General features: G+C 40.5%; 1 protein-coding gene across 3 annotated transcripts; it reads right to left on the minus strand.

The window, feature by feature from the left end:
• Positions 1-59,055: 59,055 nt before the first annotated feature.
• sfswap (splicing factor SWAP) lies at positions 59,056-119,349 on the minus strand. 3 transcript variants are annotated; one of them, XM_028601517.1, is made up of 20 exons: positions 118,963-119,046; positions 117,737-117,880; positions 117,117-117,280; positions 114,318-114,449; positions 110,465-110,541; positions 104,759-104,984; positions 104,424-104,524; positions 103,475-103,625; positions 98,258-98,516; positions 97,865-98,017; positions 97,620-97,713; positions 91,119-91,185; positions 90,086-90,189; positions 89,818-89,947; positions 82,404-82,600; positions 73,764-74,119; positions 72,071-72,202; positions 71,498-71,638; positions 64,818-64,890; positions 59,056-59,815 (listed from the first exon to the last, which is right to left on the minus strand). In XM_028601517.1, exons 2-20 carry the CDS (start codon positions 117,763-117,765, stop codon positions 59,750-59,752), a joined length of 2,652 nt encoding a protein of 883 aa, XP_028457318.1. In that variant the 5' UTR covers positions 117,766-117,880; positions 118,963-119,046; the 3' UTR covers positions 59,056-59,749. The 3 variants fall into 3 exon arrangements, with proteins under 3 accessions (XP_028457318.1, XP_028457317.1, XP_028457316.1); XM_028601516.1 differs by lacking the exon at positions 117,737-117,880 and having other exon boundaries at positions 110,465-110,538; positions 118,963-119,349; XM_028601515.1 differs by lacking the exon at positions 117,737-117,880 and having other exon boundaries at positions 118,963-119,349.
• Between the last annotated feature and the right edge of the window lie 24,830 nt (positions 119,350-144,179).

The following is a 144,179-nucleotide window of genomic DNA, read 5'->3' on the forward strand; positions in this document are numbered from 1 at the left end:
GTCTCATTCGAACTACAGATCCGCTACCCGATCTGGCAAACTTGCGTAGTGTGGTTATAGCCGATAGAGGGCCGAAAAGCAAATGCAGAAGTGCCGTTCACCCTGTTATGAGTCGATGAACCACTGAAACGATTTTGGAAACATTATTTTGAGGTACAAAAGAATCTTTGGTGTTGCTTTAAAATTTCTCAACTTTACGGCCTCCAGTCCCAGTGAGACTTGTCCTATAGCCACTACATTACGATAATTGTAGCATCTGAATATTGTGTCTGCTGGCAAAAAGAAGCTTCAGTCATTCAGTTTTAACAAAAAGTCAAAACATCCATTTACTCATCTCAAGTCTTCTGTACACATTTTACCTGATAGTATTTTCCAGATAAATGTAGCTCATTTTCTTTGGTCAGTAGCATTATAAGAAAACCCATTGCCCAGTGTGGACATGGACTGAATTGAGCTTGTTGGCTGCCATTATAACACATGCATTTTAATATTTATTGTAGTATTTGTTGCCAAGTTGGCCTCAGACCTCTTGTACTGCTGAGGTTAAAATCCTGAGGATAAATGAATATTGTCAAATATCTTTCCATACCATCGAATTATGTCATGTAGTATCATAGAATAGTGGTATCAATGTTTTTGTGTGGCTGATGATGTTTGAGACAGTGTTTGCAATTGTTAATAACACAATTCATACTTCATGTATTTTGTATTCACACTGTCAGCTCTACTTAATGGACTTTGCCATTAGTCAAGTTAACATTGTGGTCTTAAAACCAACATGACATTAATTAATCTCGGTCTTATCTACTTTGTGTGTGTGTTCCACTTTTAGTCGTGATGTAGCTTTGAATTTATTTATTTTCTATTATACATGCTGCACAATCTTTGAAAGTTGAAATCCATATGTTTGTACTATTAAAATATGCTGTGTTTCATTAACTTTCTCTGGAAAACTGTGTTTCTGTATATTAATCATAATTATCATTATCATCAAAGCAGCATCAAAGACCCCTAAATCGAGACCAATTCATCACCAAGACCAGAGTGCATCGAGACCGAGACAAGACTAACACTTTGAGGGGTTGAGACCACGTGAAGACCAAGACCAGACCAGTGTGAGTCCCACACTAACTCAAACTACTGTAAATCACTGAAACATACAGTATGGAGAGATTTCTGAAGAGTACAGAGGCAAATTTATAACGTTAGCTAGCTAGCTTTGCTTACCTTCCTTTCTAAGTGGCGATAATAATTTGAGGTGGTCCCAGCTGTCTCAGTCAGCATTACATTGCAGAATCTTTAGATGTTGTTTGCAAATAAACTCTGTATGGTTTAGGTAGCCAAAGTTTATTATCAATGATTTGGCTGACATCTCCCAGACAGCAAGAGCTTCTTCTCCTGTCTCCCTTTTCATTCACTTTCTTAGGTGTGCATGTTAAGGGGGCAGGGAGAAGGGGTTAACAGTAACACATTTCAAATTAGAAATGAGTCAAGTTATTGGTTGCATTTAATGATGTTTACACATAAATCAGACAATTAAGTGATATCCCTGCAACCAAAACCTTGAAAAGGGGTCTTGAGACCAAGACCGATCTCCAGTATACTATAACACTGCAAAGGGACATCAAAAACAGATTCAGCAACAAACAGTACACATTAAAATGGATCAGGTCAAAGGCATGTTGCCATGCAGTGCAATAACCACCCAGTGTGAGGAGTCACTGCAGCTACAAGGATCTGAACCAGCACCAGCTTCCCGCCCACGATCGCGACCGAGCCAATTTATCTCTGGGCCTCTTTGCTCCCAAAGGAAAGTATTTAACAAGGATTTACAAGTAAAAACTGGTATGGATTTAAGATCTTAAATTTGGCTTTAAGATATGCAGACTGTTCCAAAGATTAGAGGCTCTAACTGTGCTCTCATCCTTTTGAGAATATAGAGGAAACATTATTGGCAGATCCTACGTTACTATGATACTTAAAGTGGCAGTTTGATAGCTGTTATTGGAAAAACACTACCTTATATAAGCCTATAGTCAGTATCACAACTATTTTCAGTTTACCAAAAGCACAGCTAGGGGATTTATAGGGATCAACATGACTGGAAAAACATCTTTGACCACATACGGCAGGATTCTTGTAAGATGTCTCAGCCTTAAGACTGTCTAGTCATTTGTCAATGTTTTTGAACAGGAGTGTAGCAGAAAATTCTGGGCCCTGTAGAAAGGCATTCTCTATGGGCCCCTACTCACATCCACAGCTATTTATTCTAGCATATTTTTATGCTAGAATGGGTACTCAGTCCCATTTCCACCCCTAGTCTGACACCCTTTATGTCATAACAATATGTATAATGTGAATATAGTATATTATATATATATATATATATATAGTGAGTCATGAGCTCCGAAGGATATCTTTATGGGTGATTGTGCAGCAATTAATACAGAGGCACTGATTGGCCTTAAGTATATGTAAAAAAATAATTGTTTTAGAAATGTCTATTTCTAATGATTACATTGCGTTACATTTCATTTAGGTGATACTATTATCCAAAGCGACTTCCAATAAGAGAAAGAATCACATAGAAGAAGTACAATAGCTTCAAATGGGCCAAACTACAAAATGCCACTTTTAAGTGCAACATTAACATAGAACCCTTACATAGAATAAATAACAGTGCATGATTTGTTAACAATTGAGTTACACTTTTCTTGTCACAACTGAGAATAAAATAAATGTCTGTAAAACAACAAATGAGCATCATACTCAGAATACAGCACAATACAATATGTGCACATGCATGCTGTACACACTGGTAGAGTTCCTTGAGCATGTTGTGAAAATCTCTCCCTTCAGGCCGTGTCATTCCCCAAATTTGACGCTCCACAGATCTCCTGGCTTTAAAGACCATTTCAGTCATATATGACAGCCACACGGTTCAAAGCAAATTAAAAAAAACAATAATTTTGTTTGTTTGATTATTATTCATATATGTGGATACAGGATTTTTTTAAATGATCCTCCCACAGTGATGCTCAGAGACCAAGGCAACTCTTTTATAATTTTTTTTTCTCTCCAAAAGACTCCAAGGTTTTGTCACATTTCTGAGCACATCCCACTGCTTTATCCACATTCACTCTGGTGCAGTAGCACAGAAAAAAACCTATGCTATACAAAAAGTGTCTTCTTGAGTTAAAATGCAGTTTTTCCCTGTCCTCTACAGAAGGAGAACAGGGCATTAGAAAATAAATAAATCATCAATCAGGTCATCCCAGCATGCAGAGTGCAGAGTGCCCAGGGCAGAGTGCAGAGAAACAATTGGTGAGGTCAATGGTCTATCGTGGATTGAGATAAATTCAGTTTTGATGAATGCAAATCCAGCATCAGTCACCCTGAGAATGTTTGAAATGGGAAAACTTTACTTCCAAAAATGGTTGGTTTTAACTTTTACATTCAGTTAAAGTGCTTCTGAATCAATGAACAGATAAATGATAAATGTTACACAGTGAAAGACCAAATCAGTATCTAATGACCAAGGACTATTGTTGCATGTGCTAAAAATCTGTTGTGTATTTGTATGACTTAGAGTATGCAGTACTTGTTTTTGTAGTCAGGAAAACAGCTCTATTCAGACAGAAATGTCAGAATTATGCAGGGCTAGAGAAGTGCCACTTCAGTATGTGAAGTGATGCACTCCTCTTTGGGCCTCATTTTAAAAGCCGCTCTAGTGCTGCGTTCTGCCATAAGATTGTTTTACATGTTACAGTGATGAGAGTGTGTGATTACAGTGAGTGTGAGTTCCCACAATAAAATTTGAGCTATTGAACTGCTTTAGCTGCTGTACAGCTATTACCATAATAATAAAGCATTGTCCTTATTACTAATACCATCATAAAAGCTATTAGTTTGAGTATTTATCTCTCCATGTATATCCTTTTCCCCTGCAAATACCAGGGTATTCATCAAAGTCTTACATGAAGGTCATTTTTAAATGCCTCCCTTTGGGAATCAATTAAGTTTATGTTACATTTTATAAGGGGCAAACCTGTTGGGTTTTCTCAATGAAATGAAAACATTGACACTTTCATTAATAACAAATTGAAGCCAGAATCAAGGTTTGAAGCAATTTGTCTGGAAAAATACAGATTTTAGTTTTTCTGGATTTCCTTAATTAAGTAAAAACAAATTAAAGGCAAAGTTAATTATTTTCAGACTTACTCTTATTCACTTTTTTTTTGCAAAAAGATAAGAATATCAGTACCACTCTCATATTTGTTCGCTATAAATATATAAAGCAGGAGCAACAAGACGGGTAGCTTAACTTAGCATAAAGACTGGAAACAGAGGAAAACAGCTAGCCTGGTTCAAAGGTCGCAAAACCGGCAACTCTGAAATGTCACTTAGTCAATTTTTTTTTTATCTGTATGAAAAAACACGTAGGTTTAAAAATGACAAATTGCAACCTTACACGTTACGACTTTCTTGAGTCTTGTTATTACCAAGAGGTTGTCAATGTTACTTTACTTAGATCCCTCCCTTCTGCCCCTTCCTCTTCCTGTTACTGCACTTTAATATATACTATGCCATTTGCACAAGTACATTTACTAAATTTGCACATTTCTAATATAATTCACAATAATTCTGAGCCTGTAAATAAAGTTGATAATGTTAATAATAATGTTTTTTTTATCTACTGTGTACAGTATGTGCACTGTTTGTTGGAAAGCAATGACCTCCATTTTGTTACAAATGTGCCTGCACTTTGTGTCATTGACAATAAAATTGAATTGAAATGAATTGAATTAAAAAAAGCCAATAAATAGTTCAGAACACAACCAGCGTAATACTGCAACTTACTTGCACTTTTTACACTTACGTTTTTGTACAGGTAAAACAAAGGAAAATGTTACTTAGTGAGCTTTAGAAGTGCGGTTAGGTGGATTTTGTGACCTTTGGACAGAACCTTTTTGTCCCCGTTTCCAGTCTTTATGCTATGCTATGCTCTGCTATGCTATGCTATGCTATTCTAAGCTATGTGTCTCCTTGCTGCATCTTCATGTTGGACAGATAGATATGAGAGTGGTATTAAACTTTTCTTTTTTTCTTTTTACTATTTTAACTCTTGGCATGGAAGCATATAGCATATTTCCTAGAGTGTCACATTACTCCTACTTCTATAAAACCCTTACAAAGGTTACTGACACATAAGCTTCAAGAAATGTGAGATTACAAAAGAAGTAAGACAAATAATCATCCAGCATGTAACAATTAGAAAGGAGGAAATATGGGAGGTGTGTTTCTATGAGAAACAACGCTTGAGTCCACAGAACACGTTTCTCTCCTTGTCCTCTAAAGACAGCGTCTGTTACTGTCAGCGTTACAGCGTCTGGAGAAGCGAGAAGAGCCCCACACCTGCTCCCACCTTGTTACAGTGACTGCTCTAATAGAAAACGTGCTCTGTGTTAGGAACCTGTATGTCTCATCGGCAGGACATCAGCGTGAGCCATCAGTAAGGGCCATTAATGATTTAGATCAACAGCACTCTTCTCACTCCTTAACAGGATCCGCAGGTGTGCTGACACTCTCATTTATCACCCAAACATTATCAATTGTCCTCCAGTTAGCCACAATGGTACTACAAGCAACAGTCCTTCACTCGCTCTTTCTGCTTCCCTAACGTTGTGTAACATCGTTTTAACACCTAAGATTGCTCGGAGGTGTGTTCAGACAGAAAATGAAGTGAATGTTCACCTTATTCACACATATTTCACTGCTGGACCATTTGCTTTTATTCACCCCACACAGCCAACATAGCTGTAAGCTAGCTAGCAGCAGAATCACTGATTGCGTCTCTGGGGGTTGAGCCTATGTGTTCGTGTTCAGTTCGGCTTCTGACTGAACTTTGTTTATAAAGTGGATTGATAAATGCTTATAAATATGATAAATATCATTAAAGTCTAAACATTTTGAACTTACACGGACACGTTTTCTTTTCTAAATTTGCACCATCTCGTGGACATTTGCATCTAATTGCGTCTTTCCATTGACTTTGTATGCAATTGGGCCTCCCTTAAAATTCACTTTGCATTCTGTCTGGAAACATTGTAAGACAAGGTTCAAGGTCCCATATTATGCTCATTTTCAGATTCATACTTGTATTTTGAGTTTGTCCTAGAACATGTGTACATGCTCTAATGTTCCAAAAACGTAATACGGGTTGTTTGCATTTCTCTGTGGATTGAGCGTTTAAATACTTTCACAGTATTTATATAGCACTTCGACCTGCTTTATATTAAAAAATGATGTTGAAATGTCACTTTACTGCTTTGTGTAAGCCACAGAAATGTTTGGGATGTTTCCAGATTGCATATTATAATAATAAGAACACACAAAATGAACCATATATCTTGGAGAGCACAACAAGTGGTGGTGAATGTTGGGCAATACATTTTTATGAGGTAATGAAGTTTTCTTTCCTATTTCCATTTCAAAATAGCACAAGAAGTAAACCTAAGGCACACCAGCTCTGAGTCAGCGAGATAGCTCACCAGCTCCTGCATGACAGCCAGGATAAGTAGGATGTGGTGGTTGAGCTTGACTTCCTGTACAGTGAGGCCAGGTTTGCATCTGGAATTGGAGATTGTTGTCTTCTCAACCTTTGCTGAGAAGCTCCTGGAGTGGCGACCCAAGCTGGTGCGACCAGTTAGACATTGGGATTTAGTTTAGCTACAACGTTATCCGTTTTTGCCTTCTAAGCCTAAGGCGCTCCATTAGAGAGTCTGATATTTTGGAATATTATATTAGTTATGCAGTGCAACTGTAGTTCTCTAAACACAGGTGGACATCTTCAACCAACTTCCCTGCTGTTTCCCTGCTAAAAGACTCCTGTGGGCTAACGTGTTATTTATGGTTCTGCGGAGGCTCCACGCAGAGCTTTCGGCGTAGCCTTCGTAAGTGGCCTGAAGTTTATACTTGCGTTGGTGCAGCCTGGGGATTTAGAGGTAAGGCGCCGTGTTCATTTTAAGGAATTCTGTGAGATCAGGTCGGTTGGTGTGTGCGTCGATCTCTTTAAAAAAATAGCAGGGCCGGCATGTGTGTGTGGTAGAGCAAGTGGCAGAGTGACAGTGATTAGCTTCGGAGTGAGTGCCGACTCTAGAGTCATAGTGAGAGAAACAAAGTGTCTCCCCTGTGCTATCTGACCACGGTGGGAAACTGTAGCAGGAAAGTTAACCCTCTCCTTGATTTCATGTTGTTTATGGAGAAGGAGAACCAGGAAATGAGTCGGGGGAAAATCAAAGCTACCCAGCCACGGCCGAGCAACATGCGTCACCGCGATGTGTAGTTAGATTTTTTGAGAGGTGCATGTCAGGCTTACGGCGTAGAGTCCGGTGTAGGGTCTGGTGTATGGTCCGCCGTAAGGTCCGGCATAGGGTCCGGCATAGGGTCTGGCATAGGGTCTGGCATAGGGTCTGGCGTAGGGTCCGTGCCTCCACGTACCTACGTACATAGTCCTGGTGTAGCTTTAATGCAGAAGCATAAATCAAACTTAAAGCTCATTGGCTGAGCATGTGCAGAGATGAAGAGATGAGTGGCCCAGCTTTAAGAGGCCTGGAAGAGGGTGGTCATAATGTCACAGTGTGCGCCTACATTATTTTGCTTTCATGACATGCATATTGATCACAGAAAGCATTTCCATTTGTTGTTAGTAGCAATAGTATGATTACATGCTTGATTACATCTGTGGCTACAGCCCAGTTGCAGCCCAGTGTAATGAAATCTGACATCCTGGCTGAGAGAGAGCTGGTGCATGCAGACACTGCCGCTAAAAAAAAAAAAAAAAGATGAATGTCTGAAGTTTCATATCTACTATTTCCTTCCTCTCTTTTCCTTCGAGTCTGAATGAATGCCAGCATGAATGGGGTACTTAAAAGAGCGAGGTCAGAAGGTTGTATAGATCTACAAGCTGCAGATATGCATTTCTCATCTTCCCATGCTAATATCAGAGCAGAGTGTAGTTCCGATGGGTGCTTGTGCCTAAAGGATCTGTGATAGTGATTTCAGCCCCCACACAGACAAATAGCATACTACAAGTCATTTCAATCGTATCTAGCAACAGACTAGTGTGTTAAGGAGATGGCCCTTTGATTTTACATTACAGAAACTTAGAATGACCTGTAACCCAATACTTTTGATGAACTTTTAAAAACTTGTTGTTCTCCTTATGTATTTTACAAACTGGGACATTTCACAAATATGAGCGAAGGCGGTCCTACTCGGCTTTCTATATGTCTTTCCTTTTTTCCAATTCTCCTGAATGCATCATTCTTTGATACACTTTTTCATTCTTTGCAGCCGAGTTCAGCTCCCTCTTTTCCCCCCAAATGCTCATTAGTATCACTTGGAAATTTACATGCTGGGTGGTCTATTAAGCTTCCATTCCTCAATGTTAATAATGCCAGCACTGGGAGGGCTAGTTAGTTAGCATTCCCTCAGTTCTATGTTGCTGGGACTCTGACAGATAACAAATAGCTGCACAATGGGATGCAGCAAAACAATGCATCATGGAAGCATTGGTCTAGTCACCCTGCCCTCTTTCTTCTTCTCATTATTCCCCTTTCATCTACTCTCGACACATCCTGCTATTCAATCGGCCATGTTTTTCCCATTATTTGTATTTGTCAGTGTACGCTGGTTGCCTTTGAAGGCCTGCTGCGTCTTGCCTGCAAGACAATAAAAAACATCGGCAAGTAGTGTTTAGCAAGTAGCGCAGTTTAAAGAATACATCAATCCTGCCACATTTGCATACTCTCTGTATGTGAGGCAGTGCTTAGGTACTACAAGGTCACACTATTCAACAACCAAAGAGTTCTGCTGCCCTGAGAAGTACAAGTACTTAGATTAACAAGAATACTTGAAAAAATGAAATTCTCTAGGTGACATTGGTAGAAGAGTAACCACTTAAAAGAATATTTACAGAAAAACATATATGAAGAATATATTATTATTATTATTATTATTATTATTATTATTATTATTATTATTATTATTATTATTATTGTTATCAGCACAAAACTAAATATATGGTTTCCCTAAAAGGCATGCTTATAATTTAGCATGGTAGCTGGTACATGGCTTTACATACCAAAGTGCTTTCTCTCTTTCTATGGAACAGACAGAATTAGGCCATGGAAACACCCTAAGGAGTCCAATTAAAGGCTCTAATATTAGCAAGTAACAGTAAAACGGCCGGGTTAATAGCTATTTAGTTATCTAGCTTAATTACCAGCCTGCAGCTACCTTTAGAGCCCAGGTTTGCACAGTGGCATGAGGAAAGACCTGTGATTCTATTAAGTCCATTATCTCTATATCCTGGCATAGAGTGCAAGAGGTGCAGATTTGGTCATATATTAACATTTTTCAAATAGTTTAATAACTTTCTTAAAGCAATTTTGTGTTTGAGAGTGGAGGGGAGACAATGGGACACAGTGTGAAGAGAGTTTTATAAATAATAAATGGAGAGTGGTAAAGTAAAAGAATGAGATATACTTCATACATTTTTTTTAAGAGTGCCCATAAGCCATTGCCCATTACATAAGTGGAGGAGTTTACAATGCCAAATGGTTTGGCATTGACAGTTTTGCAGGCTGTGTTAAAGGCTTGACTTGTCCTCTGGCAGTTTAGCAAATGCTGATATGGGGAAAGACAGCAGGAAGTTCTGACTGTACTACAATGGTTGCCAGCTCCTTGCTACTGTATAGTGTTCTTGTCCAAATCTGTGAGAGCTGGAGGATTGACATCCTTGAAGTATAATATACTGTTCTTAAATATAATAAAATGTATCAAGAAAGGCTCTTTTCTGGGTTGCAGTCTTTGGGCCTCATTCACCAATATCTTCTTAAGAAAGTCCCTAAGAAAAGTCTACGTCGGATTCATGACGTGTTCTTAAACAACAGAATTGTTCGCACCTGTGCTCTTAGGATTGATGAATCCCACGTATTCGTAAGTGTGTGAAGCAGTGAAAATGGGGAGGGGATGTGAAGAGGTCCAGCCAAATAAATAAGATATGAACGTGTCTTATGCTGCTTGGCAACTATGATTTAAAAACGGGAATAATAAAAAACAAACATTTTTATTTTCACTTTTACTGGAGGCTGTATTACTGAGGGTAAGCAGCGCTGCGCCCGGGCTCTGGAGCACCGGAGCCGGCTTGGAAGCCGATGAAGGATCTATGGCAACCAAACTTCACTGGTGAGACAAACGTGTGACGGTCAGGAAGACGTTTTGGGAGGAAAAACTGATCAGAAAATGTAACGGAACGTTGTAGAAATGTAGTGGAGTAGAAAGTATAGATAATTGCTGCAAAATGTAACAAAGTAAAAGTCAAAAGTATGCACTATTGATTCAGTACAGATACGTGAAAAATGTAGCCTACTTAAGTACAGTAACGAATTTGACAAGAAGAATTACTTTGTACTTTGTTACATTCCACCACTGCATTTTGGCCCTATAAATAGCGCGATCAATCACCAAATAACGCAGGATTTAATACGTTTAATTGCTGATGTAAATTGCAGTGTTAAAGTTTCTTTGCATACTATGATTTTTTTTCAACAAATGATCAGCAATACATTACAGTACAATACTATCACTGTAATCGACTGTAGAATTAAATAAAATGCAGTAACCAATTATTTGGGGCAAATTGTCATCACTCAAATGTGCGTAAGAGTGCTCTTGAGTCTTCGTAGATTTTGTTCTTAGCTAAGAACAAATCCAAGATAAGAAAACATTAGTGAATGCCAGAATCTTCGTAAAAAGTGCGTAAGTGGGGTTTAAGAACGCATTTCTTCATAAGAACGGTTGGTGAATGAGGCCCATTGCCCATTGATGTTGTGAAAGCTTATTTTAGGTATATACACATAGACACAGAAATAAACCACCAACAACGTGACACAGTACTCTGTTTTGATAATGAATGAATTAATTACAGGCAGTACCACTGAGTATTTATTAAAAATACAAACAATTAGATGGTTCTCCGTGAACCATCACCTTATCGTGGTGGAGAGGTTTGTGTGTCTCTGTGAACCTGAGGGCTGTGTTGTCTGGAGCTTTGTGCTCCTGGTAGGGTCTCCCAAGGCAAAGTGGTCTCAGGTGAGGGGCCAGACAAAGAATGGTTCAAAAACCCCAATGAAGAAGCAAGGTAGAGATGGAGTGACCCTGCCCGGAGGAAGCCCGGGGCCCCCGTCTGGAGCCAGGCCCAGGCGGCGGGCTCGCCGGGCGAGCGCCTGGTGGCGGGTTTGCCACGGAGCCCGGCCGGGCACAGCCCGAACAAGCTACGTGGCTCCCATCTCTCCAGCCCATGGGCCCACCACCTGTGGGAGGAACCGTTGGGGTCGGGTGCGATGCCACATGGGTGGCAGTGAAGGTCAGGGGCCTCGACGGACCAGACCCGGGCGGCAGGCGCTGGCTCTGGGGACGTGGGGCGTCACCTCTCTGTGGGGAAGGAGCCGGAACTGGTGCGGGAGGTGGGCGCTACGGTTAGATCTGGTGGGGCTTACCTCACGCACAGTCTCGGTTCTGGAACCATACTCCTGGATAGGGGTTGGACTCTTTTCTTCTCGGAGTTGCCCAGGGGGTGTGAGGCGCCGGGCGGGTGTGGGGATACTCACAAGCCCCGGCTGAGCGCCGCTGTGTTGGAGTTTACCCGGTGGACGAGAGGGTCGCCTCCCACGCCTGCGGGTTGTGGGGGAAAACTCTGACTGTTGTTTGTGCATATGCACCAAACAGGAGTTCGGAGTATTCGGCCTTCTTGGAGACCTTGACTGGAGTCCTGCATGGGGCTCCAGTGGGGGACTCCATTGTTCTGCTGGGGGACTTCAACGCACACGTGGGCAATGATGGAGACACCTGAGAGGCGTGATTGGGAGGAACGGCCTCCCTGATCTAAACCAGAGTGGTTGTTTGTTGTTGGACTTCTGTGCTAGTCATGGATTGTCTATAACGAACACCATGTTCGAACATAGGGATGCTCATAAGTGTACCTGGTACCAGAGCACCCTAGGCCGAAGGTCAATGATCGATTTCATAATCGTTTCATCTGATCTGAGGCCGTATGTTTTGGACACTCGGGTGAAGAGAGGGGCAGAGCTGTCAACCGATCACCATCTGGTGGTGAGTTGGGTCAGGGGTGGGGAAGACTCTGGACAGACCTGGTAAGCCCAAACGTGTAGTGCGGGTAAATTGGGAACGTCTGGAGGGCCCCTGTCCGACAGACTTTCAACTCACACCTCCGGGCGGAGCTTTTCGTGCATCCCTGTGGAGGCTGGGGGCATTGAACCCGAGTGGACAATGTTCAAAGTTTCCATTGCTGAAGCTGCGGCGAGGAGCTGTGGTCTTAGGATCTTAGGTGCCTCAAGGGGCGGTAACCCACGAACACCGTGGTGGACACCAGTGGTCAGGGAAGCCGTCCGACTGAAGAAGGAGTCCTTCCGGGATATGTTATCTCGGAGGACTCCGGAGGCAGTTGCAGGGTACCGAAGGGCCCGAAGGGCTGCAGCCTCTGCCGTGAAAGAGGCAAAGCAGCGGGTGTGGGAGAAGTTTGGAGAAGACATGGAGAAGGACTTTCGGTCGGCACCAAAGTGTTTCTGGAAAACTGTTCGCCACCTCAGGAGGGGGGGCGGGGAACCATCCAAGCTGTGTACAGTAAGGATGGGACACTGTTGACCTACACTGAGGAGGTAATAGGGGCGGTGGAGGGAGCACTTTGAGGAACTCCTGAATCCGACTAATACGCCCTCTATGTTAGAGGCAGAGCTGGAGGATAACGGGGATTGTCGTCGATTTCCCAGGCGGAAGTCACTGATGTAGTCAAACAACTACACAGTGGCAAAGCCCGGGATTGATGAGATCCGTCCAGAAATGCTCAAGGCTCTGGGTGTGGAGGGGTTGTCCTGGTTGACACGCCTCTTCAACATTGCGTGGAAGTCTGGGACGGTGCCAAAGGAGTGGCAGACTGGGGTGGTGGTTCCTCTTTTAAAAAGGGGGACCAGAGGGTGTGTGCCAATTATAGGGGTATCACACTTCTCAGCCTCCCTGGTAAAGTCTACTCCAAGGTGCTGGAAAGGAGGGTTCGGCCGATAGTCGAACCTCGGGTTGAGGAGGAACAATGCGGATTCCGTCCTGGTCGTGGAACAACGGACCAGCTCTTCACTCGCAAGGATCCTGGAGGGAGCCTGGGAGTATGCCCAACCGGTCTACATGTGTTTTGTGGATTTGGAGAAGGCGTATGACCGGGTCCCCGGGAGATACTGTGGGAGGTGCTGCGGGAGTATGGGGTGAGGGGTCTCTACTCAGGGCCATCCAATCTCTGTATGACCAAAGTGAGAGCTGTGTCCGGGTTCTCGGTAGTAAGTCGGACTCGTTTCAGGTGAGGGTTGGCCTCCGCCAGGGCTGCGCTTTGTCACCAATCCTGTTTGTAATATTTATGGACAGGATATCGAGGCGTAGTCGGGGTGGGGAGGGGTTGCAGTTTGGTGGGCTGGGGATCTCATCGCTGCTCTTTGCAGATGATGTGGTCCTGATGGCATCATCGGCCTGCGACCTTCAGCACTCACTGGATCGGGTTCGCAACCGAGTGTGAAGCGGTTGGGATGAGGATCAGCACCTCTAAATCGGAGGCCATGGTTCTCAGCAGGAAACCGATGGAATGCCTTCTCCAGGTAGGGAATGAGTCCTTACCCCAAGTGAAGGAGTTCAAGTACCTTGGGGTTTTGTTCGCGAGTGAGGGACAATGGAGCGGGAGATTGGTCGGAGAATCGCGCAGCGGGTGCGGTATTGCATTCAATCTATCGCACCGTTGTGACGAAAAAAGAGAGCTGAGCCAGAAGGCAAAGCTCTCGATCTACCGGTCAGTTTTCGTTCCTACCCTCACCTATGGTCATGAAGGCTGGGTCATGACCGAAAGAACGAGATCCAGGGTACAAGCGGCGAAATGGGTTTCCTCAGGAGGGTGGCTGGCGTCTCCCTTAGAGATAGGGTGAGAAGCTCAGTCATCCGTGAGGAGCTCGGAGTAGAGCCGCTGCTCCTTTGCGTCGAAAGGAGCCAGTTGAGGTGGTTCGGGCATCTGGTAAGGATGCCCCCTGGGCGCCTCCCTAGGGAGGTGTTCCAGGCACGTCCAGCTGGGAGGAGGCCTCGGGGAAGACCCAGGACTAGGTGGAGGGATTATATCTCCAACCTGGCCTGGGAACGCCTCGGGATCCCCCAGTCGGAGCTGGTTAATGTTGCTCGGGAAAGGGAAGTTTGGGGTCCCCTGCTGGAGCTGCTCCCCCCGCGACCCGACACCGGATAAGCGGACGAAGATGGATGGATGGGACAAACAATTAGTCAGCCCTCACGCGGCCAATTGGTTTCTGTCTTTGCTTTTCTGATGTGTGAGATACAGTAATGTTATATTATTTGGCTCAATACAGATTACAGACATTCAGTGGAAATACACGTTTATCTCTTTTGAGTTCTCAAAAAAACAAGAGCATTGTACAATGAAATCCTGAACAGAGCTCATGAATATTAAACCTGCTGTGACCTGCTCCGATCTCAAGATCGGCTGATTTCTAACTAATTGAAAAACGGCCAGTGATTCACAATGCAGTAATCACAAGTTCAAATTTGCATGACAAGACCTCTTGGCTTCGGTAACAAAGTATAAGAGAACGTGACAAAGATGACAGTGAAATACGACATGTATTAATATTTACCACCTGAACTGAGTATGGCCCCATTCCCTTTAGAAAAACCTGCATTTATTTTGAAGGCACAGATTTCAAAGGGTACGGTATTTTACTTGAAATTTGGTCTATGCAGTTTCAGTGTATTTTTCAGCTCAGGATCACAGCAGTCTCTGAAATGCTGCAATCACATCTGGCACCAAGAATCACTGCATGTTCAAAGTTGCTTGGATCACACATCGTGTATTGTTTTTGTCACATCAACAGATACAGTGTGATGCATTCTCTATTGCACATTATTGTGGAGCTTTGTTCTAGTTCTTGCTTATACCTTCCGTTTTGAAAATCAGACATGATTAATTCTGTAATTACAGCCTGCTGTTATTGAGTCTGAAAAAGTGTCTATTCAGCCTGTTCTCATGAACCAGTCGTTGTAAAAGCTACGAAAAGCTAAGCACTTTAATTTGTAAGCATTCCATGTTTTTTTTTTGCAGTATTAACTACATTGACGGCCGCTAAATAAGAAGGAGGACGTTGGGGTGTATCGGTGGGCGTTAACATACATGTAAAGGACTTTCATGCCAGAGAGCGGAGTTCGCTTCCAGGGGAAAACTAAAGCCTTTCACCAAGGAAACGCATGTTCCTTGGGAGTGTTTTAATCCAAACCACGATCTTTTTCTTAATCTTAACTAGTCGTTTTGGTGCCTAATCTTAACTTTCGTCGCGGCTAAACGCTCATATTTTGCAGACTAAATTTAACCGCAATAACTGCCAAAAAGACCAGCAGCTTGCTGTGCTTTGTACCCAGCTCAAAGTCAACTATTTTCGGGTAACTGAACCACCAACTGCCGCTGATACAATGGAGGTCTGTAGCCGGCGTCACAAAGCTCTATAGCGGCTCAAACAACTAGCAACTGCCGCTCGGCATCACGTAGCCAGCCGGTGTCACATGACAACCCGGCATCACGTGACCAGCCGGCGGTCTCCTAATTTCATAGGATATCATACATTTTGGTGTGCATACATTTTCGTACGATATTATACGGACTCCTTAATGAGAATGCGTTGGTCTATTCCTTGTACGTTGTACTTGAAGCCATTTCCTTTATTTTTAAACATTATATTACTGCTTACTTGTCAAACAAAAATACAGTGAAAATCATTCTACACAATTATATTTTTCATAGGATTGTCTATCAGCAGTGGGGTCCACAAAGGTCGTCAGGATTGGTACAAAAAACATTATACAGTCTGTCAATCTGGGCTCTCAGAGTGCCACTCAATAAAAAAATTAAAATCATGTTTTAACCTTGTCCCTATTACTTATTGATAAGAAAATGTGGCACATGTATAAAAAAAGGCATACTCATTGGCAATACAAGGCACTCTTCCAACAACAGTGGCTCATGATATTGATACTATTGTCAATTCAGATATCTGTCAGTCTGGCGTTAGAGATTCATCTCATGCACACAAAAATAACCCGTCTTAACCTTTTCCCTGAATACCTATTCATATGAACAGAGTTCAGATAAATTTGCCCTGCTCTGGGCTTTCTAAAATATTCCATTTCCTCTTTTGATTTCTCCCTTAAATTAACATTAATGGAATCATCACAGTGCAAGTAAACAGAGTGCAGCGTCTCTGCGCTGCTTGAGTGCACGCGGCTCTGTTCTCGGGTCTTTCTGCAGTTTATTCATCATCTTAGTGACCAGGGTGTTTTTAAGCTTTAAACAAACCAACTTCATTTAATTAGTCTTTATGATTCTTTTTTTGACACCAGGAGCACTGACCAGCCATCCACTCAGCTTCTCATTTTGAAATTCCATTTGGCTTGATAAATAAATAGTTATTCTTCAATCCATCCTCAAACTGTTCGTTTCAGGCTGTTCATGGGAATAAATGAAGAGAAAAGAAGAAATAATATTTTTTAGAGCGCTTTGTGGATTCAGTAGTTTAATGGCAACAACCACATCCACAGCTTCCTTTAAAAATATATATTTTTTAATATCTTTTTACCTTATTATTTTGTTGCCATTGTCGGAGTGGCTAATAGCGGTTTATAAATCCATGCTTTAGGGCATTCAGAGACTTGTCCCTAAGCTTCTCCAGCATTGTTGTTGTACTTTGTAGAACTAAAAGGCACTCTACAAGGCAAGTTCAGAGTAGGTTCTCCTTTCTGTTCAAGGTCCTCCATCCTTCCACTATAGAGATAGAGCATGGTCCCGGACATTCCCCAGATGTAGAGCTAAGCACTCAAGCCAGAAATAATGTCCCTCATGCTCCAAGTCCTAAAGTGCCTTACAAATCTCTGTGCTGCTGTCATGTGCCATTGAGTGTTCAATATCTTGCCACTTTACTGCAATTTCTTAATTGGTGCAGTGTCCAGCACAGATGCCCTGTAAAAGTGGCTATTGTGGTCTTGGTTTCTTATTGTCAACACTCTTTTTGTCTCGTTTGAGCCAGACAGCCCACACTTTTAAACACTTCATCATTACAATAATGAAGTCCACACTGCTCCTGACAACCTTTTACACTTTAGCAATGTCTTTATTTCCTTTGTTTGTGATGATCTCTGCCTCAAGTCAGAGGTCTACAAAGAATTCCATGCACTGCAAGACATGTTTTAGCTCTGAAATGCATTGTGAACTGTGACTTTATTTAGTTTCATTCTGCCTTTTTAAATCAAATTTAATTAACTTATCTAGGTTTCTTTGTGATGGATATTATGTGCAGATTGGTGGCAAATTTTTGACTAAGTCTGTTATATTTACATTTTCACTTTCTTGCCAAGAGTTAAACCAGCAGATCTATACCCCTCTCATGTCTGTATGGTAAATAGATAATATTCAGACTCTACCTTTTCCTCAATTTGATATATCTAGTCTCTGAGGTGACTCTATAAACAGCACTCAAATTTAATGGCCAATTTGTTGTTCAAAAGACTTTAAAAGACAACATTTAGAAAAGTTTGATTTTCAAGAGCCTTCCATTATTGTACCTGACTGGAGATAGAGAGCACAGTGGCTCCACAATAGCATGTTCTGCTTTGGGAAGAATAAATGTACCCTTCAGAAGGGTCAGACCTTCAAAATGTCAGTTCTTAGATTTAGTAAAGCATAACACACTGGCAATCTTTAGGCAGCTTCCCAATGAAGTTGTTGTCCCTCATAAATCTATGAAATGTCCTCTGTGCTTTCTTTGAGGCACAAATGAGTGGAGATAGACTATATTTAGGAATGCAAAGGTTTCTGTTGAGATACAGCTCATCGCCTTCAGCTACTTTGTAGCAACACCTCTAAAGGGGAGCTGCCTTAAAGCTGCAGTAGGTAGAAAGCAAAAAAATTCCAGAATTTTAAGTATACTGTAGTGGGACGCCTTCCTGCTCCCTCTCCCCTATCTGTCGGCAAGTGTAGAGCAGCCAATGAGAAGTCTCCTGGCACAGGCTAGATTTTCTGAAGCCTGAAAACAGATCCAAGCTGAGGTGCAGAAGTCTTGTTTTCTCTCAGATCACTTGAATTACAATATCCTGATTAAGATAATTCATGGGGAGAAGTAATATTTTAATTCTTATGTGAAACACTTACTATTAGTACAGTAGGTCAGTACATTTAAATGTCCCATGACATGGTGCTCTTTGGATGCTTTTATACAGGCCTTAGTGGTCCCCTAATACTGTATCTGAAGTCTCTTTCCCAAAATTCAGCCTTGGTGCAGAATTACAGCCGCTAGAGCCAGTCCCACAATGAGCTTTCCTTAGGATGTGCCATTTCTGTGTCTGTAGCTATTGAGGAGGAGAGAGGGGGGGACAAGGTGGAGGGTGGGGGTGTGGCCTTGACCAACTGCCACTTTGCTCGTTTGAAAGCCATCATGTCTCTCTCTCTCTCATGGGTGGGCCAAATTCTCTGGGCGGGCAAAGCAGAGAAAGAGGAGGTAATCTTGCTCCTTATGACCTCATAAGGAGCAGATTCCAGATCGGCCCATCTGAGCTTTCATTTTCACAAAGGCAGAGCAGGATACCCAGGGCTCGGTTTACACCTATCGCCATTTCTAGCTACTGGGGGACCATAGGCAGGCTGGAGGAATGCATGTTAAAAAAACCTCATAAAATGAAATTTTCATGCCATGGGACCTTTAATCCATCGTGAACTCTAGTACATTTATTTTTGAATTGTCATTTACATTGAATGTAAAGCTATTTTCACCCTCAGTTTATTGCTGGAGCGAACTTGCTTTTTTTGTGTCTACCAGTGACTGTTTTATTCTTGATTTTTTTATTCAGGTATGCCACCTGGAACATTAGCTTTATGATCCACATTTTCTTCAAAACTTGCCATTTCAGCGTGTAAATTGCTAGCTCGAAGCGAACAGAGTTTGAGAATGGCAACACATAGAGAGTGGAAGGTGAGGAACATCCCTCATTTCCAGCTGGATGTCCCTCACCTTCCGATTTATTTGTGTTGGCATTCTAAACTCCAGTTGATTAATGAGGACTATGGTTAACTGTCCCTGACTATGGTTAGCTGATCTCTGCAGAGTAAATCCACACAGCTAGACTATCTGTCCAATCTGAGTTTTCGGTTGCAAGACTAAAACAACTTTTGAACCTACACATTCCACAAAAACAAGTTCCTTCCTAAGGCGATTTTGCTGAGGCTCCATCATTGTATCCTGCAGTTAGCACCGCCCAAGACGAATGTGATTGGTTTAAAGAAATGGCAATAAACCGAAGCACATTTTTCAGCCATTCCAGAATTCTCTGTTGACTAGCCAGACCTTCCCCTGGAGCGCTGTGGAGGAAGGTCAGACTAGGTAGAGCCAGGAAAGGGTTAGCTTAGCTTAGCATAAATATTGGAAACAGGGGGAAACAGCTAGCCTCCAGTCTGTCCAAAGGTAAAGGCACATATAAAGCATTCCCCCTGCTACCAGTCTTTATGCTAAGCTAAACTATGCTAATCTAACCTAACCATCTCCTGGCTCTAGCTTCATATTTAACAGACAGATATGAGAATGTTGTTGATCTTTTCATCTAACTCTCTGAATGAAAATAAATACTGCTTGCATGCATTAAAACTCTCTGAAAGCAACCATTAATCACGGTTTCTTTTACTTGACATTTGCTTTGGCTACATTTACCTTATCCTAACCCCAACAAAGACAATGTTTTGTATACTGATAAATACAAGCACAGTCCAAACAAATTGGGGATGCCAGTTTAGTCCCCAGCTACACTTTCCCCAATCAATGGTTTAGAGTCCAAAATTGGTCCTTAAATATGACACACACACACACACACACACACACACACACACACACACACACACACACACACACACACACTCCTGTCTGTCTTATTGACACTCCATTTAAACAACTGGAGGGTCTATTTTGTTCAATGCACAGCTTGAAATAAATGTTAATCACTGAGGCAAATATTATCCTCAATATCAATCCTAATCATATAAACTATCTGGCTGCTTGAATGTAACAAAGGACTAATTACAGGATGAACGAGGATCCATAGACATTCCCATTTTTCAATTTAACTGGATTATCATCATCTTCTTCAGCTCCATGAAATTGTCTAAGCTGCCCAGACTGATACATATTTGCCCACAGACTCTTATGTGCCCTTCGGTGAGCAATAGAGGAGAGAGAAGAGGGGAGCCATTATCCTCCATAAGGAGATCCCACATCCATTTCCCCTTCCTTCCTTTCGTCTCACTTTTTAATCGTCCTCTGCCGCCTACCGGTTTTCACTCTCTCTTTCTGTTTCTTTCTCCCATGAGCCTGCCCTCCTCTCTTGCTATTTCTCTTCATCTCTCTTTATTTTTCTCTTTCTCTGTTCCTCTCTGGTCTCTTTACTGTCCCACACAGCTGTCTGTCATTCTCTTTGCCTATGTCATCCTCCCTCTCCCTCTCCCTCTTTGCTGTCATGGTTTCAGTCCCCTCTCCCTTCAGCCATCCATTTATGTTCATCCAATCTCTCAAATGAATCTGTGTAATGGGCCTAGCCTTTGTGCAACCGAGCAGAGCAAGTGACACAAAGATGTTTATGTATCTACCAGGCTGCAAACAAAGAGAAGCACAAATGTGCACCTTTGCAATAACACATGCATGCTAATGCACATGCTTGAATGCACACTTTGCAGATAGAAACGTTATTGTACTGAAGCACACTCCCAGGAACATTCAACACATGTAAGTAACCAAGCACTTTGCTGAAAAGTGGCTCTGATGATATTGCAGGCATCCCATAGGAAAAAGAAAAGGTCTTTGATATATGTGTCCAGTGATTTGATTGGGTAACCCTCTCATAGCACTTCATTAATTAGCAACTGGATACAAGTAAATGGAAGGGTGGAGCTTACCAGAAAGAACTATTGGGGGGTTGGGGCTTTTTCCTTAATTGCCCCACTAACTCCTGTGTCTGAGGAGACCGGAGGGACATCAAAGAGCACGTGTAATAAAAGTCCTTAACCGACACAACCCAAGCAGGAAGCTGAGAATTTCTCCATCATTTGTATCTTTTCTGCAGCTACTGAATAGCTCAGTGTTGCAGAGGCTCCTGTAAGTTAACTCAGTTGTGTATCGTAGAACTCAGTAGACAAATCATCAAATTGGAAAATTACAGTGAATTACTTTTGGACTTAACAGAAGTAGGGTTGGGTACCAAAACCTGGTTCCAGTACGGTGAAAGGATTCCAACACTGCGACGTACAACAGTCTGCAGCTAAAGACACAGTGTAGACTAGCTGTACTTTAAGACACCATGGCCACTGCCGCTGTCGTAGTTGTTGGAAAAACAACACTGACGGGACTTAAGGGTGTGTTCAATTGCAACTCATAAGCTCATGGTGCATTCAATGTTGTTGTAAACCCTTCTGCCATCTAGTGGTTAGTCTTTTTGTCATTTAACAGCAACTGCCTGGGGAAATAAGTTACTGTTTTAAGTCATTGTTAATACATTTTAAATAAATTGTTTAAATTTGACCACATGGCCGTTCTTTAATGTCACCGACTGTCGTTTTGTGCTCTTCTTTTTTTCAGGGACCATTTAGGCTCTGGCACCTTTTTAAAATGTTCGTTTTAGTACTGGTATTGAAAAAAACAAAAAACGATACCCAACCCTAAACAGATGCCTAGTGCTTATGTTATGTGCTTAAACCATTTTGAATAATTAATTGCGTTTCATTTAGCTTTTTCCTTTTCTGTATTTCCATGAGCCACTAGACACACATGCTTACTTGATATCCTTTCCATGAAGATCACAAACACAATGAAGGCTAATCTGGCTGAGCCATTGAAAACCTACCTGACTGCTGAGAATATGGACACAGCTCTCACTCGCTCATAGCAATATCCCAGTACCCCATACTCCAGCAGCACCTCCTACAAGACTTTAAAAAAATGACTAGCATCCCAGTTTGCCAGTCCGCAAGCACTGTCCACAATAAGGTCAACCAGGGCTGTCATTAAGAAAAAAAGGTAAGTTTGAATAAATTCCTGTGTGGTGTCATACAACTGCAGAAACGCTATGTGTCTTGAGTAGGCAGTCAGATGAGGTTGTACAGTTGAGAAAATGGATCCGGGAGGATAACGAGCAACAGATAGGACCTGTGTCACACAACCTCCTCTCCACCATGGAAAAATAGAAAGAGGACAGACTACACAACCACACAAGAAGAAACACCTCCACAAAAAGATAACCTTCATCATCCTGCAGGAGGAAATCAGAAAGCTAATTTTGTAAAGATGTGTACACTGAGAATCATACAAAATTAGGGTTTGGTACCGTTTTTACATTTTTACCATTACCTCAAATTGGGTTCCAGTACCCAACCAACGCATTCTCATGAACGGGTCCGTATGATATTGTACGAAAATGTATGCACATGATATCCTACAAAATTAGGAGACCTCTGGTTGGTCATGTGACACTGGGTGGTCAGGTGACGCCGGCTGGTCACATGATGCCAGCTGGTCACGTGATGCCAGCTGGTCGCGTGACGCCACCTGGCTACGAGCTCCATGATGCCGAGCGGCAGTTGCTAGTTTTTTAAGCCGCTATAGAGCTTTGTGACGTGGTTCATGAGTCAACAGGCTGACCCAACAGTACCTTTTATTTCAGTATTTTCCCTCTGTAATAACAAAAAAAATAATTTCAGTTGTGAAAAATAAGTCCAAACCTATTTATTCTGAACATTGTTATTTATTTAGAATATTTTACACTCCACACAAAATAAAACCTCTTTCTTTCCCCTCCCAAACCTATCCCTACAATATATTAAATCAAATAATTATTCATTTCTTACAATGGAATTTTTATTCTTGTATTTGTATCTTATTCTATTTTAGCCTGTATTTATTATCTATCTCTTTTTAACTGCTCTTCAATGTTTAATGTAAAGCTTTTTGTATTGCCTTTTTGTTCTATGAAAAATAAAGTTGCCTTGCCTTACAACCTCCAGCCTGTCTGTCAGTCACCAGGGCATAGAGAAAACGGTTGCAACTGCCTGTCGGAGGAAGTGTTACTGCACTGCTACCACCTTCAGCTCACCATTATATTATATTGCAGTGAATGCTGGAGTTTTGAAAACTGTAACCACACTTGCAACCGCTTTACCGGCATTGCCATGACTCAAAGTGACTAAAATAAACTGCAGAGGCGACGTAGCTTCGCTCCATCTGAACCTCTGCGTGTGTGTCAGAGCTCCGCTCTCTGTCATCATTGGTCAACATGCAGAGAGGTCAGATATGCTTGCGCTTACACGCTCTCAGGTACCGAAATCTGGCACCGTTTGATTTAACGTGAATCGGTCCTCGGTAGTACCGACGCAATTTGGTTGGTACCCAAAAAAGTACAGAGTTCGGTACCCAACCCAATACAAAATTCTAATTTAATTAATCCTGTCCATTTCATAGTGTAGCAAGCAGAGGTTAAGATTAAGTGAGCAGTATGAAAATGGCAGCCAAAATGTTTCCTCAACATATGTACTGTAAGTTTACATGGCATTAATAAATTATCTGAATATCTTCTCGCATCCCCTTGTAGCATCCTGCATGTGTGTTTGTGTGTTTGGTTTGTTTATTACCTGGCAACAAAATCAAACACAAGGATTATATCACAATCCTCTCTCCAAACTTAGAAAATGACTTACAGCAGAAGCCTTGTGTCTGCTCATCTCTAAATTGGATATTAACCAATTCATTTTTACAATTTACAATTTACAATGCTACACATTGATCATTTGTCTTAAAACTAAAATGTTTCTCTGCTGGAAAAGCATTTTTACAATTTAATGAACAATCCCTCACAGATTTGGAGAGTTGCGCGCCAGAAGATTATTCTGGCATGTGACAAATCAAGACACTGTCTCTGCAAACAGCTACATCTGTAAATATCCTTCTCCCAGTCTGTGTTATATGGTTGAGAAGCTGTTTGGCATCCATACTGCCTGATGAAAGTCAGATCACAACTGAAATTGTATCCCCAGTCTTTGTATGATCTCTGTCTAATGAGCCTAAAAACAGCTCCTCACACATGCTTTTTTGAATAATAGATGATATAGGCCAGTGGCTCCACCACTAGTCTAGCATCACTGGTCGTGGGTGGAATGGAGCTGAGATACAATACCAACTATATGATGCAAATGCTGAGAACTAAAGCAGGGAAGAAGAGCCATCGTGTTTCCACAGATGCTCAAAGGATCTATAGATTCAGATATTAAGGTGAGGCTATGTCGCATGTACACACTTAACAACCTTCGATCCCTTAAAAGCCCTTAATCCTGAGATGAGTTGTAGTTTGGTACACTGGACAAGCAACTTGATTTGTTGCATGTGCCATTTTGTGTTTGGCTGCATGTGTCCCCTATTACTGTGGCTGTATGTGGAAATAAGCAGGCTCATGATTGCATCCGTGCCTTTCCCTCAGAAGGATCAGTTGCCGCCAGGATCTAAGAGGAATACATCATCCTTTATTCCGTTGCCTGGTGCTGGCTCTCCTGGCAGCACACAGAGTCACTCCATATTCCACTGATCCTGTGATTAAGTGTCTTTTTGTACACTGCTTACAGGAGTTCTTTTTCCAGCTGAGGGCGACAATGAAAATCCCTCACCAGTGGAGAGTTGTTAAATTAAGCCATGTCAATGATGTACCTCTGGAGCAAAATACATTTCTTTGTAATAATTGCCTCATGTGGGGGGATTTGGTGTTGCTGTGCGGCACAAATTCACGTTCAATTGGCAGAACAGAGGAGCACTCAAACGCTTCGTTGTTGTGTGAATGTGACTTTTTCAAAGCATATGTGAGAGAGTTGTCAACATGTTCTCCTGCTTAAATCACACTAATTTGGCTTTTTAAAAAATTTCGTTTTATTCATTCATTGATTTATTTCCCAGGAAATTGGTGTTATGATGAGCTGTATAAAGCTAATATAATCTCACTTAAAATCTCAGAGACTTATGATTCATTCTGTCTTCATGACATTATTTGAGCCAGAATACATATGTGAGAATGAACATCACACAGAAACAACCCAAGTTCTCATATGTAAACGTCCCATATGACCACAAACTATTCACAAGTGTTTTCTGATCTGCCACATCTATGGTTTAACGACAACTACAGTTAATTACAATTTGTATATATGTGTATATATATGTGTATATATATATATATATATATATATATATATATATATATATATATATATATATATGTGTGTGTGTATATATATATATATATATATATATGTGTGTGTATATATATATATATATATATATATATATATATATATATATATATATATATATATATATATATATATATATACACTCAACAGAAATGCACCTTCACATACAGAGTTGGTCCATTTGTTTAGTGTAACTGGAGTCATATTGTCATCTCTCACAGGCCATTAACATGGAATAGCAGCTCTCTGACTGAGCTATGGTATCGGTCCTAAATCTAAACCCACAAGCATCAGTAAATTCCAACCAGCAACAAGCTCCGCACACCCTGCTGCTCTTTTTTACCGCCTAACCAAATCACCATGAATGTCAACATGCAGCACTTCTAAATCAACAAATAGCCACACAAACTCCCACAGCCCCACATGAAGCAGCCATGCCTTTATACTGCTATTAGTGAACCCGTCCATCTGTAACTCAATGCCAGCCTCAGTGGGGATCTAGCTAAACAGCGTATGAGTTTCACTTCGATGGCAATAAACATAGAATGCTCATTCGCCTATTTCATTTTCTAAAATGCATCGACCCCTTGATTCCCATGAGCCCATGTGAGCAATCCATCAGAGTTGAGGTTATTCAGCCCAAATTACAATTGATCTTTTAAAAGTTGACCGCAGGACACTAGGGAGTAAAGGACATCTTTTTTTCCAGCTCAAGGAGAGATGCTGCTTAAGTGAGTAATATAGGAGGGACTCATGCTCTGTCAAGTGAGCACCTCCTCAATTAGAGTTAAGCTGAGACATCAATGGGATCAGAGGAAAGGATTTGACTGCTCTTGTGCCTTCCCTCCATTCTTATGGGAGGGTCTCGTGGCAGCAGACTTCTGCATGCAGCCCTGTTTCACAGAGCAGATAAGAGCTATTGTAGTAGAGGCTATTCATTGGTCTTATGCATCAGCAAGGACATTTCAAGGGCTATCCGTCTAAAGATCCACATATCTGTCTGCATTAAAACTAAGGTATTAATCTCTGCTCTAGGCTTTGCACTTAAGATTCTATTATTTAAGAGACACCACATGCTTTAATTGAGGCACGGTTCTTAAAGCAAACCATTTCCTGTTCTCATTAAATCAGCTTTTAACTCAAGTGGAATTACAAAAAAGAACATATTGTCATTGCATTGTTAAGACCAGTGCACCATGAACACAGGATTGAAATGTAGATTGCTTCATACGAAGGCTTGCGATTCGTTCATTATCTTTTGATTACATTTCCATTTAGAATTGGAAATGATTACACCCCTTTTGCCTGCCAGCAACCACAACAGACATATCTGAGGTTGTTCCAGGCACCATAATGCATCCTGTTTTACTGATACCGATTTCTGGTTAACACGCACTTTAGATTTTTGTGGTAAAATTTTTGTTTTTGTGTCGCAAACAACAATGAACAACAATGAACAATGAAATTCTCCTTGAAAAACTCTTAGCTTTGTGAGTCACAAATACCACTCTTCACATGCTCAGTCATTTACTGAGATGACCGTGGAGCTTGGAAGTCATAGCTGAAACGGTCGAAGAAATCAGGGAGCCCAAGGGAACACCAGCTTTTGAGTGTTAAGGCTCCATCTGGGTCCCCTGAGGTCCATGTAGACGGAAGGATAGCAAGAGCAAGAGCAAGAGTGGGGACCATGGAGTAAGGATAAAAAGAAAAGATGAGATGGGGGGGGCATGAGCAGGAGGAATAGAGAATTCATGATGGAGACATAATAAGGAGTAGAGAATGAAGAAAAAAAGCAGGACATATACATATTTTACTGTGACCTTTTAACTATCAGTTGTAAAACGATTATCTCCTTCCTCCAATGAATCTATCAGACGTCTATGATGTATTATGTATTCATTTTTGCATTTTTAATACATCAACTTCCCTTCCAATCTTACTATTACAGTCACGCCATATGAAGTAGTAGGCTCACTGTCTCTGGTGCAACAACCCAAGGTTTCTTTTCAGCACTGTAGCCAGGCTGACAGATAGTCACAGCTCAACTGAGCCATCCATTCCTCTAGCTCTGAGTAGTGATGACTTCATGAGCTTCTTTAATGATAAAATTATAACAATTAGAGATAAAATTCATCATCTTTTGCCCTTAACTTCTAACAGTTCATCTTTAAATGCAGGACCGCTAGAAAGAACGACGAGTCCCGACATATACTTAGACTGCTTTTATCCTATAGACCTTCAACAATTAATGTTAAAGATATCCTCAGCTAAGCCATCTACCTGTCTCTTAGATCCCATCCCAACGAGGCTACTCAAAGAAGCGTTACCCGTGGTAAACATTTCATTACTAGATATGATCAATATGTCCTTACTAACAGGTTATGTACCGCAGTCATTTAAAATTGCTGTGATAAAACCTCTTCTGAAAAAAACCACCCTAGATCCTGAGGTCTTAGCAAACTATAGATATCTAACCTTCCCTTTCTATCCAAGATCCTTGAGAAGGTGGTTGCTAATCAGTTATGTGATTTTCTACATAGCAACAGTCTATTTGATGATTTTCAATCAGGATTTAGAAAGAATCATAGCACAGAGACGGCACTGGTGAAAATTACTAACAACCTTCTAACTGCTGCAGACAAAGGATTTGTCTCCATTCTTATTCTACTAGATCTTAGTGCTGCATTTGACACTATTGACCATACCATCCTGTTACAGAGACTGGAACACTTAGTTGGCATTAAAGGAATCGCACTAAGCTGGTTTAAGTCCTATTTCTCTGAACGATCCCAATTTGTTAATGTTAATAATAAACCCTCCAAGCACGCTGAAGTTAGCCATGGCATTCCTCAAGGCTCAGTGCTTGGACCAATTCTATTTTCCTTATATATGCTTCCTCTAGGTAATATTATTAGGAAACACTCAATTAACTATCACTGTTACGCAGACGATACCCAATTATATCTGTCAATTAAGCCAGATGAAAGTGGTCAGTTAGCAAGACTTCAAACGTGTATTGAGGATATAAAATCCTGGATGACCCACAATTTCCTGATGTTAAACTCAGACAAAACTGAAGTTATTGTGATAGGACCAACGCACCACCGAACTTCGTTTTCGAAAGATAAAGTTACTCTGGATGGTGTTACCCTGGCCTCCAGCACTGCTGTCAGAAATCTAGGAGTTATTTTTGATCAGGATATATCCTTCAACGCCCACTTAAAACAAACCTCAAGAATAGCCTTTTTCCATCTTCGTAACATTGCCAAAATTAGGAATATCCTGTCTCAAAACGATGCTGAAAAACTAGTCCATGCATTCGATACTTCTAGACTAGATTACTGCAATTCCTTATTATCAGGTTGCCCAAATAAGTCCCTTAAGACTCTCCAACTGATCCAGAATGCTGCAGCACGTGTTCTGACGAGAACTAAGAGAAGAGATCATATTTCTCCTGTATTAGCTCCTCTGCATTGGCTTCCAGTGAAATATAGGATCGAATTTAAAATCCTCCTCCTGACTTACTAAATGGTCAAGCACCATCATACTTAGAAGAGCTCATAGTACCTTATTGTCCCACTAGAGCATTGCGCTCCCGGAATGCGGGGCTACTTATGGTTCCTAGAGTCTCTGGAAGTAGACTGGGGGCCAGGGCCTTCAGCTATCAGGCACCGTCACCACATTTAAGAGTAAACTGAGAACTCTTCTCTTCGATAAAGCTTATAGTTAAGGAGTGAGGAGTTGCAACATCCGCCTAACCCGGCCCACCTGCTTCTCCTCGTAGTCATCAGTTTTATATACTGTATAATTAATAATCTAGCGAGAGTAGAGGGAGGCAGGCCAGTACAGCCAGATCCGGTTGGGGAGAGTTCTAGCCCGACCAGGCACCTCTCTTTAACCTGCCTCTCTTAAGTTATGCTATTACAATTCTAGACTGCCGGGGAGGCTGTTCCTCCCTAAGACACACTGAGCTGCTCTCTCATCTCTACTTGTTACTTTTGTATGCATCCTGTCCCAGAAATGCTTGTTACTAATCTAGCTCTGGGGAGTTTACTCCCCGGAGTCCATATGTTTCTTCTTCGTAGAGCTATGCTCTGCGATTCTCTGCATTTCCCAGCCGCATCCTGCTGCGTCCTGCTGCATCCACAGCATCCGCCCATGCTCTGCAGCGCCACGGAACTTATCATCTCCAACAGAAAACACTGTTCACAAACTGCTCCAAACAGCTCTATTGTAGTCCAGACTTTACTTCCGTGACGAATGTGCATCACTTTGTAACACACGTTATAATGCTCGTCTAGCTGCTAGCGTGGCAAGTCCTCATACTCTGCAACTGACAAGCTAGCAGTACTTACTGCACAGGTGCAACTCCCAACAAAGATGGTACAGAAGTGAGACGTCGCACTCTGTAGCTAAAACAGAGAGCTCAACACACAGGGTGAAAAGAAGAGCTGCAGCATTGTACAGTACAACAAAAATATATATATATATATATATATATATATATATATGTTTCCTGAAAATTAAACCATGTAAACCTATTCTGGTACAACCTCTAAATACAATTATGAACCTGAAAATGAGTATAATATGAGCACTTTAATCATTATCCAAAAAGTACTGACCTCAGTTGACTTGATGAGGAATATTATTCTTTTACAACACACTCCCTGGCAGTATTTTGATTCTGAAAATAGCTTTAAAAATATTCATGACATCTCCAAATTTTCACTCCATGGTCTTATCACAACTTGAACTTTACAGTTGAATCAAGAGCTATCATTATGTCCCATAACTTAATTTGTCATTACTATGCTGATAACACCCGAGTCTCCTTTTCCTTTCCATCCACTGACTCTGACAGTGCACATCCTGAATTGCTATGTTAACGGATAAGGATAGTCGATAGTCTCTAGTTGTGTTATGTGTGTGTTGCTGTGTTTTAGAAAATTATGCTAGCATGATGTTGGTATTGTTTCTTTGAGTGGATTTATTGACAATAACAAAAATATATAGAATATTGCCAACCTCGTCTATTAAAATCCAGTTGAATCTCTATCTGCCCAATATACAGTCTCAAATTTCGACAATTAACGCAAGACATCTAAACATCTTGTCAATATGATTCAGCTACAATCTGATCCATTACTTTGCCTTTGCACTCCATGCTACAGATAAAATGAGTTTTTTACGCCCAGCGATTTCTTTAGCTCTAATCATTTGCTTATCTCCCATATGTAGTGGAACTCCCTCCTAGCAGACTTCTTGAACTCCATTCAGCCCCTTCCATTCCTCATGTCCACTGCAGCATGTCAGCCTCTTATACCCACTCATGTAACTTACTACTACATCCTCTCTCCACGGGCTGCTTGTCTCAAGTTTAGACCTCGGTGGCTGGCAAGCATTCCCAAACCTCCAGGATATGATGCGGTCATAAACACTTCTGCTATTATCAGCCAGTTGTCTGCCTCTTCTCTGTGATGTTCTTCCTCCTTTCTCACCTATAGAGAGGTGACCTTTTCACTCTGTACACAGCAGCACAGTAACTCCTCTTAACTTTGTAAGCTGAATTTTTTAGTTTTCACATGACTCTTTTCTATACTGAATCAAATAAACTCTTTTTTCAATAATGTTATAGCTGTAAAACGTCTATCTGTAGCTTATTGCATTTAACTTGTACATCTCACATTATCTTTCAATTCAATTTATATTCAAAGGGGCTTTATTGGCATGAAAGTTTCAATAACAATGTTGGCAATGCAATTTGTCTAAATATTCAGACAGAACACATTAAACAGTTATATGAACATAAACACAATATTAGGATAGATTTATATTAATTATATAAATCACAGTGCAAATCTTTCTATGATTGTGATGATTTAACTACCATAAAATAATACAATGTTGGTATTCTATCAGTTTAAACTTATTCCACTGTTTCACCCATTTAAAGTCGCTGGATAATAAAGAGAGATATGCATAAAAGTGTAGGTCATGAGTCTGTAGTGTGTAGTCTGCTGCACAGCTGCACAGCAATTACGTTCTGAAATGCCCACCTGTACAACAACAATCCAAAATGAATTATGTAATACAGCTAAGAGCAATCCATCCCACTGTTTTGGAGGGTATCTGTTCCAAATCGTATGAGGGATGTCATTCAAGTCATTAGTCAGTAAGGAATTAAATAATGAAGGGTTTCTTTGACAGACCAAATGTCCTCTGTGAGTTTAACACAAATTAGGAACATCAGGTTTGAGAGCAGAAAAAGTCCATGGCACTGGCATCAATTATCCTAAAAAGAAAGAGAGAAAGAGAGAGAGAGAGAGAGAGAGAGAGAGAGAGACAGACAGACAGACAGACAGACAGACAGACAGACAGACAGACAGACAGACAGACAGGTTTTCAAAGCCTTTCTTTGTTTAGCAATGAACTAAGAATTAAATAACATCCATACCACCTGAAACACATACTATAAAACTGTGGTTTTGGGAGAGGACCAAGATGACAATTCATCCCAGATTAAAGATTTATGATTCTTTGTCTGGGTCTGTCTGGTGGTCGATCCAAATGGCTGCACAGGCTCGATCAGGCTGGCAAAATAAAACACCCCGGGGATGGTAGAAAGGGATCAGCCAAGAGAAACAGGACAGCGGGTCATTACACACAACAATTGTCCTGTAGGCTGTGGAACTACAGTGGAGGAGTGGTATCAGAGAGGGAAATGCGTGTGTGTGTGTGTGTGTGTGTGTGTGTGTGTGTGTGTGTGTGTGTGTGTGTGTAGCATGGTCACTCTTCAGCGAAAATGTGTGCATGATAGTAGCTGTTAGCATGTGTATCTTTGCATGTGTATCTCCATACTTAATGAACTTTCCATGAACTGTACTCTTAAATCAAACTGTGGGAATAACTTAAATTGCCTAAACACTCAACATTAACAATACGTCTAAAAAAGACTAACTTGGGTATTTCATGTTAAACTCAGACCATACGTAAACTTTTATACATGAGCCTCAAGTACATTAATATTTAAACACTTTAGGCTAGTTAACCCCAGGGTCTTTGGTTTTTGGTTATGTGCCCACTCTATCCTTTTGACATTTAACTTGAGAAAGTCTGGCAAAACTCCACTGATCTAAAATGTAAAGGGAAAAAAATATATCACGTGTGCTTGCTTACCTGTATTTAAATCGTTAAATTAGTAGTTAACCGCTGAGCTGTATCAGCTCTCACGCAGCGAGTAATTAGTCATTAGGTTCAGATGGGGCAGCACACATGGAGCTAGATGAGCATCAAAATAGTGTTAATACTAAGCCACGGGGCTTCTTTGCTGCTTTGCATACAGATAACTCTGGGAGGGACACACAGAGGCAAAAGCCTACAGAAGACACACTGGGAATGACTCACAACAACAGCACATCAGAACTTGAATTTGATTAAGAGGCATAAGAAATTGAAAGTTTAATTTATAGATTAGCAAAGTGATGACTTTATCGATGGATTTACTATATATGCAATGATTTAAAGGGGTTGTACTCGACATTCTGAACATTAATTTAGCAGCAAACACTTATTTTCTATGTTAAGATATAGTGGAGCAATGGCGTCCTGAGCAGAGGCAATTCCAGACCACTTTTTTTCAGCATTCCTAGAACAGCCTCTAAAGAATTGCATATACAGTTTTCAGGGTAGATTTTATTTGTCTTGTGTAATATTGATGATTCCCCACTCAATTCAGTGTAGACATAATCTCAGCCAGTGAATAAAAACACATGCTAGTCATAGACCCTTACCTCATTCGAACTCAGGAAGCACGTACGGGTAAACTTCATCATCCCAGTCTGACCTGTTGACCCTCAGACAGTCTGTGCTGTGAGCTTATGGCCTTCCGCATGTTTAACAAGGAACATGAGCTGTTTCCTTTGGTCTGGCTTTCTAATTAAGCACTGACACGGCTGTTTAACTCTCGGTGGTTCTGTCTGCAGGGGACCACAGCTGGTCGCAGAAAGCCTTCCCTTGTTGTGGGACGCTGATTTTCAGCTCACCTATCTCAGTCACTGACGCCACAGTGCTGACGATTTATCAAGAGGAGCTATCACAACCACAATATTTTAATAGTGAATACCACGGTGTATTTATACAATATCAATAAAGAGGGAGTGTAGCAGGGGAATGGGTCAATGCAGCTGTCATCAGATTGAAAAGGAAAAACTTACTCTGTGTAGAAAACACAGAGGGGCTTAGTGTCACAGCTCTGTTATTGCTTTGCTGCTACATAGGTGGTAGAGGTTATGCTGGTATACACACACACACACACACATTGCTGGTTTGGTCAAAAGCCAGATCAAATTCAGGTTATATTATTAAGAGGAAACCCAGCATGGTCATCATGCCTGCCAGTCAGAATGAAGTTCAGACAGGTTGCAACCTCACTCTTTGTTGAGTGTGGAGAGGCTAGCGTGTAATATCACTGCAAGCAGGAGACCGCTGCTGCTCTGCTGGGAAAGAAAGAAGCCAATGAAGTAGAGAGGATGAAATTCTGTTGCAAGGAAGAGAAAAGGTTGATGTTTCACTTTAATCGTTTGGCGGTCAAAAGAAAGTCTATAGGATGATGCAATATTTAGGGTCAGAGGTCAATAGAAGACATGGCACCCTTAATGTTCCCTGTGGAGTTGTAGCGCCCCTAATTAAAAGGCATTCCCCACCCACCACTCCAACAAGTTTGAGCTGAATAGCACTCTCTGGAGAGGGAAGTAGCCACTCTTCTTTTATTAGGAGATATTAGATGTGACTGGGCTGTTCCACTGACTGGAAGCTCATTATAAAAAAAAAACTGCATTACCTCAGCAGGCTGTCCTTAGCCACGGCTATTTTAAGAGAGAGGAGAGAAATAGAAAAGGAATATCAAAAACTCTTTAATAAATTGTAAAAAAAGAAAAAAAGATTTTCATGAGCCTTCCAAGAGAGGTAGTTAGAATGCACAGAAAGAGCAGAGAGCAGATCAGTGAATAGGAGTCTTTAGATTGAATGCAAATCAGGCAAGACCAAAGGATAGGATGTGCACTATGGGAATGACCTGCTCTACCAAATGAATATTCTGACAGCAAATCCTCACATGTGAGCAGACATGTACAGACAATGCCAAAATGGTCCCATCTAAAGCCTTCAGAGGAGAAAGACAATACAAACTCCCAGGCTTCAGGCTTGGTGGCCCATGGTCAGGCATTCAGCCTCACTCATTAAAGGACTTTTTCAATTACAGTGAAGCTGTCCGCACATCCAGCGTCACGTTTATTCAGGGGCCATTGTTTAGACAGCTCTGCCCACGTTCCAGAGTTTGGAGCCTAAAAGGATGGATGAGAAGGAGTTTATGTTTTAGGGGAACAATGGCTGCTCTACACTGAGTGGGGTCCAGAGAAGCAGGGCTGTTTGTTCTGTGAGAGCCAGCCAAGAGACTGCAACACACATCAGGAGAGGATAGAAGTGGGCTAAAAACAGGAACCGTACCGTTGTTGCTGCTGCTGCTGCTGCTGCTGCTGGTGTCCTCAAAGTCAGGCAAAAGCCCAAGTGTACCTCCCCCCTGTGTTCTCCCACAGTTTGACTGGCTTTCTTGTATGGGAACAGAAATAGAATATGGAGAAATACAACAAAAGCCCCCCAAAAAAAAAAAAAAAAAAAATAGGCTACATAGCTAGATCACATCTAGCTGAAATTGTTAAGGAAAATGCTCTCAGATAAACAAAATTAAATAAAAAACAGAATCACGTTTAGATTTGATTGGGCTGCTATTCTTTTAGACCACAAAACAGTGAAGACACAAACAGAGAGAATGAAAGTGCCCCAGAGAGACAAATAGTCAAAACGATAAGAAAGCTAGAAAAGGTAAATAAACGCTCATTCATAATGAGCGTTAAAAGAAGTGTGTGACGGACTAAAACTAATGGTTATCCGAGTACTACACTCTGTGTGTACAGAGTTCACAAGTTTGGTAAGTGGTTTTAACATCACCAGGGAAGACGTCTCCCTGCTGTGTGGCTCCACTAAGAGGAGTGAAACAATTGAAGCATGCACTTTAAGGCACTCAAGTTGGCTGAAAAGTAGAAAGAAGGAGAAGGGAATAAAAAAGATAGAGTTCAGAGCTGTCCATAGCTGCACTTTCATAAATAAGTGTATCAGGGTGTGCATGATGTGCAACATGTGTGTCTATGTTTAGGACATTGTATGACTCATTCAGTGCATTGCCCCATGAGGATTTGATGCATAATTACCAGTAGTCAACGGTCAAAAGCCCAGCAATTTGGGTTTACACCATATACAGGTTCCACATGATCCCAAATGAGGTTAAAATAACAATTAAAAATGTGATTATACAGTAGAAATTATATTTAAACCTTGGCAACATATTATATATCATCACATTATTTCAAACTGACTTAACGTTGATTTTTAACACTGTCGTATATTTACACAGAACTCTGTTTTTTTTTCTGCAGGCAGCTGTGTCAACACCTTTTCAACATCAATATGTGAGCTGGGATTTCTTAGTAGTAATTTGGCAAACATGGAGGAGTGGGAATAGAGCCAAGGTATTTCAGGGCAGGTAAAGGTGACAAGCCTTGGCAGTGGTGTAAGTCAAGAGAAGGGCAGGTGACCCAGATGTCCTGACAGCTTTACACATGCCCTTACTGTATACCTGCGGGGAGAGAGTGCAAACCTGGATATAAAACAAGTCCTCGTACCCAGGGGCGGATCTAGAAAAATATTCATGGGGTGGCGAGAGGGGGGCAGGAATTTTTGAGGGGTGGCAACATATGTCAGACGTATATTAACTGAATTTAATCAGTTATCACAGTTTAATGATAAATAGTATGTACACACTACAAAAGGGCACAGGCTGCCATTTACAAACTCATACAGACAAACTTAATCTCATGCAATCAATGTCCTGCATTTGAGGTTTCATTTGAAACAGTTCTTATTAGGAATAAGTGACTGTACAATGTGATCTCACTTAATAGGAGATATTGAAGTATGATAGAAGTATATTAGGAATAAGTGACTGTACAATGTGATCTCACTTAATAGGAGATATAGAAGTATGATAGAAGTAAGGGGCATTATCACAGGAAAGGCATTAAGTTAAGACACAGGTGATGAGTGGCAGATGTGTGAGAGGGGAAGCAAACTGTTTTCGACTGTGTCAAAGAGGCAGCGTTGCAGGCAGCATTTGTACAAGATTAGGAACGGTCATTGATTAGTTCTAAACATCAGACTGTGTTAACACACACTAATATTTTAGCCTGGGAGAGGATTTTTAGGTTCATTTGTTTATTTTTTGTTTTATTTATATATATTTTTTATTTTTTATATTTAATCTGAGCAATAGATCTAAGATACACTACACAAAATATAAAAACTCATCTCCCCATCTCATCACACTTTCACATTGACAACTTTCCCTAATTATTCATATTTAAGCTTTGTCATTTGTTGTTCTTATTCATATCTTAGTATACTATGCATCAACAATTTCCATACCGTGTGGACCAGCTAGACAAGAGATCATTGGTGATGGCCCAGGCACTCTGCTTTCCCTTTCACTGTCTGAGCCCTGCACGTTATCTCGTCTCTCGCTTTCTCCCTCCTCCTCTCGGTGATGCTCTCCCTCCATATCTTCACTGCTGTGGTCTTCTCCCACCTCCTTCTGTCCCTGGTCGCCTTGGCCTTGTATTCTGTCTCTGTCACGTTTCTGTTGCCATTTTCTCTCTCTTTCCACCTCTTTTCTCTCTCCTTCCACCTCATCTTCTCTGTCTACCTTGCTCACTTGTTGATTTTCTATTTCTCTCGCCTTTCTCTTTGGAGACAAAAACTGAATATGCTACCTTTCCTCTTCATTTCTGTAAGATTCAAAGTAACAATGTTTTCCTTTACAGACGTTGAATCAATATTAGCTTTTGTAGCCTACTTTACACAGAACAAACGTCAGACCTAAGTAACATTATATATGGCGAAATAACGTTCTTCAAACTGATTTTTATCATCTCAAAATCAGCATCGCAATTATGCTAGCACTGTGCTTTCATTATAATTTCATTTCTTGATAGATAGTTAATCCGTTTTGACCTATTTCCTCCTGTGTCTCCATTAATCGCGACTCCTGGCTCCCTTGCTTCGCGCCACTCAGTTTTCCAAACAAAACAGGCTCTCTCCGCTCTGGCCTTATTTTATGCTGCATTCACTGTAGTCGGACATTGGAGACGCACGCTCGTAAATTGTCAAATTGGCCATAACTTTTACCGTAATTCGTTGCTGCCAACTGGGGTGGCAGCAGGGGTGGCAAGGCTTTCTTTTAGGGTGGCAGTTGCCACCCTATGCCACCCCGGTAGATCCGCCCCTGCTCGTACCTAAACCTTTTTGTGGCCCTCTAAAATACCCTTAATGACTCATTTAAGCATTTTGTGATCTGGTTAAGTTTAGGCAACTAAACGGCTTGAGTAAGGATAGGAAAAGATCAACTCCATGGTAAAAATATACGCATGTATTTGATAGAAGACAGGACAGGACTTCCTGGAGCCGGTTGTCTGGCAACCTCCCTGTGACGACAAGACTCTAGGAAGTTGTTCTCTCTCTCTTGTACTGAATTGCATGATATTGTAAGGTGTTCTTATTATTGCGTCCACCACTTGATAAAAAAGAAATAGCCCTGCTCCTTTCTCCCTGGAAGCAGCACTAGCCTCACAGTCAATGCCACTGGAGCAGTGGCATCAAGACAAAGTCCTGTACATTAAGCTGATTCTGACTAATGAGGTACAGTATAAGCCTAATGTAACACTAATGAGCGGTATATTTTCTTTATGTCTGTCTTTCTCCCATATCTAGTACATTGCTCTCCTTTTCTTGTGTCTATTACCCCCCCCCCCCAACACACACACACACACACACACACACACACACACACACACTCTCTCTCTTTAACGTTTTTCCCCCTCTCTGTTTTTATTTCTTCTCTCTTTATCTTTACTTGTGACTAAAGAAAAGGAAATCAATGCCAAACACGACATTAGGTGCTACTCTGCATTGCAATCAGCACTCCCTTCTGAAATCAGGGCTGAAATTGGTATGGGAATGCAGCTTGCACACTCTATTATTCTGGTGAAATGATTGTTGTCTGCATGTATAATATGAATAAAAATGTGTGCATGTGTGATTGGTGGTTCCCACTATAGAAATCATGTTTTCTGTGGAGACTACTGAGGCATTAAAGTAACTGTCTGTTTAGAGAAACTGGAGGTCTGTCTGATTCGTTATGTGTCCACAATGCACTGTTGGAAGATTAACATTATCAGCTCCTCCATTTGAAAAAAATATCTATGCTGTACATGACCGATGCAAACAAACATGTATGTTGCATACAGTATATATATATATATATATATATATATATATATATAATTGTTAAAGGTCCCATGGCATGAACATTTCTCTTTATGAGGTTTTAACATTAATATGACAGACTGATTTCATAAAGTGGCGTATGTATGACATGCCAATTCGTATGCCGTTTTTGCGTGTTATCAAGATGCCATTGACCTACATTACTATGGAGGAAATATTTATTCATAATTCAAATTGAATGTCCAAAGAGAAATTGAATATCCAAAGGGAAAACAAAGCGAGATCAAATTAAAAATATTATTATTATTTTTAAAATTTTCCATTTGGCTTTGGCTTTTGAATTTAATATTTGGCTTTTGAATTTCAATTTAACATTGTATTTTAATTTTCATTTGGCTTTTGAATTTCAATTTAACATTGGATTTTAATTTTCATTTGGCTTTTGAATTTCAATTTAACATTGGATTTTAATTTTCATTTAATATTTGGCTTTTGAATTTCAATTTAACATTGGATTTTAATTTTCATTTGGCTTTTGAATTTCAAATTAACATTGGATTTTAATTTTCATTTAATATTTGGTTTTGGATTTCAATTTAACATTGGATTTTAATTTTCATTTGGCTTTTGAATTTCAATTTAACATTGGATTTTAATTTCCATTTAATATTTGGCTTTTGAATTTCAATTTAACATTGGATTTTAATTTTCATTTAATATTTGGCTTTTGAATTTCAATTTAACATTGGATTTTAATTTTCATTTGGCTTTTGAATTTCAATTTAACATTGGATTTTAATTTTCATTTGGCTTTTGAATTTCAATTTAACATTGGATTTTAATTTTAATTTCATATTTGGCTTTTGAATTTCAATTTAACATTGGATTTTAATTTTCATTACACGCACCTCACACCGCGCGCACCACCCGGAGAAAAAAGTGAGAGAAAGAAAAAGGAGAGTTCGCAGTTTGGATGATGACTATCCGGTTGAGATTGTGTGTGTGTGCGTCCACGAAATCTGACCACACACAAACACACGTAAGCAGAGCTACCCACACCCATGTTTCTACTGTTGCTTAATTAAATATAACATCAAAAGAGAGAAGTTGTCTGAGTCGTGTTTTAAACAGACACACCTGGGGCGAAGTTGGGAACCAGAATCAGCTTTAAATCCAGTCCTAATCTAGTCCTCACTAACACGGGCCCAATTATAGTAACTACATGAAAACTTCATGGTTGTTGCATGAAATGTGGTTTGTGTTTAGCTTACATCATCATTTTCTATCATGTGAAACAAGACCCAGCCTAGTGGTGAAGCGGCAGACAGATGCTTAACAGTGTGCTCCTCAGCAGTAAGCTCCCCCTGCTGCTCATAAGGTGCCTCTGCACCCCTTTTGTTTCAGACCCTCCCACCAGCCTTTGGGCCACGCCTCCTCATTTACATTGACATGTGTCAAGTCCAAATTAAAATCCAATGTTAAATTGAAATTCAAAAGCCAAATATTAAATGAAAATTAAAATCCAATGTTAAATTGAAATTCAAAAGCCAAATATTAAATGAAAATTAAAATCCAATGTTAAATTGAAATTCAAAAGCCAAATATTAAATTCAAAAGCCAAAGCCAAATGGAAAATTTTAAAAATAATAATAATATTTTTAATTTGATCTCGCTTTGTTTTCCCTTTGGAGTTTCAATTTCTCTTTGGACTTTCAATTTGAATTATGAATAAATATTTCCTCCATACATTACGTGTGAATTTTCGCCGTAGCGAGTAGTATGAAAGGACGTAAGTCCGCAGACAGAGGTTGGTTGGGGTGGCGAATGGGTAAAACACAGGACTTTTACCCAGAATAGGTGGGATTGCATCTAGGGCTGGGCGATATGGACTAAAAGTCATATCCCGATATATTTTGGCTGAATATCGATATACGATATATATCCCGATATTTTTTTCCGCAAAGTGAGAGCAAATGTTCAGTCAAAGCCAAAATCAAATATGACATGTCACAAGTAGTTTCATAGAAACAGTTGCAAAATCAAATAAATAATAAACCGGTTTCTTCACCTGGTTCATGATTAAATGCTCAGCTGTTCAAATAATAAAATGTAAACCTAAATACTGTATAACAGGAGTACCTTTTTTGAAATCAAAGCTCCATATTTGTGATTCGTTCCAAAGGTCAATTAAGCTTTTGATATTAATATAATCTACTTTGTTCAAAATGTAATGCCTCATGCCTGTAAGCCTAGGTTTATAGTCCCATTCTTCCACTTGATACTGCTTCCACTTAAGTAAACTAAAAGACTATCGACTACAAAACAAAGAAACTAATTAATGTGTTAATACAAAGAATATTTATTATGATCGGTTCACAGATCTGAGTCCAAACGTAAACTTCACCCTTCTGAACTAAGAGTTTCTGCTTCAAGGTGAAGTTTAAAACAGACTGAAATGTCCAGGCTCATTCCTCCACTATTTATTTCTGTATGTATTTATGCGTTACATGTAATTTTAACGGGCACTGAGCTCCAGATCCTGCAGCCGCAGACGGTCTCTGCTGCCCCGCTGTAGCTTCTCTCCGTCCGCCTGCCGCCGGCAAACTTAGTGGAACTTTCCGCCGATATCGACATACAGGTCGTCCTGGACTACGTGTAAGATCCTACCGATCACCACTCTGTCTTTGGCTGGTCCGATTTGGATCAGCGGGGACCGGCGCAGCAGCGAGGCAAAGCTGTGTTTTTCCCGGGGGAAGAGACGCTGCGGCCGGCCACGGAGCTCTCCGCCTCCCGCTGCCGCCGGAGCTCAGATTGCTGGTCGAAGGCGGCATACATAATCATAAAACACATTGTCACCTGTTAAATGTTATTCATTGCTGTTTGTTCTTTTCATTTCCTCTATCGAACATAATTAAACAGTACAAAAGTCCGGCCTCTTTAGCGTTGATCTGAATGCTTCGGACCCCTGTTCCAAGATGGCGGCGGTTTTGACGTATGTTTAGAACCTCAAGGCGACATCTGTGTATATATCTATGGGAGCAAGGATCACATTTGAACTATATCGATATATGCGATATGGTCTAATTCCATATCTCATTTAAAAATATATCGATATATTTTTTATATCGATATATCGCCCAGCCCTAATTGCATCCCACGTGTGGCGTGGTTTTTTATTTTTACGCCTTCCCCAATGTTTCTTTCCTAAACCCAACCATTTATTGTTTTCCTAAGCGTGTGACGTTGGTCATCATCGTTTTTTTGTGTTACTAAAGCCTTTCCCAATGTTCTTTTCCTAAACCCAACCTTTTTTTTCTTACACGCATGTGACGTTGTTCTCACGATAGTACGGCACGTTCTCGCGTGTATGTTTACATCCACTGTATACAGCGTATACAAATACACGTGGAAAGCTCAAAATGCGTACAGATAACCCGCCATTTGGCTTTAGGAAGGTGGCGTGTATGTTTACGCAAAGTCATGATGCCATGTTAAATATGATATCTTGGGCTGTTATTCTGCACCAAGGCTGAATTTCAGATTCAGATACAGTATTAGGGGCCCAGTAAGGCCTATATAAAAGCATCCAAAAAGCAGCATTTCATAGGACCTTTAAACATTAAACTACTTGTTCCCAACCTTTTTGCCTGGTTGGATTCCTTCTCATGTTTTAGTTATCTATGAGGTGTTATCAGTTCCACCAAGTGATTTCCCCTCTAAAGATTGAAGAAAAAAAAAAGATTTGTGTAGCAAAACTTCTTTCCTCTCCCATTAATCGTCTCACGATCGCTCAGATTTAACATGTGACCTTTTAAGTGGTCCTGGCACCCTAGGTCAAGAACCACTGGACTAAACTAGTTAACTGTATATAGAGTTGTTAAAAAATTAGCTCCACCTCGACCAGCTACAACAGTAAAATGCTGCTTACTTACACATGGATGCATCATGTATTAACAATCTAATAATATCATAACAAGTAATGAGTCACACGGGACAATTTACTGCAGACCAAGTACTTATACTATAATACTTTAGGTACATTTTGATGACAATGCTCCTTTACTTTTACTTAAGTAGGATTTTGAATTCAGAACGTTGCCTATAATAAAGTATTTTTACTTTGTTGTATTGGTACTTTTACTTAAATGAAGGATCTGAACCTGTGTCTTACACAAAAACAACAGTAGGGGTACCAGACATATAAGCATATTGTTGCAATTTGCAAGTTGTTCATATTATAGCATACTTTACAGCATTGTTCCTACCGATTTTCGATATATGAACACAACAAAAGGAATACTTAGAAAAGACTAGAGCCTTAATAAATTGCTTGTGTGGATGTGACAAAATCCATACCATCCTTTCAGTAAATCACAGCAAGAAAATAAGAAAGTTGGCCAACATTAAAACAGCAGGCTACTATATATTCATTGACAGCTTGCAACAACAGCAACTCTGAGCAGTGGAAAGAAGACTGCCCTTCATCTTCTCCCAACAAGCATCATTACCAACGCCAAACAGCCTCCACGGTAAACACTATTATTCTTTCGGACTTCTGTGTCAGTGTCTTTCAGCAGCAAATGGCGCTGAAATTCTCTTCGATATCTCTCTACCAGTTCAATTATTTCTGCGGCTGATGGGGATTGAGTGTTGGTCAGCAGAGAGCGGCTGTCTGCATTGTATCTTTGAATTTCCTCACATATGGCAGCCTGGACGGTGTCTGAAAGGATACTTCTTTGCAGACTTAAATTAAATCACTATAGGTCAAGCACCGGCTGAACAAAATTAATCCTGTGCTTGCTGTCAACAAAATGTGGGCAAAGACCAGAAAAAGCAAATCTCCAGTGTTCCTCCTGCTCATCAACTCTGAACACCGTCTTACCTCTCTGAAACTAGGACCTCTGCCAAACCCATTGAAATGTAAATTTGGCCCAGAAAACAATAAAGCTGTTGACCAACTCAGCCCTTTCAGTTCACTGAAAGTCAGATTTTTCATTACTCTCTTTTCTCTTTCAGACTCACACTGTGACCCAGAGTGGAACTGGCTCTGTAACACTGCTACTGACTCAGCTACGCTGCTCAGCTTTGGTAAGAAATGGAAACAGGTTTCTATTATAACTACAGGATTGTTACATGGATACTAGGACTAATTGTAGGATTACTAAAAACTCTATAGATAGATGACAAAACCATCTCATTTCAAGATCAATTTAGTCAGGCCGTTTTCATGAACCGTTTGTACATATAGCTATGAAAAGTAATGCACTGTAATGTGCATGTATTCCACACATTTATTAGTGTATGCACCACATTTGACTACTGCTTTACAAGACCACAAAGATCCGCATCAGGGCTTTCAAGCGGGGGTGTGGTCCCTAAAATTAACTCTAAGGAGCTAAACTCATGGGACCAGCAGGCTGTTGCCGTAATTTTGTGGGATATCGTATGAACTGTTGTGCTACAACAACGATATCATATGCACCCATTCATGAGAATGCGTTGATTTAGTAGCTGTTCCTCCACCATAGTCCGGATGAGAGAAGATCTGAGGTGATAGAAATGTTGATCATCCGAGTCGCCTCCAATTAATACTGTATGCTTTCAGCAACGAGAGTAATGAGTAGCAGTAAGCGGTACAGCAAGGGCTTTATTCATGGACTTTTTTTTTGCCCTAGGTTTAGTTGTCTTTAAAGGTTGCTGGTGATGTAAGCAACCTGAAGTAAATACCTGCATTACTTAGGGCCATAAAAAGAAATTGTCAAGTTATTTTTTCACATACAATACTGTATATTATACATATTCACGGTTAATATTCTCCTCAAAAGACGCCAGGATTGGTAAACAATAAGGTGGTAAAGAAAGATCTCTTCGTAAGCAACGCTAAAAATATAACATCATCCATCATAAAGTACCAGTCTAAACTAAAACAGATTTTAAGTAGGGCTAGTGCATCAATGCATTACATATTTTTTGTTATACTACCTTCATGAAAAGCACAATAACACATTTTAACGTACGTCATTCGTTACCAATACATCAGAATTTGAGCTAGCAGCCTAAACCTGGATGATAATATGTGGTTGGGGCAGCTCCAGTTTGCATTCAGCCTGCTGTGAAGACAGACAAGAGAGTTGTAATGATAACAGTTGTCACTGCGGACAATAGCTGCTAACTGTACAGCACCTATGCAGCCAAGAGTAAATCACAGGGTTCAGGAGACGATTCAAGTTATAGTAATTACACAGTACAATCAAGTACGTCAGTGATGACAGTCCTCCAAATCCCCTATTCAAAGATAAGAATCGTTTTGTACTTAGATTCTTGGCAAACACTCATTTTTTTCTACATGTGTCTATTTTAAAATTCTTCAATCTGAAAAAAAATGTTGAAAATCAGTGTTGATTTCATATCCAAGGGGTTATTATCCTGCTGTTGTTGTTGTTGTTGTTGTTGTTGTTGTTGTAGGGAGACAGGGATGTGATGTGATATAAATGGAGTGATGACAGGTGTGTTGGTGAGTAGTGTGCTGTACGTTACACTGCTGGTATCCAAGTACATAATCTATTCCATAACCTTCACAGAAACAGGAATACTCTACAATACCACATATCTGTGGTTCGGACTTAACGCCCAGGAGTCAGTGGGTAATGGGCCTTCTGCTTTTGGGTCCCAAAGCAAAGCTAAACTGTGGGTCAGAAACTCTGGCTGGGGAAAGCAGAAAGCAATCCCTCTCTATCACAACAAGCCACCATTTACTCTGGAGCCTTTTCTCTTTCAATAGCTTCCTTCCACAGAGCTGTTGTCCTGGCAGCAGTCAGGTGTGCTGAATGTGTCATATTGCATGATGTTGAATTGAGATTAAATTTGGACTTTTTTTTATTCACAATTTTAATTTAGAGGGATACTTGTGCATTCTTCTAAAATGTTAGTGATAACAAGGCAAATGTGATGTACCTCAAAGTTACACAACACACCCCCCTAACCCTTTTTTTATGTCATAAGCTTTAATTGTAGAAAAAAAGACATTCCTGGTGAAAACAGGTGCCGTCTATGTGCTCATTTCAGCCCCTTCATCTCATTGTAATGCAATAGAAATGTAATGTGCAATTAGCATGCTGTGCTGTTTAGACAATTGTGCAACAGTGTTATTTTGGATTGTTGCACCTACCATAGTCAGAAATTTTATTCACAAAAATTAAAAATAACAATTTACTTTGCAATGTGAAAAGAACAACAGATAACATTAAGGGCCCTAGTTTGCACCCAGCGCAATTGACTTTGTACACCGACGCATGTATCCTTCTTATTTTGCACCCGACGCACAGCAGACTTTTCCCTCCACAGACGCACATCGGTAAATTAGGGAATGAAGTTGCGCTCCCGGGGGCGGTTCAGCAAAAAGAGGAGGCGTGTTCAGGCGCAAACGTTCCCTGGTGCTATTTTGCAGTTTCAGAAAACGATTCCGCCACTGACGAGGAAAAACCTGGTCTAAAGTCAGTGGCGCCTTATTCAGATGCTATTTTAGGGGCGAATGCTTGGCCATAATGTAGCGTGTGCACAATGCGCATACAGTTTGCTTCTTTCATCTACACGGACGCAGCAGTTCCTATTTTTGCAAACCATACATAATTACAAGGAAAAATATTACTTAAAATGCGCTTCAAGTGTTTGGATAGGTCAGGAGGCACTTTACAGTACAGTCCTCAAAAAGTCGCAGCATTCTTTGTGGCTGGTTGTCTTTTACACAACATTTCCATGAATCATGGATGTGTTGATGACATAAATGAGGAAATATTAGAGGACTTAAGGAGATGTGATGTTGAACTACGGCGATATTGGACACTTGAGGGTCCGGGAGTGGCAATGCGCTCCTAGTGGAGCGGGTGGACGGAGATGGAGTGGGTAGAGGAGGAAGAGGCACAACAGGAGCAGGTGGTGCGATTGGAGGCCCACGACCCACGAGGATTGCTGCAGGCCCATGACTGCAGCAATCCTCTCCAGACTTGAGGAGATGCGCACGAGAGGCCGCAGCACCATCGCCACCCGGTTAAGACGGGCATTTATTACTTTTCGCATCCCGGACAGCTCCCGGGAAATCTGATCAAAACCATTTCCCGTTTCCCGGGAAATGTTATGACGGGAAACGGGAAATAAAATAAAATAAAAAAAGGCAAGGAGTACGTGTCTATTATTCTCATACGGTAACGTTGATGCAGGCGACGATAGCTACTTAATACAGGCTCCCTAAATCATTACACAGGTTCAATACATTTATTCATTAAAAAAGAAGTTCATTACGCAGCAAGCACTACGCAGCTGGGCTACCTAGCTCCGCTAATGATGTCTGCGGCCAGCTTTGTTTGGGAGCATTTTGAAAGACCGGACAATGAAACAGCTCAGTGCAAGTTGTGTGACCGGTTTATAAGGTGTATTTGTATTTGGTTAACTTTGAGTGATTATTCCCGTTTGCAGCCTCTTACACATCCTCAACAGGCACATAATGGATTTTGATAACGTAATGGTTTAGAAATCATTCAATGGTTTACTTAAGCATATTTCGTTAGTTTGTATAATAGATTTCTATAAAACATTGATTATATAAGGGTTGCCTAGATTTTCAGAAGACAAGTCCCAGACATTCCACCTGGTATTTCATAATTAGCGCAGCACGCAGCTCACTTGATCACGCAGCAGAATTGATCATTGCAAACTGTGTTGATGATTTACATTAACTGTGTTCTTTAGTCCTAAAAATGTAAATATAAAAAAATGTCAGTTTGGGAACACATATTTGAATGATATCAATACAGTACTTGGGCTAAAAACAAACCAAAAAAACAGCCATTTCCCGGGATTCCCGGAATATGGGCTGTCTATTTCCCGGGATCTGATTCATCTCATTTTCGGGAAAAATATTAAACCCTATTGATGAGTGAGCGAGAGAGGGCTGAGTGGACATGTGACTGTTTTAGGCCAAAAACCTATAATAAAAAGGTACTTTACCTGAAGCCATGGTCCATATCACAATGTCGATAGTAATTTACACCTTGACACCAGAACCGTCGCACACCGAAGAAGCAGTGAAGAACACAGGTTAGCACATTACAAGCATGTGAACCTGCAGTTTGTTTGCAGTATGTATGTTTTGGTTCAGGTGTGATCTTTCTGTTTGTATTCCTCCTTACACACAAATAAGAACTGCTACCTAGTAGAAAAATGAATGAGAAATGAATGAGAGGAAGACCTGAGCGCTAGCAAGAAGAGGCCACACGAGAGAGAGAGTAGGTGAGTAAACAAACAAAGCTATAAACTATAAATGAAAGTGAAAGTGGCAGGCAGAGGAATTACACCAAAACTCTAGCAGTCAGTGTCCAATCTCATTGGTGGCATGGATGCCAAACGGAAGCGAGGTGCTTTCTGCAAGCATTATGATTATTGTAACTTCTGAACACATGTCAAATTTCAGCTGTGCCACTCCATCCATCTCACAACATGCAGGTTGGTGTGAAGCCATGTATAGGCGCAGGCACTGCAGACTACAAATTACCTTCAGCTCAAAAAAATTCACAATTGAGCTGTGTCAATGGCAGTTAGGCCGAATTTTGATAAACCTTTAGGATGAAAAAACATGGACACTATGTAGCAGGTCTACGCATGTGAAATAAAATGGCCCTTTCAGCTCAACCTACCATGGAGGAATATCCAGTGCACCAGGGTTGAATGCATGAAGAGCATTACGACAGCAAACACATTATCTTGGTCTGACAGGAAGGTGATGAAGCAGATCGTCTCCTCCTCCTGTTCAGTGTGAGTGGGACAGACTTTAAGCCACCAACTATAGCAACTGCATTAAGTGAAGACTGAGGGCACCTTTGTCCAAGACAAAGACATTGTGGTTAATGGCTAATTAAGACCAGTGGCGACAAGGCAGAGAGGAATGTAAAGAAGTCTCAGACTCTGGGTCTCGCCAGTGGTGAACAGAGCGTATAGGGCCAGAAAGACAGACAGACAGACAGACATACATGGGAAATCTCTACATCTGTCTCATCTTAGACTCTGTTTACCACTGGGACTTCTGCCAGTCGGCTCTCTTCCTTCTTGCCACATTTCTTAATTAGACCACTGTGTCTCTGTCTGAGTCTGTGGCCAAGGTGCCCTCACTCCATGTGCAGTAGGTCCTCTAATTAGCGGTCAGACCACATCTGTCAAAGCCCATTCAGGGCCCCTCGGAATGTATTAGAGTCCTTAACCATGCTTATACTAAAGGTACAGCAGTACTTCTAAAGCCACACACTGGAAATCATAAGGTAGATCAACATCATGTCACATCCTATCACGGTTCTGTCACTTGAGTTAGATCAGTCGACTTTGCAGTCTAAGCTCAATACTTCCCCCACATGAAGGTTAGACTGAGGATTCAATCATCTTAATATTCGGATATAAAATCATGAATATAGAGTATTGTTTTTTTTTTTTAATAAACATCAATTGCATTTTGGAATGGATTGCTTCCTCTTCAACACAAACTTAATTTATCCCCTCCCCACCCCCTCAGATGTCTCACTGAATTACGATGCATTCAGGTCCCGTAAAACAAACAAATCACTCCCCTGCCCTCATGTTTCTCTCTAACTACTTGCCTTTCCCCCCCCCCTCTCCTCTCTCTCTCTCTCTCTCTCTCTCTCTCTCTCTCTCTCTCTCTCTCTCTCTCTCTCAGCATGAGTTAATGAAATTGCAAATGCCAGGCAGCAATTTAGTCTAGAATCAATCAGTGCAGACGTGATGAGCTTGATTTCATTACATATAAATTGTGATTTAATGTTAGGTTGGGGCATTGTGGTTATTACAGTCAACATTGACGGAGGTATCAACAGGCAAGACAGAAGTGGCTATTCACTTGACTTATTTGTTTTTTGTTTTTTTTGATTGGCTATTTGCATTAATGCGTCGGATAATAAGAATACAGTATAACAACTTTGTGTGTCTGACACTTTGGAAGTCGGATTTGTGGTGTACATCTGACAAAAGGCTTACAGTGAACTTTGTATTTCTGGATGAACTTTGATGTTTTCGCAAGGTTTTGTGGGTGTCAGGATTAACTGGATTTTTGGTCTTTTTGATCTATGCTTTCAGTATTAAGTAAGTGATAATACTGGATGAGGTGTTCTGATAGTGGACAAGCAAGATGGCAAATCTGTTATTTTCTATGATCAAAAAAGTCTGAGTGTATTACACCGTGCTAAACAAAGAAGCTCTATTTAAAACGTCATCAATAAATTATATATAATTATATATATATATATATATATATATATATATATATATATATATATATATATATATATATATATATATATATATATATATATATATATATATATATATATATATATATATATATATATATATAATTGTTTTTTGGCCACTTGGGGGCAGGGCAACAAGCTGCAAACACAAAGCACCATTAGCATTCATCTGGAGTTGTGTTTGTGGCCAACAGTAACAAAGTACAAATCCTTCATTACTGTACTTAAGTAAATTTTTCACATATCTGTACATTACTTAAGTAGAATCAATAGTGCATACTTTTGACTTTTACTTTGTTACATTTTGCAGCAATTAGCTATACTTTCTACTCCACTACATTTCTACAATGTTCCGTTAAATTTTCGGATCAGTTTTTCCCCCTGTCAAAACGTCTTACTGACCGTCACACGTTTGTCTCACCAGAGAAGTTTGGTTGCCGTAGATATATATGGGTTGCTACCAAAAGATTCTAGAATGCTAATCTTTGACCCAATCAGAGCCCTATAAGGCTCTAGACCCAATCAGATATGATCCTTCTAACCAAAGATTCTAGAGACTGGCCCCAGCTTCCGCTTTTCCAATGGCTACATAGTCTGGCGTGTTGCCTTAGCAGATGGAGTCTGAGCCTGAATCAATAAGCCACCTGTGGCCGTGTTTACAAGAATTGTAAATTACATTACAATTTACAAATTACAAATTACAGGAGCAAAAAACAACTCGTGGAGGTCCCTATGTAAACTATGCCTGCCCCGAAAAAATTTGCTGCTGGCCTTCAAGTACGATATGTACGATACGATAAGTCAAATATGAATAAGTATGTTGAGGTAAGCAAACTTGTTGCTATGCTAGCTAACATTAACGTTAGCTAGTACTATGATAGTTAACATCCCCGCTGCTTTTGCATGTTGTTGTAGTGCTATTCATTTTGGTTAGTAATGTGGTATTTATGCTGCAATTTTGCGAAATGTATCTTGACATACAGCAATCATTAACCTAAAACTTTTTTTTTTAATTATTATTATTATTATTATTATTAGAATATAGACATTAAGAGAATAAATCATTATGCAAGTACTTTTACTTTTAATACTTAAAGTACATTTAAAATCAGGGACTTTTTCCTTTGCTTAAGTAGGGTTGTCTCTGGTTATTTATACTTTTACTTAAAGCTCCCATGGCATGAGCATTTCACTTTATGAGGTTTTTTAACATTAATATGCGTTCCCCAAGTCTGTTTATGGTCCCCTAGTGGCTAGAAATGGTGATAGGTGTAAACCGAGCCCTGGGTATCCTGCTCTGCCATTGAGAAAGGTGAAAGTGAATCAAAACAGTACAAGACACCACAACAATGAGTGGAAAGATGGTTAAACAGTTGATCATTTTCTGCGGGTCCATCCCTACAAGCAACCACTTTCCATTGTTATAAAAGAAAATTCAAACAACCATTTTAAAGTGGTCATAGCAATGACAATAGTCCCTTTTCCCAGTTAGGATTAGGTTAATTGCTAGCAAATACTGTTGCTACAGATACCTGCAGTTGAACAGTTGCCCTGAACTACAAGATGTCGATGAGAAAAGACCTAGACTTTTTTGTAAGGACACCTACCACCTGAAATGATACGTATTAAACTTTACTCCTCATGTCATGAAGTAGACTCCTCAAGTCATACTCTTGACCATTGACACTTCTCATTTCCCCTGTTCTCTTATCATCTCTTCATTCTAATTAGATGGGCTAAAAATGACTATGAAGTTCCCAAAAGAACAATGGAGGTCAGGATTACCTTGTTTAATTATTGCTAAAATATACTTCCCTCAATTTCTAACAGACGTGTGCCAGTATATGACAATTAACAAAACAAGCAAAATCTGTGTTGCCCGTTCACAAACTTGTCCTTTTTCATGAATATTTACCACCACCATCAATTCCAAGTATACCTATTGGCTTGAAATTTTACATTTGCATTCACATGAACTGACGCTCCATATTCATGCAACATCTTGAAATGTGTTAGCCGGTAAGGGACACACAGGACATACTGCTCCGCCTTTCGCGTTTTCGCTGTCACATGATAAACTCACAGGTGCTGCTGATGCTGCTAATGGGTACCGTAGCTTCCCAGCCCCGGCAAGTTTGAAGAAGGAAACATGGAGGACAACACGTATTCGTATTCGTATACGGAGTCTTCTTCTTCGCCCAGAAAAAGAAAAAACATATTGAAAAGAGCAAGAGACCGGCTTTTGAAGCGTGAAGGCTACCATAGCTGTAATACGTACAGTACTTTGAACTGCGTGGTGCGAGAGAGTTGATTGCGATATATGAGCTCAAAGCTAGATGGGAGAAACACATTGGACCTTTAAGCTTGTAGTCCATTACCCCTGATTTATAGCAACCATTTGCCAACTATGATGCTAAACATTGGAAATGAGTAAGTGCTGAGGCAAACAGTGGTCTGCTGTATCGACAACCTTTCCCTCATCACCTTTTGACATTTGGAATAGGACCAAAAGAGCTGAACGTTACACAAACTTCATACGTGCTTAAGAGGAGTGTAAGACTTTCTGTGTTGGTAATAAAGGGATACAGGCTCATCCCGTATATAAATCTTTCTCACTAGCCTCTGTTTGACTCATACTTATCTATTCCTCAGTGGTAGCGCACAATTACCCGTTGAAAAATGCTGCGTAAGGCATCACTCGCCTGCCTTATCAAAGCCACTGCAGCTGTACAGATAAAGGACAAAAAATAATAAAATAAGTGTCTTTTCACACACGCTGGATTGGCCACATGAACTACTTGCTGAATTTTTGACCCATGCGTCACACAGTATCAAGGCAAGATACTTGCTGATAGAAATAAGGAATGCCAAAACATGTGGTTTGTTTTATTTATCAGTTCATAAACTTATCATGGAGGGGTTCCTCATCTAACAGATTTGTTCAGTTGTACACTGAAGGATGGATTCATTTTTTATTTAAAAGGTCCCATGGCATGAAAATTTCACTGTATGAGGTTTTTTAACATTAATATGAGTTCCCCCAGCCTGCCTATGGTCCCCCAGTGGATAGAAATGGCAATAGGTGTAAACCGAGCCCTGGGTATCCTGCTCTGGGTATCATAGCTTGCAAACGAGCAAAGTGGCAGTTGGTCAAGGCCACACCCCCACCCTCCACCTTGCCCCCCCCTCTCTCCTCCTCAATAGCTACTGGCCACATCCTAGGGAAAGCTCATTGTGGGACTGGCTCTAGTGGCTGTAATTCTGCACCAAGGCTGAATTTCGGGAAAGAGACTTCAGATACAGTATTAGGGGACCACTAAGGCCTGTATAAAAGCATCCAAAGAGCACCATGTCATGAGACCTTTAAAGGAGCTCTGGAGAACCCACTCATCCATGTAGTCAAAATAAAACTCAACATGAAAGACTTTCCACTGATGGTAGGGAGTCCCAGGCACCAGACACCACGATGTCACATAACAAAAATCTATATTGCTGTTGCCTTTACTGTTGCAATTAGAGCAAAATTAGCAAGCAATAACACAATGCTGACGTCCCTTTGTCTGTCTACCTTCCCCAAACTGTACAGTTGAGACTTGACTAACCTCAGACAATGTGTTTGTCATATAAATGAATCCAATAATGAATCCTTATTCATGTGCTCGTTCCTCATTTAGGTTATGCGCAGAGCTGTTTCTCTTTCCTGTTAAATATTGAAGATTACGATTGATTCCTTTTTATTATTCTACCAGGAACGATAAGAAACTCTATTATTCATGGAATTTGCCCAAATATGCTAAAATTATCAATCTGTAATAATGCAAGCAAACCCTTAGACAATAAAGTTCCAAATGAACCAAAAGTGATGCCATAGGGTCCCCTTATAAATCCCCAAATAAAACTTTGCATGGCTCGTGACGTTGGCCTATCTATGTCTTCAGAGAACACTTCATTAAGGGCGATAAAGAGTATGAGACAAGCCGCATGAAATCACACACAGCAGGAAACTGTTGCTGCAAGTTCTCTACTGAAACTTTCAAAGCTCTAGTGCGTAACTTTTTGATATTAATGAACGTCCGTTACATTCAAGCCATTGCCAAATGAGTTGCTACAAAGCTAATCAAGACTATCAGCTCCACTCAACTCTCTCTGTATTTCTCAGTATGACTATGTTCAGAAGATTGTGTCGTCCGGTGACAGAAACTCGAGTGAAGATAATTACCTCTTCTGAAGAGTCCATCATGTTTTTTTAATCCTCTGTGTCCTCTTTGGCTACCATGGCTACTAGCAACTGCAGGGAGGAGGGGGGGCGGGGGCAGAAACTACGCACTACAGCTTCAAGGGTTGCAAATGTAGCAGCACCATAATCAGCGGTGTAGAAGCAGGTGTTTTCTTTAGGACAGCTGGTGGAAAACACCTGCTTGTGAAATACATTTAAGAACTCAATACAAAGCAGTCTTTGATAAGAAATAAACATATGGATAGGCTAAAGGTTCTTTGCAGTGCTTTAAAACTTTTCACCTCCTGTGGCATCACTATGAAAGACCACTTTTGTTAAGAATCTGATGATAGACACACAACCTGCTGTCTGTTTATTAGGTCTGTTATCTAAAGCTGCTTACACACCCACCAGACGGCCGACCCTCGGCAGAAAAGCCAGTGGAAATGATCAGTCGCGTCCCCGAGGTCCAAAAAACTGCCTCGGAACACACTGAGGCCACACCGACTTGAGAAACGTAATACGTCTCCATAGCAGCAGGCGGCGCTACTCTGTGCTACTCCCAAGAAATGAAAACCGGACGAACGCGTCACATGGGTTTGTTTTTTTACCGGAAATTCAAAGCCAGACTGTCATGGCGGCCGTTCAGAATACGATCTCATATTGTACTAAAATAGTTCGCTACAGATTCCCCACCGTGGTCAGAAAGCACAGGAGAGACACTTTGTTTCTCTCACTAGGACTCTAGAGTCGCTACTCGCTCTGAAGCTAATCGTCGCCACTCTCTCAATATCACCCACTCCCCCCACATACACACATGCAGGCTCAACGCACACACCAGCGCAAAAGTATAAACATCAGGCCACTTATGTAGGCTACGGCGAAAGCTCTGCGTGGAGCCTCCGCAGAACCATAAAACAAGCTTTAGACTTGACTTGTGACTTGCCCTCAAGGACTTGTAACCTGACTTGAGACTTATTCTGTACTTCACTGAAGTCGATGACTTGGACCTGTTTTAAATGACTTGAGACTTTCCTTGGACCTCCTCTGAAATACAGCTTTGCAGTAGAATCCAACAGCCCAGTGTAGAATCAATAAAGAACCCTTCAGCTTGCCCTGAAGAACCATTGTGCAAAGAAAAAGTGCTGACAAATGTACTGTAAGACAATTGTAGGCTTCAAACCACCACCTTTTCCATAAAATGGTCATCTCTTACCCTCCAAAGTAAAGCGAAGGCTCCGGGATTACCAGCAGAACTTGCAGCTTTAAAGTGTTCAGGTTTGCTGTTACCTAAAGTGTTGCTCTATCTGTCTGATAGAGTGACCCTGCCTCAGTGGGTCAGGCACGGCACTACACAACATGACACCCAGCCTTCAAGGGCCATTGCCTGGTGGGAGGCACAAATCTCTGCTTTGTGCCTCCCACAAGCTGTGAGTGTGTGTGTGTGTTTACTGAATGTGAGAAAAGGTTTCGGTCTCAACCATAGCGATCAGTGGGTGTATTGTAAGGATCACAGCGGCGATGTTGGCTGTCACATTCCAAATCATCACCATAACATAACAGATCAAAATCAGTGACGCAATTGGATACATTTTATTAGCAAAGGTCTGATTTCCTTCCAATCCATTTCTCCCCATAAACATTTTAGTTGCAAAAGTCTGTGTCCAATAGACACTCATGCTTTTAATTATTGAACTCCATTGAATGAATCAGAATGAATTAAGAGACAATGGTTGCTGTCAACCTTTTGCAATACTAATGTGATTAATAACTACTATTTGGACCAGTGTATAATTGCATTGGCAGGCTAAACCAAAGGTTTTTAATCATAGCAGAGCTACAGCCACATTTACACTTTAGCTTGAATCATTTTTATGAATAACTGCTTTATATAAATTATCTATACGCTATATAGTAAGTAAAGTAGTGCCAGTGGGAATTTTGGTAGTTCGTCCAACAAACAAAAACAAAAAAAAGGTTTCTTGTAAAGTTCGAAAGAGTTTTATGATCAACTACAAAAATAAAACTCACTAGTGCATATAGTGCAGATATAAGAAACTTTATTATTTGTTATTTTATCCACCAGCAGAACAAAGTATTATGCAATCTAATACAAGACTTCACCTACCATTTACACTGCGATATTCTCAAACAAAACTCAATTACATGTTTTTCTTTGGTGTTCATGTATAGTTGTGTCCAATCGCTGCAGTGGATACAAAGTAGTCCAATTTAGGGGAATAAAACATACACCTATTTAATAAAATTTTCCACTAGCAGATCTTTGGACAACACAGCACTGAAATCAGATTGAACAGACATAAATTATCTTTTACCAGAATCTGTGTTCAGTCTGAGTGCTGTGATGGGACCAAAATTCTGACTTTCAAAAATGTAAGGTGGCTATAAGTGGTTGGATAACAACTTTTGATGATATACTTACTATTTGATAAAGGTCAGAATGGTTTCGTATCCTTCACTACACGCATTAAAGACGCATCAAAGCAGCATGGTCTACATGTTGACATGTGTCAGCAGAAATCAACTGTGTTGTGTTTATTATTTTTGTAGCAGTTTAGCGGTGACCTTAAGTTTATCTTTGACGCAATGGGTACACAGATACAAAAAAACGAACCCAAAAGACCCTAAAATGTAGGCTACTACCCGGAACCGAACCTGAAAGCTGGGTCTCAGATCAGTGCAGAATCGAGATGTTGGACTCAGACCCGATCGGCACCGATTCGACAGCTGATTGCTAACAAGTTAACGGTATAATTTACAAGTTGTCAAACCACACTGTTTCTTACCTAATGTAACGCTCCTGTGCTGGTCCATGTTGTACTCTCCTAGCCAAGAAAGTTGGTAAAATACATCCAAGATTTTCTGTTATTCCTCTCTTGCTGATGGAAACATGACTAAGCGTGACTAATTCACTCATTATTTCAGCTTAAATGTCCACTTGCTGGTGCGTGGTGACGGATCATGACAGCGGCTCGTTTATAGAATCATCTTTGCAGTTTTGTTGCATCTAGCATAATAAAGATAACTTTGGCTGATTTCCCTTTTAAACTAAAATTACGACGTATCGTTGCAGCAGCTGCTAATCGCTAATTGCTGCCTGACCTGTGCTCTCTGACCCTTAACCTCCTAGATTACCACCAGGCACGCACGCACGCACGCACTAACTTCTAACACTTAAGTCTGATCACTGTAAAAGGGAGCAAACGTAGGGGCTGTTACTAGTAGAAACGATTTTTTTGGAGTGTAAAATGCAGTGTAGTACTGCTATATGAAAAACAGTCAGTAGTACAAATCCGTCTGCTACTTCAGCACCACAGACAGCGCCGTGGTAACTGATATTTCAGAGCCATGGTCGGGGGCCATAGACTAACTTGCACAAACCTCAGGCAGATAAAGAATCAATGAGTCAGGCAGACTAAACCAACATATTCAACTCAACAACCCCTCTGCCCTTGCACTTTCTCTGGATGGAGAGGTGGCATTAATAAGGGGCATGCATTGTGCTAACAGCGAGGATTGCATCCCCTCCTCAAATCGCTTACTGAATGGGGGGAAAATAATAATGTGGAAACAAAACAAAACCAAAAAGAAGCCAACTGTGTTTGTGTCAGCTGTGTTTGTCAGGAGGGAGAGCACATTCAGCATTCTCATGGCAGAAGGCTTGAAACAGCTCTTTACTTTGCTGGTGCGGCTCTTAATGTCCCTGTAAAGTTTCTCTGATGGTGAAGGGGAGAACTGACTATTGCTGTAGTGGGAGGTTTGAACTACCCTCTGTAAAGCCTTTCGGGTCAGCGGAGCAGTTGGGATGCTTTTTATGTTGCACATGTAAAAAAGGTGTTGAGGGCAGGAGCACATTATTGCCTTTAGGGTGAGTAGTTGGTGCGCCATTTTCAGTGTCAGTTCATATGTGAAGCAGACCCGGAGCAACTCAAGGCCCTGAACGCTATCACTGCAGCTCCTCGGAAGTGAAGACTGTTGTGAATGATAGACTGACACCGAAAAAGAGTTGTTTAAGTGAAATGTTTATTTGAAGACATCCTGGGCAAATATTTGTGTGAAAGATATTATTTACTTTATACCAAAAGTTGGGTGAGCATTTCTATAGAAGCCCAGTACCAATGATAGATGATGTACTGACCTATCATTAGGCCAGACAGTGGGTATCACTGACCTAATGTACCTTTAGAACCTGGATTGGGGAGACACGATGAAGTCTCAGACCTTCCTCCACAGCGCTGCGGAGGAGGGTCTGGCTAGTTCACACAGCATTCCGGGATGGGAGAAAAACGTGCTCTGGTTTATTGGCATTACTTCAAAACAATCACAATCGTCATGGACTACGCCAAATGCCGTACAGAGCCGCTGCGCCGCTGCACAGAAATTGGTTTAAGGGCCATCTCAGCGGCAGCAGACACCCGAAGGATATCGGCCGATCAGCAGTTATGTTTGTTGGGCTTATCAGCAATGTTGCTGTGACGGTAAACTCAGTACAGTCAATGGAGGTGAAGGTTTGGGGGCAGTAAACATTCTTCCATCTTATCAGTGTATCCCAGATAATGGACGGTGAAGAGGAGAACTGGGAGCTGAGTCTGTAGCTCTAAAGAGTCTGTTGTTAAATAGTTTTTCAACTATTTAACAACTTGTGTTTTTGCACACATAAATCCAAAAGGGAAAAAAGTCAGAGCCACAAGTAAATCATAATTGAAACTTTATTGACAGTTTGGATTACAAAGTTGTTCTGCATTAAATTCCATTATAGTACAAACCAGGAACAGAAGTAAAAGACCACGCACTAGAGCTGAGGGACAGGGTAGAAAATGAAAAGGGCTTCTCAAGCAGAAGTGTGACGTGCCGGAGAGCAAAGACAGCTGGGGGCGGAAATAAGAGGGAAAACAACAGCAGAGAATAGTAGATGATGGAGGAGAGAATTGAATTTATCAAAACAACACAACCCTTCATAGAAGGAGAGAGAATACAGATCTCCAGCAGCTTTACGTAATGCTGCCAAGAATGACTGTCACCATGTGGGAGAGTTGAGTTTTAAAACAGGATGCAACATAACATATTGGATTTATTTCCACATTTGCACCAAAACATGCCAGCTGCTGACATGCTCTCCGAACTGATGAGCTCTTTTCTCAGGTCAGGTGTGACACCAGATATTTCAGCTTAATGAGTGCCTTTACATCACTCTTACAACACTGCAGAAGACACAACGTGGCCCAACTGAATCTGACAACGCTCAAATCAATATCAAATCATAAATGGAGGATGAACACAGGGAGATGAAACAGATCCAGGCCAAATAAATCTCCAGGAAATCGGAGAATGCCGCTCGCTGATTGTCCGAGGTTGCCGCGGCCAGTAGGAAGCCATGCCCTATCTTTAGGAATTGGGAGATTGGAAGGTCTTGGAGGTGGCAAGCATGGCTCGCACTCTGGCCATCAGATCCTGGAAACAGAGAAGACAAAAAGAGAAAGAGGGGGACAAGTTTAATGTACTACACATCTCACATATTTTTGGGTCTTTGGATAACTAAAAATGAACTTAAAGCCAGATCTACGAGACATAACACCACCATTGAATAGGTTACAGCAACCGCCAGCATGATGACGGCCTGAACGACATTTATATCAGATTGTGTGTGTTGTTGAAGCCAGCAGTGGCTCTAAATTAGAGCTGGGCAATATATCAATACTATATCGATATCGTGATATGAGACTAGATATCGTCTTAGATTTTGGATATCGTAATATGGCATAAGTGTTGTCTTTTCCTGGTTTTAAAGGCTGCATTACAGTAAAGTGATGTTATTTTCTGAACTTACCAGACTGTTGTAACTGTTCTATTATTTGCCTTTACCTACGTAGTCATTATATCCACATTACTGATGATTATTTATCAAAATTCTCATTGGATAAATATTTTGTGAAAGCACCAGTAGTCAACACTAAAATATCGTTGCGTTATGGATATCGAGGTATTTGGTCAAAAATATCATATTTGATTTTCTCCATATTGCCCAGCCCTACTCTAAATCCTGCACCAATACATTTACTCTGCTTTGGTTGGACTTAAACCCATCTCGCCAACTCCAATAAAGAACTGCTATGAAAATTCCAATTGATCAACAATGAACCTGGGGACCAAAACAAAATGAAATTATTGGATAGAATGCAGTGAGCAAATTATCTTATTTTGAAGTAATAAAGTAAATTAAATTACTCCCTGTAGTGTGAAAGAGCTTCTAGTAATGCTGTTCCAACTGGGAATCAACTCCCCATTCTGCAGCTTTCAGATGCTTTTAACTTATTGTTGTGGTTTTACCACCATGAGCCACCCCCTAGGGTTTACATCCTGTACCAAGACTTGTTTTGGAGTGTGCTTCCTGCCCTCGAGCCGTCAGGAATTCCGTAATACATTTTTAAACATATGATATATGTTAAGTACAGGGTGATACCCGTACGTAAGTGTTGGGATTCAGATGTGTCACCTCCGCCCCAGTGGCCAAAACTAAATGTATAATGTTAACAGGTTAATAGGAAAAAAACTATTGTTTTGTAGATTAAAGGGTCTAAAAAGAGAAATACATAAAGTAGATTGTAGCAAGTAGGGAGCTGCCAAAATGGCAATTTCCATTCCTTCCCTCTTCAGGTAGAAATGTTAATTTTGCTGACCGGGGGCAAATCCTTGAATTGCTGAATAGGACGTGTTCATTTGCATCCCAAGTGTGATCCATACACGCATGGACAAATATCCACCCTTGAGCTCTTTTGACAGACGAGACAAATTAGCAGCTGTAATCACAGAGGGACAGAGCTGTCATATCAAATCCCTTAAAAGGCTGCGACTCTCTAAACCCTGGTGTATCCGAATATACGCAAACAGAGAAGTGTTCCACGGAATGTGACAAACAAACAATGCTCCAAATTATTAACAACTGAATGGAAAGTTGTTCAAACGACAGTTGCGTTTTTGTCTTGGCAAATGAAAGTGCAGTATACATTGCATTATATTAATAGATCATCACAGGTCACATTACAGTATAGCTGTCACACACAGGGAATAGCCAGCTCTGGTTACATAATACTAAAAAAAGGATGAAGCTCTATGACACCAAATTCCAATAAACAATGCATAGGATGTTGACCTTAATATTCCTTATGTCATTCAATGTTGTATAAAACATAAATACAATATTACATTTGAAAACTGTTTAATAATCCAAACCCATCGCTGACTGCTCAGCCTGACTAAGAAACAACACACTTAACACTGATCTTCTATTGCATCACAGCAAGTTAGCAGTGAAATATTTAAATGTGATGGAAACTCTTACTGAGAACTTAACTAGCCTTAGTCCAGGCTCAAATTACAGAACTTTTAGAATATTTTAAAGCAGGTTGCATCACATACACAAGACAATATGCGGCAACACAGATTTGCTTCTAATTGCAAACATACCCACACTGCAAAGATGAAGAATAACACTATTATATACTGTGATATCTCGAGGGAGCTATGCAAAGTCTTCAGTTTTCTCTTCATCTCGCACCGCAATTCACACGCCTCCCTGGGTTAAGTTTGCCATAACTTTTCGCTTTATCTGCTATGATGCTTGAAGACAGCTTACAGCAGATTGGACGTAGCCTTTCCGTTATCTTAACTTTTAAAAAGAAAATAAACACACACAATGTTCTAGATCAAAAATGAATTTAAAAAACAAAAACACCAACCAACGCAGGTCTAAAAGCTACTCTCAAAGTGCACAAAGCATCTATCAAACGGAGTAACACAAAGCAAATGTAAAGTAGAGAAGGAGAGGAGACAGAAGATGGAGGAACAAAGACAAACAGGAGGAGAGACGGGTTTGACGGGTTGAGGCGAATAGCAACCAGGCACCCTCAGGGAAGAGGAGACCATTAGGCAGATGAGAATGTGCTGAATTATTCAATATGGGTTTGTAAAACATCACAGATGGGGTATAAGTAGTTAGTGATTGTGAATCTGTGCATGTTGCAGCAGCAGCAAACAGCATGTTTTCACGAGTTAGCTTGTGTGCGTATGTTGAATGAAGTTGCGTTTGATTATGTGAGAGAAAGAAATACAATGTTTTTGTTGAAGCATCAAGAGATGTGAAATGTGTTGTTTTGTATCTGTGGCGCATGTGGGGATTAAACACCGGATACACATGGCCAGAGGAGAGAAAACATTCAAAATTCTGTCTAAGTATTGCCAGTGTTCACAGAATAGTCACTGTTGCCTCTCCGTTCACACTCTATTGACCTCCATTAATTTGAGTCCCAATGCTTCTTGGATTCTGGCCTAGACTCTCTACATTCAACGCTGGTTTTCTTGTAGGTAGAACATCACAGGGTTTATGCGTCCAGTGCTGAATAAGAAAGTTACTAAATATCTCAGAGGCTACAGTTCACATTAAAGGTCTGTACTTACACACCAGGCTCTGCTCTCTACCTTTAATGCATGTAGTTGCACACAGGTTGCATGAGAATCAATACTCAACAAATATTGCATCACCTTATGCAAGCAGAAATTAAATTTACTGAAATTTCAGCATAATTTATCAAAGATGGTGATCTAACATGAAAATGTAATAAGCACATATCATTTAAGAGGTGAGACAGTTACTAGGATGTCTTTCATCTTGGAATTGATTTAAGGCTTTTGACAAATCAAGGGTAATGGATTTTGAAATAAGTCTGTGGGGATGCTTCCACAGCAGTCAAAATCAACTGAATGAACATATACTGTACACAATATTGCTCTGAAGTGCTGGTGGAGAGAGGCAAGCCAGACACAAATAATAAAAAAACAAGTGAATTGAAGAGAGAACAGTGTGTGACAGTTTGTCTTGACGATAACTGATTAAAATTGGCTTGTATAGACAGCACTTTGGAGCCTTTTTGCTCATTTAGGAGAAAGCAGTGACACAGAGTTCTTATTTTTCTTTAAATCAATCTAGTGATATGCACACTTTTCTTCCTGTCATCTATTCAGCTTATAGCTTTACGGCTATATTTTTCCCTTCAGAACTGGTGTGTGTGCATGCATTTGATTAAGGTGCACTTCTGAAAGCAGCATGATCAACAGCCATAAATTGGACATTGTCATTTTAAACAGGGTGGAACAGGGAGAATGTGTCCTCTGGGTCCGAATATATTGGTGTGTTACATTGTGAGTAACGTGTGTGTACCACTTCTACAGACATGGGGTTCCATTTATAATATAAGGATAATAAGGAACGTGATGCTCCATGGATCAACAAAACAGAGACAGCCCATCACTTAGCTACATTTAATATCTCACAGATGTGGCATGTACAATGCATGATGCATTGTCGTTCTGACAGTTGGTATACCAACTGTGAGAAAATGGCTGCATGCAGAGCCTGGAGTGTGATTGCTGCAATGTTATGGATGGAAGTGGCTATGCATTCCTTAACACTCAACGGGAGACCGTGGCTCATGTGAGCTGCTGACGACAATGGTAGTTATCAAGTCAATAACATCATCCCTTTAGTGTTTTTTTTAAACCTGCAGTAACTGATTTTTATGGCCACTTGGGGGCAGCAGAAACAAGTTGTGAACACAACACTGACATATATCCCCTTTTGAGTAGATATGGCGAACGTGTTAGCCAACAGTTGCTTATTTACACATCCAGCAGTTACAGAGCAACTTTAGCATTCATTTCTGGCCACCTGACGTATGCAAGTCCAACATTCACTCTCTTTTAGCTCTGTGTTTGGTGTCTACCAATTTGAAAAGAATATCTGGCTGTGTAGCCGCTAAATGCTCCACTATGTTCACCGGCTAGACGCTAACTGTGTCTGTCTGCTGTTTAGCAGGTACAAGCAGATTGAGGTGATAATTCTCTGTAGGTTCATCAATACGAGTGACCTCCTTCACATTGTCATTTGATATTTGTTTTTATATGAAAATTCATATTGGGTTGACAACTGTGGTTTCAAAGGTCAATGATTAACTGCCAAGCTCAAATTCACTAAGGATGTTTTACTGCAGGTGCAATGTGTTCCTCATATTGACATACAAGATATAACTTTAGCACCTGTGTGGCAGAAAATGACTTTACATCACAGGTTGGCTAATCTACAAGATGCAGATGAGAAATATGTACCGCTAGACCAATTCTAAATCTAAAGATAAGACAGATAGTTCTTCAAGGTTCAAACAAATTAAGCTTAATAAAATATAAGGCATGGATGTGTTGTACAAACATATGATGAAGCAGAATGTGTAGATAGAACGCATGCACAATACAATTAATTCAGGTAACATTTCTTTCGAAGAAGGCCCTAGTCAAAAACCAGGCAGCACTTTCTGTCCCTCTTTGCATGATGGAAAGACACTCCGTACTTGTATTCGGTAAGTTCAGTAGAGGACATATTTGGGATAAAAGCAAAGAACAATACCTGAGTTATTTTGGACTGAACAGAGGATACTATGGATGAGGCCACTGCCTTGTCTTTCTCCAGAGAACCACCCCTGTAGAGAGAATGGAGGGCGAGAGACAAAGAAGAGAGAGAGATGGGAAAAAAAGAGAAAACCAATCATGTTAACAGCAGAAGCTATACAATATTCATATCATCTTCTAAAATGTTCAAAGTTGGACAGACATCAAGGGCTGTAGAAGAGAGGAGAGGGAAGAGAAAGAGGAATGGTATGTGACCTGAAAAAAAAATAAAGTTCCACCCTGAGCCACAACTACACATGGATGTCAGACAGAAAAAGTGCCAAAATCGGAGGCCTTAGATTCAGCTTAATGGCTCTGTCCAAAGCTTTTAATCTCTCCACTGTCTAACATTTCATAATTCATCAAGAGATTTCTAAAATAGAAAAAGTAATGTGCATCAAGTTGATTCAACATGGGTGACAAGAAACTGCAGAACAGACTGCTGCTGCTGATGTTATGGAGTTTTACAACTTTGGTCCACTGAAAACATTTGGACAATTTGGTAATCTGTGTATGCCAGTCAATCTTGGGTATTACACACAATTTGGGATTGTGATGGTACGCTGCTCTAGATCCATCCAACAACAAAAACAAGCCAATGACCTTCTGGAATGATTCTACTTGTGCTCTCTGAAAAGAAAAATACCCCAACCGGCAAAATTCCAAAGAATAAAATAAATAAAAGCATTCTGGCCTTGACAAAGGGCATCGCCTGGCTAATGCTGGTGGTGTTGGACAAAAAAAAAGCTTTTAAAAGCATGAAACTGTGGTAACTGAAATACCTTAGTTATAAGCAAACTGTCCCTGCACAAAAATATGTTTGTACAAGCAAAACATATTTCCATGGCATGTCAGCATTCCGAAATGTTTTTGGGGAAAACATCACAGTTGTTTAAAAGTTCTTGGTTCCCCAAATGGAAGATTCACAAAGACAACTTCTGCTACCTAGTTGCTAAACATTTCCTTGAATCAGTTCCACACATGTACATACAAAAAATGCATTGGTATTGATTTACCAACCACATAAAATGGCTCCTCAAAATCTAACAGCTTGTATTTGGAAACTTTGGGAGAGAATAGTGGATAAACAGAGGAAGGATGAAGCATATCATTCATCCGTAATATACATCTTTTATAACATCTGACAACTGCCATTGCAGTTTCTTTTACATTGTCGTGAGCTTTTAGTTAATGATCCTTCCAGAGTTATTTCCCTCTTACATGTAGGGATCGACCGATAGGGATTTTTTAACGCCAATGCCAATAATGATTTTTTTCCATCAGCCTTAGCCGATGACCGATACGGGCTGACGATTTCCTTGAGCCGATATCTGGAGCCGATACTGCTTTTGCTCCCTCAATTTACATCATAAAAATGTAAACCCTGCCACACTGGATTTGTTTTCAGAATCTGCTCTGCCATTTCTTTAAAAATAATAAACAAAAACACAGATAAGTGTCACTTCTGCAATCATCTTACATTCATATCACCCAAATGATGTGTGCAATGTGCATCATGTGGATGGGTGAACTGCATATGGTTAACTGTGCAAGGGTGAAAGGCTTTCGTCAACATCTACAACACAGCCTTGATGATGCATTGCTTGCTGACATATTATAAGACAGATATAATCAGGTTATCACAAAATGGCATTTGTCAACACATTTAAATAATTTAAGAAAACAACAAACCTGAAAAGTAGCCATTGAAATAAAATGCTTGATTTGTAATTTAAGACTGCCAGCACTCTGCTAGTGGGGTAGGGGCAGTGCAATGTCTGCACGTGAACTATAGCGTCTCCAGCAACACAGAGCTGCCTGTGGACGCCTGTCTGTAAATAATGCCGGGAAAAAAAAACGATTGAAAAAACGCAAATATTGGCCCGACATATCAGCCGGCCAATAAAATCGGTCTATCACTACTTACAGGTAATGAAAAGTAATATATATGAGAATGATGACCGAAACTATGAAAGTCCCTGGTGGTTAAAGAACAGAGTTTTCATTGTATAAGATATGGCAGGGCTATTGGATTGCATTGCATTTGGCCTACAGGTGTTTCCATTTTGGTGGTCACTCAGTGTGTAAGTGATTTACAAAAGCTAATGCATGACATGATCCAAAAATATGAGATCTGGTGCACACGGTCTATAGTAAGAGCTTTTAATAAGGTGCAGAAACTGATGTTTTTTGGTGGCATTATACAATGTATGACTGGCATGGACCAAAAAAAGAGATTTGCATCGAGACAGCTTTTTTTGGCTACTCCTGTCGAGATGAACTTGAAAAAAAGAAACAATGTGGTTCTTCACTCTACTGATAAAAGGAGTGTCTAATGTTATTATGCCACCTTAATATGATAATGGAATCAACAGCCTTTTGACACCTGACATCAAAAAATATATTTTTTTTATTCTAATAAAGAATTTTCCTTTGCTTAAAATGTCCCATCTGTCCAGCCTTTTATGGCTTGCCTAAAATACATAAATCCCTCCAAATTCCTCCTTTGAAAACTATATTATTAACCTATATTAATGGAACCTCAATTTGTTAAACATTTTATTTTTAACATATGTTACCACTTTACCTTCTTTTCTGGGTGACACCACAGACATTTTGAATATTGCAAAAGATTTTAAATGCAATGACAATGAGCTCACAACATTTGACGACAGAGTTTGTACACTTGTATCCCCCCCCCGCAACATTATCACATCATCTTTATAAATCCCTGGCTAATACTCCCAAGGATTTTTGGCCAACCTTGACTGAGATTATTCTCTCCATGTACCTTTTTAAAATATTCAAGGAAATATTTCTTGCAGTCATGACACACGGCCATATGAAGTTCCTTTGCCCCCTCATACTCTTGCCTTGTAATGGGTTTGTGGGGAGAAACATTCATTTTCAATCCTGCATATCCATTCCTGTCTAAAAATTGCTTTAAGAGATAGTCAGGTACTGGGTGTCAGTTTTTTTTTTCTTTTCAGACTGAAAACCACCATCTTTCAAAAACCCAAGCAGCAGAAACACGCTCCTCAGAATCTACAGTAATCACTCGAGGACTCCTTCAAAATATTCCTATAGGACAGTTTCTCGGGCTATGCTGACAATGTAGTGAGGATGATGATGAACTAGAGTAATGCTATTACATCTATAGAGTCAGCCTATCAGAGAGCAATGAGCACAGATAGACATTCCCTGTTTTGACAAAAAGCCCAAACTTCCAGCATCTGTGCAGATAAAACAAACCATACTTAAACATTGGCACGTTCTACAAAAAGGTTCCTTTTATTAGGGATATCTTTTCCGAACCCCCAGTAACTTCACTCAGACGTGCATGCAACTTAAAAACAATATACAGTACAGGCCAAATGTTTGGACACGCCTTCTCATTCAGTGCGTTTCCTTTTTATTTTCATGACTATTTACATTGTAGATTCTCACTGAAGGCATCAAAACTATGAATGAACACATATGGAATTATGTACTTAACAAAAAAGTGTGAAATAACTGAAAACGTCTTATATTTTAGATTCTTCAAAGTAGCCACCCTTTGCTTTTTTTATTAATAAGGGAAAATATTCCACTAATTAACCCTGACAAGGCACACCTGTGAAGTGAAAACAATTTCAGGTGACTACCTCATGAAGCTCATTGAGAGAACACCAAAGGTTTGCAGAGTTATCAAAAAAGCAAAGGCTACTTTGAAGAATCTAAAATATAAGACATGTTTTCAGTTATTTCACACTTTTTTGTTAAGTACATAATTCCATATGCGTTCATTCATAGTTCTGATGCCTTCAGTGATAATCTACAATGTAAATAGTCATGAAAATAAAGAAACACATTGAATGAGGTGCGTACAAACTTTTGGCCTGTACTGTATATAATTTCCTCCTGTCGGCTTTTATCGTGTGCTCACTGCTCTTACTCCACTGATTCAAAGGGGCTTGTGCACCCTTGCACTGGGAAGAAATTTAAAATCCAGTTGTTAAGTTCTTTTTTTTGCAACATTAATATGAGTTCCTCCAGCCTGCCTATGGTCCCCCAGTGGCTAGAAATGGCGATAGGTGTAAACCGAGCCCTGGGTATCCTGCTCTGCCTTTGAGAAAATGGAAGCTCAGATGGGCCGATCTGGAATCTTCTCCTTATGAGGTCATAAGGAGCAAGGTTACCTCCCCTTTCTCTGCTTTACCCGCTCAGAGAATTTGGCCCACCCATGAGAAAGAGAGACATCTTGCAAAGGAGCGAAGCATGGCAGTTGGTCAAGGCCACACCCCCACCCTCCACCTTGCCCCCCTCTCCTCCTCAATAGCATTTAAAGCTACAGACACAGAAATGGCACATACTAAGGAAAGCTCATTGTGGGACTGGCTCTGGTGGCTGTAATTCTGCACCAAGGCTGAATTTCAGGAAAGAGACTTCAGATACAGTATTAGGGGACCACTAAGTTCTATATAAAAGCATCCAAAAAGCAGCATGTCATAGGACCTTTGAGCAGCAGTAGCACTCATGTTATCTATATACTGAAATGTCCCTTCAGTATGTTATATACCGGCCAAACTAAACAAGCTCTAAAACTGAGGACTGCCAAATGTACAACTTCTAATCGCACTAAGAATTTTGAGAATGTGAATGGTCTGAGACTCATTCACCTAATGCATGACATATCAGTGATATTTAGGCACCTACAAATTGATTTTACTGAAATGCATTTCCAATATAACATCTGACACTGCTGCTCTGGCAAAGTTAATTGCTTCAATATGTGAAAAGATTTTAGAGCTGCATGAATTTACATTGACATTTTGCTTGCAGTGATTTGACCCAATGCAATATGAAGGGCAACATGTCTATGTTCCTTTGCAGCAGCCAGTTAACTTTCAAGCTTTCTTATGATCTTTGCTGGATTGATGAGGAGCTCTACTTCAGCCCCCTACTCATCACCTCCTCTGTTTGCTCACCATTCCACATTGTACAAAAAGTCTTTGCACACAGCTCCTTTCTTTAAAGTATGCTGCTGGATTAGGTTAAAAAAATGGAGCTCTAGCTAAAAGTAAATTTGACTCAAAAACAATGAATAACACCAACCACTTTCAGTAAACTAGGCACCGTTTCACTTGTCATGTTTAAACACAATACTCTATTTCTTTGTTGGTGCATACAAAAGGAATGATTCGCTCGTGTTGCAAATGGCTTGCCCTACTTCAGCTCCCACAGTACGCTGGGCATAGGTTTTGTTTGGGAACAGGGAGGGAGGGGAAGGTATGGAGTGATTTAACTGCAAGTTCATTTTGTCCATGTAGCCCTACATTTTGCCCTCTAATATTGAGAAGTTAATGGATGCCGCTTTAATTGTTTCTTTGTTGGACATATTTTAAAACAGCAAACAAACAACCCCAAGACCTTAGAAGGGATTGTGTCCGTTGCCAAGAAGGCCTTTGTGCCTTACGTCCTTGAAGCTGAAAGATGTTGGGCTCTAAGCCTTTATATTGCTGGCTCTTTAGATTTAATACTTAAGTCTCGCCCATTCATATCGGATTTAGAATTTCTTGGACACCACGAACAAGGCCAGAGTTTTGTTTTACCCACTGGAGTTTCTTTTTCACAAAGCAAAGTATTACAGTTGAAGTCAACACATCTTTTTGGATGATACTGCTGTCTAATGATGGCATTAAATTAAAGGACTACATAAATTGATCATTCTAAAGCAGGGTCTGAAATTCTGGTGGGGAAAGCAGCGCAGTAATGATCCTGCGTATACAATAATTGACTGGTTGCTAAGCTCCAATACGCTTTAGTTACGGCTGCTACACCTGACAACCATTCCATTTTAGCAAACAGCAAATATGCAGTGTTCAAAGGAGGTGACAGATTTAGCCCTCAGAATTCTTTTTTATTTCTCTTGTCATTTCTTGAATCAATGGGTGCTTGATTTCAGACGGGGGTAGATAATAGTAGGCTTCTCATTGCTAGTCGGCGACTATCTGACAATTGGGATGACAACTTTCGCAGGCAGATCTTTTTAGCTGTAGCTACCTATTCATATTCATATTTAACACTATGTTTCACTTGAATTCTTTTAGGATGAGGACTAATATTCGTGATAACGTATCTCTATCACGGGTAACAACTTTGGCCGTCCAAAGCTTGACAGGCCTGCAGTGCCTAGTTAAAGTTGGTAAACATGATAGGACAATCATTGTTCAGGGGAGGGGTTAACAAAAGGTCAATTCTTTAGACTCACTTACAGAAATAACAGTAAAAACATGTTCTAAGCAAAGAGTTTGTCTTTGTCAAAAGCCTTTAAAAGAGGAAATGAACTGGACGTCATCTTCAGTTTGGTCTTTGAGAGTGTATCAGCACAGTTTTGACAGGGTGCTACAATAGCCAACTGCTAAAGAACTTAGAAGTGCTGTTTGTTTCATGAGACACAGACCTGAAAGCAACAATTTATTGGTCTATATAAGACACATTTAAAGGAAAAAGGAGAGTAAATGATATCAATCATCTAAGTCGTCGGCTTTAAGTCCTCCCAAACAACCTTTTGTTTCTTTAGTGAACAGACTTTCAGTAATAACTCGGAAAGCAATCTAAGTGCTTAGCTGTTTGGTTGACAGGCTTATAGAGGGTTACCTGGAGTGAGCCAGGCTGGAGGCGGGGCTAGCTGATGGGGACAAAACTCTGCCGGGTGAGGAATATGGGGAGAGAGAGGAACCCACAATTTGCAGCTGTCCTGAAGATGACAAGGAGCTCCTCCTTTTGTCAGGAGGGGACCTGGGAGACAAAAGTACGAAGGGAAGAGCAGGAACTAAAACGTTACAGATTCTGGCAGAAACACAACACAATACACAATATATCAAGGGTGTGGGATACTGTCTGAAGTTCTGTATACAGCAACGCCCTACTTTAAATTCATGCAGGTGCAAGCGGTCCGTTGCAGTTTCCATCAGTGGTCGTTTGGGGATTAAGTGTCTGTCTTGTAGGTATGTTGGCTAAATCTACTCTTAAAGACACAATCTAAAACATTACTCAGTGTATAGTAGATAGGCACACCGTATTACCAAGACTGAACACCTTATTGTGGAAGGGTCTGCATTGACAGGTGTAATAAGTATTGTTTTCAGTGATAAAATAAACACAGCTGTACGCGGAGACGCGTGATTCTTCGTCTCACCACAGACTAATGACACCTGCTGCTAGGTTTACCTGGATCTGGAATGCCCCCTGGGCAGGCTGCAGCTGCTGCTGGGATGATGGCGCTCCCGCTCTCTCTCTTCACGTCTCCTCTCCGATGAGGGGCCCCGCCTGTCCCTTCTCCCCGGGGAGTGTGAGTGGGATCTGGCCAGACGGGAGGACAAAAAGTGTAAGATGGGGAGAAGCCATTCAATCACACAAGGCGCAGCATGGTAGATGAGGGGATGCATTGGAAATGAAGAGCAAGAACAGAGGAGGGTGAAAAGAGAGTGATAAGACAGTGACAGAGGTATTGTGCAAGAGGAAGAAATAAAGCAAGCTATCAGGATGGTGTTTCAAGGGACTTGAAACCCAGACTAGCCGGTGAGGGCTTGAGTCAGGTTTGAAGTGATTCTATTAGACCGCTGGATGACATCAACATGGCACAATTCCCATTAGTTAAGTGCAACTGGGCCACAGGACAAAACAATACTTACAATTACTTATTACATATTATATCACATGTACTCTAAATATGTAAATACAGTTTTTCTAAACTAGTCTGAAAAGAAATCAGTATTAAATATTTATGGATAAGATAAGAGATTAATTCACTTCTCAGATTTTTTTTGCATACAGAGTAGGACTAGATTAACTCTCTGCACTGGCTAGTATGCAGAGCACGCATGTCATTTACAGACATGAAATAGCAAGGTTAGAGAAGGAAATTATACCCCAAACTAAAAACACAGCCAGAAAGGAAAGGACAGCCAAGTTAATGTCAGCCTGTGCTGGGGTGGCTAAACAAAGCTGCCTGGTCAATATTTGCCTCTTTGACGGGTAAACGGCACAAAGAAAGCAGCTCAACTCTGCCTTTGATCACTTCCTCTCAACCCCTCCCTCTTGAGTTAATTCTTTAAATGTTCTTTCTCATACATTCTTTTATTTCTACCTTTTTCTTCATTCTTCATCTTTTACCTCTGCAACTGTTTCTTTCATTCACTTCACATTTACCCTTTTTTTATCCTCTTTAAAAAAAGTATGAAAAGAGAAAGAAAGGATAACAGGAAATAGAGAGACAGAATTATACATTATTTTCTGTTAATATGAAGGTGGGTGCAGTGTGCCAAGCACTAAAGGTTCAGGTGAAGTGATTCATCATCATGTTCTCAGCCTGTCACATTAAATGTCTGATACCTTTAACAGTAGCTGTACCAATCACAGCTTCTCCAACTCTACTCCAGAATAGAATTGTTTCTTGACTCATCCCTGTAATTTGCATTGCATAACCCCTGATAATACGCAGCATATGGACTGCATGCGTTTGTCTTTTCCCAGTTACAAAACAAGTTCAAAGAAGGCACATCAGTTCAGAGCTTTATTGTCCCACAAAAGGAATTTCTTTCTGCAGCAAAAGCAGCATACAACAACGCAATAGAAGACATTACAAGTGCTCCTACAGAGATGCTGTGTCTGTAGTGAGCGGCAGTAGAGGCCAATAAAGATCTGAGCTGGACAACTACACGGAGCACTCTTTCATCATAAAAGACTCAATGCTCTTGCTGAATCAGAAAAGTTAACATGACGTATTCATACAGTGAGAAAATGCATGTGTAATCCCATCGCAGCACCTTGAATCAAGATCAAATTGATTTGTTGGATACTTAAGAGATTCCCAGCCCGGCCACTGACAGTTTTGAATGAGTAGACGGCCAAGGTGTCTTACCGAGACCTGCCGGCTCTCCTGTAGGCACTGGGGAGGGAGTGTTTGCTCTTCGACCTGGACCTCGACTTCGATCTCGACCTCCTCTTGTGTTTTTTCTTCTTTTTGTCTTTGTCCCTCCCTTTGTTCCTGTCTCTTTCTCTATCCCTATCCCTATCTCGGTCTCGGTCTCTGTCTCTGTCTCTGTCTCTTGCTGCTCCTCTGGAGGTAGTGTGGGAGGATGAGGAGGATGGGGCCTCCCTGCTGCGATAGGCTCCTTTGTTCTCCGCGGCGGGTCTATGATCCTTAAGATACACAGGTGCTGCAGAGGACACTTGAGGAGGGGCAGGGTCAGACAGGACAGAAAGGGCTTCTTGCATCTAGAAACAAAAGGTAGCAAGAATAGAACAGAGAGCAAAAATATCAGTGAAAGCATTGTTTCGACAAACACATCTGGACACTTTTTAATAGGCTTAAAGATAAAAAGAAAAAAGAAAACAACGTATTGATTATATTATACTGTATAAGAACAGTCAATCTCCATCTTTGACATTGGGGACATTGAATGAATTCCCAAATGCTCAATCTCTCGGTACATCTGTGGAAAATCAATATGGGGGCCAGTCTACTTCCTGAGATGCAGGTGATGCACAAGGTTGGCTGTGTATGAAGATTTATTTATGCAATACCCCCCCGTGTCCATCCTTATCAATGTTACAGGGTAATACAACTCAGATGGTTTTGGAAGAATAAAAAAAAAATAACATTGATTTTACTCGATATGAGTGTAAGGATAACCAGCGTTCACAGAAAAGCTGGGGAATACTTACAGTTCTCTGGTAGAGAATATAACTGTTTGCTTTTCTTATCCTCTTATGGGATTTTTAATTCATTTGGGTGCTCCTTCTAATCCTGTATTTGTGAAATATAAATATGTTTAACAGAATAAATTATAAAAACATTATATGTGCTTCATTTTTTCTCAATATCGAGGAGTATAGATAGAACAAAAGAAGGTGGTGGAAAAAATCAGGAGATTTTTTTTAAAGGGGGTAAATATGTGCACTAAAGGGGGCATGGGATCAGAACTGGCTGGCTCAGGCAAAGTCTAAGTCCCTTACTCTCTTGGGAAATTATTACTCATATTCTTACCTCAAAAAAAGAAAATCCTTACTCAGCTGATTAAAAAGTGTGGGTTGCACAACACAGTGAGGCCCTCTGGCTTCACGCTGAGTTACAACTGTCAGCAGCAAAGTGCCTCTAATTACACCAGTGTGGGTCTGTCTGCTCATGTTAGATTGGCCTGCTGTTGGAGTCACTGAAAAGACAGCTTCAGGCCATCAGTGGATTAAACATGAACACTAAATCTTCCAAGGTCAGATTTTATCTTCCAGGGTTATGTCTGAGATTGCTCCTGCAGTCTAAGCAGTCCACCCATGTTACGTATGTATGCATTCATGGTACTAAAAGGGCATTTAGATAAAGAAAGACATAAAATGGCATACTTTATATGCTAACATTAACATAAATGATGTGACTGCCGGAGTGATAAGTGATGAACAAGAAAGACAGAAAGGATATGAATGTGTGCCGTGACTTCAATCTCTCCAATTCAATCACCCCACCTCTGACACCATCTGCTAAAATTGGTAGGAAATGGGTGGAGCATAAAAAAAGAGACGGGGGGAATAGAAATAAGAAGAGAGGTAAAGAATGATAATGAAAGAAGATGAAAGTAGGAAACAAATGTAAAGAAGTACAGAGAGGAAAAAAAAAAAGAGAGAGAGAGAGAGAGAGAGAGAGAGAGAGAGAGAGAGAGAGAGAGAGAGAGAGAGAGAGAGAGAGAGAGAGCGCTCACGACAGAAGACAATCAATAAGTGTCTAAAACCAGGCAGGGAAGAGAGAGAGGAAGAATATTCATTACACCTTTCTGTTAGCACACTATCTAGTGTCTGTGCTAAAGGAGAGATAATGAAATGATATAAAGTGAGGTTTGGTTTAAAATTAGGACTGACATATGGGAAGCTTATCCCAACACCAGGATGAGAAAATATCTCCTCTCTCACACCTGCTCTGGCAAGATATGGAAGTTTGGACAGTAAGAGGGGTAACAATAAAAAGTTATAGTCCTGGGATGGGAGAAGAGAAACTGAGGAAAGGAGAAGAGAGGAGGAACACAGAAGTAACACTCTCTCAATATAGAAGAAAATAATAATAATAATAATAATAATAATAATAATAATAATAATACTTTATAAGAAGCAATTTAAATTAACTACTAATAACTACAGCTCCTACTTCTACCCGAGACCCTTTTACCTAAAAGTCAGGACGGCATTCTTACTAGGTCGAACTTGGCCACATTTCCGTATCATTTTCAACACAGATTAAACAGAACAGGGCACACAGCACCATAGGGTGAAACATTCATAGAGAGAGACTGAACGCACATATATTTTGGCTTGATTAAAAACAGTTATAAATGTATCATTTCATTATTATCCACCATGCTCAAAGAAAAACAAAATCCGTTTAATAACTATGAAACAGAGAATTTTACATTGTGTGTGTGTGTGTGTGTGTGTGTGTGTGGATTCTTTCTCATATTAAATCTAACAAACAACAGCTCATATAGTCACACTTCTAATTAAACCGGCACTTCCTCTATATTTTCAGTTTACATACAGCACATGAATAAATAGGAATAAACAACTTAACTCTTATTTAAATATATATATTTGATATTTGTCCACAGTCTGACATCCTTGAATAGGCTAGACAGCAGAAAATCTCTATCTAGTGAATAAGGAAATTGATGGGAAAATGTATTAAGAGATTTACTGTGAGAAGCAGGCTAGCCTTCTACATGCTCACAATGGCAATTAATTAAGGCTTCAACTGCAAAATACGTTTTAAAACCCATCACTGAAGGCAGCCTGTGAGGGAGCTGAGAACACTCATATTCCTTCATTATCATTATTCTCCAATTCATTGCTATTCTCAGCGCTGCCACCGCTTCCATACAGAGTACTGGGGCTCTTTCCGTAACTATCCTGTCATGTCTGAATGAACACTTCAGAAACATTTGTGTGAAAGTCAACTATGCTTGACTGACCAACGAGTATACGGTACATTTAAAGGTCCAATATGTATATTTACTGTAATAAATCCAAAAATGACCCCAATGTGTCAAATATTAAAACATGCCAAGTTGAAATACTATCTTTTCTGACAACAATGTCAAAACCTGATGCCTAGTTCATTATCCATAATGCAAGAGATCCAGGTGTGCTCGTAGTGGGTAATGTAGCCTGGAGCCTCAAGCTGAGATGAGGAGAGTTTTTTCAATTTTCCCACCCCCAAATTTGTGATTCATTGCAAACTTCTTCAGCCCCAACAGACGTTGACTCAACTAACATCACTTGAGGCAATTTATCGGATTTCGCTCAGCTCCCTCTGGAACCAAAAAAGGCGTTATACAACTTTTCCTTTACATATGCAGTTGGACCCAATGCCTGTAAGCAGTGTAAAATCTGTGGAATTCCCCTTTATGACTCTGCCAAATGTACACCGTATTGGTCTGTTGGAAACCCTGTAGGAGTAAACAATAGTTGTGCCACCTTCAACACATCATGATGAGCCAAAATGTACCAAGACACAGCAAAGTCACATCACTAAAAGAGTTACTTGCAAATGCAAAAAGGTCTAGGCCTGTAAAGCATATTCTCCGGGTTCTGTTCACTCATGACAGCTTACTCTACCACAGTACTGTCGCATAAACAACATGATGAGCACTAAGGGGGACATGGCGAGCTTACATCAACTGATCCAAGCCAGCACATTTTGCCAACTCTATAAAGACATGGCATCAGCATTCACATTCTTCCTCAAACCTACAGTATCGAAAACCCGGGCATACTACACGACTGAACCCATCCTATTTTGGGACCTTCCAAAATACAGCATCAACTTACAAAATGCTGTCCATCGACTCGTGCCATCTGATTGAATCAAGGAGTAAAAACAACATCAAACAACATTGTACTCCAAGAAATTGCTTTTAATGTTATTGTTCATGTTACTGTCCATTTCACATACATATGCACTCCCATCTGTCCTGATGGAAAATCTCTTTTTAACGTGGACTGTCCAATGTTTACCAATTGATTAGATCAAAATTGATTTTATTCCTCTGTAAGTAGTTCTTTAAGACATATAGTAGGGCTGAACTTGAAGGTACAAGATATTCTACTAATACATTAGCTAAATAAATACATGTTTTTTCATTTCAACTCATCTAATTTCACTGGAACACATAGCCTACATGAAAGAGCAGTTTTTTGGTTGACTGTCTCCAATGTTGTTGGCCATATTATAGTGATTTATTGCTTGTGTATAGTGATTAACACAAAAGATAGAACACAAGACTGAAAAAAAAACTAAAAAACTATCAGATTATTTTCCCATATCATTCATCCCTAACATACAGTACTTTGTAGACGGCACCAACCAACACAAGTTCACAATCTCTAACTGCATTCTACATACAATTCAACTAGAACATCCATTTAGTAAGCCAATGACCTGGATGTTGGTAGTTCCATCAGAGTACGCACGCTCTGATGGCCAATGCAAGTCACCGAACATCTGGAGAAGAGTGACAGAGCTGGCGCAATAGTGACAGGACCCTGCCCACTGCCACCTGGCCCAACCGGCAATAGGCCAGTTATCCATGCATCAGTTGGGCTCACATGAGGAGCTGACATGAAACATCCATCAAATGGACAGGCCATCTACACATCAAATGACCACCACTGAGTCTTATTTACACTATAAAGTATTCTAGCCTTTTTTGTCTGTGTTTAATATGACAGACAAAAGAAAGGCTTTTAAAATAAAGCAATCCAATAAAACTCAACAGAAAATAATGTTAAAACAGAGATACCCTGCATTATCTCTGGGGCACCAAAACAGAGAACAGGGAAGTAGGTGGATGGAAGATTGATTCAACTAGTACAGTGCCCGTTCAAATTGTGGTATGTTTACATTTGCCAAAGAAATCTTGGTATATGGTACTTTCTTGATAATTACTGAAACAAGTTTCAGCTAATATTAAACTATACTATAATGCCCCAAAAAATGTTTGGTTGGCAATTCATTATTTTAAAAACATAATTAAACAAAAAAGCAATGGTCCAATCAGTAAAAAAAAAAAGTCACCTCTCGCAGCTAAACATTTTGTTTCATATTACACCTACAACATTTAGGCGTTAAGAAAACTCACATGAACACACTATCGGATGAAATCAAAAAGATGACATATAAGATGACAAAAGAACGCTTTTAAGATTTTGGGGAAAGATTCAACCCTCTGCCTCTGAGTCGGTCTTTGTTTAAAACAGTACATGATGAGTCAAGGAAAAGATACTAGGCTTCATTATGTAAAGTGATAAACGTGTTCAGCATACAAATCCCACCTCCCTTTTTAACAATTATTGATTGGAATTGCCGTCATAGTCGCTCAATGGTGTTTTAAGCCCCCAACGTCGACTTCAAGGCAGCGCTGTGACCGTTGACTTTAAGGCATCTAACCCTAAGGCAAATTGCCTGGAAGATGATGTTGGGGGCTTAAAACACCAAACATAGCCCAGGCCTAAAGCTGCTCATAGATATTCCCTCAGCTACCAGACATTCATCTCTTAAACTATGATTGCATGGTTACATAAACTGAAAACTGCAATTAATACAGCCGCCCACAGACAGGTTCCAACAGCTGTAGGTGCCTGCGACTTCATTTGCACATAATCAATAATGAACGATAGTAGAAAAGACAGAACACATTATGCCATCTGGTATCAACAAGTTTTAAATTCTACTTGGAGATAAAGATTAAGGCTGTTTTAGTATGGGGTTACTGAGCCAGTTGTAGTAAATATAATATTCTATTTACTGAACTTTTACTATGACCAAAGACTTCTACAACAGAAGAACAGAAATGTATCCAACTACATGTGTACAACTACAAAGCCAAATGTTCACCCAAACTATTTATATTGTTTATGTTCAAGAATTTTAGAACAAAATGTTGTGATTGTTGCAGCACAAAAACCTCCAACTTGTGAAAATTAAACAGCACAGAGTTGTAGGCTATGCAAAATGTGCAGGGAGACATGTCAATGTGGGTTGACAAGTTTGTGAAGTCTGTATGCATGTCGGTTCAAAATATTTTTTCAGACGATGTGCTAAAATTGTATAATGAAATGTTTTTGCATATTGAGGTGAATAGTGGGCCTGCCAACCTTGACAAATAAAAATGAACCACTAATGCCAGCTGAATAACAAGAGGCAGTTTATAATCGATTAAATAAATGCAAATGTGCAATCAATGGAAACCAGGGTGGTATTTCAGGTAGAAGGTTTAACAAACTCTGAGTCTAACCCTGATCTCTGAGTTGATTTACCCTGAGAAGGGAAACTCTGAGTTGTCGGTTTCAGAACAGCTGATATGAGTTTGTTCAATCAACTCAGAGTAGGTTCATGTGCGTGCACCACCACAATAAAAAGGCAGCATGAATGGAGCCATGATTCTACGATTCACCATGGTAACAACCACAAACAAACGGGTCAGCGGAAATACTCATGCGCACATACAGCGAGTTAAATAAAAAGCAACACAGCGGCTGCTGCAAAAGAGAGAGAATTTGCGTGGGAGAAAATTTCTGCTAGAGTAAATGCGTATATTCCAATATAGTGTATATCATATTTAATCATAAGTATAGCCAAATATTACTGGTGAAATGGTATTGAACCTATAATCTATTTAATTTAGGTGCAATCCTGCGGGCAAAAAAGTCCTAGTCCTACTAATCCCATTCTCAGGCTGCAGCACCATCATTATCAGAATTATAATGCATAATCTTTTATTTCAAAGGGTTTATATCATTCACCTGCAATACTGTGGAACTCATTTTAAAAACGTTTATAACACGTTTCAGAGCGAGTCAAACTTCTGACGACACTTTGCTACAGTGGCTTTACTAACATCCAATGTTGTAAAGACAAATGCCGACGGCAAAAAAACATAATGCGACACAAATAATCTGCTGGGATGTAAGAGCATAGATGGGTGACGCTAGTGATGGGAACGGATAAGGTTACGTAGGCTACATAACTGATCGACTGGGAAGAAAAACAATACCGCTCAAATAGGAAGTTATCTGAAAATGAAAATGTCGGGGCTTCAATATCCTCTCCTGACGTATGTTTAACTCTCTGTGAAGAAAAGCAGCTTCTTCATCAATGGGATCGTAGACAAAAGGAAATGCCATGTTTTGAGAAATAAAATGTTTTATAGTCTGCCTAACTTGGTTAATAAACCATCATATATTTTTTTTATTCATGCCGATAAAAAACTGCGCTAAAATGCGCCTGATCCAGACTGAATGAATGAATGAGGAAATGAGAGAGCGCTGTGTCAGAGGGAGGAGACTGAGACAAACTCAAGGTTTCCTGAAGAAAACCTGCTGGCGACCAGGTTAGGTTCACAGGCTCAGTTACCATAGTAACTGACTCAGAGTTGAAGTTACCTCTCTTTCTGAAACAGAAAACCCAGAGTTTCCCTCATCTCAGGGTTAACAAACTCAGATTTTTCACTAAACCTGCTTTTTGAAATACCACCCATGTCTACATAAGTTTAACTTAATTTCAATGGAATAACACACAACAATCTTCTATGACATATCATACACTTCATTTTGCCACTTGGCCAAACACCTTGGAAAAGCAGCTCTTGTAGACAAAGAAGCTTTCTTCTAACATTACCCGCTACTCTTCTTTTTATTCCAATGACAAATTATTGCAGTTAGTTCATTAAGTGAACTCACAACACCTAGCAGCAACAAGTCTCCCTTTACATGACATAGGTGATATCAGAGGCCTAAAATTATGTATACTTTGACACAATGTCCCACACTGCAATCAAACATGAAGCTTTTTGGTATTGTCTCAACGTCACATACAGTACAACTCTTTAATGTTAGTAATGGAAAGAATTACAATGGAACAATATTTTAGATAAGACTTTGCATTGGCCAGGTGTGAAACAACTAAGAATTGTATATGCACATGTATATTAGTTGCTCATTGCATCAGGAGCCAAGATATTTTATCCATAGAAAGAGGCATTTTCAACAATAGGACTGTGGTGTTATCACAATATACTTTAACTGAGTTATACACACTTTCTGTACAGTGTCAAGTTACACCCTCTCTAGGCTGTGATTGATCAATGCAACTTGAGACTTCTATGCTTATAACGGCTGAATATTGTATCTTGCTAAAAAACGTCTGTATTTTAAATGAATGCAGACATTTGGTCTAAAGAGATTAATAGGAAGCTACAGTAATGGGAAAGACATTAAATGCATACATTCTCATTACAGCATTATTTCATTTATACTGTTTTAGCTCTGGAGATAACGCAGTACAATATGCTGTGCCTGTTCAAACATGAGACTTGACTCTTCAGTGGAACTTGGGACTTGATATTTGGGTTCAACCCCTTTGTATTTACTCATGCTTTGAGCCATGGTTAAGCCTCTAGTTTGAAACAGACACATGAACACATGACAAATACGGATCCATCTTTACAAGCCATTCACCTACCTCAAGATGTACAGTTGAGTCTAGCTCAGCTCTCTTGGCCTCAGGCTCCCCAGTGAAGGGGCTGCGGAGGGTCTGTAGGAAGAGCGCTGCCTTCCTCTTCCTTTCCGCTTGTAGCTGTTTCTCCTTGGACTCCTTAGATGCCTGGGCCAGCTTCTCCCTGGCTGCAGCTGCTAGACGGTCCTCCAGTTTCTGCTTGGCTGAAGGCAGGGAGATGAGAGGGTAAAAAAAAGGTGAGAGATGGTTAGCCAAAGATGAAAACTATTATAGTCATTGTCCCTTTTCTGTTTTTGCTGTTATAATGCTATGAGGGACGAGAAAATGATTGAAAAGACAGTGAGAAAGGGGGAGTGAGTGGTTTGCTCTGCTTTTCGCTCATCCAGCTTTTTCCTCCTGACCACAAGTAAACGGTCTTTGGAAGGCAAATAACTACAAGAGAGAGAAGAGAGGGAGAAAAGACACAAATGGAGGCATAGAGAGTGAAACATCAGAAATATCAGAGACAGACGAGACGAAAAGTGAAAGACAGACAAGAAATAAAAGGATGTTGAGTTATTTTCCTCTGTTACTGTCACATCTAACTAAGGTGATATGATCAGCATTTTTCTGAGTTTCCAGCTGCTGTGGATTGACAAAGTTCTTGCTCTAAATGATAAGGCCTGACTAAGTCTCCGGTGGTGGGTAATTTACATGCAATTCAAGGTTTATACAGAAACTGCAAAGTAGGAGGGAACATGTGGGTGGAGAAGAGGAGACAGACATCGGAGTAAAATGGAAAATATTCACGGTTTTGAGAGATGAGGAGATGAAGTGACAAAGACAGGTGGGGGATAGATAGGTAAGGAGAACACAAGAATGAGATGGGTCACAGAGGGAAACCGGATGAGTGTGACAGACAAAACATGGCAAGGCAGTGAAGAATAAAGCAAATGCTCGCGGAAAACAAGTTGTTTAAGTTATGCAACCGCTGGGGCTACGGTTATATCTTCAGGGTTAAAAATAGGCTAGCTGCCAAGGCAAATCTTATTTGACTATAGTGTGAACAATAATCAAGTAAGGCAGAATCCAGAAGGACAATCTTGGTTGACTTTTTTTGTCCAGTATAAAATATATTGTATGAAATAGTGATAAGTCAATTTCATTAATCATTTTAATAAACAACAAATAACAATTAAGCAACTGATCAAAAAGTGTTGGACAAATTGATAATTAATATAATCATTAGTTAAACAGGCAATACCAGTTATTTTTGGCAATATGGGGACAGAGGAAACAAGTTGTGAACACAACATTGCAATATCGTCACCACCAATAGTCATTCGCCATTTAGCTCTATTTTTGGCTTCTGAGATAAATATATGGCTTTTTTGCTGCTAAATGCTCCATTATGTTCACCAGCTAGTTGCTAATTGTGTCCGCCTGCTGTCTGATGTTAAACAGGGAGTGTACAATGGATTTTTAGAGCTTTTTCACTGAATACAGCGGCCTAAAACCACATGGTGTTATAGATAGAGTAGATAGATAGGCCGAGAGCCATTTTTTTAGCCGTTAAAATGCTAAGAACGGTTTCGAGACCAAACCAGTACTCGAAATGCCTTAGTCGAAAAAGGGTATATGAGACTGAGGAGAGTGAACCCACACAGTAAAGTTGTGGGTTGGATAGCTATTCAATAAGCTGAAACTTGCTGTAAAGCTTCGTAAAGCCGAGGGGAGCTTCAGATTCAGGTGATAATTCTCTGTAGGTCCATCCTCTTTCACATTTTAATTGTTTTCACATCGTCATTTGTAATATCCAATGATAGTCTTTGGGAGTCCCTATATTAATGGATTACTGAAAGTATATCTATATTGACAGTGACACCTAACATCATCCCTGAATAAAATGTCTACATTGATTTAAGGTATACTGACATTTTAAGTCTTCTACCGCCACTATGAAACCACTGGGAAATGTGTGCTGCGACCTAAACGATTCATGTACTTATCACTAGAAACCGCATTTAGTGTGTGTGGCTGTTTTCGAGACCATCAATACAGATTAGCATTCTGCTGTCTGTCTCTGATTCTCCTGCTATCTGATCAAGTTAGGCTGCTGACTGACAGTCACTTTGCCACACAGCAAAGCCAATTCAGTCCGCTATTTATTAAGCTTTTCCAGCCGCTTTCTCTGGCCGTCTGTCAGCTCAGAAAGAGAGTAAAACACTCCGAGATTGTTCCACTGAACCTAAAACGGGACCTGTCAGGCTGATTGATGCTGAAAAGTATTTAATAAGCCTTTCCAGGTTCTACTTAGCAGATATCCTTCTGGTTTAAGGGAGATTCCTACACTTTTGCTCTGTCCTTTAAGATCTTATGAAAGTGTTGTAGGAATTATTGTAGCACAAGCTATTTCAGGTTACTCTATGGCCAGAGAAAAACATAAAATACAGAAATGTCTTATGTAAAACAACCCAAACTGTTCTAACTTTATTAATTACTTAATATTGTACATGATAAAGTATTAACACTACTAAATTTACAAAGATCATTTTGGTGGTGTACAATTTACTAGCCTGAAATTCTTTTGACAATACAGACAAAATGAGACTATAATAAAAAATAAAAAAAAATGGTATTTTAGCTTTCATGGAGAAGGCTTCAAGAAGCAGACATCTCGGCGCCTGCTCAAGTAATCATTGAGTCATTAGTATTGATCGAGTCACACAGACAGATGATGGTTATTTTGTGAGATGACGGTACAAATCGTACTTTTCCCAGCAGGCTTGTGCGTCTAGCTAACAGGTAAGGTCAAATGGATTATTGATAATCACAAGTGCATTGGCATCTGCTGGTTGTCAGTTTTTGTTTGACAGAGATGTTAAAATGTATTTTTGCAATATCATTTTAAAGTATAACAAGACGCAATTAGTCAACTTTAGTACAATAGCTACCAGCTTCCAGTAGAGCAACCTATTACTTTAAATTAACAGTCAAGTGATACATTAGAAGATATAAATATGTTAGAAATGTGACTAACCTTGAAAATACATTGCAAGTTTTTTTTTCTCAGTCCCTTAAGCGGGAACTTTCTGGAAAAATGGTTTCTCATTAGATCAGCTGAATTAGATTTGTTATTATATTTAAATTCTATAGGTCCTATAAAAATCCTGCAAGCAGAGCGTAAACCACTTGCAGGACAAAGAATGCTTTCTGTGCGTGTATGCGTTGATGTACAGTAGACAAAAATGTGTTTCTGAGTGCAATGTCACTGATGCATTTCTTCAGCTTAAGACTGAGTATAGCCAGTATATCATATTGCATAACCATGACTGAACAAAAGGGAGAGACAAAAATAGATATATCTCCATTAGGCCTTTGGAGAGATATATGACTGTTGTTTGGTGTACAACACTGCTTGTGTCTTACTGCAGGGTACACCCTGTTGAGAGAATGTATAATTCAGACTCAATGGATTTATTCATCACCACTCTTCCCCTCTTGTTGTTCCTGCAATTCCAACCCTCCCTGAAACTAACAGCATGCCAGTGGGTGTGACAGAGATGTCTTTGTAAGCACCTGTACTTATATGCTGACGCTGACACAAAGAACTTAATTCCAGCACACCCCTATTAAATAGCCATGGAGCGGAGCAAAAACAACAAACAACCTCTATCATAACCATCATTAAGATGCTTTATCAACATTCTGTGTCACACAGGCAGAATGAGGCTGACCATTGTCTGAATCATAGACAGAATATACAAATGGACGGTGCGTCTCCACTTCCACCCCACTTTACAAAAATAAAGCCAAAATCATTTGTCATTTAAGTAGCTGCAGTAGTGATCGGGGTGTAGAGCCGCGGTATTGAGGTCCCACCCATACACCCGCAAGACTCAATTGTGAGCACAATCACAGCTGTTAATCATGAAGTTCCACCTAATTTTTTATAGTATAAAAAGCTAATTAAAACCAAACTTATCAGAAAAATGAACAGTTGAACAAACGTCATGCGCGTGCGTTAAGAACTACCTAAAATGACAGAAACCATCTTTGGAAAAAACTTATTTGATGTGTACTTTGATTTTTTAGTTTGACCCTCGTCGCATCCGCTAACATGGAGGGGGTGGGGTTTATGACATATACTGCAGCAAGCTTTGTCTGTCCTGTCTGCAGACTGAGTAGTAGTTTTTTTACAATAGTACTTTTAAATTTCCCATCCATCCATCCATCCATCTTCGTCCGCTTATCCGGTGTCGGGTCGCGGGGGGAGCAGCTCCAGCAGGGGACCCCAAACTTCCCTTTCCCGAGCAACATTAACCAGCTCCGACTGGGGATCGGCGTTCCCAGGCCAGGTTGGAGATATAATCCCTCCACCTAGTCCTGGGTCTTCCCCGAGGCCTCCTCCCAGCTGGACGTGCCTGGAACACCTCCCTAGGGAGGCGCCCAGGGGGCATCCTTACCAGATGCCCGAACCACCTCAACTGGCTCCTTTCGACGCAAAGGAGCAGCGGCTCTACTCCGAGCTCCTCACGGATGACTGAGCTTCTCACCCTATCTCTAAGGGAGACGCCAGCCACCCTCCTGAGGAAACCCATTTCGCCGCTTGTACCCTGGATCTCGTTCTTTCGGTCATGACCCAGCCTTCATGACCATAGGTGAGGGTAGGAACGAAAACTGACCGGTAGATCGAGAGCTTTGCCTTCTGGCTCAGCTCTCTTTTCGTCCTGGCGGTGCGATAGATTGAATGCAATACCGCACCCGCTGCGCCGATTCTCCGACCAATCTCCCGCTCCATTGTCCCTCACTCGCGAACACAACCCCAAGGTACTTGAACTCCTTCACTTGGGGTAAGGACTCATTCCCTACCTGGAGAAGGCATTCCATCGGTTTCCTGCTGAGAACCATGGCCTCAGATTTAGAGGTGCTGATCCTCATCCCAACCGCTTCACACTCGGTTGCGAACCGATCCAGTGAGTGCTGAAGGTCGCAGGCCGATGATGCCATCAGGACCACATCATCTGCAAAGAGCGGCGATGAGATCCCCAGCCCACCAAACTGCAACCCCTCCCCACCCCGACTACGCCTCGATATCCTGTCCATAAATATTACAAACAGGATTGGTGACAAAGCGCAGCCCTGGCGGAGGCCAACCCTCACCTGAAACGAGTCCGACTTACTACCGAGAACCCGGACACAGCTCTCACTTTGGTCATACAGAGATTGGATGGCTCTGAGTAGAGACCCCCTCACCCCATACTCCCGCAGCACCTCCCACAGTACCTCCCGGGGGACCCGGTCATACGCCTTCTCCAAATCTACAAAACACATGTAGACCGGTTGGGCATACTCCCAGGCTCCCTCCAGGATCCTTGCGAGAGTAAAGAGCTGGTCCGTTGTTCCACGACCAGGACGGAATCCACATTGTTCCTCCTCAACCCGAGGTTCGACTATCGGCCGAACCCTCCTTTCCAGCACCTTGGAGTAGACTTTACCAGGGAGGCTGAGAAGTGTGATACCCCTATAATTGGCACACACCCTCTGGTCCCCCTTTTTAAAAAGGGGAACCACCACCCCAGTCTGCCACTCCTTTGGCACCGTCCCAGACTTCCACGCAATGTTGAAAAGGCGTGTCAACCAGGACAGCCCCTCCACACCCAGAGCCTTGAGCATTTCTGGACGGATCTCATCAATCCCCGGGGCTTTGCCACTGTGTAGTTGTTTGACTACATCAGTGACTTCCGCCTGGGAAATCGGCGACAATCCCCATTATCCTCCAGCTCTGCCTCTAAGATAGAGGCGTATTAGTCGGATTCAGGAGTTCCTCAAAGTGCTCCTTCCACCGCCCTATTACCTCCTCAGTTGAGGTCAACAGTGTCCCATCCTTACTGTACACAGCTTGGATGGTTCCCCCCTTCCCCTCCTGAGGTGGCGAACAGTTTTCCAGAAGCACTTTGGTGCTGACCGAAAGTCCTTCTCCATGTCTTCTCCAAACTTCTCCCACACCCGCTGCTTTGCCTCTTTCACGGCAGAGGCTGCAGCCCTTCGGGCCCTTCGGTACCCTGCAACTGCCTCCGAGTCCTCCGGGATAACATATCCCGGAAAGACTCCTTCTTCAGTCGGACGGCTTCCCTGACCACCGGTGTCCACCACGGTGTTCGTGGGGTTACCGCCCCTTGAGGCACCTAAGACCCTAAGACCACAGCTCCCGCCGCAGCTTCAGCAATGGAAACTTTGAACATTGTCCACCCGGGTTCAATGCCCCCAGCCTCCACAGGGATGCCACGAAAAGCTCCGCCCGGAGGTGTGAGTTGAAAGTCTGTTGGACAGGGGCCTCTCCAGACGTTCCCAATTTACCCGCACTACACATTTGGGCTTACCAGGTCTGTCCAGAGTCTTCCCCACCCTCTGACCCAACTCACCACCAGATGGTGATCAGTTGACAGCTCTGTCCCTCTCTTCACCCAGTGTCCAAAACATACGGCCTCAGATCAGATGAAACGATTATAAAATCGATCATTGACCTTGGCCTAGGGTGCTCTGGTACCAGGTACACTTATGAGCATCCCTATGTTCGAACATGGTGTTTGTTATAGACAATCCATGACTAGCACAGAAGTCCAACAACAAACAACCACTCTGGTTTAGATCAGGGAGGCCGTTCCTCCCAATCACGCCTCTCAGGTGTCTCCATCATTGCCCACGTGTGCGTTGAAGTCCCCCAGCAGAACAATGGAGTCCCCACTGGAGCCCCATGCAGGACTCCAGTCAAGGTCTCAAGAAGGCCGAATACTCCGAACTCCTGTTTGGTGCATATGCACAAACAACAGTCAGAGTTTTCCCCCACAACCCGCAGGCGTGGGGAGGCGACCCTCTCGTCCACGGGGTAAACTCCAACACAGCGGGCGCTCAGCCGGGGCGTGTGAGTATCCCCACACCCGCCCGGCGCCTCACACCCTGGGCAACTCCGGAGAAGAAAAGAGTCCAACCCCTATCCAGGAGTATGGTTCCAGAACCAAGACTGTGCGTGAGGTAAGCCCCACCAGATCTAACCGGTAGCGCTCCACCTCCCGCACCAGTTCCGGCTCCTTCCCCCAGAGAGGTGACGTTCCACGTCCCCAGAGCCAGCGTCTGCCGCCCGGGTCTGGTCCGTCGAGGCCCCTGACCTTCACTGCCACCCATGTGGCATTGCACCCGACCCCAACGGTTCCTCCCACAGGTGGTGGGCCCATGGGATGGAGAGGGAGTTGCCACGTAGCTTGTTCGGGCTGTGCCCGGCCGGGCTCCGTGGCAAACCCGGCCACCAGGCGCTCGCCGACGAGCCCGCCGTCTGGGCCTGGCTCCAGACGGGGGCCCCGGGCTTCCTCCGGGCAGGGTCACTCCATCTCTGCTTAGCTTTTTCTTTTAAATTTCCCAACAATCATTTTAACAATGTTACCTTGTTTTGCCTCCAACTCCTCCAAACTGAGGGAGGGTCTCTTCTCTTCTGGTGCACTGAATGGAGCAGACTCCTTGACAACCATCTCAACCCCACCAATCACAGCTAGGAGACTCTGCTCTTCCACCAACTTCAGGCAAAAAAAAAAAGTATGTTCATTTATTGTTAATTTCAAGGTACTGGAAATATATTTTCAAGGATCAGTTTTCTATCCATACCACATCAACCCTAGATCTACGTGCATTGAATAGACCAAGCTGAACTAGACCTTGTCCTCGTCGGAATCATCATCCAATCGAACTCTGTTCTTCTCCAGCGGCAGCATGTCGTTTTCCTTTGCCTTGATGGCAAAACAGATGGGGGCAAAAGAGGCTGTGATGGCACAAAGAGACAAAGGGAGATATGATTTAGAGAGAACTGTTGATAACAGGTAGACAAGTGCATCCTGGCCTTAGTAGGTTTGACAAATTCATAGTAAAATGAAAAATGCATTGACTAAAGCAATTAGGCTGCTTCTTGACAATGACACATTGCAGAAACAAGTTCAGGACAAGGAAGAAAGGAGAGGCTGGAGGAAAGATTAAGACAGGGATGGACAGAGAGAGAAGAAAATGAAAAATAAGGAGGTAGAAGAGGCAAAAAGGGGAACCAAATAAAATTTAAAAAATAGTACAATGTAAAAAGAGAAACAGTCGGACAGACAAACAGGACAGCGAGAGTTGAAAAAGCAGCTATTTAGATATTAAGCTGCAATGGTGTGTCACATTGATTTCTATTTTGTAAATCAAATGGGACTGCTCTCACAGAGATGAAAGAGTCAACAGAGTGTCTCATCCCCTGAAGAAATAATCTTAATATAGGACATCGAACCTTATTGTGGAAGGCTGGATAGTTAACTTGTGCACTACTGCGACTAGTTTTTAGTATTTCCTGGCCTCCTCCGTGACCTGTTGCCCCCAAATGGCCTTTGAGAATGCGTGCCTCAATTTGAATATATGTGCATGTTTAAGGGTCCCGCCAGTGTTATTGTGAGTAGACTCTTTCATCTTTGCAAAGCCATTTCCAGATATAACTGAATCAGATTGCTAGCATAAATACCAGACTCACAGGCAGCTGTGCGTGAACACCAACATATGACACATACACACACGCACACTCACATACACAGAGCAAATGTGTGCATGTGTATTGACATATTTACCCAAAGGCTTTGCATCTCATTTACTGAACAGATGAACCAAAGAAGAGGAAGTGAAAGTAGCACTATGTCGTGTGTATTTCTTCTTGTGGTGATGTCCTACCTTTTGTCAGCTTGTCCTGGGCTGATGTGTCTAATTGAAGCTTATCATCATCATCTACTGTCTCACTCTGGATGAAGGAAAATAGAGTACAGAGAGGGAGAGAGAGGGAGAGAGGGAGAGAGAGAGAGAGAGAGAGAGAGAGAGAGAATAAAAACACACACTGTAAACTTATCTGAGTCAATTTCCTAGTTCTACTGTGTTTCATTATGGGTAAACCACTTTGATTGTGACAAGACAGAGATGGTGCTGAAGAAGAGATTCCATTGAAACCTGCTATCCTTCATTTTTAATATAATGTACTTTCATGATGGGTTGGAAAAACCACAGTATTATATAGGCAAAAAGTTGGTGTTTGGACAGTTTTCAAAAGAAACTTCTGGAGGAGCTGGTTGTCTATCTGCCTTTCATTTTGTTTCCCCAAAAAAGACAACACATCCATAATGTGAATGCAGCTTTGTTTTACATCACTGGTAGACAGATCTGAAATGTTAGGATCAGTCACCAATCAATTAAACCAAAACCGTTACATTTTAATATAGTAATCACTCATCTGCAGGGTTCTATTGAGCGTTAAGGTTTGCACCTCTGCAGCCATCTCCCCACTGTGCAACACATGTCGCTGTGAAGGAACCAACAGCAACTGTGGAGAACAGAAACTTCTGGCTGTGGCATAAGGGAGATCTTTCAGTACTTTTACATTTCTATTGTGGAAGAATTTGGATCACCTGAGCAGAATAAAACAACAGCACAAGACTCCTTAGAGTACGGCCTGGCAATAATGTATATCAATATTGTATCTACATCGATATATATATATATATATATATATATATATATATATATATATATATATATATATATATATATATATATATATATATACACTACTGGATATCGCCTTCAATTTTGGATATCGTAATATCGTGATGGGACACAACAACGACATGACATAAGTGTTGGTTTTACAGGCTGTATTACAGTAATGCATTTTTTTATTTTATTTACCAGACTGTTGTAGCTGTTTTGTTATTTGCCTTTACCCACTTAGTCATTAAATCCACATTATCGATGATTATTTATCTAAAATCTCATTGTGCAAATTTTTTGTGAAAGCACCAAACGTCAAAACTACATAATTGCGGCAGTATTGACATTGATGTATTTCGTCAAAAATACAATTTTCTCCATATCGTCAGGCTCTACTTTAGAGTCAAGCTCTGCAAAAGATTCTCAAACTGGACAAACCAATTTCCATTTCATCCTTCAAAACCATCATATCACCCTTGTTCACAGACATATGCAGTTGCTTCTCTACATAATCATTTTCCCAGCTAAATATTTGAATGGTTTCTCCGTCTCTTACTCACCCATGTACCTGTGCACTTATCTTCTTATAAGTGTTTATTGTTTTCAGTGTAGTATTTCAAAATTGTATTTTATGTAATTTCTAAACTGTATTTATTTCTAATGTATTTTTTATCCAGCTCTCCTTCCCTTTTCCTAAGTGGCTATGCCACTTGTCAGGCCACCATTGTAAATAAGAACCTGTTCTTAATGACTTGCCTGTAAAAATAAAGGTGAAATGAAAATGTACTCATTGCAACAGGACACTTAAACGTAAACTGTGATGAACATTGTCTTTTTGCAGAAAGATAACATTTGCATGCATATGGCATAAACATCTATGTGAACACTAATGTAAACCAGCCTGCTTCTTAATGATGCTAAACCTTATATCTACGACACCTACAAATGTTAATGGACAGGAGTTTAAAGAGGTGGCAAGTCATGTTATCATGTTAACAATCCCATTATGTCACTGAATGGTCCTGTACACATCTGATCAGGATCAAGTGATTTCAGTATTATTTGTTTGCTTTTAGTTCTTCTTACTTTCCCTTCTATCTGCCATTTAGCAGTATAACTTTACTTGTGTGTTTTTCATTTTAGTTATTTAATGAGCATTGTTAGTGGTATCTGAGGCCTAAGACTTTCATTGCCAATAATTACTTCTCTTATTGTTGTGCAGATGATCAATAAAGAACCTTGAAAGCCCTTATAGCTGGTGTGTGTGCACAGGCCACATAACCAGAAACCCTCTGTAGTAATAGCTGCTATACAAAATACAAACGAATAAAAGGGAAAAGTGGGGATGAAGTCAATGCCACAAGAGGAAAACCAAAAAAAAACTAAACTCATGAGGTACATTTTGAAGAATGCTTCAAAGGCAGCTTCCTACTTCCCAGATGTAATTGAACAGCACTTTCAACAGTAAAAGCACTTTATCGAGGCCCCGGAGAATTGTAAAAACCCCAAATCAGGGGAAAATTCACTCTAAACCATTCTGGAAAGGCCTCACCAGTTGGAGTTTGCAGGAATTTGATTGTGCTAAAATACACAGCTCTAGAATCCTTGAATCATTTGGTTCACATGCTTTGCTGCAGACAGTTCAGAAGGTAATAATCCTCCACTCTGAATGAAAACACACACCAGGGTTTCATAGCAGGGTGGCAAAATCTGTGCTGGTTAAAGATCACAAGCTTTAAAGGAATTTCAAATGAAAAATGCTGGCTGCAAATGAAAAATGTAAATAAGAAATAATCGACCCAAGAGCAGCTCCACATTTTGGTTGATGGATGGATGGATACTTTCACATAGCCTGTGTTTGACCCATCTATAACTGGAATATACTGTTGTGCTTGAGATTCTTGCTTTGCTTCCTTGCACAGATTTGTTAAAAAACTAATTCACTACCAACCCAATTAAAGTGTCTCAATTCAAAAATAAGTTAAATAAACATTGTCATTGTTACATTTTGTCTTCAAAGAAGAAATGTATTTAGTGCAAAATTATTATTATTATATTATATATATTATAATTATTATTATTATAGTAATATGTCCAGCCAAAATAACAACACTGTACTTTATATGTTCAATTAATTTGACTCATTCATGGGTTAATCAGCAGAGGGGATGAAAACTTCTGTGCTGCATCCAAATTTAATTGTCTTCCTAAGACTTAATTTGAACGCCTTAAGTGAACGTGTAAACTTGTCTCCCCTTTATAATATTTTTATGAATTTGACTTAAGTTATTACAATCCTTTTTAGGCTTCCATTCATTAGCCACAAACACACTGTCAAAGCCACACGGTTGCTGCTGAATGCCAACAAAAGAAATGAGGAGGGGTTCCAAGAAGTGGAGCATAGTTTTTAAATTGTTAAAAGAATGTGTTTGATAATCTCAGCTGAGAATTCTTGAGGAGTGTAACATGAATCAGAGACTTTCTATATACTTTTTGAGCAGAGCTCTCCAAACAGGAAGCGGACACGTCTTTTGATGATATGAACTATTTACAAAATGCTCCTTTTAGACGCGTTTTATTTATCCACTCTGCATGCTATAGATTTTAAAGATTGTCTTGATGTTTATACAAAGCAACAGTAGCCCCACATCATGCTGCTGTCTGCTTTGACGGATTTTAGCCCTTTGCCGCTTTTTCATTAACTATGGAACTATAAATAATAGCACTGACTGAGAGCAGCAATATCTGCATCCCATTACCAACAGCACAAATCACAAACACGTGGCAGGTTTTTTGATAGAAAAGCCGAGCAGCTGCTTGTCGGAGCAGCCTGAGCTGTGTCATAATGGGCCACACTCCTCTGCACCCTTACAAGCTAATGGATTTGATTCGTCAGAAAACAAATTGCTCCCTACAAAACTTTCTTGCTCAATTCTCACTTTTTCCTCTCTCACTCTGACACAAAGCAGACTCGACAAACCTTGATTATTTGCAAGTATACGATATGCGTAAATGTAAGACACACATATGAATCTATCTACCCACCTAGCTATTTGAATGCTCAAATCACATAATTCCCCTGTCTGATAGGGATGAGGGCTGTTCCTGTAGAAACACACACATTCTGGAAGATTCTTGTTAGAAAAAGGCTTGTCCTCAGTGAACTGTTGAAAGTATCTTTTTGAAAAGATGAGGGCCAAACTTCCATTTGGCGTTTACATAAACCAGCCAGACTTATCTCCACAGCACTGTGTCAGCGCTGGAGAATGGTCTGGCTGCACCCATTATCATTCTGATATTGGGGACGCTCTGGCTTGCTTGTATTTCTTTTAACCAATCACAAATTGTCATTAGCGGCCCTAAACCCAGGATGCAGCAACGGTGCCCTTGCTAAATAGATAGCGGAGGTAGCAGAAGGGGAGAATTCCATATGAAATAGGCAGCCAATGGCAGGCGTATACCAACAGTCTCCATTCGGTGAGTCAGACTACATAAACCAGGTTGGATAAGTTTTCCAATATTATCTGCATTTGTATACAATTGAACTACAAACCACTTTATGTATTTAAAAAAAATCCCCTTGAAATTGTATAGGTTAATAACTCAAGCAAAACAAACTGCATTTCTAAAATGTTGAAACAACTCAGATACCTGATGAATATGCTACAATTCGCATAGTCCATTCATCTTCAATGGTGTCATGAGATCAGATTCTAAAAGGGACCTTGGCAGGAAAACAGATTGTGCTTTGAAAGAGTTGAGCTCATAATTGCTTTGCAATAGTGCAATATGTAACATTTATCACCAGTCCAAAGAGGATATACGATGTATCTCTTGTCCTTGCATCTATTCATGAGTTAAATCAGTGGCCCCTTTAATAGAGTTCATTTTGAAGCAACCAAACAGGTTTTTGCATTTATACCTGAAGGAATATGAGGCTTTAGAAGTCTGAGTTAGTCAAATAAAGGGGGCATCTACAAAAGTTACTTTTATCTTCATGTGCGTCCGTGAAAAAGAAAGTGCAGAATAATTAGTTTGGTTGGTGATATGTGTCTTTGCAATAGCGTTTCATATTTTTGTACTATGTATGTACAGACAGTGATAGACAGTACTGCAGGTATAGAACCGTGTAGCACTGAAAAGGCTGGATAAGTGAAACAATTATAAAGTTTGCAAATGGGCAGTCAACCAATCAATTTGTTTAAAAAAAACAAATAGGTGTTGATAGTGATGCAGCAATCTGCTTTGTTACAAGAAATTTCCCGAAACAAGAGACACTAATTGAAATTACCCCACTGGCAGAACTTTGAGCCTTAAAAGTCATGATGGTGAAAAACGAGACCAGATGCCTCTAATATTAGCATGGCAGGTCCAGGCTTATCAGCAACAAAAAGCTAATTTCAAGGTTGACTGTAAGTGCAGTGAATGCTTAGACAACCTTTTCCCATGTCTAAACGTTGGCTGCAAATGCTGTTAAACATAATTACATACAGGTGTGGAGAACAGTGAGGTTGATGACAGGAGACAAATGGGAGAACAGTGTGTCTCGTAAGTGTAAAGGTCATCTGTGGGTTTTTATCTGCTCATACCGAGCATCTACGGAGCAACAGAAATAAGAAAATATAATAAAGCAATAATCACTAGAACATTAGCTACCTTTAGAGAAAAGGGGGGGGGGTATTGGACGTCAGTGTACGGGCTTATCTGCCGACCCTCACCTTGAAACCATCCAGCAAATATACGGTACCGTAGGTTGATTTAACGTAACTGCTCATTTTACACACAGTTTAACAACAAAAGTAAACTGAGTGAACATTACTAGCTACGTTTTTCATGTTGGTTTTGAGCGGTATGCACCCCCACTAACCTGGAAAACGGTTTTAAAACAGTAACGTTAATACAGCGTGTCGGAGGAATACAGCGTTCTCCTGCAACGGGAGTCAGAGGCAGAGGGACCATCACAGCCGCTTTAGCTAACATTAGCTTCTTGTCTCATCTGGGGTCTGATAAACAGTAAATTCATCAAAGTCAGTGTGCCCAACATTATTTTCCAATAAACTGTAGTTGTCAAATTTCACAGGACCCGCTTGAGTGCGGATTTCATGTAGCGGCTTTTGTCGCTGTTTATCACTTAGCTATTGAGTGAAGTAGCTAGTACTCGCCCTGTTGTTTATTTGGTTGCCATGACTTCGCGAGTGATGACATCCTGTCACTGTTCCAGTTGCTCTGCTCACCTTAGGGGGAGAGAGAGCGAATGACGGTAGAATAACTGTGGTGCGTGGTGTAAATAGCAGAAACCTGTTGTGCGTCTGCCCTATTTCTGATACTGTGGCGCTGGAAATTTTACCGTGGCACACCGCCACTATGCTATCAACATAGAGGAAACACTGCTTTACTATAATGCAGCCTGTAAAACCAGGGAAAGGCAACACCTATGCCATATTACGATACTACGACATCCAAAATCTTAGACGATATCTAGTCCCATATATTGATATCAATATAATATTGATATATTGCCCAGGCGCGCACGCGCACGCACACACACACACACACACACACACACACACACACACACACACACACACACACACACACACACACACACACACACACACACACACACACACACACACACACACACACACACACACACACACACACACACACACACACACACACATCTTGTAATACCTCTGGAAAGCCTTTTCCTTCCCTCTGCATGAAGTAATTCTTCTTAAACTCGTAATAGCTGTTGTACTGATTCCAAGACTGCAGAAAGTCAAACCTACAGTAGAAAGAGGGAAGAACACATACTGTATTAGATCCAGAGGATGATGAAGAGCTTCTGCAATATCTGAAAGAAAAGTTACTGATAGGAGTTCCTAAAACCAAGATGTGACCGGAGCGACAGATTTATTTCTGGTAAGAACACTTACCGTGGATCATTCTTGGCACGGACACTGGCCTCAAACTTAACACCGTTCCTTGCGACGTACTCGGCTAGCTTGTCTATGACTGGCTGGGTGTCAGGCGGTGGGGGAATGATGGCTTGTGCTACTGGTGTGGAAACTTGAGCTTCGTGTTTCGAACTATTTTTGGGGGAAAATTAAAGATGTTAAGTTAAGAGAAACGTTTCAGCTTAAAACAGGTGCGATCTGTTCTTACCTGGGTCTAACTGCTCTTTCTAAATGCAGTGTTTCATTGAAGTTACTATTTCCTCATACCCTATGCCACTAACAAAACACACACTAAATATGAAATGACACTTTAAATGTCACTAAAACTGGTGAAGTTGGTATTACACAGGGATGTACTACATTAGTTCCTACCTGGTTTCTGGTACAACAACCGGAGCAGCAGAGCTGGTGACCTGAGGGGGAGCTGTAGCTGGCGGTGCCATGGCGATAGTTACAGGAGGGGTGGGTGTAGTTCCTAGATTAGGCATAGCCTCAGAAGACGGAGGAGCCATGACAGCTGAGGGCATACTGTTATAGTAGGCGCTGGCATCTATCCCTGGGGGAGGCGGGGCCAAGCAGAACGTTCCGTCAGGAAGCATGTAGTACCCATAATACACTGCTGCTGCATTTGCTGAAAAGAAATGAGAAGGAAATTATTACATGATTTTCCTTCCAGACATGCTTGGATTGTATAGCCTGGGTAAACCCTGACGAACTTCCGGCAAATTTGAGATTTGCTCTGCAATTCAGTCTGCCGAAGAGCCCATTCAAACCCATTTCCAATGTCCCCAAAATCAAGGCACCAATCACAACCTCCGAGGCGGGCTTTACACCAATCACAACCGTTGAGGCGGGCTTTACGCGACGATGATAGCGCAGCTTTTTGTTTACATTCAACATGACGGCCACCCAGCAGCTACCGAAGCGCAGCGTCACCCAGATCGTTGGTCTGATTGGTTGAAGGACTATCCAATGCGCCCAGAGGCATTTGAGCAGCGTCCATTGGTGACGCCCCTTTGGAAATGAACTGTCAGTGAACCTTTCCCAGACCTACTCTCAGTTACAACTGAGAAGGGTCTGGTGTTAACCAGGCTATCGACTGTACCTGACGAGAGTCAAACAGTTACCATAACTTCATGTGGACACAAACTGCATAATATAATGTCACCTTTTTTCACAGCATTGCAATAAATACTAGCTTTAAAGTGCTCATAATATGCGTTTGGGCTTTTTCCCCCCTTTTCTTTATTGTGTTATATATCTTTTTTGTGCATGTAATAGGTTTAAAAAAAAAAAAGAGACGTACCATCTCCAACAGAAAACACTTCACAAACTGCTCCAAACCGCACACACAGGGTGAAAAGAGAAGCTGCAGCTAAGTGCAGTACAACAAAAAGATGGTGTTTTTTGAAAATTAAACCTGAAAATTCTGATATAACCTCTAAATACAATTATTAACCTGAAAATGAGCATAATATGAGCACTTTAAGAGGATCATAATGTTCCCTGTTGTCACAGTTGTTGATCCAACTCTATAGTGAGCTCAAAGGCAATAGTTTGTGTTGTGCTGTAATGTTTTATAGTGTAGGACTTTACTCTTGGGTTGATTCCCTGTATAGATGAGTTGAAAAGTGAGAAGTACAAAGAAACAATTGTTTTCGGGTTCATGTGAAATTATGGTCCGTTCACAACATCTAAGAGATGACTTACTAATTAATTTCAGTCTTATCATGGCAATCTTTCTGTTTTACCCATGGTGAAGAACGTCAACAGGTCAGGGAAACGTCCCCTGCCACTGGCAATAGAAACTGTCAAAACCAGGCTTGTTTAGTGAGCCAATAAATAACACAAAAAACACATTTGTGCTCAGTCACTGTGTTGCAGTTACATTTTCATGGCCGGAAAAGCTTGAAAAAGATATAGCCTAGCCTTTTATGACCGCAGCAAGGTTGCCTTTTGAGGCATTAAGTTGACCCCAAACTCATGGGTTTTCTCTTTGTAAATATAAACATTTCTATACACTGGCATGCAATCTGCAAATGTACATGTAACTAAGAGACAAGAAATCTGAATCAAATTGAGCTAACTAGGTGCTACTGCAGGAGCTTGCTTTAGGATTTCTGGTTGTTAGTTTTGACACAGTTGAAAGTATTCGTAAGAGTGGAGGAAAAGTGTAAGCAGCTGCATTCAAATAGGCCAGTGGTGTGGTGGTCGTGGTCAGACCTCAAGAGTTAAGGGGTGTAGAATTGTTAATTATGAGGCTGTCATGGGCCCTCTGTTGCTGAAGCATGCTTTGGGTTGTGGCCGTTTTATGTACTGTGCTGTCCTGTTCACGGTCAAGCTGTTTTTATTCTACGTTTAATATGTCTGTCGCAGTAATCAAGATATAAATCAAGATGTGACCTATGTGTGAAACCTATCTCCCCCTTATCAGTGGGTTTGTATTACAAATACTCTTTATTGAAAAGAGAGAGGGGAAGATGAGGGGTGGGGAGGGGTGGTCAATACAGGGACAGACACAAAATAAATGGTTAGTGTCAAAGTGGAGACCGTGTGATTCTAACACATTAGTCACTGAGCTGGTTGACTTTAATGACACCACATCCAATTTTCTCTACTCAGGAAAATAAAAAACCTTTCATTTACAAACTTGACGTGTTACGGTTAAAATAGTCTGGCTCAACGGATGTACATTGCTGGGATAAAGCCTGACAACCATCACGTCTCTTGCGCGCCACAAGTCCCTCCCCTCTAGCTACCTCCACTATTGGGGCTTGGCGCCACCCAGGACGATTGTGATTTTTTTAAAGAAATACAAACAAGCCAGAGCGTTTTTTTCCCCTTATCCTGGAATAGATAGGTGATGTAGCCAGACCATACTCCAGCGCTGACACAGAGCTGTGGAGGTAGGTTTGGCAATGCAAGACTACAGTTGAGATTAGGGCTGGGCGATATGGAGAAAATCAAATATCACAATATTTTTTACCAAATACTTGTAGGGTTGAAAATTATTGCTTTCCCAAAATATTTACACAATGAGGTTTGTGATAAATAATCATTAGTAATGTGGATATAACGATTAAGTGGGTAAAGGCAAATAATAGAACAGCTAGAACAGTCTGGTATGTTCAGAAAATGACATCACTTGTGTACTGTAATGCAGCTCGTAAAACCAGGAAAAGACAACACTTAAGCCATTTACAATATTACGATATCCAAAATCTAAGACGATATCTAGTCACATATCACGACATCGATATAAAATCGATATATTGCCCAGCCCTAGTTGAGATTAAGCCTTAAGATGTGGAAGTGGAAGGTCAAAAAGGAAATTTAGTTGGATGGTTGGTCAGATAGATCGTTAGATAGACAGATGATCAGATTGCTAGATATATTTCATAGATTGACTTTAATGGTGAAGTTATCTGGTGTTTTTAAAAACTGCTCCTATTGTTAGGTCTTTAGCATGCTCATATACATTAGGGTCAGAGGGAGTAAATCAATTCACTATGTTAAGGGATGTAATTATGTACAAAAGAGGTAATGGAGCAACTTATTATCCACACCTTATATTAACATAAGTGGCAAAACAAAAATGTTCAAAAGGACAAGAGAAGGCTTTATTATTGGACCAAGCGTATCTACATGGATGGGCACATTAACAGCCCCCGTTTTGACTAACAATGCATATCTAGAGCATTACGCGGCTAGGTCATCCACAACCAATTTATTAACATCATCAACTCTACTTCTGCAGCAAAGATTATGTCAAAGGACAAACTCCACAATTGTCTCAGGGACGAAAACATTTGAATAGGTTTATTTAAGCAACCATTTCAGGAGAGGATGAAGAAAGTCCTTAAGCAGAAGTGTGATGAATACCGTGGAGTGCATACACACGAGCCAGGCACTCTTTTGAATTGCATGGAAGTGCTATTGTTTTATTTTATTTATATATATTGTCATTCATTCTAAAAACGTAATTTTAATTTAGTTGAAAAATGTCATCTCAGGAGACGTATGTATGGAAATGATCAAGGCATTAAATTAGCCTCAATTATGTAGGTCAAATTCATATGATTTTTTTTACTCTATCAAGTTCTGTGCCAAAGAGATTTGATATTGCAATGCACAAGTAGTTGTGGATGTAATGCACACTAACTCTGGATTTCCACTGGATGCATAACGGCTGCGGACCGGCTCCGCTGCGTGTCTGCTGCGTGCTCCGCCGTCCGTCAATACCCACTAGGTCCGGATTTGTTGTGGCACGGCTGCAGCCATGACTGACAGCTGTAGTCATGAGGACAACAGTTAGTTTCCATCCAGAGGAGTGGAGGGGAAACAACTCTGTGCTGTGTTTTCAAGGTGTAGTGCAGGGAAATATGATCCACCGTGAGCACGGTGTATTTTATTTTGAAAATTAACCAGATGTTTTATTTTGCTTCTGTGCTCGACTTCCTGTCCCACACTATCTGCCGTGTGCTGAATTGCTGAGGAGCTTTCCGGCAAAAATAGAAGCTCTGCGTATCTGCTCCGGAGGGCTGCGGATCGCCGGAGCTGCGCCGGAGTCGGAACGCAGCCGCTCTGCAGTCAGTGGAAATACACACATTGACTTTAATGGAAACCTAATGACTCCGCCGCCGTTCCACAGCAGTTACGCATCCAGTGGAAATCCGGGGTAAGGTACGCTGTTAGGTTCAGGAACATTTGAACTCTGACTATCTGAGGACGGATGAATATGGTGAGCATCCAAAAGGCCTGCAACATCATTTTAAATAGACATTTAAAAAGGTGTGGGAGTTGAACATTTCAGACTTTGTTGACTCTTAGTGGTGACAGTCACAGAGAACAATGATGTTGAGTCACACAAAAAAGTGACTTTGACACTTTTGTGTCACACACTTCAACTACATTTTTAAAGATCTAATGGTTCTTGAAAGCATGTATTCTTGTTTTAGGGCTGTGTATAAGCTTTGCTTTACCTTTATTTTCTGGTATATCCATTCAACTTACTGTTATGTTAGGATTTCAAAGCTGGTTAGAGTGCAATTCTTGAGTGGGACTTTGATGAGTCTGACTATTCCCTTTTCAATGTGTTGCTCATGTTATTAAACCTTCTCAGGCAGTGGCAAGATCTAATCAACATTTTGCACATTCCAAGGACACACACTGATATAAGTATGACCTGACCCAGAACCAAGGTGGACGAGAAAGTGTGGACCTGAGAGCTGGTTCAGGTCAGGTACTCTGGTTTTCTGGATGCTTGGTCTGCCCCGGAAGACATTTAAACTCAATATTACTTTGCTGAAAGGCGTTGAAAATGCCTTTGCATCAGTTATAGACTGTGATCAGCATTAGGGGGTGAGGAGCTGTATTGAACAACATTTAGGAAGTCAAATGCCAGTTTTCTGTGGCCAACAGTACTCTCAGAAAGAATGCAGTTGTAATAGCTACAGAGTAGGGCACTGGGCTCAGTGGTAGAAAAACTAGAGCAACCCTACTAAGGTAAAGATAAATGTATACCCAACATGTGATGAACACTATGAGAGTCTTCATAAATAATTTTTTCTTAAAAAAATGTATACTCACGGTCAGCAGTGTACTGCGCTGGTGTGCTGGATCCAGCTGGGACTGTCACTTCCTCTGGTTTGAGAGCCTCTGTTGCTGTGCCATTCCTTTCCTGTCTGGCTTTTCGTACAAGTGCTGCCAGAGGATGGTCTGGGTCCATCACTTTGAGAGGCTGCAGAGGAAAAAGGCCAATTTGGTAAAAACAGTCTACGATACTATGTTCTTTTTTTTTTGTAAAGAAATACTTAAACCATTAAGATCACACCACATGCATAATAAAGGAGACATATTTTACAAATTTAATAATATAATAGATACACCAAATAGTCAATGCTCTATGACATCAGAAACCATGAATTGCAGTGCAATATTTAAGCATTACATACAGAATGTAATAGTTAACCCCATAAAATATGAACTATGAACCCTTAGTAGAAAACTGAAGTGTCTGATTTAAAAAGAAAAGCTCTATTGATGGGAGGCAACTATCAGACAGCTTGCTATTAAAAGGAGCTCACAATGTTTCTTTTAAAAAGACATGCTTCCATTCTTGCTGCTCTAATGGCGGTCCTGACAAGACACATGAAAGTACCAACAAAGAACTGTAACAGCATCAAGACAGACCAACAGAATATAGTTATTAGAGAAACGCAGCAGTCGCCTAGCAGTTAAAATTGCAGCATACATTCACAATCCTATAATACATTTTCCATTTGACTCCTTTAGATGAGCAGCTAATGGTAACTGTTCAATAAAAACCATCACCACCATCACCACCTTAAGCTACAGAAGAGGTTTAAAACCCCTGAAAAATGCTTGAAGGCGAAAACCAGGCTGTTTTTTCTTGACTTATTAAAATCTGTGTTTTGGAGATACATGGTTTTCACAGGACAGCATAGCAATATAAAAGTAGCAAATGTAACCAACAGGTAAAGCTCCACACTGGATGACCTACATTCTAGTTACATACCTTCACCAGCTCCTCCAGGCGAGAGCACTTTTTCGGGGCAAACAGGCTGGGATGGAGGTAACTGCCATCTCCATCCTCATCTGAATCATCAGAATGGGATTCTACAGCAAGAAGGCAAAAAAAGAAAAGAAAAGTTATTAACAAACACGTTTAACATTACATTTAATGCACCAGAGTGTTAATGTTACTTACTGCACTCTTCTGTTCGATTGTTCAGGTATTACAGATGTGATATTTCTGCATTAATTACGGAAGATTTACATTTATACTGCAAATGTAATGTCTGTGTGAGGAAATGACACTTATGAATTCAGCGACTGCTTTCTTGAACTCACCTTGCGGCTGCTCTTGCTTCTTGGCGGAAACAAGGTTGTATCGACCTTCCTTCATGGCCCGCAGGATGTGTTTGTAGTAAGGGTTCAGGTAATGGTCAAACCGGAGAAAGTCAAACTGGGAGTTACCGGACTGCTTAGCTTTCAGGACTATCTCAAACTGAGCCCCCTGCTGAGATACAAAGTTGGCTGTCCTCTCGATGATGTTATGGGTCTTGATGGTTGCCGGCTACAAAAAAAAGAAATGGCTATTTATCTTTTAAACAGAACATGTTTAATGCAGGCACTGATTTCATGACCAATTTCTTGGTTTTTGAAAAAGGTTTTTAATTACCAAAAACAGGAAATATGTATTGTAGAAGCACTTTTGAAGTCAAAATAGTGAAAAATAAGGATCTGTACCACACGTAGGGTTGCAGAATTCCAGAAATATTCAAGGCGGACATTTTCAACGGGAATTTATAGAAATGTATGGGGAAAAAACAGGAATAAAATGGAAATGTAGGAGTTATTTGCTCAGGCTGTATTTGTATCTGAATGTCATATGCGGATAGAAGCAAACCTTTAAGCACATCATAAGCAGACATAATCCTTTAATTTGTCAACTACATACAGTGTGAAATGTTCCATGTTGAGAGTTAACTAATGGGGAATGGTACTTTGAGCCAACAATGTGGGCTGTGGGAAAAATTAGGATTTAAAGTGAACAACTAATTTATAAATTAAATGTTACAATAAAGGATGAATAGAAACTCTCTAATGAACATTTTCAATCAAGCTACAGCCATACTTTAAAACAAAAACATTCCATAAAACCAAGTTTTGCTTTTTTTTTTATGTGATTTTCACCCCAAATTAAGTTCACTATTGAAAAGGTACGATTTTTATATTGAAATTGGTGGATAATTCCAAGAATTCCAAGCTTTTACCGGAAATTTACCAACCCTTTAGATGGATGAGAATGAGTGAACCTGACAGCTGCACATAACATTAGGATGCAAAGCACAGTTTAATAAATGGCTTCTTCATACCAAGGACACAAGCCCTTTAGACTCCAAGGCATTTTCATGCCAGGCACTCATGTTCATTGTGATGGCATTACTTCTTAAAATGCACATGGGGTGAAAACCAGTGAAACAAGAAATGTTCCATTATTCATTCATTATTGTCCCCCTTGTGTGCTTTTAATGATTAATCAGTGTCATTACCTAGAGAGTGCAGAAAAGTGCAGCAATCTCCAAAAGAACACACACATCTTATCAAGATGAAAGTCATAATAAATACTACCTTTCAGGACACCGGCCAAAAAGATGCCAGTGTCCAACACTAAAAGACCATTATTGTGTTCTAAGCTACCAAGGACTAACTGACATACAAGGGCCTTTTGCACTCCAATTTACAGACTTAGCCATTAGGTAAAAAGAGGGTGTGCAATACTTGTTTTATGTTGACATGATATACACAAGGTAAGCATCCTCTGACACACCTATAACTGAGCTAACTGAACAGTGTTGCCACAACAAAGACCCAAAGCAAAACATAACTAACGTGTAAGAGTTTAGATTCTCTGCCCGAGCCCAAGCCCGAACCGGACCCAACCCATGGGCTGGGCCGATATTTTACGCCGCTATGATCAGGCCGGGCCCTTGATCAAGCATTTGTGTTTTTTTAATCATTACTTTATTAGCCTAATTCGGTGGGGAGAAAGCTATGCCTTTCCAGCTTCACATGTAGCTCTGGGTATGCTACATGTCTTGCACTGACTTGAGTGTGAGGTAAACTGTACTACATCGTGTCTCCCCCATCTGCAGCACTGTTGTCGGCCAGTGCGTCAGCATGCAGACCATGGCGAAGGACAGTATTAATTAGGTGATCGAGACAAGAAAGTCTCCTGTATGGTTCCAGGGCTTTCATTATGTTGCTGCCTTGATCTGTTACCCACACTATTCGGCTGAGGGAGATAGGGTCAAGGTTTTTTTCGTATCCATTTGCAATCCATTCCATTCTGAATAAACAAATAACACAGTTCACAGGCTTCATCCTTGTTGCATTATTCATTAAGATAATTCTAAACAGATTTCTGTAGTTCAAACAACTCGGAATTGTAGTTGAGAACGTCAGTTATAACGGCCCACGTATTAAAAAATTGTCTGGTTTAAAAATCGGGCTTGGGCTCATAATTACAGTTAATGTGTCGGGCCGGGCTCGGACACAATGTGCACAGGCTCGGGCTTGATTTTTTGGGCCTAACGTGTAATGTTCATAAAGCATGCCAGCAACCTGAAAGTATAACGTACAGTTTACAGCCATTTGTTATCTCACGTACGCACAGAAAGAAGAGATATCTTGCCTCTTCAACTAAGGTGCATGCCAATTAATTGTAACATCCTTTCCAATCTGATCTGAGACCATTCTTGCATATTATTCCCCTTTTGTCACATATTATACTGTATGCTATAACTTTCAAATATCAAAATGAAAAATCTAATAAGAATAGCCTTAGATAATAATGACCGATGCACAACACTAAATGTATTCAGAGAGAAGGATATTCCTTCACAATCTAGGGAGTAGACATTAATATTATATGCATATCATTTACAGCAGCTACGGTATGCTGTGCTTTGTATATATTAACAAGGGTATTTTGGCTTTTCTATACCCAGCATGCTATATACTGATTATGCAGACAGTCCATGCCAAGCTTGTCTTTCTTGTCATGCATAAGAGTACCAGCTCTTATGCATGAGCTGAAGGATCAGAGGGATCTGATTTCGGAATAGCCTGATCCTGAGGGAAGGTTGTCTGACACAGAAACACCAGACGGAACAAAGCAACAGCATGTTTAAAACATTTAGGGCCCTATTTTAACGATCTGAAACGCAAGTATCAAACGTGAAACGCAAGTAGCTTTGTGGGCAGATCTCGGGCGCTGTTGCTATTATAACAGCGGGATAAATGACTCTTGCGCCCGATGCAAATCTAAAATGGGTTGGTCTGAAGTAGCTAAGTGTGGTTTGGGCGTAATGTGAAAATAACCAATCAGAGCGTCATCTCACATTCCCTTTAAGAGCGGCGGATTTGCCTAGCGCACGCCAGCAGGAGCTGTAATAAATGCCCGTCTTGGCCGGGTGGCGATGTTGCTGCGGTCTCTCGGGCACATCTCCTCAAGTCTGGAGAGGATTGCTGCAGCCATGGAGTGTGGGCCTCCAAACGCACCACTTGCACCTGTTGTGCCCCTTCCTCCTCCTCCCACTCCATCTCCGTCCACCCGCTCCACCAGGAGTGCATCGAGTGTCCAATCACACTGTAGTTCAACATCACGTCTCCTTAAGTCCTCTAATATTTCCTCATTTATGTCATCAACACATCCATGATTCATGGAAATGTGTAAAACACAACAAGCAACAAAGAATGCTGCAACTTTTTGAGGACTGTACTGTAAAGTGCCTCCTGATCTATCCAAACACCTAAAGTGTATATTTTTCTTTTTTCACGCTACATTATGGCTAAGCATGCGCCCCTAAAATAGCATCTGAATAATGCGCTGCTGACTTTAGACCAGGTTTTTCCTGGTCAGTGGCGGAATTGTTTTCTGAAAGTGCAAAATAGCACCAGGGAACTTTTGCGCCGGAACACGCCTCCTCTTTTCGCTGAACCGCCCCCGGGAGCGCAAATACATTCCCTAATTTACCGACGTGCGTCTGTGGAGGGAAAAGTCCGCTGTGCGTCGGGTGCAAAATAGGAATGATACATGTGTCGGTGTACAAAGGCAATTGCGCTGAGTGCAAGATAGGGCCCATAGTCTGTTGTTATCATTGGATATTATGTCAATGTGAAGCATTGCCTATATTTATAGAAGTACATTTCTACATACAATGAACATGTGCCATTTTGAAGCAGAGGTGTGGTCACATCAACAACAATTAATACACTTTTAACACTTTCAAACCTGTCATTTTAGGGGAAAAGAGAAAGAGGTGCCCTTTCACACAGCAAATGCTGGAATTGATATTGATTAGACTGTCATCTAATGACGGAATATGTCAGGATCTGGGTGGCTTACCGCCTCAAACTATTTCAGGTGGAACTCATTCAGTTAACCATTTCACTGTTTTAGAGAGAAGTCACAGAAATATTTACATCCTGTTAAGACATCCAACAAAATTTCCAATGACCAATCTATTCAGCTTGTACTCAGTCTCCAATACTTGTCTTAAAGTGGCAATCTCTAAGATTTTAATTTTAATAAATGTCTGTAAAGTCACCCCCCATTGTCAAATTAGTTAAGACTAGTATTAACAGTATTACAAACTGGGTGTCTGTGATGACGTTCCTGGAAAAGAATGCTGTATTAAGTTACTGCTAATGCAAACCAAACTTTTCCTACTGCTGCAACAACACATTAAAAGCATTTAACTGGCGAAACACAGGTGGATTTTTGTATGAAGTAGTCACAGGAAATGCAATGTGTTTGTCAGAGAGCTTCATTTGTTCATCAAAATCTGACATTTTTTTTGACAGTGGATCAGTTTAAAATATTGCAGGGAGAAGGCTATTGGAAAAAGAAATAGCAGCCACAGTGAGCTGTTAGAAGAAGAACTGCACACCTCCAACTTCTAAGCGAGGTAACCAACTTACTTGGCTATCTGCAGACTCATGCCGAGTGCAGCATAAAATCAGATCACGGTTGCTCACAGAATGATGGAAAAAGGCCAATTATTGCCTGAATCTGTATTAAACCAATTTCAACCATTGTTTTGCTGCCCCCAGTATTCTGGGACCTGTAGCATTAAACCACATTTGCTGTCACCACCGGTTACCACCAGTAAATACGGTGTCGCCAAATCAACCAGGATTGAAATCTTAAGAATTTACACTTGAATTATGTTCTTTTGTATGACAGGGTAGCCTATTAAAACCATACTGTATATACAAATCTGTGATCACCACAACAGCATTCATGGCTTTACCTCCATATTACTCAATTATTTAACATATACATTTTGATAGAATTCTGATGTATGGCATGCCATCATATCAATTTGTCGCTTTTTGTAAATAGGCAGTCCGGACTTAAGCAATTAAAAATATTTACAGTCAAAATACAAGGAAAGAGGAAAAGCAGAAATTCAAGACAATTCTCATTATTGATCAGCCAGATATTTAGACTGTCAGGGCTTCACATCTGCACAGGTGTTACATTTAAGAATCTTCACATTGCAATTGTCACCAAAAGTTTGTGAGTAGGCCAAGTAATGTTTATATTGTAGACTCAAATATAGACTGCATTCGATCTATGAGATCCATCTCTAATTAGCTAGTGAATCATAATGTAATAAAATGTTGTAATCAACCACAAAAATGTATTCTGTTAACAGAAAAAACATTAATAGTGCAAGCACAGTCAAAGGCAGCCAGGCATTTCCCATCATGCCATGATATTTTGCAGTCAGTGGAGAGCAATTGCAGCGTCTGGCTCCACGTTTGCACAACATCAGAGCAAGTCGGGATCAAGTCGAACAGAACCGACATTCACTGTGTCCATGGGTTAGGCTAATCTAAAAACGATCCTAATAGTTCATTTGGTAGTGGTCACAAATTGCCAATAAGAGAATGGTTCCAACTGTTTCTGTTCTTGTGTCAACTCGCTGTACGTATGCATACAAAGGTCAACATTAGTAAGCCAGCTGGATCTGTAATGCTCACCAGTTCCACATCAGGAGGGATAGCGAGTCCTGGGGGAGCAACAAACGGTTCTTCACTCTCCTCAGGCTCTGCTTCTTCTATGCATGTGAAAAGATTTTAGAACAAAAAGAATAAGATTAACTCTTGTCAGACATCTGTAACAAAAAAGTAAATATTCCCTGCTGGGTATATAAGAAGAGATTCCTTTTTGAGTGTCTTAAAATGTTTTAAAAGTGGGTGGACCACATGCCCTCCACCATTCTACCCATTGTACAAATGCATCACAATAATATACTACAATCTTTATTCTCTATCCTTCACCTTCATCTGCACAGGTCACGTGGAAACTAGATTAACATTTTTTGTTTTGTCTCTAAGGCCAGCCTACCATCCGTTTCTACTGATTTCACTTGTCGTGAAAGGTGTGCCATAGGTATTTTTGAAATCAGTTTTTGGCAAGGCCTGAAAGCCATGCAGCGTCCATGTGTTCAATCCATCTTATGTCTCAACTCCAATTTAGTAATAATATAATGGCCTTCCAAACAGTGCCCCAATTTTAAAAGAAGACATACTCATCACTTCAATTATATAACAGGATCGTTATCATGGTTGACAAGGGTGTCTTTGGCTGCGAATTCTAAAGTGGCATATTATGTAAAACTAAATTTGTATCGCAAATTACAACTAACCCATCAACATGGGTGTACTCTCATTTTCTAAAGGCAGTCCAGCATCATTCCTGTTAACCCTGTGACCAAGTCACAACTGTTTCTCTATTCAAAGCTACAGTATGGCCACACATTGACTCAGCAGCGCCATACAGAAAGAAGGCAACAGAGCTGAACAGGAAAATCAGTAGTCGGAAATAGGTAGAAATATGTAGAATTCAGGTATTTCTGTGAAGGTGGGTCATTTTAAATAAATTCAACTAATAGAAACTGGATCAGGAATTCAGCTCCATGAACACCAAACAAGCCTTTCAAAAAATAAGAACACTCACAGGACAGGAATCAAAATACGGGTTAACAGCAATAACCAAACCCACTTCATTTACAGAGGACCTGAACATCTTCTATCCAAGGTTCGACACAGTCGACTGCTCAGATAGATGCAAGGCGCTGCTGGAGACCCTACACAGCCTGGAGCCAGTACACCCTGCTCCCTTCACAGTGGAGGATGTGCACCAGCAGCTCAGGAGGTGCATGCCATGATTCTGAGCCACTTTTCTCAGAATCGTGTAGAACTGCCTCAGCGCCAACCTTATGGAAAACAGCCATCATACCAATACCCAAGAAACCCCGACCATCAGAACCAAACTACCGACCAGCTGCACTCACATTAATAATTATGAAATGTCTGGAGAAACTCATGCTCAAAACCCTCCTCTCAACTGTCAAACCACATCTGGACCCGCATGGGTTTGCCTACAAAGCCAGAAGGGGGACTGAGGATGTTGTGGCATGCCTCCTTCACTCTCTCCTGAAACACCTGGAAACACCCGGTAACTACACCAGACTCCTCTTCATAGATTTCAGTTGTGCATTCAATACAATCCAATGGCATCAGATGATCAGGAAACTCCACCACCTCCACGTACCTCCGACCCTCATCCACTGGATTCACAGATTGCTCAGTGACAGGCCGCAATCAGTCAGGGTAGGCACAGCAAAATCCACACCCATCATCACCAACACCAGTGCACCTTAGGGGTGTGTCCTGAGCCCCTTCCTGTTCACCCTCTATACCAATGATTGCCCCTCATCTGTCACCACATACTTCAAATACTCTGATGACACTTCCCTAGTTGCAATCCTCAATGACATTAACTCTATCTCAGCCTACCAACACGCTGTCTCCCCCGTCACACAATAGTGCACCAACAACTACCTTCATCTGAATATAGGTAAGTAAAACCAAAGAACTATTTATCAATGCCCCCAGAGCACACAGAACAGCCGAGGACATCTCTCACAACCCAATTTGCATACATAACGTAACAACCTGTTACGTTAATCAGTGTTTCAAATACCTTGGACTCACCCTAGACAATAAACTGAGTTTTGATCCGCAGACTGAAAGCACTCTCTGTTGCTCCCTGTCACCTACTACGACTGTATAAGAGCACACTCCAATCCATTCTCATCTACTGTTCCCCCTGCTTTTTCAACATGTTAACTAACACCAGCAGAAACAAACTACCTTGCGTCACCCAGATTGCATCAAAAATAATTGGCCTTCCCACACCCAACCTATCAGAACAAAGCCACCAAACGCAAAGCACGGACAATCTCACATGACCCCATTCATCCCCTCTACCTATTCTTCACACTGCTTCCATCAGGACGCCAATATAGGTCCTTGGCCTGGAGACGGGTCCGCTACAGTAAGAGTTTTGTACCTTCTGCCTTATCATCCCTAAATGAAGCTCCCCAGCGGTGATTGTTATGTGTGTGTGTTACTTATACTGTATGTTATATACCCACAAGGGGTGCCCGTAGAACGGACTGGAGGGAACTGTGCATTATAGGGTGATTGGGGTGAAGGTGTCTATGTTTACTGTATGTATGTATGTATGTATGTATGTATGTATGTATATTTGTGAGGCCCTGTACAAACAAAACAAATTTACCTAGTGGACAATAAATAATAATATCTATAAAATAAACTATCAATCTATCAATCTATCTATTTCAGACAGACAACAGATAATACATTATACTGCAATTAACAGTTCTGGCTTATTTGGCTTTCACTCAGGATATCATAATCACAAAATTATTTAATTAATATTGTGATTATGTGTCTCCATATCTGTCAGCCCAAACACTCCCTTTGAGGCTACAAATTTGCCATGTGGTGGGCAACTTTTTCACGATTTTGTACTTGTGATCATGGCAAAGACTTTAAAGAAGCAAAGCAAAAAACATGACAACAAACAAAAACTATAGAGGGGATTCAACTGAAACCAGCACAAAATGTTAAGGGCCAGTGTGACATTACCCTTCACTTATTCCCAAAGGACAAATTACACTGTCATCTAGAGTTTTGGCAGATGTATTCATACACTGAAGCTCTACAACCTCCCTAGAAAGAGGCATTTAGTAGTCGGCTTAACTGTCAGGCCACTGGATGGGTCAAAGAGCTTCCAGCAATTTGTACATCAAATATTTAAAGTTGCAGGATGTGTGTGTGTGTGTGTGTGTGTGTGTGTGTGTGTGTGTGTGTGTGTGTGTGTGGTCAGATGTAGATGAATGTTCACAGGTGATTAGCAGTCAAAATGGCAAACCTCCTTTCAAAAACTTTTAAAAATATGTTTATGCTACAACTGCAGGGCCTCATAAGGGGGCTGTTCCAAGTAGTTCCAATAAACTTGTATGGTGTCATTGTGTAATATAGAATTAAATATAATAAATACGTTACAATATGTGCTTTGCAGGCAAGAATTTTACTTCAGCAGCCCCCTGGAGGGTTTGTATCTGCAGATGGACGCATGGATTAGAATAAAAAAAAAAAAAAAAAAAAAAAAAAATGAATAGATTACACAGACCTGCTGTGTTCTTCACACAGACAGAAATTTAAAAGTCACGCAGCTAAACATTTAGACATGGCACCGAGCCCACCATAAGCATGTCAAGGACAGAAGGGGTATATTAAAGAGCCCTGGCTTTCAAGCAGCACATTTCCATGCATACAGTAATGTGATTACTCGGAATAACTAAAACTTTGTTTAATTTATAAGACACCATTCCAAAAGGTCCTGACCTTTGCCTTGTTTTTCCTGGTTTTGTTGTATTGTTTCTACATAAAGTGTGTATGTATTTGTATCTAAAAGTGACTGACTGCTTTGGCAAGTCTGTGAGTGATGTGTTCTCACCAGCTTCCCTGTTAGCCTCCTCCTCCTCAGTGGGCTGAGAGGGGTCATAGTAGTCAGCACTGTATTTGAAGGCCACTGCATTGTAGGTGCCTTCATCAGCCAGAGCCTCACTCAGACGTTTGTACTCCTCCTCTGTGGAAAACAAGTAAAATACACAATGGAGAAACATTTACCACAATGTTAATGATCATTATAAATCAGAGTGCAGAAACTGACCTTGACTTTCTATTCCAATGTGGCACTGGACAACTTACACTAATGTAGGCATTATAATAATTAGGTTGGCACCAAATGTTTGATGACATTCTTATGGCATTTTCAAACCTATAGTTTGTTTGCTTTGGCCTGAATCAGTGGAAGAGTTGGTAAACATGTAGCATTTTCCCTTTGGTTTGGTATCTTTTCAAACAGAGAAAAAACAAGCATCACTAAATGCAATGCAGGAAAAAGGTCTTGATGAAAATCACACCTACCCAAGTATCAAGGAGGCAAAGTACTATGTTCCTAGTCCTGGTCAGACCTTGATTCACGATTTCACTCATCCGCATCCCAGTATATCCCAGCACCGGTTACAAGAGTTTTTTAGCTTAAACTTGCAGAGTACGCCTTGTAGTTGAGTCAGACCGAGGTTGGATCATATTACACACTGATGCCTTTGAGAACCCTGGATACTTGACAAAACAGGGTCTCTGTAGAAAAAACGTGTTTGTACTTTCCATAGCAACCTAAGCTATTCTGCTATTGTTACCAAAACTCAGGTATTCCATTAGACATTTACATGGTTGGATTTACATCATTATCTCTTATAATAACTTAGTTAGTTATTATATAATAATAATAATAATAATAATGTTATGTTATTGATGCCATAGATATTACATGTGACAGAGATTATATTCTAAATTATGACAAGTCCTTGTACATGCACACTGATCAATAGAAAAGAAAGAGAATTACATAGTGGTTGCTAGACAAATATACATGGTTATTCGGCCACAGACACTAACCCTTTTCTATTGAAATTCATGGCCAACTATATCTTTATTAAAGAAAGCAAGGGCAAAATTGCCACTAAAAATATCAATATTTCTAATGCTTTCCTGCTGTCCCTTCAGTGGACAGATGGGTAATAGCCTAAGTGAATGGGGTCAGGCCTCCAAATTCAAGGGCAAACTAGCCTGGTTGATGAACCTTCTACAGTGTGCGTGTGTCACAAATCATTTGTGTGTGTGTGTGTGTGTGTGTGTGTGTGTGTGTGTGTGTGTGTGTGTGTGTGTGTGTGTGTGTGTGTGTGTGTGTGTGTGTGACACAAATCATTAGCTGACTCATTCTGTCCCATCAGTTTTGGCATAAGACACCATATTTCACATACAACTGTGGCTTATTAATTCAATTAAAGTCATTAAGCCTGTCTTTCAGAAGTGTGTTTCATTATAATGTAAAACGACTAAGATGCAAGTATCCAAGAGTTGAAAGTGATTTCCATAGAAATGGCAGCTGTTAAACTCCGAGGCAAAGCCAGTCTTCTTCAAAGAGAGAGATAGCTGAAAGTGCCTTAGAAGGGGATGTAACACTGTTGGAAATTCTGGAACAATCAAGATTTGTTAAGAAGCTTAGATTAAAGTATACAGCAATCACAAGAGTTGTCGATTTTATGTCTGTACAGACAGGCTTGTCATACTGGTGTTAGTCTGTGAGAAAAGTGTTAAAAGAGGACAGAGAGATTAAATATTTTTGGGACACTAATTCAAACACTGAGAAGAGAGTGAACATTTTAACTTTAAAAGTAGAGCCAGACATCAGTAATAAAGGCAGAAATAACACCACAAAGTGTTAAAGATTTAAGAGCTTTCCAATTTGAAAGAGGCCATGGTGGTAGTATTTGTGATTAGTTATGGCTTGCGCTGCAACCTTGGCTACCAATTTATTAAGCCAAAATGAGAGCTGTCTGCAAGGACCACCATCTGCCAGTAAAATACAAAGGTTAGGACTGCTGCCGATGGGAATTAATATCTACCAGTGGAACGTCAAGCCATTTTTAAGTGTCATATAATGATGCCAGTATATCTATAAATTGCAGGAACGTCTGTCTGTCTGTGTGTGTGTTATGTGCATATCTCTTGAACCGTTAGTTCAATTGATTTCAAACTTGACAGGTGTCTTGCTACGGGCAGTAAGTGCAGTGTCAAGTTTGACGTTGTTTGGATTAGAAATGCAAAAGATATTGTTTTTTATATATATATATATGGCCACTCCCCCTCTCACACTGCACACTGAGTGAGCACAGCACAGGACCAGACAGAGAGGGGTGAAGAAAGCAGCGGAGCTTTGGCAGCTAAAATGTGAAATACACCTCAGACCCGCAAAAATGTGCAAAGTAGCGTTTGATTCTTTTCCTGCTTCCATTGCTGGATATACCAAACCATTGGCGAAAAAAAAGGTGCTACGCATTTCCGTGTCTATGTTTTTGCTAAGAGGAAACTCAACAAAAAGCCATTTGCCGACACTAAATATCAAACAAAAGCCAGACACTATAGAGTATTAAGTTGCTGTGAGCTGTAGCCTACATTCACCACTTCTAACCAGAGGCAGAACATAACGTAATCTCGGAGATTATTCCTTCACAGCGCTGTGATCTCAGAGCTGACCCGGGCAGACACAGCACTATTCATCAGACTCACCCCGGGTTAATTAAGTATACTGTAAACTAATAACATTACGGCATGATCCACAAAGGGCAGATCACATTAAGATGTGCCATGTGTGTGTGCTAAGTGTCAGAACTAGCACCCTGCCCACCTTGTCTGGCCTCCTCTTCCAGCAGGTCAGTGTGCAAAGCCAGGTACCTCTCCTCATCGCACAGTGCTTCAATCCTGGCCTCCTCCTCCGACAGCTGGTAGGATGTATTCCATGACCCGCTGTCATACTCTGAAAGGTCATGTAAGTGACCACGCCCATCGTATCTGTTGGATGGTAACAAGGATTAGAGAGAAGGAAGTCGACAAAGCCTTTTATACACAGTATGGACCTACTTACCAAGGGAGGGGGACCTAAAACCCAAACTTTACATCAAGAAAGCTCTATCTCTCAAAGTCTGTCATGGGGGAGTATGCTTGTAAAATTCTTAAAGTTGAGATAATTTCTCATTATACAGACAACACAATAATGCACTAATTAAGTCCTTGGGCTTAATTGTTGATAGTGCTCTTTAGATAGCTAGCAAGCTTTCTGTTGCTATTTTCTTCTTGGACAAGTCTTACAAACGAACAACCTTACATCAAAGGAAAAAACGAAAAGGGAAACAAACAAAGCAACTCGTTTCTTACCTTACAGGGTTCAATTCCCCCCCTGTAACACTCATCATTACTTCTACATCTGCAAAGAGAGTTACATTCACACAAACCCGAGCACATAAATACCTATCCGCAAGAACCCAAATGGACGACATTTTCCAGGGTTCGTCCCTCTACGCCACTTCTCAGTTGCAGTTTCTTCATGAAGACAAAGAAATGGGGTGCTGCAGTTGGCATTCGGGGTTTGGCAGGACCCCTTAGCCTACCTTACTGGGGAAGAAACTGGGTTATGTGATAAAGACACACATTCAAAAGGCTGTACAAATAAAACACAAGTTGGGCCACTGCAGGTCAAGGTGATTCAAAAGAATAAATGCACTATTTTAAGATTAGAGTCATTTTTTTTAAATGTTCTGCATCAAGGTGGCAATAAAACATGATCTCATCGCCTGCGGCAACATTTTGTAAAAAGTCTGAAAGTACCGGTTAGTCAAACCCCACTGTTTCAAATTGGCATTGAGATATTTTGAATCACCTTATCTGCTGTAACTGTAGTCTTGGTTAGAATTTGCTCTGGCCTTGTGGATACCAGCACATCATAATAAAAACCCAGGTAATTTCCTCTGTGTACACATTGGCATTTTCTGCAAAACTCAATTTGAAAAAGGACAGAAAGAAGGTAATATATTCTGTGTTATTCCATTTAGACTGCCATGTTACTCTATAAAGCATGTCTGAAGTAAATGTTTCCAGACGAAATTCTCCCAACATATCAAGATGCAAAGCCTACCTAAAAGCTAATCTTTGTAGTCCTAGAAGTTAAACACTGTAATACTGTTGTTTTGGTCTGTAAAATGCACGCCATTGCCATTATAGGAGGTACACAGCACAAACTAATGCAGTCAAATAAAAACAGCTCTGCAACAAAACCTATCTCCATGACGGTCACAATATTTCTTTTCTAATTAAACTGTTTTATAGTAGTATTAATTAAACCTTGTCTACGATATGTGTTTCGATGTTGTATTACACTGCAGTAGTTTTAGCTGGTGTGACTGATAAATTGGCAACTGAGTGTACATTGATAGCTCAGCATTATGGCTAACGTTAGCAACGACTGGCAGGGATTTGCATCTTCACATGTTATTCTAGAAACTTCAAATACCATTTGCTGTCAGTTCAGGGCATCCAAAAACAAGTTAGCAGACAAGAAATAAAACATTCGTCGCCAGTTGCAGGTATTTCCAAGCTTCTGCAAGACAAACTCCAGTTGGTCCCTTGAATATTGAAACAGGCTAACGGACAGGATAGATGGTTAGCATAATGTTTCGGTCTACGTTTGTTCAACCGACCTATCAATCATGATGCTTTTTTCCCCCATCCATGGGATAAGATGTTTTCCATGTTCGTGGTAAAGAGCCCTTTCGTCGTCTGGAAACAGTTTGCAGGCATATCCGAACACCAAGAGATCGGCGTATTTATCACTGTCACTCACATCCTTCTTCACCGGTTTGTTGTTGTGGTCCTTCTTTGCGGCTCCGCGACGATACATCTCCCAATTACTCGTAAAAACAGATTAACTTGTAAGACAGAATAGTAATGACGGTACACTAAAGGTTTTCTGAGAACCAAATACTTTGCATATGGCCAAAATGTTACGATATTCCGTGATGTTATACCCCAAAATAAAATTCTACGCCGCCAGTCGCCATGTTGGAAAGCAAGTAAATGCAACTGTGTATCCGGTTCGCACTTACGACAATTTGTTTGCATTGTTAAAACCATATAAAACGTACCCTTATGCAACATTTACATTTACAAATATATGTACATTTTCTGAGCCGTATATTTTTATTTTAAAGTAACAAGTGTCGTTTTGTTGCCAGTGTAGTCGGTTTCTCATCTGTGGAATGTGCTGGTGGTGAATAGATCTAAATGTTGCACTGCTCTTGCGGTGAAACTGAACTGATCAACTAACCCACATTATAAATTAATGTGAGGCTACATTTCAAAATTACATCTGTTTATTAGTAGCATGAGGAGCAATATGGATTAATGGCAAGAGTGCGTAGGTTTAAATATATTACCCAAGATAAAGATAATATAGTAAAAGGAACTTGAGAACAGAGTGTACATGTTATATAAATAGAGCAGGCATGTAGGCCATGTCTAACCAGCAGTGATTGAAAAAAACACTTGAAGGTATTAGTATGTGTACATATTGTTCTGCATGTGTAAACATGTTTTCTACCAATCTTCATTATCCTACTACTGCTGACCATATTGTGATTGCCTTATTGTTTGATATTTTTGTTTTTTATGATTCTTCCAAATTTCCAGAACAGGCAACATTTTTTAGAGATAGCTAGTGTCAGTATCAGACCCTCTCTCATACTCACTTCTCCTTGGCATCAGCTATACCTACATTAAACGACTCCAACTGGTCCAGAACACAGCCGCCCGACTCATCACCCGCTCCAAATCCTGGCACCACATCACTCCAGTCCTAAAACAACTCCACTGGCTTCCTATCTCCCACTGGATCACCTACAAAATCCTGGTCCTCACCTACAAAGCCCTCCACCATCTGGCCCCCTCATACCTCACTGACCTCCTCTCCACGTACCAACCCTCACGGTCCCTCAGATCCACCTCAGCCGGTCTCCTCTCCATCCACAAGTCCAACCTCCGCAGTTTTGGGGACAGAGCCTTCTCCAGGGCAGCTCCCAGGCTATGGAACTCCCTCCCCCAAGAGATCTGCACCTCTGAGCCCCTCACCATCTTCCAGTTCCGCCTCAAGACCCATCTCTTCACCTCTGCCTATCCGTAGCCCCACGCCCCCCTCCCTTTTCATCTGTGCCTGAAGTTTGTTTTGTTCTGCATTGTTTTTATTATTTACCTGCCCTGTGAAGCGACTTTGAGTTTTTTGAAAAGCGCTATATAAATCAATTTATTATTATTATAAGTAGTTGTAGTAGTAATATCAAAACCAATTTTATTTACAGTGTCAAATCACAACACAAGTTATCTCAGAACACTTTAAAGCTAGAGTATGTCTAAAAAACACTATAATTTACAAAGAACAGATAAACTCAGATTACAACTCATTCTCTGCTTAGGATGCAATTACTCCACTATATCGTTACATAGCAAATATTTGTTTGCTGCAATATTAGGCCTAAATGTTCTGAATGTCGAGTACTGAACCATCTTGAAAATGTTGATGCCCCTGCTTTTGAGGCCATGAATCTAGCATATATTTATTTATGCTCCACATAAATCAAATTGAATGATTTAGGTTGACTTGGGTAGATTATTCCAGCATCCTGGAAAAGAAAAGATACGGGTGGGTAAAGACGTGATGGTGCTGTGAAGAGAGGAAGAGTACAATGGCCTGGTATAGCCTACCTTTTCGGACTACTGAAGAGCAGCAATATTGGAAAAAGCTTGGGAACAATAATAAAAAAACTGTACCAATCATCTCTTACACAAATCTGGCTGGACAGACGGTGGAACTGAAGCAGTCTATTGTTTTTTTCTAATGAATGCAATGTAGCCAAAAATATCTGGGAATATATAGCACGCTGGAGAAGACGTGTGTTTCTCAATATGATTTTAATGGACTTGCTGTTGTATACATTTTCACACACATTTTTCTTTTTACTTATTCCTAAAATGTTTTATATCAGCAAATGCTCCCCCGTGGGTTTCAAACCTATGTACAGTATCTGACCTACACAGCCTAAGGAGAGGTGTGAGGGAGGAGAGGTTGGAGTAAGTGCTCACATGAATAATAATCACAATAAGAGGTGACTGTAGGAATGTACTGCATAATGCATATAACGTTTATCCAAAACTTTTGAGAATAATTGTAATTTTTTAAGATTTGTCCCACTCTCCATTCTGCCCTGTTGTCTAAGTTACTGTAAGGTGCACTTACGACTCAAGATGAACGCAGATCAGTTGTCTAAACAGAGTGGCCATTAAGCTTAGCTTGTAGCCAGAGTATACAGCAGCATACAGTGCATACTAAGCATCATATGTGAAAGTGAAATACTTTGATTTGTTGTTGTAATGCTTCCAAAAGCACATCAGCCACCATGAAGTCTCGTTCTACTGAATTACTACTTACTGAATACTTTCCTTGTCTAGGTCACCACCCCACATTTACACTGTTATAATAATAAAAATTGTGGGAGGGAGAACAGTTACATATTTTTTTCCTTGTTTAAAGAACCACTTCAGCACACAAAGTGGTGATACCATTGGTGACATCTCCCAAATAATGAGCATTACAGCAGTTTAAAAAGAATTGCGGGTGTCAGTTACTGCAGAGCTGAACTGGAGAGTTACCCACTATATTTCAGCGGTCATGGCTCAAGAAGACCTGAGTTAGTTTTAGTCCAGCAAAAGCTTAAAACATTACTACATACATACTACATACAAACAGTAATTTCCGAAGAAGCACATAATAGCAATGTAAAATGATAAAGATCAAAGTTTCTTGGAATTTGATTACCTTTATGTGAATAATAATAAGTATGTTGAACAGTAATGCATTTTTGTGATGACACTCAGATTAATATACTACGATTAATGGTTTATGAATGCACACAAACAATAGTTCTGTCCAATTATTTAAGAGATAAAACCTGACCAGCTTTTAAGCCTAATGAAGTATACAGCTGAGCTGGAATTGGCTACTGTAGTCGCACAATGGAGATAGAGCATATTGGCTTTCCCTTGCTACAAAGCTTTTATCTCTCCCCTCTATTATTAACAACCTTCGCTGTGTTTTGTTAAAATTTGTCCATAGGTTTAGAGTAACACTCATGAAAGCAGAGGATGAAACAGGGTGAAAAAGTAGGACAGAGACCATCAAAGTGTATTCAGACAATGGTTTGTAATGCTGCAGTGGAAACAGTTGTGTGTCTTCAAAGAAATCCTGGATCTTGATGAAGTTTTTGTTCGTTAGTGAATATTCTCACCAGTATAACTAGAACACGTGACACACAGTATAAGTCATTGTTATGGGTCTTACGGTTCCGGTTGCACAGAATATGCAATATTTACTTGACATTAATGCAGCATCATATACTATATGCACGGAAATAAAATAAATCATACAAGTAATGTGGGTAAATTTGTGTGTGAGAGCTGTACAGTTTTTAGCAAAAGCAGAACAGTTTTTACATATGACATTTTGTTTTGCATATCTTTCCACATTAAAATAATTAAAATCTTATTGCTGCCATATATGTGTGCAGTGCTTGCAGTGTAATTGTGGTACTTTTTATTCACTTCCATGCACTATTTAAGTTTAGCAGTCATTAATATGCAGTTGTTTTATAAAAGGAGACTGACATGTTTTGTTTGGTATACTCATTAAAAGTGTGCTCACATTTCACAGGTTTGAAACCATGGCATTAAACTAATTTGCCTTAATAACACTGGTGACACATAGATCTTTTTATTTTTAAGTGTTGTTCACCATGTCTGGTATGTAGGCCATGCTGGGCTTCCTTATACAGTATGTTCATTGTTATAACCCATTCTTAATTACTGGGTGGTAATTAAATACCTCGAAGAGTTGTATTCACAGATGGCCTGACCAGGAGGGTGAGAGAGCCTGGAAGCTGGTATGCAGACGTTTAGCTAAGCAACAAAGCCCTCCAACACTTTTGGCATTTATGTTGGATAATTTATGCCTCTCTCCTTCTGTCTCCCTCTTTCTTTGCGCTTGTATCACTATGTGTGGACTTGTGAAGAATGCCAGATGTAAATCGTTTAATGGTCAGGACTTTACAATAAAACTTTTAGTAATTTGGCACAGGATTGCACATTTTAATAATATTTTGATTGCATTTCATTGTAATGGTGCACATCTTAGCACATCCCCTAACCGTATGTTCTCTTATTCACTTACATTTTGAGTTTAAGATCCCTGCAGTGAATTGTTTGCTTGCCAGTCTGCTTTGAAAGCATGGTGACACCATTTAAGGTTTTGGGTTTTCAATTGTTGGTTTATTTAGCAAGAACAGTGTACATTATTAAACATTGTTGTAAATGCACCAGAGCTAGCCAAAATACACATTTTTCATCAGTGGTCTCTCGACATTTAAAAGGTTATTGGATTTGTGTTACAAACATGCAGAGCAGTGATAAAAAAATAGGTTAGTAGAAGTAGAGGACATTACTATGCTACATTGTCAGGCTTCATAATTAAAACATGCAGCGAGTCGTACTTTAACCACAAGGTTGACAGTTTGATCCCCAGCTTCTCATGTCTGCATGTTGAAGTGTCCTTGAGCAAGACATTGAACCCCAAATTGCTCCCGATGGCAGGCCAGCACCTTGCGTGGCAGCTCCGCCATCATCGGTGTATGAATGTGTCTGTGAATGGGTGAATGAGAAGCAAATTTGAATGCGCTTTGTTCGGTAAGGTAGAAAAGTAGAAAAGTGCTACATAAACTACTTCTTAGATGGCTCTATGGTAACAAACCATCCAGGTTAACAATTTCGTCCAACATTTACGTTTATAGTGGCGGTGCCCTCTACTGGCCATAGTCATTATGACTGGAATATTTCTATACAAACAGCCATACTATATGGTATAGTTTAGTTAGTAGGCAATGAAAGTTGGGAGGAGCGGTGAATGGTAGAATTGAGTGTTCTTTAACCATTCAAACACACACACACACACACACACACACACACACACGAAGAAGGAGCTTTACCGTCTCCAGGCTGTTCAGAACTCTGCTGCAACGCTTTTAACTCACATTAACAAAAGAGCACACATCACACCTGTTTTAGTATCACTTCACTGGTTACCAGTCCATTATAGAATTCAATTTAAAATCTTGGTCCTTACTTTTAGAGCCCTTCACGGTCAAGTTCCTCCCTACATCTCTGACTTGATACAGCTTCATACTCCCGCCCGTAGTCTGAGGTCATTAGGTCAGAGGCTATTAGTGGTTCCCTGCACTCACTTTAAAACTAGAGGGGATCAATCATTCCAAACAGTGGCTCCTTGGCTGTGGAATGTCTTGCCTCTGTCATGAAATACTGGAGAATGGTGGACCCAAATGCAGAGGCGGAAACTGAGGATAGTTTTGATGATTTAATGAGAACTCAAAAAATGCACAAGAAAACCTAAGGAGTCCTGGAAACAAGCAGGCAAAACGGGAATCCAAAAATAAAGTCAAAGTAAAACAGAAAGCACAGGAACTTTAACACAAACCGGGAAGACTAACAAACAGCATAACAAACTGGAGACAAAAACATAAAGATCTGACACAGGACAAGGGGAAACACAAAGACTAAATACAGACGGTAACAAGAGGCAGATGACACAAGGGCTGGGAAACAAGTGAAAAACATCAGGCAATCACAAGAGCAGGAAAACCAAAAGACAGGAGGTAACACAAGACACGACAAGACAGAAAACCTGTCAAAATAAAACAGGAAACAGAGCAAAATACAAAACAGAAAAACAGACCACCACAATAAGACAAAACACAGAACAAAATACCAAAACCATAATAGCCTCCCTCTCTACGTGAATTCTGTCGAATCTTTTAAAAAGCAATTGAAGACTCTGCTATTCAAGCAGGCTTTTAGTTAGTCAAGGGTTTTTAATGGATGTTTGTTATGTTTTCTATTTGGATTTAAATGTATTGTTTATTATTTTGTATTACATTTTATTGTGAAGCACTTTGCGATTTTTATCTGTGAAAGGTGCTATACAAATAAACTTTACTTACTTACTTACTTGAATATTTAGACTTGGTTTGAAGGTAAATGTTTCCTTCCTGTCTGATATCTTCTATAGTTTCCTTAGGCGGGCCAATGAACCATTCATGTGACATCTGAAGTGGGTCTATAAATTCACAATGTATTAAAGCCCAATGGATTACATTACAAATATCAAGTCTTACCTCATCAACTTAAGTAAATAAAACAAAATACAGTGGAGGATCTCAGCAAGTCATTCACTCCATTCTGTCTCATTAAACCCTGTGGTAGCATTCAAAAGGGAGCCATTAAAATGAGATTTCAGGATTCAGCCAAATGCCTCTTCTTTATAGTCGGTCTACAGAGCATCAGTAACAATGCTTTGCAGTAAGTCCACGCTGAGAACTGGGAATACAATAAAGCCTTTAAAAATTCTCTTTACAGGTCTTATATTTCTCAAACAATCCAATCAATGAATTACTGCATTGTCCATTTTATATTATTCTGCCATCTGTATTTCTCACTAAAAAGAACAACATAGTTAAGACACAGATCCATTACTCTTAAATATATAGAATTTATTATGAAACACCTGTTTCTATACTAATTCTCATATCAATAAGTCTTGCATGGGTAGTGGGTTTAGAGAAAATGTCACTTGGTGTTAAACACTTAATTCTGCTTTAGAATCTAAGCAATGGTAAACATGTCTTATGAAGCTCAGCGCAAATTCTTTCAGGAAGACTTCTATTCACCGCTCTCTCTTCCTAAAACTATTCAGCTGTTTTGAGGCATTCACTTTTCAGTAAACCAACCAGAATTGGCCACGAAATTCATGATCCAATCACAGCATGACATCCTGCTTTAAATGTCTTTTCCCCATTGCTGTCTTTTCAGGCAAACGTGCAACCCTCCTCCTCCCCGTCCACTTCTGGGCACCCTGAGTCCCCTTCCGGCAGACAGCTCCTTTGTTCAGTCTTCGGGTTCCTTCTCCACCATCACCAGTGTCTAGGCTCCATCGGGGGATATGTCTTGGATTCTCTACCCCTTTAAAAAATTATTTTATAACGATGGAGTCTAATCTCCAAAGACTCTGTTCATATGTACCATAAATCTTTGCATATCTGCAACGAAGTCTCTCCTGATTGGATTACAACCAGATGATGATGCCTCAGTAGTCAGCTCTCATAATTAGGACATTAGACTGCAGCAACATTAAGGAACTCTGAATGCTCTAAGTATATTCTTTGATCTTGCTGAGTAGTCCTCTGAGAGGATTAAAGTGTCATATTAGATAGATTTGCGTCCGTGGAGAATAATATAAATCTTCCAATTCCCCACAGTGAGATCCATAACCGACTGGATGACAGCATGAATAAAAAATGCAAGCCACTCCACATTCAGACACTTTGTTGTTTTCTTGTTATGCTTTGCACAACGTGTCAAAATACACTAGAGTGACAGGGAAAAAAATTCTACAGCCTTGCATAAGAAGGTTGCATATGAAAATTGAATTTATTGTTGCAGCAAAGCGCAGCCGGTGTCATATTGAAGAAATTGGTATGACTAAGCGTGGATTGTTTTACTGATACAGTGATTGTAGCCGACTGCTGGAAGCACAGTGAGCTCTCCTTCATGTTTAACAGACATATACTGTATCAGTTAGTCTAGCATTGCCAGACCTTCCTCCACTGCGCTGCGAAGGAGGGTCTGGCTAGACCACACAACATTCCGGGATAAGAGAAAAACGTGCTCTGGTTAATTGGCATTTCTTTAATCTTATCACAATCGTCTTGGGTTGTGCTAAGCACCAGACTTAACGGTGCCCCTGTAAAATAGCTTTGGAAAGGAACTTTTTTAGGTGGAACATGTGTACGTTCAAAAGTTGTTTTAGTTGTGCAACAGAAAACTCAGATTGGACAGATAGTCTAGCTAGCTGTCTGGATTTACCCTGCAGAGATCTGAGGAGCAGTTAACCATAGGCCTCATTATAAATCGCCCAGAGTTTAGAATTCCAACACAAAGAAAGCAGAAGGTGAGGGACATCCGGCTGGAAATGACGAACATCTGGCGGAATTTCCAGCAGCACCTGAACAATCCAGTCAACACTGTTAGAAACAACCCTTGACTCTCCTGATCACCTGCTTCATGCAGTATCACACATCCAGAAGAGATCAGCATGTCTCATGCGCTCTTCACGTCAAGGTTCATGCATCAATCCAGGTGATCCCTTCTATGACTGAAAGGTTGGACAGGACATGAGGCGACAAGGACAAATGTCTTGGTGCTGCAGCTGTCACTTTTATTTAGGAGCAAGACAAGTTAAGTTGGATTGTACAGATGGGCGAAGGGGAATTTATTGGGATTAGTCAGAGGCTTAATGGGACCCCCGGGCTCTTATGGTTATTTCACACAGAAACAACCCTTTCAGGTGGGGTTAAACAAAGTATGAAATTAATTTATGAATATTTATGGCCTACTCAAATGAGGTCCAGCTAATCCATCAGGGGTTTTGTTGTGTGAATAGTGCAGATGAGGTAATTTTGAGCTTGGCACCTTTTGGGCTGTTTATCTGCTTTGTTCACAATATCTGGGTGATGAATGTAGGAATAAAAGTCTTACCAAACCGATTTTTTAGCTTTCATTAGACACTGAGGTCTGTCATAAAAGTGTTTGATTTGTTTTCAAGTGTTTCAAGATGTACATGTGCACAGACAAAAACTCACACACGATGAGAATGTGAAAAACCAGATAGATGAGAAGCTCGAGAGGATGAATCGATATCTCGCACCTTAGCTTTGTCGTTTTTGTGTGTGTATGTGCAGTAAATACAATTCTCCATATACACAACTTATACACATATAGCATTTCAGCAACATAACATGCAGTTTGGCTGCCGCCATGAAAATGACATGGGTTCCCAGTGATTAGTAATGGCCAGGTATTTAATATGTTCCGTATGTGATCTCTATTGTGATTAGGTTAATGTGGCTTAAAGGGAAAAAGTGACACTGAATGACGGTCTCGCTTTCAGTCACCCATTAATTGTCAAATTAAACACAAGGCATGTGTTCATTTAATTCATCCGACTGTGGCTTAACCTTATATATTGTAAATTGATGTGTTTCTGTTTGTGTAGGTATTTCTTTTATTTTCTCATTTCTATTCCACAGTCTCTTAATCAGACTTTCTTTTACAGACCATTGTTCCATTTTTCTCTTAATCTTTGTGTCTTTGTCTCTTGTGTCCACGTTTCTGTCTTTTATCTCTAACTTTTCAACAGCTTAAAGCAGAGGCTTTTATTCAGTTTGTTGAAATAAAAAGTTCAGTCAGGATCACTCTCGTCATAGATTTAACCATTTATTGCAACAAATGAATATACAGTTATGCTTGGCGCATGATGGCGCATTGGTAATGCTCCCTGGACCAGCCAAGCAGCATGCTAAGCTAAAACAGTGAGTGCTATGCAGAAGAGTGAGCCAAAAGAAAAACATTAAAGACCATTTTAAACTTTGAGTCATGTTAGGACTCCGAACTAGGAAGGTGGAGGCTGGGATGGTGGAGGGAGTCATATTTAAATGGACCCGCCTTAAAGTAAGAATGGCTGTGATTGGTGTGTGTCCGGTAGGAATGATAAATTAATCCTGTATCAACTAACGTTAAGCTTAATTTAATAAATTAATACTGATTTAGAATCTTCTGCCTCCTCATTGGGTTCATAGTCTTGCTCCCCCTCAGTGAAGAAGATCCATTACTCTTAAATGTATAGAATTTATTATGAAATACCTGTTTCTATACTAATTCTCATTAGGTCTTGCATGGTTAGTGGGTTTAGAGAAAATGTCACTTGGTGTTAAACACTTGATTCTGCTTTAGAATCTAAACAATGGTAAACATGTCTTATGAAGCTCAGCGCAAATTCTTTCAGGAAGACTTCTAATCACCGCTCTCTCTTCCTAAAACTATTCAGCTGTTTAGAGGCGTTCACTTTTCAGTAAACCAACCAGAATTGGCCACGAAATTGCAGGTTATTGTTGAGACCTAAGACTAGGAATCTACAGTATTGTCATCCCTTTTTTATTTTTTTCACCAACAACCAGTGTTTGAGCTAGGACTCTTAAGTAATCCTAATGCGTTTTGTCCCACATTGTCACATTCACTCAAAAGAGTGAAATCACACACAAAATCAAAAGGGCCATCATGACCTTCAGGACTTCTGCGCTTTGAGTACCTGGCTCTGGCTCACAATTATTGTCAAGTCTTATTATCAGCTTATTCCAGATGGGCTTCTACTTTACAGTTTTATTTTGGGACTGATCAAAACCTATTATTGTATCAACTATTTAGAGGTAACATTTCAATAATCAGTGGAGGCTTTCTTTCAGTAAATTGACCTTTTCCTGTGGCCTTTTCCCATGAATAATTGAAATTATGTGTGACAGCATATATTTCAAAGAAAGAAACAGAGCTCAGAAGAATAGAATAGAAGAAAGAGAACAAGAAAGGAAACAAAACATTCTGTCTCTGCTGCTTCCGCAAAAAAGCTTTTAATTTAAATAGAAAATGGCTGAAAAATAAAGAGAGAGAGGGATGGAGACAGACAGACATAGAGAATTGAAAAAGGTGATCACCAGACTGGGACAAACCAGCAGACAGATACTGAATGAATGACAAATAGGACAATTCAACTGCACTGACTGGGCTGGTCAGTGCCACTGCTAAGTGCTCATTTTTCATCTTGGCCTGGCTGGAGTCTAAAGAAATGGCAGTCCGACAGTCTCTGACAGACAGAGCACTGGAGGGCAGAGCGGTGGCATATTTCAAATACTGAAACTCACTGAAGATAGTTCAAACATTCAGTTTACGTCTTAATCAACATAGGTAAGTAACGGCAAAGCTGGACATCACAGCCTGCCGACTTGCTCTGCTTGTCCTTGCTGTGATGGACACAAAGTGGCTACATTGCTGAGAGGGAAAGCAAGGGTCTGACCAGCTTAAAAGGCAGTTACTCTGTTAGTTTTGACATATACAGTGCATTATTGGTGGTTGAAATTAGCCAAATGTGCTGAGTTGGGTGCTTTGTTGTTGGCATTTGCTGTACCTTTACAGGCTCCTTTCAAAAGCATTAAAGACACCGGAAAATTGAAGACATTTTGTAAATAAGCTTGCTAGGCCAAGTGATGGGTTCTACAAGAGCAGACTATCATCTGCCAAAGTATCCATCCAACAAACATTATTTTCACTTGACACAAAAGCTGCGGTAATGGTTGCTAGGAACGTCTTTTGATCAAAGAGTTGAACAGCTGTGTCAGCTCCTTCCACATTTTTTTTTGACACTATTTTTCATGAATATAACACCAGACCTATTGGAATTTCTGAACATATCTGAGCTCAAGGTGGCAATTCAGACGTCTGGGTCCAGGTTTTGTGAGGTAGCAATTGTATATTTGGAAGAGCTAGAGTTAAGTGTTTCTTCAAAAGCAACTATTTTTGCAGTCACACAGACAATTCACACACAACGTCCCATCCACCATGGCTAACACAAAACACTAGTAAAGGTTTTTCAGATCTCTATTCACAACTAAGGCTTGTTAATGGACTGAAGCAGTGTATGGCCACTGAAGGTAATGGCAATTGGACCCCATACAAAAGAGCACTACGCTTCCCCTGAGGACACACAAAGACTGAAAGAAACAGCATCCTCCACAAACAACTCTAGACAGCTACCTGTTGAAAGTGTCATGGAAAATGATTTATTGTGTTGCACCCACAGTCTATTACAGTTTGTATACGGTTGCCAGCATATGGTGTCTCTGCACAGCTGCTGCTGTAGGGAATATTTTGCTGGAGAATTCATTTAACACTTTGGTTTGACTCCCTGTGACATGCTTGAGAGCTTGTTTTGAACCTGAGTGTAAACTATTCTGAAAAGTAACTATTGAATGGCTGCATTGTATCTTTGCAAATCATACATTAGATGTAATGAGGTCCCTGTTCAGAGCCAATCAATTGAAAGCCAATTGTTCTGTGTCCAGTGTGTCCTTATCCCCCTCCACTTCTTTTGTTGTCATCACATAGAGCAAATTAGAGCTTGGTGTCTCTGGATAATTTATTATACAATGCTTCTTATTTAAACCCCATTTGTTAAGCAAACATATTTTGTTATACATGATCATGTCTTTAATTGGTTGCTGTGATTTATCGTTCCCCAAGATGGATTTGATCGGGGACAGTGGATTGATCTGTCTTTGTTCATTCACTTGTTTGTCCATCAGTGACAAGCCTTAAACAGATATTACTGACTTGATTTTGATTAATCTCTGATGTTTAGCTGGCCCTTATGCTGATTGACCAAAGGGCATGAATGAATACTAAAGGAATCTCTTCATTTTAAAAGCTTTTTTTCTTTAAATTTTTAAACTGGCAGTGTTTACTCGCTGACCTCCTTTTTCTTTGCTGCCTTTCTTGGCACGTTGCTGCACTACTTGACTTTACCAACACATGTAGCTCAGTGAAATAGTGTGATATTGTTGCAGGAATATGTATTGTGTCATGTGCGTCCTCGTGCACATACATGAGACAAACAAAACGGAGATCCACTCATAAAAGCTGCTCCATAGCGCTACTAGAGGTCGACAGCACCAAGTGGTGATTTTCATGGCAAAGCATTGTTTTGTGATATATATGTATTTCAGTTGACTACAGTGGGCATAATGCTTGTCAACAGTAATGACTTGTAAAGCATTTTAATTTGCCAATGAAAAGAGAAAAACACAACTGCAAGCTGATGCAAACAAGGCAGGCTTAAAAAGAAAAAATAATACAAAAACAAATACAAATTTATTATAAAGTAAAAAATCCATTCAACATGTTTGTTAAGCCTAAAGGAAACATATAAGAGACTTTTTGTTTTTTATTAAAGGGGCTACCGGAGGAGTTTTGGGACTTTTAGTCAAGAAAGACTTGACCCTTCCTTCGCCAGCAATAAATGTTTCTATGACCCTCCAAAATGTTTGGGAAAAAAGGAATGACCCTCCTCAACAATTTATTGATGCCTTCTGTACTGGTTTACGCTTGGCAAAGATGTACAGATAGCCACTGTTTTTTTACAACCATGACATACATGACTTAACCTCTGCTTTCTCATCTTACATATCACACTCCTCTGTTATGGTGGCCCTTTCAGTAGATTTACTCACTAACATTGTTGTGGAAACACAATAAGCATGGAAACTAAATGCACACTTCCTGCATTACTGCATTACTTCAAATACTAAGTAACTCATCTAGTAAACAAGTATTCACATGTCATTTGTCAATAAAACATTGAGACCAAACAACCAACAAAGCACACAAATTCAACACATTAACTAGTTGCTATGGACTCGTCACTAGGCTTCCTCAGTCATTGTATATTTTAGCATTTAGGTAAAGCTGCCGAAGCTGAACATTATCCAAAACTCCATTTCTCAGACGAGCGTCAATTTGGGAGCTTGCATGCTACCACTCCTTCCTTTTCAAATGCCTTGAAAAGGCTGTCGTTTGCACAATTTCAAATCACTGGGACCCAGGCGCGGAGCTGTGGGCGGGCCTGGCCTGTCCAGTGGTGGAGGAAGTACTGAATATCAGTACTTAAGTAAAAGTACACATAACCAGAGACATATTTACTTTAGTAAAAGTAGAAGTACCACAATGACAACCCTACTTAAGTAAAAGTAAAAAGTACCTGATTTTAAATGTACTTTAAGTATTAAAAGTAAAAGTACTTGCGTAATGATTTATTCTCTTAATGTCTAAGAGATCGTTATAATATAGACATTAAGGGAATAAATCATTATTTCCAAATGATTATATATCTCTAAGTCGCTTTTCAAGACAAACATTCAGGAAATGACCGTCCAGGCATTGACAGCTGACCCGCCCAATCAGAAATTCAAAGTGTGTTGGTGTGCAAAGCGCTGCAACAATCACAACCACCATGGATTGCTGTTGTTGCCAACAACTGGAAACTCTATACATTGTTCGTCTGTTATTTCATTACTAAATTCACTTCTGAGACTTTTTTATTATTCAAATATGGGCAGTTTTACAAAAATTGATGGCTAATTGCAAATTTGGTCCGACTGTGTCGGAGTTCAGAAGCTCCACAGTCTGACGTGACAGCCGGCGGGTGCCTGCCGGGGTCGCTGGCTTGCCGCCCGGCCTGTCCACCTTCACAGGCCCGCTGTGAGCTGGCAGGAGCTCTCTCAGGAGACTCGCGGACAAGAGGCGTTTATTTCCCCGATCGTTTGTTTAAATAACTCAACACACATATCCATTATAAGATTAACTGGAACCTGTGGTTTTTCGAAGTTGTAATGCTCCACAAGAGATTGTGGGTGTAACAAGCTCGCTGACCGGGCTGTCACTCACACACACTGAGAGGAGAGGGAGAGGAGAGCGTCTGACAGGGCAGAAAGATACCTGTCTCCCTTTGACAGTCTTGTAAATAAATTATAACATGTATATTAGATCTGTCAGTCTTCCTCTATCATAGGCGCCGATTTATATTTTCCTCCGTGAGTGCTCACAGATGCACTCCCTTTAAAAAAAAAATATATATATATATATGTTGTTTTGCTTCTGTTCTATCTGCTGTGGTAGGCACCGGTGACCTGACATTGTCATACTCAGATTCTAGCCAGAATATGTGTCTGATACTGCTCCACTGGGCTGTGATTATGGGGCGTGTTTAAACCTAACCAGGAAAGAAAATGCCTCTGCATTGCCGCTCAATTGGATAGACCAATCAGAGCAACGAAGACAGACGTCACAGAAGCTGCAAGTCAAAAGCAGGCTTCGACAGAGCAAATGCAGAGGCGGCAGTTTCCGTGTCGTGTGGACGGGTGTGACAATGTGTATACATACAGTACGTGATTGCGGTTCTCTGTTCCTCTTTTAAAATGAATGCGCTGTTGATATCTTCTATAACAGACGTGATGGCGGGGGAGAAAAATAATGCCGTTTGTGGTATACTACTTCCCCCAGGCTCCGTCTGGACCCACAGGCAACAGAAGCAGCATCTACTCAGGGCTACAGGAGATGGAGCGAGCAGCTAGATTTCCCTGCATCATCTATTTCCTATAGTAGGGATTACTGTATACTTAAAGGAGTAGCTAACTAATTAGTACCAAATTGGCATTTTTGACACTCCAGCAACTAAGTGAAATATGTTATTTATCTTTGTCCACATGGAGTTACCTTTAATTTATACCTTTGTTTTAGTTTCACTTTGATAAACTGTTAGGAGGTGAAGTATGCACATGTAATGAGTGAGCAAACAGTGGAAATACTGTAATCACTCCTGCCTACAGGAAGACAATCAGTCAGCAAATGCTGAGCCAAGCATAAGCAGCAAATGGCGGAATTAATCACCTGGAATGAAGGTCTGCATTTTCCGTTTTTCATTCGTCAAAATGACACAGAGAAAACAAGACTAGCAGTGATGATTAAGCACACCTAATAACTCTGATATCTGATAGATGGTCCAGAAAGACGGCAGAAAGAGAACATGTTTCTGGACATATTTTGTGGATGTAGGTTAAGATTAAGTCTACACAGTTATGCCGTCTCAAGCACCAGACTGACCTTCTAATGTTGTTCACCTGTTGCTTTTCACTTTCAATTCTCTAACAACATGAAGACATATACTGCGTGGCAAATATTTTTCCGACATCTGTCGTGCTGATATTCTTCTTCTTCTTCTTCTTCTTCTTCTTCTTCTTCTTCTTCTTCTTCATCTTCTTCTTCTTCTTCTTCTTATTATTATTATTATTATTATTATATACTCAATATTTTTACTATCTAGCCTGCAACTAGGCATAGCAGCAGCCCCCCACGGAAGCTGATTTATGAGTCTATTTGTTCCTTCTGTTGTCAATAAGGCATTTGTGGAAGGCACACCTCTAATTCCTGGAGATTGAGAGGAAAACTTTAATTTGTTTTTAAGGTGTTAATTGAGTCTTATAACTAGCTCAATCTTGTCATGCAATATGGAAATGGGATATACAGCTATGTATGTTATATTAGTGTAGAGGGAAATAAAGTTAAAAGATACAGTATGACAGACAGTTTAATGATGTACTGTTTCACTTCTAAATGGGAGCCACAGTGTTAATTAATTTCTATCTCAGCTTTGTTGCTCTCATGAAACATTTATAAAGTATACATAGGCTTTGCACAAACAAACAAACAAAAACAAACAAACTCCTCATTATCCATTGCTAAGATTACAAGAACAAACTGCTAAATGCTCCAAATGTGAAAATATGTGAAACACATCTGTGTGTTGTTTACTTGAAAAAGTGCCTCCAACCCAGCCCAGTCTCATGCCAGGTCGTTATATAGTCACGTTATTGTAATCTATTAAGTTGTAGACAGGTTACGTAAATGCCGTTTTTTTCGTGTGGCGATTACGAAATTGAAAGCAATGCATTTTAATGGGAAGCATATTTCGTGATCCCAGAACGCTGACGGTAGCGAGTAGTTGATAAGGCGAAAGTCCGTGTAGGGAGGTTGGTCGGGGTGGGGGGTGGGGGGTGGGGATGGGTCAGAAAACACAGAATTTTCACCCTGGAGACCGGGGATCGCGCCCCGCGTGTGGCAGTACCTTTGTCCCGCGTGTTGCAGTTCCTTTGTCGGCGTGTCCCGCGTGTGACGGTTCCTTTCCCCGTTCTTTTTTTTTCCTAACCCCAACCATCTCGTTATTGTGGCGTTTCATTTCCCTGTTGTGGCGTTTCATTTCCCCGTTGTTGTGTGCCCCTGCGCGGGTGGATCGCGAGTGGCGGGCCGTCCCGTTGTTTTGACCGGCGTGTGGCGCCTCATTTCCCCGTTGTCGCGTCCCCCAGAGCAGGTTCGAAAAGTGTGACCTGTACACGTTCAAAAGTGGTTGCATATACACGAAAAAAACGTCAAAATCGTAACGTGTACACAAATTTATGAATCAAAATAATGTGACTATTACACGACCTGGCGTGAGACCGGGTTGTCTAACCATGCTGAAAATAAGTACATAGCATGAAAACGAAGTAAGTGTGATTATCTGTTATTGTAGTATACATAAACTATCTCACACACACACACACACACTTCACAGCAGTAATACATTTGGACTTACCTTGCCTCAACCACACAGCACAAACACAAAAGCCCATACATGAGGGGGAGCTTTGTCTGGACATTGTCTCACAATTCTTCCTACTTTTCTTGCTTTATACTTTGTGCCACTTCTTCTCCATAAGACTGTCTTCTCTGCCTCTCCATTCTCCTTCTGTCTTTGTGTGTGTTCTGTATCCAAGCAGTAGTCAGAGTGTTTACGAAAGATACTATGGGATGGCCATTTTAAGGGAATGTGAAGGAAAGGTGAGCGTTACATTTTATCTCTGAAGTAGTGCTGTGACAAAATTGCTTTGCTTCAAGGAAATTTACATTTGTCATCATTGTGTGCTGCACCTTTGGCAAGAGGAGTTCTTCCATCCCCACATCTCCCATTTGCTTAGTTGTCGCTTAACAACAAGGATACATGCATTATTTATTGTACCTGTGCATGTTTAATTCCACCTTTACATATGCCTCTTACGTTAGTAACATAATGTGGTATGTGTGCACAGGAGTGCAGCAACCGCAGAGGAATTGACCGTGTCTTTATTGTTCATAAGCTTTTACAACCATGTTTTGCTACTTCAATTGTTGTTAAGCTGGAACATATAGGCACACAAGAAAGAGAAATAGAAAGAGTAAGCAGTGATTCTGGCAATCTATAGTGATTTTGCTGCTCTCTGCAACTCATGAGCTATTGTAGTAACTGACCCCACACAAAGCTCCCATCTTCTCGCTCATTTGGCTGATTAGCATGCTCTCACTCACTGCCTGCGGTGTCTGGTCTCTACAGTGTTCCACATGGCCAAGAGCTTTTTTTGCATCCTACAGAGAGAGGTAGAGGTAAAGCCTCTGGGCGGGTAACCAGGCAACTGGACCCATGTATGTTCAGGTGTATGTTCCCATAAAGTAGAACATGTGGGCATGATCTCCCATTAGTACATGGGCTAAACCTGTACCATGTCGCTGTCCCTGTTGCTACACATCTTGCGCACTATAGTTTAAATGGAGCTTACTGATTGGCCGGTTGCAAATTGTAACCTGCATGTGGAATCCACAGATGTTTAAACAAACAATTTTGATCTAAACTCGTGCATACACAAACATTAAGAACTTGTATGGAATTCATCAATATTTTCTTTATTTCCGAAATGTTTACTCCCAAGCAATGTGGGTAGGAAGCTGGTGAGGGATCATATTTGGCCCTTCTGGTAAGCTCCAAAAAAAAAAAAACAACCAAAAACAAACAAACAAACAAACGTCAATATCCCTTTTTAATGTTTAATAGAGAACTGTATAAGGTGATGCACATATAATCACACAGTTGGAGATCCAGGTCTCACTTAAGCGCACAGCATGAGCAACCTTCCTAAAATGCAAACGTACATGTGAGCTTGTGCAGCACATACCCATGTGTGTGTGAACGTTTCCATGGTGACCACCTCCCTGAAATTTCTGACATTTCAATCCTGCCACTCCTAATTTAGCAAAGTGGACAATGTGGACATACTTTCATTTATGATGCAAATTCAGCATGTTCTACATTCAGTTTCTGGCTATACATGTTTTATGATTTTGGAGCATTGGAGCAATCTGTTTGGTATCATATTAAAGAAGGTTCCTCTGAGGTTCTTCTTTGCTAATTAGCTCACTTTTAAGCTCTAATTTTCAAGACAGTTAAAGCTTTCACATTTTGATGCTCAGATGATGCCTCAAGCCATGATTTGTGCGTATGTGAAAAATGCAAAGGTGCACTTCTGCACTGAAGGTAGCTTCTGACCAAAAATATGGCCCGTCTGCTATACTGCCTATGAAGTTTAGGATACTTGTCCCTAATCTATTAGTTGCAGCAGATGGGGATCCATTTTGTCAATAGACATAGGGAGCAGTCGTTACTATTGGTTATCATCCTCTGGTTCCCTTGGTTGCACACTTTAACTCACTAGTTCCTATGAATGAGCAGAACGCTGCCTTTAGACAGTATATGAAATATGATGGCTGTCAGCTGATAAAAAGGTCTGACTCGAAGCCACATTATAAAATAGTGGGCACGTCCATGCAGTTTCCACTCTCTCCTGGCACCCTGCTAATGGAGGGGCACTATGCCAACCGTAATGCATCAACAGGGCATGAAATACCAGCCCTGTCAAAACTGTCAAAACCAACTGCTCATCTTCCAGAGCATCTCTTTAATGAGCTTTAATTAGCTTTCTGTAAAAGACACAGCTGCAACAAGCAGCAGTACATCCTCGCTTTACTACTACATTGCATTAAAAGCTTTGGGTGAATGTAAAATTTAATTGTGAGAGCAAAATATGTGGTGTGGTGTTACCTTCTTTTTGAGATAAAGGGTTCTAGATACCTCAATGTCTCATGCATACAAAATGTGTGCACAAAGTTTTTCAAGCATGCAAAAATCAAGCTTAAGAATGAACAGCAGCTGAAAGTAGTTATTGATTGTGTGTGCACTCTGTGCTAAAAAGAAAACAAAGAAAAGAAGGCCTGGGGAAATCTGTGCAGCATGGGTTGTCTGTTTTGCAGAGAGAGAGAGTTGGAGTTAAAGTGTTAAGCTGTGATGATGTGGTTTCCAGCTGTTCCATCTTCCTTGTAAATCTGTGCTGATTATTGCTGCACGTCAGTGGCGAAACATATCTTTACATTTCTGACAGTACAAGAACAATGCAAATTTTCTGCTGGCATAATCAAACATTTATAACTGGAGGCCTGAGATGGCTCAAAAACTTGGTCAGACTGGCTCTCTCAGAGAAAGTACTGAAGTTATATTGTCAGTTACATCACAATGAGTTACTTGTTTCTGACTGGCTGACAGGTGTTGGTCTAAAGTCAATATCAGGAAACCTTTAAACATAGTTCCACACAAACATTGCCAACACATCTCTATATATTGCAAGATAATTCTACAGCGTAACAGCTCCAGTTTTGACCAAGAGTTAAATCAACAAATCTCTTACAAAATGTCAACATAAGCTAAGCATTACAGGATTCCCAAAGATCTTGCAGAGTTATTGCAATACATCACATTGGGCTGTATACTGTAAGTGTATCTAATAAACTGGTAACTCTGTAAAGGTTTTTGCATGGGGTGTGCCTGAAATTACCACTGGTTGTATCTGCTGTTTGAAAGGAATCCAGGTGTCATTTCAATGTCCAAATGAAAGTATTATGGTATGAGTTTAAAGGAGGTAGATGATGAATTTAGCATTTCCTAGTCTTTCAATCTTTCATGCCTTTGGAAAGTGAACCTCCCTACTTACAGTATGTAGCTCAGCGTAAATTCTGTCAGGGAGACGTCATTTACGTTACTCTCGTCTCTTAAACTGATCAGCTGATGGGTGGGTGTTACGTTCGTGTAAACCAATCAGAATCGGGCACATATGTTCAAGCCGATCACAGCTTGACTACCTTGTTTTAAAGCTGTTCTCTCTCCCGCTTCTGTCAGTTGTCGTTTTAGATGAGAGTGTGACCCGCCTCCTCGCCTTCTGCCTCCAGGCTTCTTTGACCACGGTGTCTCGGTCTTATCTGGCTGACGGCTCCCTTTTGGTCTTCCGGTCTACGGATTTTAGTCGCCACCACCAGTGTCTAGACTCCATTGGGGGATATGTTTTGTTGTCTGTAAACCTCAATAATATATATATATATATATATATATATATATATATATATATATATGCCCCTTATAAGATGGAGTCTAGTCTCCAAAATAATGATATGTATTGTCTTACTTTGCAATTGGTTCTTACAAATAAATGTTTGCATATCTGCAACAACGTCTCTCCTGATTGAAATATCATAGCTAAATTTGCAGGTTATCCAGTCAGCCATGTCTTTGTTTTACCTAGAATTTCTCAAGAGCCACCTTGCTCTGTTTCACATGAAAAGCCCCATCATTAGGATACAGATTTGTCTACCCGTGCCTTTCTCAAATGGATGCTCACAGACACATTTCTAAATATTCATGTTACTTACAGCCACATATAAACAAACACTGCTAACTCTATACTCTGCGCTACCTATAAACCCCTTAACACTCTTTGCACAACTTCTAAATCCCATAACCCCCGCCAATCTTTACTTGATGGTAAAATGTAAACAGCTACGACCCATCACTGTGAGAGTAAGAGGCGCAGCTGGAGAGCGGCACCCGCTAGGCTCACCTCCCTAGGAAGCCAGAAAACAAAATAAGCATCTTATTTTATGGTACATGGTATTAAAGCAGAACTCCCTCTGCGACAAGGGCTGATGTCAGCCCCAAGTGAGATGGCTCACAGAATCAGAGGTCTGCTCCAGAGAGCAGCAATTACAGCTAGTTTTGGAATAAAAAACACATTTAAAGGTCCTATGACATGCTGCTTTTTAGATGTTTTTATATAGGCCTTAGTGGTCCCCTAATACTCTATCTGAAGTCTCTTTCCCCGAAATTCAGCCTTTACAGCCACTACGAGCCAGGCCCACAATGAGCTTTCCTAAGGACGTGCCATTTCTGTGTCTGTAGCTTTAAATGCTATTGAGGAGGAGAGAGCAGGGGGCAAGGTGGAGGGTGGGGGTGTGGCCTTGACCAGCTTGCCATGGGCAAAGCAGAGAAAGGGGAGGTAACCTTTCCCCTTATGTCAATATATAGGGAAGATTCCAGATTGGCCCATCTGAGCTTTCATTTTCTCAAAGGTAGAGCAGGATACCCAGGGCTCGGTTTACACCTATCGCCATTTCTAGCCACTGGGGGACCATAGGCAGGCTGGGGGAACTCATGTTAATGTTACAAAACCTCATAAAGTGAAATGTTCATGCCATGGGACCTTTAAGACTTGTAGGTGGCAAAATGTTAATGTGACTTTGACTGGGATTTAATGATCAAAAGTAGTGGTATTACTGTACTCAGTAATGACATGAACAAAAATGGAATATTGCCATCAGATGTTTAGTCATTAGGCAATGAAAAGTTTGACTCCATATGGGTTGGAGTTGTGATATTTAAAGAAATCTGCACTGTGTTATATATTGAAGAAATGTGGAAGTGGAGGTTTTTATTGTCGAACATACAAGATTCAGACCTTGAAGCACTGCATTTTGGTGAAGTCTCACAGGAGTTAACTTCATTGCTACTCAAGCAAATCCATAGAAAACTCTGAAAATAGGTAACTAGTAAGTAACTGGCAAGGTTCCCATAGGATTACAGGATTTCCACACAATTTTTCAGTTCCAGTTTTTAATCAATGCAGTGGTCTACAGTCCATGTAACAGCTGATATTTAACTTATACACATAGTTGAGCCCTTAAACTGACATCCGGGTGCATGTAAATAAACAGCAACAGATGGAACATAGGGTTAATTCAGGCAGAGCACTAATGGTGTACTTTCATTAGCTGTTAGGAACAGTTGCTTCATTCATGCTTTACAATCACTGGCTCATTCCCCAGCTGTTCACCCCTGTCTCCTAAAATAATGTGTTCCCATACAACTAAACTGCATTCTCAATTAAGTTTTGTAGGGAACATATTTTCTGCCGGATTACGTTTGCTTCAACATGTCCTCGTACCAGTGACAGGCAAACGTGAAATGGCTGCAGTTTTAGCAGTCTCCTGGCTGAAGGTCCTGTGTTTGTTTGACCCATCTATCCACCCGACTTCCTCTCTACGTGGACTTAGATTAGACATGTATTTGTGATACGTTAGAAACAAACGTAACCCGGGACAAAATATGTTTCCCTCAACATAATTGAGAATGCATTTTAGTTATAGTTGAGCTAAGCTGTTTGGCTACCAGCAAGTGTACAGCACAGCCATTACAACCTGACACACGCTATTACTCTGCTAATACAATCAAGCCAATGTTGTTTGCTACTGCAGCCTCCTTCACCACGGCAACCTCCTCCATATTTAGTATTGTTGACTATCGTTTTTGTTGTTTGTTTTTTTATGTTATTTGTTCTCCCAGCAGAATTCTTGGATAACCATTTACTATAAATGTCAATATGAATTCCTTCCTTCAATCCCAGGTAGCCATCTGTGTAGCTTTGTGAAATCCAAAAACTGATGTTTTCACTTTTGTAAGTTCACATGGAACGGAACCCACAGTGAGGCGTAACTGTTCAACCAAAAGCTGTGATCTTGTCTGGAGATGGACATAGTCACTGTATAATAGCCAGTAGGCATAAAAGAACAGGAGAAGCAGCACTTTTTTCCAACCCATGAATGTTGTGCTGAACAAGCTGTTCAGTATTGCTTAAACTGCAAGGTCTTTGTTGTGTTGTCATAAGCTGTTTCATATGGTACAGGTTGGTTAGCACATACTGGAAAGTGTTAATTGTTTTTAAATCCTTTTTAGTTCCTCCAAGCAATACCTGCAGTAATAAGAAACAACTGGAACTTTGAATGTATAGTTAGAAATACAAACTTTAGCCGTCATCTGTCAATGGGCATTTGTGGATTAGATCCAATAGTATTGATGTCCTTCCCTCACAGGGTAATATGTGTATTAACTTGAAGAAAACTGCAACAGCCTCAAGTTTCAAACATGGTTTACTTGCTTTCTGGAGGATTTCAAAAACGGCTCCAATGGCAACTCTTGGCACTAAAAGTCAATACATGTACAAGAAGGAGTCAACATAGTTTAAATTTTAAGTTTCAAAATGAGACAGCAGTTTCATTAAAAATACAGACCACAAACTTACCCTCTGTAAACACATTGGGGGCTGAACCGGTATCTTGCCTGCTAAATGCAAACTATGGTTTACACAATAAACCACAGCTTCTTCTATTGTTCCAGTCATGTTTTTATGAATTTAAATGTGAGAGCCATTGTTTTCCTCAACCCTGCTTCTTAAATGTCCCCAACTGCTGAAGCTATTTGCTTGGCTTGTCAGCCTTGTCAGCCTTTTAGCCACATGCAGTAATCTGCCTTGCCTAGCTGCTGTAAATATCTAATGAACGTCTGCAGTGTGATAGTGAAGAAGACACGGTTTTAAGGCTGGAATTATCTGCTTAGTTGTGCTTTCCCCTTTATAGAAAAGCCTGTCTGAAACCCACAAAAGCAGTTTTGCTTCTGTTTATTTTTTGTACTGTTGATGTCACCGCTTTTAAATAAAACCAACAGTCTCAATGAAATTAACCTGGCCTGGGCGTTTGCCCCATGTAGGCTGAGTCCTGCAGCATCAGACGTGCTGCCCTTTGCTGTGTGTCATCCCCCTTTCCTTTTTTTTACATAAATGACATTTATTAGAAAAAAAGGATTTTAAATGCTATTGTCTTGTGACAACCCTTTAACTGACATCTGGAGCCGCAAGATGTGATATACTTTGCATAGTTATTTTTTTACTCTAATGTAAAAAACACCAATCATTTTGATTTTATAATCATAATTTATAATCATGAATTAATTAAATGAGGATCATGGATGGTAGACGTAAAATCATAATCACGTACAAAACAAAAAACACAACACGTGACATTAACACATTTTTGCTCTTCCTTAGCGCTATCTTTTCCCACATTGAGCAGCTACACTATTTAAAGTTCTTATGCACATTCACTGTTGCCAGCCAGTGTCAGTAAAGGGCAGGAGAGGACAAAGGCTCAGGTTCAGAAGACGGACAGCCTCTGAATCAAAGCTGAGCCTCCAACAAACAATCCTCCATCTGAGGCAGGAAAGACACCTGCCAGAGGAGAGCTATTCAAAGGC

This window comes from Perca flavescens, chromosome 16 (assembly GCF_004354835.1).
Source record: "Perca flavescens isolate YP-PL-M2 chromosome 16, PFLA_1.0, whole genome shotgun sequence".
Lineage (NCBI taxonomy): Eukaryota > Metazoa > Chordata > Actinopteri > Perciformes > Percidae > Perca > Perca flavescens.

What these genes read in the sequence shown, in the direction of transcription:
- sfswap (XM_028601515.1), bottom strand. Translation starts at nt 119,162, where the DNA reads ATGTATCGTCGCGGAGCCGCAAAGAAGGACCACAACAACAAACCGGTG. An exon ending in CGTGCCAAGAATGATCCACG is followed by an intron (nt 97,714 to 97,864) that starts GTAAGTGTTCTT and finishes TTTCTACTGTAG; the next exon opens with GTTTGACTTTCTGCAGTCTT. An exon ending in ATGATTCCGACGAGGACAAG is followed by an intron (nt 89,948 to 90,085) that starts GTCTAGTTCAGC and finishes TTTTGCCTGAAG; the next exon opens with TTGGTGGAAGAGCAGAGTCT.